Source organism: Parus major, chromosome 2 (genome assembly GCF_001522545.3).
Source record: "Parus major isolate Abel chromosome 2, Parus_major1.1, whole genome shotgun sequence".
NCBI classification, from domain to species: domain Eukaryota; kingdom Metazoa; phylum Chordata; class Aves; order Passeriformes; family Paridae; genus Parus; species Parus major.
Window position 1 is genome coordinate 142,516,434 of NC_031769.1, and position 113,085 is coordinate 142,629,518.

A 113,085-nucleotide genomic window follows, 5' to 3' on the forward strand; every position below is an offset into this window, starting at 1 on the left:
GAGGAGAGGAGAGGAGAGGAGAGGAGAGGAGAGGAGAGGAGAGGATTGAGAAATACTTTTTATGTCTTTGGTGGCAGCAGCTTTTAATCAGTATTTCAGTTCTGTAGACAAAATTCAGCTTGATGGCTGTGGCAATGTGGGCAGGAGGAGGGGAAAAGGAATGGAGGGGCTGCCTGAAGAAAACCATGAGAAATTTATTAAGGGGCTGAGAAGACCAAGGGGCTGTGAGGCATGCAGGGGAATTCACCTGCTTTTTGGGGGTTTTTGGGGAATCTTTTTGGAGTGCTTTGGCAAGGAATGCTGAGTGATGCCAGTATGACTCTGGAAGGCTTTGAGATACAGCAGGCCATGGGGGCTCTGCCTCCACCTACTCTCCTCTTCCTTAGTTCCCCTGAACTATGTGTCTCCCTACCTCTCCTGTGACACAAAAACCCTATCTTGTCCTTGGCAACTACTTTCATTTTTGCATATTTTTCAAGAAAAGAAGCAACAACAACCACTCCACTCATGGTGGTACAGAGGGATTAAAAAACAAGATGAACCTTAGATCTAGGAGACAAGGATAGAGGGGAAACCTCTGGAGACACCGAAAATAAGTGGATAGGTATGGACAGTGATTGGTTTTCTGCAAGAGGCCACTTGGTAGAGCAGTCACAATTGCCCTTCTAGACAAAATTCTAGAAAGAAAACCCCAAGTTTTCTGCATTACAAACTCTGTGTCCCAAAACTTAATCTCCCTGTGGCTCGATTCAAATGAGGTAAAGGTGTCTTATCTACTCATCTCAAAAAGGTGCTGTAAAAAGCAAATTAGCATGTACATTTTGTGAGGAAATAAGTATTGATGAGCATTAAGGCAAAAGTCCACCAGGAAATTAAGTTACAGAGCAAAATCTGAAGAGGTAACAAATGCTCCACTGGGGCACACACTGAACAGCAGTGAGCAAACAAATTAGAGAAGAGTTTCTTGTTTGGTAAACACTAATTGCTATGTACCTAAAATGTGGCAGAAGTCCAAGTGGAAGTAAATGCATATATATGATCATGCAGTACAAAACTCTGTGCTCGACTCTGAGGGAGGAAATTAGGTAGGCACACGCCACCTCCTGGCATTTCTTAAAATAGAGCTTGTGACTTATTTATCTATTGCCCACATTGTAAATTTGCAGCAAAATGCAAATCTGACATATGTGCCAAATAATAATGACTGAAAAAAAAATAGGAAAAAAAGTTACACTACACTGTTATTTTCAACACAAAATCTTCAGGTTTTGCTCCCTGTGGCATTATTTCAAAATTTATCTAAAAAGACAGAGTGGGTCAGACATTACAATACAGCTGAAAAAGATCTTCTGGACTTACTTGCAGTTGTAACAGGGGGGAATTAATTTTTAAAATACATGAAATTATGTGAGTTGACCCAAGTAGTTTGTTAACTACCCTTACCCTCAGTATTTCATGCTAGCCAGCATTTCCTGCAAAGATGAGGTATCAGGAGAGGGGCAGTGGGATTCCTGTGCCTTGATATCTGTTCCTAGCACAGGAGGGACAATGCTGTAGTGAGCATAGACTGTGCATTTCACCCAAGAGGGGTTTGCAGGTTCTGCTCTCCCACTGCCACTCCGTGTTTCTTGGTATTGCTGACCCCTCTGCACTGTCCCAGTCTCCTTCTTATGTCCAAGATTCCAGCTTTTGAGCCAGCTCAGGTCTTGTCTCCAAACAGAACCTATTTCCTGACACAGGGTAAAGAAACCTGACAGATGTTTTGGGATAGAAAGGGACGAATACCCTACTTCATTTTGATACTCTTAAAATAGTAAATATATTACTTCCCTAACATTATTTTATGTCCATTTTCCCAAGACCTATTCTTGCCTAATTTTTTTTATTTTATGTATTTCCTAGGAAGTATTTTTAACATCCTAAACCAGTGGGCAGATTGGCGTTGGGTCAGCACAACTCAATTAATTTTGTTCACACAGGCAGGGAATCTGGCCCACTGTGATAGGAAATTAGATCTTTTTTTACTCAGTGGAGGCTGTCACCCACAGGTCATTTAGAAACTTATTTGATTATTTTTATGGATGTGACATATCTTTATCCAAAAGGTATAAACAGGCAAAACAGTTGTTTGAATTTTTTGTGAACAGTGGAACCAGTAAATCTTGATTTTCCATGGGTTTACATACCTGTACCTGCACCTGCACTGTGATAATCCAAATTCTCTCTTACTTTCATCATGATCACATTCCATGATATTTTAGTAGCCCCCCCACATTCCCTCACTGCCATCTGGGAAGAAAGAAGCACAGTCAGGCCTGGCTTGGTGTTGTATTTGTGCTGTCTGCTATTGGTTGTGCCTGTAGCTCTTAGGCACAGCATGACCAGGGCAAAAAACACAAAAAATATTGAGTTCACGTGAGCCTTTTTTTTCTCAGCGAGCTCATTAACTCAATTCACTTTTGCCTACCATTTTACAGATTTTCACAAAACCTACAGAACCATTTTACCTGTGAGACTTCTACCATTGTCTAATGTGGCTAAAATTGATCTGTTGTTTCCCAGCTTATTAGAGATTGGTCAGTGTGATTGCAAAAGCCTTAGAAACCTAGAAAAAGAAAAAAGTTATGGGACATAATGTGCATTACTTGTTGTCAGTACTTTAAATGATACAGAATAAATAGTTTTTGCAGCAAAAGCAAAGATTCTTGGAGCACATTAATGCTTTTTTAGTGGGTTTTAATTGATTCCCCAAAAAAATATAATCTAGCCAAGACTGAAAATGGAAGAGATTAATTAGATTCTATTTTTGAATGTTATGGTAATCAAAAATGTTGACACTATTTTCCTATTTTACAGCAAAACGAAGAGAACGCTTCAAGTGAAGATCCACAGAATATGCCAAGGTACATCAGCAGCCCAGTAGAATGCAGTGAGAACTTGACAAATACATAAAGTTACTGATTTTGGTGCATGAAATACTGCAGTGTGACCACCTGTGCACGTGGCTAGCTCTCCTTACAGATAGCATTTCAGGAAATCTGAGTTCCACATGGAATGTTTGAGGCATGCCATTGCCATCCACTCCTTTACTGAAAGCTCTTTACTCAAAAGCTGTACTCTTTCTGCCCTCAGTTGGACAAGTTAAATTTTAATCACACATACCTGACTTTAATACAGTACTATAATCCCATTTACTTTATAGAAACACTGCCTATTCTAAAAATAAAATCTATCAAGATTGCTTCAATCTGCCAGAAAAATCATAGACAAACCTGATGACATAAAAGATGGAAAATATGTAATACAATGGAATAAGACTGTTTCCTCTGAATAATTTTGTTGCAAAAGGCCATTAATGACTTAAGAATAAAACCTCTGTGAATCATAAAGTATTATGTGTTTCCAAATACATATGTGTGTAGATATATGTCATATGAGAATCTTTCTTAGTCCCTTTAGTTAGAAAGTATTTCTCTGTAATACTGACATGATGTGGAATTAACTCTGCAGGTATATATGCCATGATTTTGAAAGGTATGTGGGGATTTGGGCTGCAATTTTAAGATTTTTGCTCTGAGACATCTTCAAGACTTTTCTGTCAGTGGCAGCTCAGAACTTCCTGGGAATTTCTAAAAAGTGTAGTGTTTCCAATCTATTTTTGCTGTCCCTCTGACAGCTGTCATCCCAGTGAGCAGAGCTGTCACTGAGAACTCAAGATGAGACTGGGGAAAAAAACTGGTATCAACCAGGAACTACTGGATGCAGAACTGGCATGAACTCTCTGCTTTGCTTTTCACGGCTGGTTAATATCGTCAGTTTGCATCCACCATGGCTCCTGACAAAATTAACAGTGACAGAGTGAAAGTCCTAACACAGGCCCTGGGGATTTTATCTCTGCAGTTTAACAATGCTGTAATGGGTTGACCTTGGCTGGATGCCAGGTGCTCACCAAGCTGCTCTATCACTCCCCAGTAGGGCAAGGGAGAGAAAAATAAGATAGAAAACAACTACTAGTACACATAGAATCCTTTCACTTGACTCCCAGGGAAGTAACCACAAAGTGTGCATTCAAACTTTGGGGAAAATCCCTTCACATTTCCAGGGTGTGTGTAGGAGATTTCTGATTTTGTGAAAGTTTTGTGTAGCTTTTATAGCTTGTAAAGTGAAGTGTCTGTAGGTCAGAAATTCCAGTTTATCTCCCTACATCTTGTTCTGAAGTCCAATGTTTATTGTCAGCTGGGAATTCCACCTCTGGCACCAGAGGTAACTCCCTACTGGACAAATGTCCAGCCTGGACAATTCATGTGACGGGAAGAATTCCCAGAGCTGTCACACCAGCTGATAGAACAGATAAGCTCTTCTGTGGTAGGGGGGAGAGCTCCTACCACACCTATGCAGGTCCCTTTAACCTACATTGCTTTATGGCAAAAGCAGCTTACAGATGAATTTGAATTAATCTTTACTTTCTCAAAAGTTTCTTCTGCTGTATTGCCCCACACAATGATATCATTGACGTATTGCAGGTGTTCCAGAGCTCCATCCTTTTCCTGTGCAGTCGGGATCAGTCCCTGGCAGATGGTTGGGCTGTGTTTCCCATGAGGCAGTTGATTCCACCCCTACAATTGAAAGCAAACTGTGGTCTGAACTCTGCTGCCAGAGGGACTGAAAAAATGCATTAGTGATATCAATTGTGGCACCATTTGGCTGCCTTTGACTCCAGCTCATATTGGAATTCCAACACATCCAGCACAGCGGCACTCAGGGGCAGCATGACTTCATTTAGGCCATGGTAGTCCACTGTCAGCCTCTATTCCCCACAGACTTTTGCACTGGCTACATGGGGCTGGTAGAAACATCTTCTATCATCAACTACATTTGGATGGTAATAAAATGTTGTAGTTGCCACCCATTTATAGAATTAACCATAAAAATGAAAGGTTGGAGAAATACACCAACAAACATATTAACAAAATTATTATTTGGTGTCTTATTATATAGTTATAACATTTCATTTTCATTTCATGAAATGCCTGTGAGCGGCTTTCTTTAGTGGTGGCTGAGCAAGCAATGGACTCATTGCTATGAAAATTGTTTTTTCACTATTGAAAGATGAAATTAATGTTATAATGGATTGTAACTATTTAGGAACTGGATTATTAAATGTTCACTAATCCAGCCATCACTCGTTTCTGTTATTGAGTACTGAACATTTCTGTTTTTCTCTACTGCAACATTTTAAACTTAACAGTACCCTTCTTACACAGGTATAAAAGCATTATCAATTTTCTATCATTCCTGTACTATATTGTTGTTGAGGTACATTAATTTCCATGGGATTTTTTACTTTTATTTTTTTTCTTTAAAAATCCTTGAAGAACTCATTCTCTTAGACCATCTAAGGCTAACTAATCATTCCTGATATCCCTTGAACCTCTGTGAGCATTTCAAACTGAAGTACTTTTTGCTGCTTGCTGCAAATACTGAGCATTTGATTGCAGCCTAAGGTGATTTAGTAATCCAATCATAAAACATAGAACTGCTGATGCAAAATTACTCATGCAATTCACATTTTATTGTTGGCTGCTGAACAAGATGCTTCTGTCTCACACTTTAGATACTACTCAAGTGAAAGCTCTAAAGCTCTGCTAATATAATAATCATAGAATCACAGAATGGATAAGGCTGGAAAGGACCACTGTGGGTTACGTGGTCCAACACAGGCAGGGTCATCCCACAGCACATGGTAGAAGATTGTATTCAGATGGCTCTTGAATATCTCCAGTAAGGGATACTCCACAAAATCTCTGGACAATCTGTTCCAGTGTGCAGTCACCCACACAGTAAAATTCTTCCTCATATTCAGGTGGAACTTCCTGTACATCAGTTTCTGCCCATTGCCTCTTGTCCTGTTGCTGGGCACCACTGAGCAGAGCCTGGTCCCTCTTCTGAAATCTCCCTACAGACACTGACACACATTGATGAGGTCTCCTCTAGTTGCCTCTTCTCATGGCTGAACAGACCCAGCTCCCTCCATTTACCTCTGCTGCCATCCACTGGACCTGCTCCAAAATGATGACCATCACTTCTTAAATAACTGTAAAATCAGGTCACTTGGGCCATGGAATTTTGTGCATATGTGGACCAGCAAGTGTATAAACTGCTGCTCCTGGAAATTTAGGAGATATTCAAGCAAAACTGGCCAGTCCATTTAGATGGGCTTGGGATGAGCGGTCATAAAACCAGATAGTTGGCCTGAAAATTAGCCATGCAGCAATGTTTTATGCATGCAATTCAACTTTTTCTTAATCTTACTGAGTAGTTTGATTGTGAGCCTAGATGTGGTCAAAGGAGAAGGTCCATCTTTTGTTGATAGTAAATGAAAAATTGGTGTTGGACAAAAAGGTGTCTGGATACTCTTCTGATGTCCTCACTAAAAGGGAAAATTCTTGTCATTCACACCTAAATTTGCTACCCATTACATAACACATAAGGAAGCTCAAAGAGATCAACTCATACATATTCATAGACTACAGCTGTTTCCTCTGTTTTGAAACTAAATTAGGAACACAAGTTGTTTAAAACAACATCACTACCATTATGCTAAGGGCTTTATTGACTTTTATTGAGTACCACATACCACATGGTTTATGTAATAATGTAATAAAAGAGGCCTGCTTTAAAACATATCAGCTGTCTTCAAACAAATCGCAATCCCTGTATTTATTCTGTTATCTGAGCTTTGTAAGGCTACTCCATATGCACAGATGTATTTAAAACAATAAAAATGGGGGAAAACATTTTGAAAACCCTCAGAGAATAAAGAATATTCATCACGGAAATGGGAACTATAATGTCAGGCAACTGAAACTGGTTTAAAACTGTTCTAGAGAAATCAGGATGTTACTCAGAGTGTTACATTTAATATCTGTGAGTAGTGGCTCCAACCTGGCTTGCTGCTTGTTTTGTTTAGACAACTAGTAAGATCTAGCAATTGCACTACTTGCCAGAATTCTGCTGAAACCATATGGCATGACGAGAATGTTGGAGCCTGCATGCCCTTATGCAGAGATAAAAGAAAAATGAGAGAAATAGCTGGAATGAAACATGCCAGTGAAGAGAGCAGACTGCCTGTAGCTGATGGTTAGAAGGACAATCTTTGAGCTAAAGCTGAGTCTGACATGAGTTAAGACCATAATAATGCATTTGAATTTTTGGCTGATGAAAAAAAATTAAAACTTTCCTCTAGGTTTCAGAAAATAAGGAGGATTATTAACACCAGCTGTAATTAAAGGACAAAGGGCAAATGTAGATCTGTGTAGTTCTGACTGTTGTTGGCAGGAACTTTAATAAATTGGCTGCTAATGCCAACATGTTCTGCTTTGCAGGCAGTGACTCAATACACATATATATGGAAGGCTGACTGTTCACTGTGTCTCATCACTTTCATTATGTTTGGCCCCAAGAGTTCAAAGCCCTAAGCTGTATTTCAGAAATCATATAAATGAATAAGAAGAACTACAGTTTGCTCCTTTAACTTGCTCAGTTGCACCCACATGTGACAGTCTGTCCAATTTTCGCGAATTAACATGTTTTGGATACCGCTGAGAACTGTGAGACGTGTAGACATCTCACTTCCGCAGTTTCACATTTTAGGGTTTATTTTCAAGAAACACAAGTGAAACACTGATCCTGTTTCAACAGGATGAAAGGAAAGTTTCAAGTGATATCAAAAGTGTAAGAAAATGAAATGCTACTTTTTAACAGATGCGACATAAGCGAAAGACATAAACTCAAATGGATTGATGTGTCCTGCTTTAGAAGGAATACTCCAACAGAAATTTGGCTTTTAGGGCTCTGGGCTGGACTGATGGGCCAAGACCAATTGTATGAAGTTCAACAAGGCAAAGTGCCAGGTCCTGCACTTGGGTCACAACAGCACCATGCAGCACTGCATGCTTGGGTTTGGAGAAGGCCTTGGGGGTGCTGATCAACAGTGGCTGAACATGAACCAGTGTTTGCTCAGGTTGCCAAGAAAGTCAATAGCATCTGGCTTGTATCAGCAATAGTGTGAGAGCACTGTCTGTCTCCCTGTACTCAACACTGGTGAGGCCCCACCTCAACTCCTGTGTGTTCAGTTTTGGGCTCCTCATGACAAAAATGACATTGAGGTCCTGCAGTATGTTCAGAAAAGGACAACAGTGTTAGGGAAGGGGCTGGAGCACAGGTCTCATGAGGAACAGCTGAGGGAGCGCAGAGATTTTAGCCTGGAGAAAGGGAGGCTCAGAGGGACCTTCTTGTTCTGAAAGTGGGTTGTATCCAGGTGGGGGTCAGTCACTTTTTTCCAGGCAAAAAGCAACAGAACAAGAGGAAATGGCCTCAAGTCACACCAGGGGAGGTTCCATTTGGACATCAGGAAAACTTTCCTTACTGGAAGTGTGGTTAAGCATTGGAAAAGGGTGCCCAGAGAGGTGATGGTGTTCAAGTGCCGGACATGGCACCCAGTGTCATGGTCTGCTTGACAAGGTGGTGTCGCATTATGGCTCGGGTTCAATGATCTTCGAGGTCTTTTCCAACCTTAACGATTTTATTTAACGCTTCCGATTTCCCCTTGCCTGTCTGGAAAATTTGGCATCAAAGGCATCAGATTTGGAAACTGGCAGTATTATTTCAAGGAAAACAGACAAGAGATTAGGAAATTGTGCTGCCTTGGGTTTCACTGACTTTCACCGGGGTTTGGCATCACGGTCTGTATAGATGCGTTTCAACTCCGGTCTCAGGGAAGCGTCCAGCACCGCTCGCCATCCCCTGCTCCTCCCCTCAGTGCATAGCTGAGAGGAGCCCAGCGCCGCGCCCGGGCCGGACCCAGCGGACACCGGCACCGACTCCCGCCCGCGGCACCGATCCGCCCTCACGGCGCGGCGCCGGCCACGGCACACGGGGAGCGCCGCCCCCGGGAGCCGGCGAGCCCACGTGCAAAGGCCTCTGGGAGTTGTGGTCCGCCCCCGTGGCCTCCGCCCGTCCGGCCCTCGCCTGGCGGGGCTCAGCCAGCCCCATGCCCTGGGCTGGTCTCCCCGTGCCGTGTCGGGGCGCTTCTTCATCTGCCACGACCCCTCGGCATGGCGGGCCCTCTCTGTGAGAGGGATGGGTAGAAAAGGGTGCGGAACGAGTCCTGATAGAACTACAGCTCCCGGCGTGCGCTGCGCTACGGAGAACTCAGCGGGACCGGGGGGGTGCGGGTGAAGATGGCGGCTGCTAGACAGAGCTGGAGGGGAGGCTGAGGTGAGTTTGGGGCAACCGGGCAGTGCTCCCGGTACTTGTGTTCACCCTGACAGTCGCAATCTCCCGCTGCTTTCCCCTTCTCCACGCTTGGGAATGCGCCAGAGGGGTGGGCGCCGAGGGAGTGGCGGGAGGCTCGGGCCGCCCGGCTGGCGCGGGAGAGGTCTCAGGGCATCGCCTGAGCCCGGAGCCGCCGTGGCAGCGGCTCGGGGTGTCCCTGTGGGCGCTGGAAGGAAGGAAGGGCTGGCGGGTTGGCTCTCCGCCTCCGGACGGGTCTGCTCGCCACTGGAGCTGTGGGGATAGCGGGGCTAAGGACAGCGAGCGGATCCCCCGCTTTTACCGGGTAGGGCTGTGGCTTTGGGAGTTCCCTCAGAAGGTTTTCCTCAAATGGACCTTAGGACAGCGTGATGTTAACCGAACACAATGTAAATTGACAGGAGGACGACGCTGTGAGCTTTGTTGGCTTCGTGTTTAAAGTTAATTGTGCATCACGGAGCTATGCTTTAGATAATTAAGGTGTGGGTTCACAAATCCTGTTACTGGAAACTGTAGTAGAACGTCTCTTTTTGGATACATCTGGAAAGGTGTCCCGTGGTCCTTTGAGCTGAGATACAAGGAAGGAAAGATCGTGGGGGGGATTGGCGCTGTGCTGTTGTAGGACTTGGGGGAAAGCCTGTAACTTTTAACCATGGTTTTAGTTGCTATATCAAAACTCAGTTTGCTAGCCCATATGTTACACTTTGCAAAGCTACATCAATGTTTGCTGTGCAAACTGTGTAAGCTAAACCCAGAGTTGACAGCCGAGGCTTTGGGATTTTATAGGTAGTTACTTCCTAAAGCATTTGTAATTAATTGTAAATAACTTGAAATATTTTCTCAAGTAGCTTCGGGACATCTTGCTTGAGGACTTGGTGTTAATGCTCTTACTCATATGCTAAAATTTCTTTGAGAAGTTGCTGGTTTGGAGTTGAAATCTTGATTGTAGTGCCCTGATAGGCCTAAAGGCTTATCCATCGGTTTTATCTAAGGCTTTTAATAACAATTTTTAATAACAATATTTGCCTAAAAAAGGCTGCTAGAATGAGATTATTTTCTGATTCAGGATAAAATGTCACAAAAATGTAATGAAAATACAGTTTGTGATTAAACAGCTGTTTAAGATATTGCAAATATTTGTGGTTTCGACAATAACTTCTCTCTACTTCTGATCCAAACACATGCAGTAGAAAACAATAAACAAATTTTATATTGCCTGCAAGTTGAAGGAGGTATGACAATACTCACCAGAGCTGGCAATTCAAGTATAGTGGAAAGAGATTACATTTCCAATTATAAAATCTAAATTATAAAGAGTATGGGTTAGAAACAGTTTTGGTTGATGTTTTTGACTTTAAGCTGCCCAGCCTACCTGTAAGGAAGCAATCCTTGTAAAGTTACCACACAGTCTTTAAAACTTTGTTTTTTAAAGTGAAATCAAATCATGTTTTCTGTTAGTGCATTCTCTTGGGAAAGAGAGCAAGGTAGTCTCATTAATTCAGCCAGCTTCATACATGGCATTGCCTCTCTGCCAGAAAAAAATAATTTAGATTAAAGTCAGGTACTTTCCCAGAATTACACTGTGGTATGTAAATCCATTTTATATTACATTTTTTGTGTTCTGGGAATCCTAATTGGAGCTTAACTGTCTATATTTAGGATTGGACATGTGATTTATTAATCTTGCATTGCACTGGCCATTTGCCCACATTCAAAGCTAAAGGCATTGATTAATTTTTAATTTTAAGAGGAAATATGAGTTGGGAACTACGTGATCTAAGAGGCAAATGTACAGTCGATTTTTAATTTTTCAGTTCATGCCTGTGTGGCTGTGAGGGGTGCTTAAGCCTCTGCTTTTATGTGGCTTAAGTTGGAGGAATGAATAGGAGCCCAGCTAGCAATTTCATTTTGAAGACTCAAAATCAATTTAAACATTTATGGTGTTACATAATAACATAACAAAGGGCTTATTGCAAGAAAATGCAAAACCTTTGGTATTACAACTTTAGTTTCTTTATCTGTAGCACAAGGTTATATAATTTTTTCCAGTTTAAGTCTTTTAGAGAGGTCCATTGTTTTTAGAGCTTACAGGAAAATGATCTCTGCTTTTCTGTTTGGCTATCAATGCCATTTTTGGAATCTTGTGATAATAAGAAATATTTGTGCTTATAAACTATCCTTTAATTTCAGATTCCAGTTAGTTAATGAAAAAAAAAAAAAAAAGTCAAGCTAACTGTATTTTTATCATTGTTCTGATGAGCAGTGGATTGACATTGGGTTTCCTAGCCAAATGGTGTAAAATCTCAAAACAAAAGTGGAAGTCTTTCTTTAGAAGAACAACTTTTATGTTTCATGCAATTGTTCATCTGTCTTTTAAGGTACATTCACTGTCTTTCCACTTTGACTATAATTACGTTTAGAAGTGTTGTTTTATCCTTAGGAAAAACACAGTAACTTTTAGTCCTCCACAGAAAAGTAGATATTTTGTTTATCTTTTTAATATCCAGGAGTCAGTTGCTTTGATGAAGAAAACTTTGTGTAGTACTTAACATCTGTAAGTTGCACCTGATGAGCTGTCAAATGTCACAAATTGACATGGAATATGTTAAATAGTGTTAGACTAGGAAACCAGATAGTATCCCATGATTTTCCATACCTCTCTTTTAATGAGCTATGTTCTACTTCATCGGATTTGGGGGGGGGTGGAGGGTGGGGAGGAGGTTTCCCTCTTTTGTTATGTAGAATTTTAGCTTGGTGACAAATAGCTGAGCAGATTGTGGGAAGCTTCTTGGTTTGGTTTAGTTCTGTTCTGTGGTAACAGGTGACAGCATCTGTGGATTAAACTTTGTTCTAGGCTGAGTGAGACAATGATTGAAGACTTTATGGAGAAGAAATAGTGTGGTCTGTTCTGTGTGTAGAGGCCAAGCCATCTCCATATGGAATTTTTGGTCCTGTAATAGATCATAAAATGACTGTAAAACCCAGTGAATTATTTAAAAACAGATATTTTCTATGTGTCTTAGTTGATTATACAACTTTTCTAGTAATTCCTGCAGAAAACTCTTTAAAAAAAAATCTTCTAAAAGTGAGTTGACTTTGCTGACAACAACAGTGGTTATGTTTTAGGAAAATGTATTGAATTCCTGATTGCCAGAGATTGTCAGTAAAACACTCTTGAGTCTCTGGCACTTGACTCCCTAAAACTCTCACCAGGCTCTCTGCATTTTTATTTTCTTATATGTCAGTAAATCTGTTTTCTGCAATGTTTCAGCTAGGTCCATAACTACATTCTGAGCCAGAGACTTTGCTTTTCCATGTGTCTGTTGGACATGATGATCCACAGCACATTTCCTTTTATAAAATTAGGCTGCATCTCATGCTGCCCTTGGAGAGGGACATACAGCTTTCTAATAGATGGGATGTTTTAAATAACTTACTTTGAAGTACTATTTTTAATGCCAGTTGTTGTCAACAAGTTGGAACCTTTGATTGAAATGCATAGATGTGAATAAAGTTTATTTTTAGCAACTATAAGTGTTGCTTTAATATGTGGTCATTGAAACATATGCTGACCAAATGAAATGTTTATTCTCACATTATCCATCTGTGGAATTACAATTTTTTGGTGTATGTATACATGCAATTATTAGCTGAATATTTTTTATTTAAAATTTTATTTTATTTTTGAAGACGGCAACACTCAGTGTCTTTAACTGAGATTTTGTTCTTATTTGTAGAAAGGTACATTTGTGGGGAGTTTGCATTTGGCTATTAGTAAAACCCAAGTGCACTGCTTTAATACAGAAAAATCTTCAAATTATTTGCATTTTAGTGCTAATTAACTGAACATTAGATTTGGCTACTTTTATGTCCAAAATACATTGTTGTAACTTCAGATGAGTTCATTTTATGAATATGTTTAATTACATCAAAAATCCTTCGAGCAGCTATTGTGTATTGGAGGTTGCACTCTGATGTAAAATCTGCCTTTTTTGAAACTGGGAGAAAAATACCCTAGAAAGTGCCACACAGGTTTTTCAGTTGTTTTTCATAGTGTTGAACAGAAACCTCTTTCAGGAAAGTGCTGTGGTTTACATCTGAAGTAGAAACATCGTGTGAGACTGTGCAGAATTTCGCATCCCAAACAGTGGCACTTGGGAAGGTCACAATACACGACAGAAAAATGTTTACTGCAGCATCAAAGGCAAGAACAGAATGACTGCATTTCAGGAGCTGGTGAAATCTACATCTAGTCTGGTCAACTAAGAGATATCTGGATTTTTGTGGTAACAGCCCCTTTGGTATTGAAGAATGTGACTTTGGCTCATTCTGCATAAGTAACTGAGCATATTTGCATGGAAATTATCTAAAGCTATAGTCTTGACTTTGTTTATTTGTTTTCTTCATAGTTTCTTATGTGTTTGCAAAATTGAAGACAGATCCCTGATTAACAATGCCTGCCAGTAAGTATTCTTCTCTTAAGAAAATTAAGGCAATATTTAGGGGTGTTTACTGTTATTTTTTTGGGGGTTTAAAAATTTAAAAAAAAAAAATTAATGAAAGAAACCAACATTATACTTGCTGTCATTTTTAAGAATTTTAAGATGCCAATAGTGTCTGGTCTCTGCCTTTGTAAATCTCCATATATTTTTCAAATAATAATATGGGCTCTGCATTTGCCTTTTTTATTACAATTTGACAGTATAAAATTGGATTTTGTGATTTAGACTATGTTCTGAAATACTCGTATTCAAAAATAAAAAATATATTTTTGATATAAAAAGCTATATTTTGATATAGCTAAAGTTTTATCTTTGGAAAATTACAACTAGTGTTTATAGAAGATAGGATCACTATTGAGGATAAAAAGTGATTAGACTTAAAATTTTTGACATTCAATGTTAAGTAAGATTTTTGAGGCAATTATTTCTGAGAATGAAGTTATTTACCTTCAAGAGTAGCAAGTTTTTCTAACACAAGGGATCAATTTATAAAATGTGTTATGAAAGTATAAATGTGACTATTCCTTTAATTATTTTTTCTATTTAGAAAACATTCTGCATGATCTCCAGTAAGATTGCTAACACCAGCCTTTGGATAAAGCAATCTGCTTTATCCAAAAATAAAGTATTCATAAAGTACAGTACCAGTCATACTTAGTGCATTATAATTATATAGGTTTGTAGTAAATTCCATGCATGCTTAATTTCATGAGGAAGTCTTTGAGCATTTGTTGTTTGCTGTGATTCATAATAAGCTCTGACTGTAGGGACTGGAAATGCCTTACAATAGTTCTGTGTTGTGTTGTCTCCATGCCTGTCATGTAAAATACCTTACTGTAAGATATGTCACACCTGTCATGTGAAGGAGTGTGGGGACTTTTTTTAACAATTTAAACTGAAAAAGTAATTTTTTTTTCCTTTTAAACCAGATGTGCTTATGTTTGGGGTCCTTAATCCCAATGCATGTAGAGTTTGCATTACTGCAGTCAGGTGGGAGTTAAAGGAGACGAGAAGAACTGATTGCAGTGTTTATCTGCAGCAAGACACTCAGAACTACACAGCCATTTATTTATCTTTGCCTGTATTAATGAGTGTAAGTGCATGGGTGAAGGGAAGGGAACCTAACAGATGTGTGTATTGCAATTCCTGTGAAATAACACTATTTTCTTAATATTTTACTTCCAAAAGTTATGACAGTGAGGAAGTAGAATTTAATTTTAAGGCAAGCAAGCATCTTTTTGTGGCTAATCAACAGAAGTAGAGCCTTCAGGAGTTGTGTGGAAAGGAAATCTGCCTGCTAATTTAGCCTTCTGTAAAGGTTGCATTGGATTCTTTTCAGAGCATGTTGATGAAACAGGCTGCTGCTATAGTGTTACTTTGAAATCTTAAAGTATTTGTCCTAGAAATCTGAAAATCTCAATTGTTTCCAAAGTCTGGGGAGGTTTGTGTGTTTTTTTTATTTTATTTTCACATGGAGTTCTCATACTACATGTCAAGAAGTGCATTGACCATCTTTAGGAATAAAACTTAGAAAAGGCTGTTACAAGAAGATATTTTCCTGAAGTATTTTCTGTTATGTTGCAATGAGTTCTTTACAAATGAAGTAGAAAAATAATATCTAGTTAACAGGAAATTGTATGGGTCTAAAGGCAGTGTTCTGGAATATCATGAGAGGTCCAGATAACTGGTATTACATAAAGACTGAGTAAGAGCTTGTTTGGTCTTTCTGGGGACTTCAGCTGTTCCTGGTGACACTTCAGAAGTTGGTATTGATATTACTGTGCATGGAACATTCACAGGACAAGGTGCTTTTTAACTTCTTCAGTATTAATTGGAAAAATAGGCACAAGTCAGAACTGGGCTGTGTTACTGAGAGGGGGAGAGATAAGCAAAGGTCATCTTAAATTAATTAAAATTAGCCAGAGGTGATGGATGCTCTTCTCATTGAACCTCAGCTCAGCCATGGCTGCTGGGCTGTGCATAAGTTGTTCATTGCATATTGGGATTATCACATTTTCTATTGATGTTTCTGCTTAGCTACCCCACTTAGGAATGTGGGGATTTAGTGCTGCAATGAGTCCTAAAATATGTTAAGAATTTGGTCAATGCAGTTGTCATAGCCCAAATAGAAAATTTTCAGTCTGCTCTCTTAATCTTGGAATCTAAAAGTTCCTGGCTTTGACCAGCCATGACATGACATTTGTATTGATATCTGTAGTGGAGGTGTGATGCTCTGTCATTGCTGTGACACTTGGATCAACCTTTGCAAGGTGTAACTTCTCCCTGTAATTTTTATGTTTAGCTTTATATTACGGGTTTGTCTCATGCACATGACGCGAGCATTGATGTGAGTGGTTACAGACATGGATGGTGTCTTCAGCTGAAGTTGAAATGCAAATTCTGAAATGTTGAGAAAGTAAATGTTTTCTTTCTGTTAGAGTACAGTAGAAGTAGGTTTGAACTACACATTTTATTAATTGTCTAAGATGTGCTTTATTACAAAGAAACTGTAGAGTAAAAGATTAAATAGTGTTATTTAAAAGCACACCCAAAGAACTTATGACTAGAAAGCCTCTGCAGTACAGGCAGTATGTGTTTCTCACTTGCCTCATGTGTTCTCAATTTTCCTGTTGAATAATTTGTGCAGATAATTTTATTTAGCATACTTCTGTTATGGAACATGGGTGGTTTTGGTAGGTTTTTTGTTGGCTGCATTCAAATTGAAATGTTACAAATGCTTCTGCTAAGGAGAAAAAGCTATAGGTAAGTCATACCAAAATATTTGTTGAAGATTGTCTTCTTTTTGAACATTATGTTCTGGATATTCACATTTAATCAGATGTTTGAAACACAGCTTGGTAGATAGTGGTATTTTTCTTTTCTAGAAGCAGCTAACCTACTTTCTGGGGATGTATTCCCTGACATCAATTAAATGTTTAACTTAAAGGCAGCTTTTATATTAAAATGAAATCACTTGAACTAGAAGAGAGAACAGGTGAGAACACCTGTTGACTATAAAAATATATTTTACCTGTAGTAGCTCTGTCTGTGACTTTAAAACTTTTTCTTAGCTTATTCTTTTCTCCTTTGGCTTATGCCATTAACATAATTATATCTTTGGTTTTCAAGGTTTTGTTAATAATAATTCTTAGTTAAATTGTTTTTAGCTGCTGATTAGCAGGTCCTTATGACTAACTGTAACATCTAAATTAAGAGAACAAATAAATAAAAATTAGGATTTTTCCAAATGTAATTTTCCTACATTCTTCCTTTGAATTATGGCTGTGAAATTTAGTAATATGAACACCTCCCACACTCTTCTGTCAAATATCTGCCAGTTGGAAAGGGACCGTTCTGATTTAAGAGGTGCATATATAAGTTATGTGGAAAATAGTCCATGATTTATCCTGTTCTTGGTTGCAGTGAAGAGGCAGTTTTGGTGACTTCAGAATGGCTCCAGGCATGCTCGTTAAACTACACAACATTGTTTTCTCAGCCTCCCAAACTGTGACTTTTTTCCACTTGTCTGTGCAGAGGCTGCTCCTCTGACCACAGGTGGAGCGTGCTGGTGGCTTCCCTGCTTTGTGCAAGGTGAAAACAAGCAGAAAATGGAACAACTGAGTAGTGCTTGTTAATTTCTGTATTCATGCATGCTACAGTTTTCCTTGTGTTATTTCATAGTCTTTAAAGAAATAAATTACCTACCCCCCCCCCAACCTAAAAATACCCATCAAACTTTTAAAATTTTAATTTTCTATGTGAATAGAGCTTTCTTGCCAAGTGTAGGAAGGAAAACAGCACTTGAAATGGAATTTGAAATGAGTGAATTCTTTACTGGCATTTCACATTTTTAACACATTTTAAGAGGCAGATAACTTCCTCATTTTGGTTTCTCCCCTCCCAACAATTTTGGAAAATCCATTTATTTGAGTTTTATGATTCTAGTTTTTATTGTATCTATATAATAAGTAAGTGTTAACAAGATTGGTAATGGGAACGGAAGATTTATCTCCCTGTGAAATAAAGTTCTGAAATATCAGTGGCTGGAGATGTGTTCCTAAATGTGTCTATATAAATATTTCAATGACTAGGCTTTCTAATGTTTTTAGTGAAAATCAAACCATAGTTCTTACTAATTACTGTCTCCACTCTTTACATCCAGCATACTTTTTTCCTCCTCTGGAATATGTTTCTCATGCAGCCTTCACACTTTACAATGGGACCAGCTACTTAATAAAGCACTTTTTGTAATTGCTTAGTTTATTTTATGGGGGGAGAAACCCTCTTCATTTTATGACAGCATTGTTGACTACTTAAACCAGTGTTAAATAGGTTCTATTTCTGTAACATTTTCGTATTTCAGCTATTACAGAAGAGTTACATCAGAGGTGTCTGAAATTATTGTTTGCTGCTTGATTCTTGATCTTAGGATGAGAAACATCAGAAGTCCTGTATCATGTCCTTTTCAGCTACTAAGGGACCATGGGAACTTGGAAAACAGCTGCCAGGGGAAGGTTGTGGTTTGGCATTCCTTCAGCAGTTTGCCACTTGCTGGGACAAAGCCAGAAAAGGAAAATAACTGTATTTCAGAATGTCTGTAACTATTATAATACTGTGGTCACAGAATATATAATGGATTCTTTGCATAATATGAAAGAAATGTTTTTAATGTGAAACAGACACAGGTAATTTTCAGCTAATTTTTAGGTAACTGTATTTTCTACATTGACAAAGTAGTGACTTCTCCAAATGGATCCTTAATTAAGCTAAGAAAAGAAACAAAACAGGAACTTGCAGCTGGAAAACTCTTTGTACATCTGTTTATTTAACTCACGGTACCTTAAGAGACTTTGCGTGCCATCAAATTGATGCTTCCATATTTACTGATGAATGTGCGTAGATTTCTTTAAGACTTGTTAATTTGGAACAAGTGTTCCTTTTGTTGTTTTCTGTTAGCTGTCGTTTCTATGTACACATCATCCTAGCCCCACTTGGGAAAATTAGTGTTAAGGAGCAGTTTCATAGAGAGTCAAAACCACTCGTATTAAGATAAGACATGACGAGTGATTATCATCATTCATCCTTACATTTTTTCCATTTGTTTTGGAACACACTTCAATATAGCCAAGAAACGAACAATTGTGTTTCATCCATTCCTTGTTAAAACCTGTAGAATTTATTTTTTCAGTTGTTGTTACTTATGTGTGCACAGGCTGGGCATCTAACGTGAAAAATCAAATGCTTTGGAGAAGAACTTCATTCTTTGATGTGCCCATCAAAGCCTTTGTGTGCTTTTAAACTGTATGTGGACGTTTCCCCAAATATTAAAATGTAGCTTAGTTAATTTTTTGGGCTTTATTAAAATACAGCTGTCATTGTTATTTACAGAAATCGCTTTGCAACTATCAGTCGATTAATCTTCATGTGCAGCCTTGTTTGCTATTGATTTCTGAATCATGGGACGAAAGGGTAAGAAGGCTCATGCTGATTGTGCATGCAAGTGTCCTATTTTTTTTGTGCATGACAACAAAACAAAATTGATTTTGGGGAGCGGGGGTAAGATTTCCATTATGTGATTAAATGCATGTCTCTGGAAAAGCCAGGGCGAACTCCTTTTAAAAGTATTTTGGCTTTCCCTTTCCTTGATATATGGATTTTCTTCCCACCATTGCCCACTATGAACCTCAGTGGCTCTCTAGGTAATCGCAGGTTCCTTGTGGATTGCTGAAGATGAAAGTTAGCTGTGTACATGACTCTTGGCTTTTGGAGAATGCTGTTTTGTTTCTAGGTTACATTATTCAAGATTAATTCATGCAGGAATTAGACAGAAGTTAATAAAAGGTGGGTTAGGTAGATGAATGGAGCTCTTCCAAGTCAGCCAGGAGTTCAGGAAGCATTTGGACAGTGCTCTCAGGCACACAGTGTGATTCTTGGGGCTGTCCTGCACAGGGCCAGGAGTTGGATTTGATGATCTTTGTTGCATCCCTTTGTAGTCAGAATATTCTACAAGTCTATGAATCCTCATCTAACAAGTTATAGACCCCAAGACTTCAAAATTAGTTGTCACTGTATGACTCATGTCCAGCTGGAGATCTGTTAAAGGTCTCAGTTCTTCCATTTTTCAAGAAGAGCCCAGTAGTGATTCTGAATTGTACTTGGACCTGTTACAGTATTTTGTTGATAACAGTCTGTACTTTGGCTGGAAATGGACACCCTAAGTCTTTAATTGTGGTTTGAAAAGGCTTACTCATTCCTCAGTAAGAGAATGAGTAAGGAATTCCAGTGTAACACTTAGGTATATAATTATACTAAATCAGTGCTCCTTCCTGATACTTTTGTAAAGCTGTTAATATGTAAGGAAATCAGTGAAGATAAAGCTTCATGGATATTTTGCACCAACAAATACCCAATCATTCATGCTATTAAAACAGATTTTCCTGTGTTCATTAAACTAGAATGTAACTGTGTAATGATTAGGAAAGGACTTTAGGATGATGATACCTTACTTACAAACTTTATATGTAATGAAATATGAATAGTTATAATTGATCTGTCTGACATGATTGAACTAGCATTGTTCTCTTGTAATAAATGCAGTGCAAGCTGTTTTCAAGACTTTCTAAGTGTTCGTGTTTTTTTTATTAAATGAGTTTGTGATTTGTTATTGACATTGGGTTAGACATGAGCTTGAAGTTCCTCAGAACTGACAAAACCTAATTTTTGCAAATTGAATCTGATGTTGGAATTGCAGTGTGGTTAGAAGTTATGTTTGTGGGGAAGAACTGCTGAATTGCTGCAGAAATCACTGAGCCTGTGTGCCCACAGATGTCCTGTCTGGTTTCTGGAGAAAGCTGAGACACTCAAGATTTACTGGTTAGCAAGATGTATTTATAAACCTACTTTTTTGTGTATAAACATGAAGCTGTCCTTCTCCTGCACTGGCCATCTTGTAGACTGGTTCAGTTTGGTAGGAAACAGAAGGTGTGGTAGAAAAGGGATGTACGCAGTCTTTAGGTACTGAAGGTGCGAATCCAGGAGAGCAAATCTGCTGTGTCTGTGTTCCTCAATAACTCATTTGACTTTACAGGAGGGGAGAAAATGCTTTTTCATTAGCTGGGATATATGGTTCTAGATAGGGATATGTTGTAACCTTATATCCCTCTGTTTGGGAGAAGAGCTAGTTTTCAGTTCTTGGGGGAAACCTGAATTCAAGATGAAGTGCTCTTTAGGATAGAATGCAAAAGATAACAACCATGAATTCATAATTCATATTGACTTAGAAGAAGGGATTTTTTTTCTGTGAAACTTACGTCTTTCATGTCTATGTGTAAAACTTGGAATAATTGAAAAGTTGTTGCATGGATTTCTGTTTGCTGGTTTGTTCAAAAACTGCTCTTCTGTGAGGGCAGGATGAGCTAGGTAAAACTGCAGAGACAGGAAAACATGTAAAATGGAGTGTATTGGCAGCTCCAAAGACCTGTTCTTGATAATATTCCCTATTCTTTTAGTGTTCTTTTTCTTGTTCTTTTAATGGAAACATGTATGTTTCCATGTCCAAATGGCAATATCTCATTTTGTAAATGCTTTCCAGGAATATCAAAACAGCTAGGAATAGACACAAGCAGTGCCTTGAATTGAAGATCAGTGATAGTTAAAGAAGAATTTGAATTCTAAAACCTTATTATCCTCTATGACTCTGCTTTTCAAAGTAACATTACAATATTTTTGTTTAGCATTTTATTTTTCATTAATGTCAGTACAGTTTAAACCCTTTTGTTACTGAACAGGAGCAGATGCTTTGTCATGTTTAGAGCTCTGTGTATGTGCTTCAGAATTGCTGCACTCTGTTTGCTCAGCATAAATAGAACAGTATGGTTCTAGATTCAAAGAAACACTTTCATCTACTGTTATGTAACTTTCTCTGTACACAGTATATTTCTGCAGGAAATAAACTGTATGCAATGTGGTGTTGGACTGCTTGTGAATAGAACATTTTTAATTAGGAAATGTTTTTCAAAATCTGTGCAAATGTATTGAAGCCTGTAGCTGGCTTTCCTTAGATGAAGGTAAAACTTGTTTTTGAAGCTTTGGCCGTGCTTATGTTGGTAATTAGGATGTTTCAGTCATAGAAAGGAGCTATAGAGCAACATTCTCTTACATGTCCTATAAGCAGGTCAGTGATTTATGCTGAACTAGTTAAAATCTAGTTTCCTGAGCTAACTTACCCTCTCCGTTAGCTTTGATGGTTCCAGAGAGAAGGCCTGTGAACCTTTGCTTCCTCATCATCAGGACTTTTAATCATGGCATATATGCCTTTTTTCACTCAAAAAACCTTCTTATGCCTTGTTTCTCAAGTGGCAATGTGGTACCTACTGCCCTGGTCTGTTTCAGCCCATGTGTCTGGGCAGTGTGAACTGCAAGGAGCCACTGGGCCTCTCAGCCTACCTACTGCAGTCATAGGATACCTGTGATGAAGAGGTCATGCAATGGTTCTGAGCATCCTTTTTTCTAAGGAAAAAGATGGATAGCAGCATAAGATTCTGGGAGTACCACTGCAGCTGTGTTCTTTCCCTGGACATTGGATTAAGAAAGGAAACTGCATCAACTTAAGAAAATGGAAAAAGTAGCAATCGTCAGAAAAATTCTTCATGTGGCTTTACATTCAGGTCTTTCAGTGCACAAAGTTTCAGGTGCTTTCCCTGTAAGACTTGAAACCCTGGGCACTTGCTGACCAATTATTCATTGGTTTGAAGTGGGCTTGTTGTCTGTAGGGGCAGTGATAGTTTACCAGTGCTATCCTTATAGCTCTCATCAAATAATAAAGATGTGTAGTATTGACAAAATCTTAATAAAATTCTAAAAGTAGAGAGTGTTTGACACTTTTCCATCAGTTTCTTGGTGTAGGGAAGCAACAGCTTCCAAAGCAGAAGAGGCTGTTATGTAATGCAGATTTCAGTTGACCAAGAAGATAAAACTTTAGACATCTTGACAGCTTTCCCATGTGTTAGGAGCCATTCCAGTTTCTTTTGTGATGCTGACCCTGAAATTAAAACATCTGAAAAGCAGAACTGTTCATGATTAAGTGGCTGAGATGCCAAGTAATCCCTATATGCTACTGCCCTAAATTGGGAACTTGAATGTTCCATGAATTATAACTTTTAGAGCTGTATCCAGACTTGCACTCTTGTCCAGATTCCTGTTGATGCCCCTCTCATGCTCAGGTACACCAACCAAGAGGTGTTCATCTAAAGTAACTTAATCCACATGAGTTCCTGTAGCAAAACAGAAGAGAGCAGCGAGTGTTAAAGCAACAAAATAACTGTTTTCTTTGCTGGGAGAAGAGGGTTGTGTCTAGGAGTATGAGGAAATGCGATGGAATGGGAAATGTGAACATCTAGATTAGAAATTTTGAAACTAAAAGTGGTCATGGGCTGAGTTACACAAAGAAAGTCCCTGTCAGTAGTCTGCTGTGCTGTCTGGGGTTGGGACTGGGAAGAAAAAGTATGGCCTATGCTCAAGCATGTGGGAGGGATTCTGTAGCCTGGATTTAGTCACCAAAGTACTGAGACTTTTAGACAAGTATATGTATTTTTACCAATAGTTTGCCAACCTGCTGATCAGAAGTATAGTTTGAAGGCTCCAGAGGCAGACAGTGACCCTTTTGGAATAATTTTGCCTCTGGCCACCCAGGAAATAGGCTGTCGCTGCTTGGCCTGTTGCCATTCAACCATGCATCTTTCCTCTCCTACAGTGTCCATCTCAATCCACAGGTGCACCAACCTCTTCTGGTCTTCTGTGTTAGCAGGAACAGGGTGGTAGGAAAGGTGCAGGTGTTGCTGCCCCTCTTCTCAGTGGAGTGTTAAGAAAATTAGGTGGCTTGGCCTTTGAACACACTGGACATTTACAGTACTCTTCTGTCATCTGCATCTGTCTTCTGCACCTGGGAATTGTTCAAGGATGCAGTATTCTGAAAATGGCTCATCTGGGTAAGAAGGAGAAGGATTGTCTGGAACTCAGAGGCTACTTCTATGCCAGGATCATCACTGTGCTGGGGATTTTCCATTCTCTGGTGCCCATGGGTGTTGGGAGGAGGCAAGCATTTGGACAAGCAGAGATATGTGTGTTAAGTAGCAGGAGTAGAACAAGGTTGCTGTGATAATACTTATGCTTCTTTACTTCTTTTATTCAGAATTAAGTAGTAGGTAAAGAATGTCCTCCTGGCTTAGTGTGTCAGTGAATGTGCACAGTGGGTGTTTTGTTAGTGTTAGGAGTCCGTTCCATGCTCTGCTCATTCCCTGGTTGGAGGAATAATAGCAGTTCATGTGCTTCAGAGAACACACAAAGCACTATGAGCCTCTCTTTTGCTCTCTCTTTTAGTCCAGTAGTTTATTTACATCACATTTTCCACTGATTTATGAAACGCCTTGTTATGAAATCAGTATTTGTTTAGAAATAAGGGTACAATAAAACAAAACCTCTGTGGTTTTTTTTTTCTGTCAGTTGGATTTCTCACCTAGAACTCATTTCCCAATTGCAAGCCAAATACTGAAAGCAGGAATGAAAATTGGAATTTGCCTGTTCATTTTTTTCCCTGAACAGATTTTCAGTGCCAGCTGATGAAGAGGGGTCAGAGGGATTTATGTAAATGTGTCTTTCAAGTCTCCTAAAGTCCCTTTCTTGTATTGCTTCAGTGATAGTAGTCAGAGAAGTAAATGACATTGACCAGCTTAATGGGAATATAAGTAAGGACAGGAAATAAGAAGCAAAACTCATGTCATAGAGCTTCTTCCACTGGAACCAGATTAGTTTTAGATAATTTTAATGCTGTATTAAAAATAGAGAGTGACAGTACTATCTCAAAGCAGGAAAGGAGGAGGAGGAGGTGTTGAGGAGAACAGAAATGAGCAAGTAAAGCAAAGTTACTATGTGAAACCAACAAAGGTGGGAGAAAGGAGAGACAGTATGGAAACACTGACAGTGGTGGAACTTAAGGAACGCAACTGGAGAACCTAATGTAATGGAAAACTTTCTTACAATGAATTAGAAGTCTTTAAAACACAGTCCCAAAGATACTGTCTTCCCAGGGGATTTATTCTAAATGCTACTGGCTCTGAAAAGAATACTTCATTGACAAAGCTTTGTGGTGAGCATTATTTGACTAGTTTGGGGCTTTTTCCTACTTCTTGTTAGTAACTTCACATGCATTGTCATTTCTTGCTTTCACAAAAAGTTTATATTCAAATTATTTTTACATGCTTTCACCATAGCAAAATGTGCATCTCTCCATGCTGATTCCAGCATAAAATGCTGTGGGTTTGAAGAGTGGCTGGAAAGCTGGCAGGAAGGGATGTGGGGCTGTTGGTCAGCAGTGGCTGAACTTGAGCCAGTGTGTGCCCAGGTGGCCAAGAAGGTCAGTGGTACCAATGGTCTTTATCAGCAACAGCATCACCAGCACGACCAGGGCGCTGACTCTCCCCCTGTACTCAGCACTGGTGATGTCACACCTCGAATCCTGTGCTCAGTTCTGGGCTGCCAAGAAAGACATTAAGGGTCTGGAACATGTTCAGAGGAGAACAGAGCTGGTAAAGGGTCTGGAGCACAAGTCTGAGGAGCAGCTGAGGGAGCTGGGGGTGCTCAGCCTGGAGAAAAGGAGGCTGGGAGGAATCTTACCACTCTCTACAACTGCCTGAAATGAGGCTGTACTCAGATGAGGGGCAGCCTCTTCTCCCAGGTAGCAAGAGAGAGGACAAGAGGAAATGGCCTCAAGTTGTGCCATGGGAAGTTTAGTTTGGATATTAAGAAAGTAATCTTCACAGAAAAGGTGGTTAGGCACTGGGATGGGCTGCCCAGGGAAGTGGTGGGGTCACCATCCCTGGAAGTGCTCAAAAACCATGTGGATTGGCACTTCAGGATGTGGTTTAATGGTGAACATGGTGTTGGTGCTGGCTTGATGATTGAATTTCATAATCTTAGAGGTCTCTTTCAACCTTAATGATTATATGATTCTAGTTTAGAAGAAGTCAAAGTCATATCACAGCAAAATTAACTCTTTAGATTACTGTGAGAAATTCTAAGGAGAAAGCTGTCCTTTTGTTTCAAAAGCTGTTTTCATTTGTTTCAAGTAAACTGAGCACTGAAAGATTTTTTAAAATAAATTTCAAATTGTCAAACCTAGGTATGGATGGAATTTTCCCTGTTAGGTGTTACTGAGGGTTTGCTGTCATGGGGGTCAGAAGTTCACGTCACAAGATGAATATCCTGTTCTCAAAACAAAAATTTCATCTGCATGAAATGTTGGACATTTTCTTCAGTGCATTTCAGTGGAGAGAGGCTGGAAAGCAGGCACTTAGAAGTCAGCTAGCATTTGGGTGAGGGAAGGAGAGGCTCATCTGGGGGATGAGACTTCATCCTGTGTAAATGATGAGTCCACTGTGCCCTCTGGGAGTGCATTCCAGGGACATCACAATGGCTGATCAGCGCGTCCTTACAGCAGTTGCTCTTTTTATAGCAGGTTGAAGAATATTTTTAATTAACTCCCTTATATGGCTGGAATAATTTCCTTGTTATAAAATGTCTGATCTCTTTTTCTTAGTGGAATGCAAATGCCCTTGAAAGTCATTTTAGTTCTGAATTAAATGCATCAACTGATATTAACAGTTCAGAAATAACCAGGTACAGTAAGTGGTTATGGTTAAAGTGTTATTTTATACACTTTTGTCAGGATATTTGAAATACATTTATTTTATTTATATATATCATCTCAGATAAAGAAAAATAAGTAAAATGAAAGTTAAATGTAATACAGTCAAATTTTTAGTTATTTTTAAGTACATTGAGCAACCAAATGTAATTTTAATGTTGCTCTGTTTCTTGATATTAGCAAAACATGCATTTTTCTGTAGATTGGAACTTCTATGTTATTACACATTTTTTGATAGAATAAGATTATTTTAAAAACTGCTTGGACGATTGCAAATATACTTAGGGATGACCAGATCCAAGTCTGGGACATAATAAAAATACTCAGTGAGTGAACATGAAATCTTGCTTCAGTTTACTAATGCTCTGTAAGAAGTTGACAGCAATATTAGACAACATGACAAAACTTTGGAAGAAATTCCAGCTTTAGATGAAACAAATTATTTATTTTACTAAGTTTTGATAAAGAAGAAAATGTGTCAGTTTTGAACTCCATTGGCAGAACTTAGTCTTGCATGTTTAAATCCACCTTGAAGCTTTTGTTTTCCTGTAATTTTGTATGAATAAGATATAGCACAAATATTCAGACACCCTATTTTGAAATACTGCCTTAAGTTTTCTGATTTACAACATAGGTTTTCCTGTAGTAAACTATGTGGGGACTGTTTCTGTGCAGCTCAGTGTTTTCTCTGAGTTTATTAGCACTAATCTCTTAAGTCTTGAATTTTTATGTAGTGGAAATTATTAGCTGTGTTTTTACTAAAAACAGTACTTACAATTTCCAGGGTTTATAAAAATGTCTATAAAAATCCTGTATTTCTGTATCCCAAGTGGATGTAATGTAGAAAATGAAAAAATAAAATGCTGGGAATTAATGGGAAGCTGGAATGTAACTTCAGAATTGCTTAAGTCAAATTTGATTTTCTACCTAATGTATCATAATCATGTCAGTGATTTAAATTCTGTAATCCTTGCTCCCTAAACTAGGAAGTATTATTAGAGATAATGTTAATTTCATTAATTTTAGATTGTTTCTTTAATGTTAGATGTAAACCTTTCTGTTTAAAAAAGTTTTTTTGGTCAGTCTGCCTTAAATCTATTTCTTGCTGTCTGTTGTCCAGGAAGACCAAGTGAGTAGGTTTTGCTAAAATATTTATCACTCTACCAGTGCTATGTGGCAGCTGTCTGAGGATAGTTTTTCCTGAAACTATATGGATTTTTTACTTCTGGTCAGAGAAATAATGAACTGTGTGTTCCAGGCAAGTTGAAGTAATGAAACTGTCTGTGCAGTTTCATTGGAGGAGCTGTGAATCACACATTGACAATATAGCTTTTATTCTTTTCTCTTTTCTTGTGCCTGGCCTTGTTAACAGAATTTGATACTGAAGTTTTTCACGTGTTTGGTGGCTTTATGCAGATGTCACTGAGCTGATCAGATAAGCTTACAGTGTTGCAGAGCCCTCGCGGGAAGTAACCGCAGCTATGCCACTGTGAGAGAGCAAATTTCTGGGAAGGGAGACAGTTCTGAATTCATATCCAGAATGAGGCAGTATGTGCAAGTTCCAACTGTTGAGCAAGAAAAAGCCTATGATTATAATTCTGCTTTTGAACCGAGGCCGTGTATGTGTTTGGGTAGGTGAAATTACCATTTTCTGATGGCGGGGGCTGTATCTTGCTTTTGTTGTGTAGAATAAATATGGGTAAAAAGAAGTACCCCTGCAGCTGGTAAATGTGTACAGTTATAACATGTAAAATGCAGATTATAGGACTTCTTTAGTAAAAGAGAATGTGCATGTTTGAGCTTTATAAAAATTCCACCATTGGAGAAACAAACAATATTTTTTAAACCTTTTATTTTAACTATCACGTTGCAGTGTGGAATTCTTTGTAGATACTACTTTAAGCTTTATATTTACTTGCATAAAATAATGCAAAGATGTGTGCAAAGGGAAGGCCATTAAAATGCAAATTTTGTCTGAAACTAAGAAAGAATTGTCATAGGATTTTTCTTCAATAAATGAGCATAAAACAGAACAGTTTTTTTTTATCTGTGTTCTACAGACCTACAAAACAGTTTATTTAAGTGAAATGAATGTGTTTATTTGGATAAATTTTTATCTGTGTTAAATTGTATCTAAGAAATAGGGAATCCATTCTCATTTACTCAGGTTCTATCCATCTTTGACAAGATTCATCTTTTTGGTCTATGTTGTAAAATGTTCCTGAATTTTATGGGTTATTTTTAATGTAGTTTGTTAATTTAATCTTTTGGGGATTTTTTTTGTTGTTGTTGTCTTTTTATTTTTTATATTCATACATTCTTTAAACTTATTCCTATGGTTTTTTTTAACCTTTAATGTTTATAGCAAAATGATCTAACTGAGCAATGATTAGTAGTTTTTGCACAAAATCTGTGTCATGACTGTTAACTGTTCTAGTTTTTGCTTTTGGTTTGGCTTTTGTCATTTATTCCTGTGCTTTTGGAGTGCCTGTCAGTTTTATTTCTAACAGTGCTCTGCTTGGAGGTTGAAAGCTTTGACAGATTAAATCTCACTTTCTGATACTTGAATGTTCTGTTTAATGCAGAATGGCATTATAATTTTATGTTTCTACTTTAGTGATAAGGATTTTGGGTTTTTTTCCATGTAAACAGTTCCATAATTAAATACATAGCAATGTTAAGGTACTACCAAAATCTAAGATGAGGAGAAAATTTAAAATCTTATGCATATGTACTGTTAGGCCTTTTCTTGGTGTCACAATTCACTATGTTCCATAAATTTGAAGAACAGTATTTCAATAGAGCAATATTATGTTTCCATTGAATGAAACCATCTGGTAAGGCTGCCAGAATGAGTTGGTACCGTTACCTGATCTTTTTTATGCATCTCAAAGAAGTAACTGTATCCAGATTTTATGTTAAATTTATGTAATTAACACAGGTTTGAAACACCATTTTAAGATTTAAATTGCAGTTCTTTTCAAAAATTTCTTCTTTCATTTAAAGAGGGAGAAAGTAATTCTAAAAAGTATTTTTATTTGCCTCTCTTGCAGTATTTTAGAATGTTTTCCCATTCTTGTTACATTTTAGATAGTTGCATCAAAATAATTTGTACAGTTATTGTTAGAATATTTTGTTATATTTAGTGGTAACCAAACATACTGTTTACCATGGACCAAAGTTAATGGTCAACCATAAGGTAGAAAACCAGGTAGGAACAGCAAGTACAGAGTGCTGAGCCAAAGAGTGTTGCAGAGTTGCATACCTAGCTCAGTAAATATTTACCAATACTGTGGTTTTTGGTGGATTTTGATGGTCTTACTTTGAGTTTCCTAATACAGAATGATATGCAAGACACTTACACAGTACTTCTTTCTTACTATGATTTTGCTTACTTTTAAGATGTTGCACAGCATTGTTCTCAATAGAATATTTTTGTAGAACTGTCTAAATTATTTCTATTTTAAGTCAAGTAGGATTTTAACTGCTTTTCATACCTACAGTTTCCAGTGGCATATTAAAGAACATTGATTTTATTTATTTCATGCCTGCAGCTTTTATGTAAACATAGAGTTTTACTTTTGTTAGACCACCATGAGTAAGACATCAGCAGGAGTGGTATGACCTTGATAGTAGTAACCAAGTACTGTTTAACAAAAATATTCTCAATAGTCCAATTGTTTATTCCTTGAGTGCTTTTTATTTTCATAATTCTGTATTGAAGTCATGAGTCAGTCTTGATGTTGCTGCTGATACAGGACTTTAATTCATGAGCTGGGCAGAATTCAAATCCATTGGGGAGAACTTGGAGTTAATGCACAATGCTCAATTTTAAAATCATGGATCTGTCTTCAATAATTGTTTTTGATTAAATAAATTACAATAATTAACTTGTCAAAATATGAGCAGAATACATTTTTTGTCCAAGAGACAATAGTATCAGAAAACAGATGTAATTGAGGGAGAATGTCTACTCCTGTAGGGTCTTGTAATTAAAAGTAAGTTCAGCAAGTGAAATCTTTGTCATGAATCTCACAGATGTCCTGATAAGTATGGTTAAAAACCTCTAAGACTACTTAGATATCTTGATAAGTATCACAAGTCTTGATGCTTTTGCAGAGAAATTGTAATCATTAAAATTGCTGCCAAGATACCCTTTATTGTTTTGCATTTTTTACTATTTTTAGCAAAGTGTTATGAGTTTTTTTTGAGTATGTAAATGGATATCTTTAATAAGACATTTGTAAGGTATTTAGCTACTCTGAATCCATCAGGTATTGAGACTTGAAAGACATGACCTGCATGTATGCTTGATACATTATTGAGTCTTACTGTTTACTCAGTGGCTCTTGTGCATTAGAGCTCCTTTGGTGTTGATCTCAGGCTTGACCAATAAGTTAATCTGATAATATACCCACTAAAACATTTAAAACCTGATTTGTGAAAAAAGCCAAGGGAGTAAGTCTACTCTGATAAACAGTTGGACAGATACCCAGAAGCTTTTTTTTCTTTTGTTCTGTTTTTTGTGCTGAGTTTTAACCTAACTCCAAAGTTCTAGTAGTTTTTAGTGCCAGCAAAAAAGACCAAACAATTCTTTGCAGGTATGTTTCCTTTTTAAAGCAGGCAGTATGACTTCTATAATTAATAAATTTGAAATTACATGCATTGTTCTGATTGTATGGATTAGTAGTAGACAAGAAATGAGATCAAAAAAATTATTTTCTCTGCTTCCAGTGGCTGTCATTCCACCAATGCCCATTAAAAGGAAGGAAAAGGAATAAAGAAGGCAGAGCATGTTTTTTAAATTATGGTTTATATTGGTTTATATGGGTGCCTTTAAAACAGATCTCATTTTTGTTTTCTTTTTTTTTAGAATAATGCACTTAATGCACATTTGGGTGTTTTGAAACAGTCATTCAGAATGAAGATAAACCTGCAAATAAAGTAGCTTTGGTTTTAATATGACTTGATTTTCAAATGCCTTGACTTTTCTGCATGTCTTTAAGTATGGATGACAGGTGCATTTCTGGTACCTGAGATCCTTGCATATTTTCTCATGTATTGTAGTGTGATAGTCGTTTTGCTTATTTGACTTGTACTTACTTGACTTGTGCGTACTTTCAATTCCCTTGGTTTTACTTTATTGCTGATAGCAAGCTGAATTCAGTGTTATCTTCTTCCTCCATGCTTGTCAGCTTGTCCCTTCAAGTGAGTCCCTAGAACTGCATCCTAAATCCCGTTGGGTAAATCTCTCCGCAGGAGTTTGCTGCTGCTGTGCTGCGCTGCGACCGCGCTACAAACGTCTGGTAGACAACATATTTCCTGAAGATCCAAAAGTGAGTCATGACTTAAAAATTTTAAGGGATTGGTGTTTGAAAATCTGTGGTTATAGCTTGTGCCTTAGCAATATTTTAAAATTTTCTTTTTTCTTTTCTCTTTAAACATTTTACCATAAAATCTGCTTTAGCACTTAATAGCTTTAAGAGAGGTTAGTAGAATAATTTATCTGGAGAGAGATCCATAGAGATCATCTGGTCTAATTCTGCTTCCAAAGCAGGACTGCACACTGAAGAATAAAATTAGTATGTTTTGCTTAGAGAAACAGAAATTTCATTAAACAAGGTATTCTGCTGTAGAGATAGCACTTAACTTTATCACTTTTTAGAACCACAGATACTTTTTTTCTTGTGATTTCAGGTGTGAACATTTTCTGGTTTTCTACAGGATTTTAATTTTTTAACTTTCAACTTACTGACTGCGAACATTTTTATAGTTCTGGTAGACTGTTGTGACCCAAAAAGGTTTTTATGGTGTTTTTTTCAAAATTTTCCCAGGTACTCTTCTACAATTTAATTTCTTCATTTCACTGTATAGTCTTGGAGCTATATTAGAGCCTAACTCGTACTCTCTGTGAAAATAAATAACTTCTGTGTACCAGTGAGGAACTGTGTCTACACATAATCATTCGACAGTTCAGACTGATCAAGAGCTTATGTTTCTGCTGCTCTATTTTTTAAAATGTTTTACCAAATTTTTATATCTTTTGTTACAGTAAAAGTAAGCAGCACAGTCAGTATTTGCATAATATTTGGCTTTTATGTTACAAAGTATGTCAGCTTTTTTTTTCAATTGTGTTTTTACAGGGATTATGTAAGTGCATATTACTGGTTTTAAAATGAAATGTTTTCTGTGTATACAGTATATTGAGTGCATGGAACAGTATGGTTTTATAGGTTTATTTGTTCTAATCTAGTTTTTGATAGATGTGTAGAAACACTTCGAAATGCTAGAATTGTGGTGTTTTAGTTTAAATCTGAGTCAGTAGCTCTGAGTTGGCACTTCTTAGTCTCTGCTATGGTTGGTATTCATTGGGTCAGTGACACAGGCCAGTCCATGATCTTTCCCTTCAGTTGCAGACCTTCTCTAAAGTATGAGAAGATTTTCTTGATAAAATTCATTAATCAATAATGAATATCTTAAAAGCTTTTAAGTAATTTATCTGAAAAATAAATGTTTTTATGAACTTCCAGAAAAAAAACAAAACTAAAAAAGGCTTATCCTGCTTACTTGATGATAATGATTAAAACCTCATCTGAGCAGATCCATGTTTTGTGTACAAGTTCATGTTGAAACTAATATGTTAATCTTTGATCTTATTCTGACAATTAGTCCTCAGATGCCTGGGGGTCAGCCTTTTTCAAGATCTCTGAAGAAATAAAATACTTAAACTACAATCTTGTTTGTATATTTTATCAAAATTATGCATTGAATATACTTGGTGGGGATAGAAAGAGATAGAAAATTACACTGTGCTAGTAGGAAAGAAGCATGTTTTAGAACTGGTCACCTACCTCACTACATACCTTCTCTTCAGAATAGCCCTTCCCTCACAAAAACAGTGGAACAAGCTAGTTGCTTCATTTCTTTTAAAAATGTTTTAGTTGTTTCATATTGCTGATTTTTGCAGCTAAGGTTATGGCAGTTTTGCTCAATATTTTGGCATTTTTTCAGTAGCTTATTTCCATCTGCAGGGCTTTGATCTTTAAATGTCAGCTAGAAAAAAAGGAAAAGCACTTAGAAAGCTTTATGTTTCCTATGAACTCTTTAATTTTCTATTTTGTATTTCTGTTTCTAGGATGGTCTTGTTAAAGCTGACATGGAGAAACTGACTTTCTATGCAGTTTCTGCTCCAGAGAAGCTGGATCGAATTGGGGCTTACCTGGCAGAGAGACTGAGCAGGGATGTGGTCAGACATCGCTATGGGTGAGAAGTCATTAAAAATAGATGTTAACAAGACATGGAATTTCATCATGTTTGTTCTGATTGAGTCTGGAAGGCAAGACAGACCCAGGCCCTTTGTGGTCAGTTAACCTTGTCAGGCTGCCAGGTGCCCATCCATCTGCTCTCACTCCTACTGCTCAGCCAGATGGAGACAAAAATAAAATGGAAAGCTCATGGGTTGAGATAAGGACAGGGATATGACTCCATTCTGTCATGGGGAAAAAGAGACTTAACTTGGCAAGGATTGATTTAATTATTGCCAATTAATGACAGAGTAGGACAGTAAGAACTAAAGCAAAGCTTAAGAACATCTTTCCTCCAGCCATCTTTTTTTCCCAGGCTCAACTTCACTCCCAAGTCCTTTACCTCCACTCCTACCACGCAGTGGAGATTAGGACTTGGGGCTGTGGTTAGTTCATACCATCTTGTGTACCCTTCTTCCTCATACTCTTACCTTCTCTAGCCTTGGGTCTGTCCTTGTAGACAGTCCTTCAAGAACTTCCTCAGGGTGCAGTCATTCAGGAACAGGCTGCTCCAGCATGGGTCCCAATGGGATCACAGATCCTGCCAGAAAAGCTCCTGCATGGGCTTCTCTCCATGGGGCCTGCCAGAAGCCTGTCCTGTTCCAGCAGGGCCTTTCCATGGGCAGCAGTTTCCTTCAAGGCACATCCATGTGCTCCAGCAGGGGCTCCTCCATGGTCTGCACTGTGGGTATCTGCTTACCTGTGAGCACTTGCAATGTCCCTGAGGGGCTCAGGTTTGGGAAATGGTGGGTCCCATGTTGGAGCTGGCTGGAGCTGGCTGTGTCTGTCATGGGGGCAGAGCCTGCTTTCTCACAATCCACCCCTGCAGTTCCTTGCTGCCAAAACCTGGCTATGTAAGGCAAGTAAACTCTTGAATGTCCATCGGGATATAGGGAAACGGGATTATCTTTCTTTCCAGCCCTTTTGGCTGAATCAAATGTTTAAGTGAGAAATATTAATTGTAAGATGTGGCAGAAACTGGCAAAGAAAAGCAGCGTCCATCATAGACCACCAGTTTTTGATCTTCATGACACCTGAAGCTGTTTGTATAACTTTATTGAAAGGGATAAACACTCAATTCTATACTTCCCTCCCTCCTACACCACCCTGTCTCCCCCAAGAAAAAGGGAAAAAAAAAAGAAGATATGGGTGTAGGAACTAGCCCTTAGTGTCATTTTTATGCAGTGGGAAACACACTCCTTCCATTCTTTCTTTTCTATTTTTGTGGTAACATCTTGACTTGAACTGAGTTAATGATAAATGCAATACATCTTTATCTGAGTCTCTCTAATTAATTTTCAGTTATGTTTTAATTGCCATGGAGGCACTGGACCAACTTCTAATGGCTTGCCATTCTCAAAGCATAAAGCCATTTGTGGAAAGTTTCCTTCATATGGTGGCCAAGCTTCTGGAATCAGGCGAACCAAAGCTGCAAGTCCTTGGGACTAATTCTGTGAGTAAGCTCAGGTGCTAAATCAAATCAAAGTAAATGTTTGCTTGGGAAAGTAGTTTGAAAAGTCTTAAAGGTTGTGCCAGTTGACATGAATTGAAAGATGCTGTCTGTAGCAATCCTTTGGGCCTAAACACAGAGCAGGTACCAGCTGGAGGCAGATAAACTTCAGTGTCCAATTCTTTTGATGTCTGGACTCATTCCTTCTGAAAATATCTTCTGTAAGGACAGGAAAACTCTGCTGTGAGTTCGTATTTTGAGTCTTTAAGCAGCCCTCCTGGAGCCAGTATATAGGTAAGACAGTGTTTTGTTTTCAGGAAACTTAAGCTATCAGAAAGATTCTGAAAAGTAGCTTTGAGTATTGCAACCATAAAAAGATGATTTTATTAGCTTAAATATTTCAGGATTCAGATCCAGGTTTGAAGGGCAAAACCAAAGTGTCAAAATGAAGATTTTGAGATCTAGTTTTCTAATTAGAGTGATGGGTACAATCAGGGATATAGCTCTGTCATACTTCCTTTCTAACCACTGTATTTTCCAGCTGGTAAAATTGGAATCTCATAAATTCCAGGACTGTGATGTGGACTTTTCACTTAGAGTGATTGCTTTTACTTGAGTATAGAGTAATTGCTTGCATTTCATGTAAATTATTGCCATTGTTAATAGTGTGAGGTTTTTTTGTGGAATCAGTAAAGCTGTTGGTCTGTTGGGCTTGCTGCCCAGCTGATGAAATTAAATGGAGCTGCAGTTCTGGAAGACAGGAGGGTGTAGTAAAGTGATGCCCAGAGCAGAATTTCTTGTTATGATGGAATAAAGAGAGTTTTGCTGTAATGTAGAGTAGAAGTGTCCCCCTGTTCCCTGACTAGCACATCAGTTTTACAGAGGATAGTGAGATGTATATCTCATTACACATGTAAAATTTTATTTAGTTATTTAAGTATCATTGAGCCAGGCTACCCTGTTTCTTTTGATTTATTTGTTTAATAATGCCTGGGCAGGTCCTCTCAGGGGAATGGTTCTGGAACTTCTTTCATGGGCTGCCAAGTGACAAGGTGTACATCACTTCCCAGTTGTTTAAAATCCTTGGCTACTACCAGCCTCCACTCTGATGTACAAGGCGTGTCACATGCACAGAATGCATGTTACTGAACAGGACTCTACCTTAGGGTAATCTGATATTCCTGTTGGTTCCTAAATCTTTTGTGAGTAAAGGAGATTAGTGGACTTCCTGAATTAGGAGATAATTTTTGTTTGTTTTCTGTAAAACTCAGGGGAAAAAAAAAGTTTCCCTAAATAAGAAATGAAACTCTGTGAGGAGAGAGAATTTTTATGGCTCTTCAACAGTATTCCAAAACCTTATTTTTAGCCTAACTGCTAATTTCCCTAGGTGCTTTCTAGAGTTAATGAAGACAAAGGATGCAAGTCTATTTGTATTGACTTAAGAGGAACAAAGGGTAACAGCTTGTCTGTTACCAAGGGCACTGCCCTACTGTGTTCTTAAATAAATTTTGTTAGATTAACAAAGAAAGTTTACTGTCATATTCAGCCTTTTTTCTTTCCTCCACAAGGAAATAAACAAACAAAAAAAACCAAAAATCAAGAGGAAATGGTACAGTGGCTAAATAATGCTTCATGTTCTTTAGCTGATGTACCACTTTGGAGTGCAATCTGGTATTGTCTAAAAGAGAAGACTGGGTTGTATATGAAGTAAATATCTTTAAACTGGTGAAAAGTTAGGCAACCTTTGGAAAATTTTACATAGTATTTTTAGGACATTCAGCTTAAGGCCCCTACAGATTTATAGTCTGCTTACATTTAAAACATGTGGAGTATGATTGTGGCTCTAACTAGGTTTTGATTATTTTCTGCCCAAAACTTCATTGAGGTAGAAAAGCAATGACGTCTTTGAAGTAAAATTCAAACCTCTTTACTTGAGCTGTAGGGTTTTTTTTCAGGCTCACAGATTTTGCTTCAGCTGTGGGGACTATTGTGATTGCTTAAAAAGGTCTCAAAGGAAGCAAATCTCTGAATAGTTTAAAGGCTGGAAAAAATTTGGAAGTTCCTGTCTTCTGAGTGTGTTTTGCTGACTTCCAAATGTTTGCTTTTGGGCACAGAACTTATACTACTTGGTGCTCTATATTTTAGGAAAAAAAATTAAACTATCACATAGCTGTCAACTTAAATTCAAATTTAATTTAAATTGAAATTTAATTTAATATATAATATAAATTAATTAATTTATAAATTAAATAATTAGCTTATAAGTTGATTTATTTTGGAAAATCAGACCTGAAGATGGCTATTTTAAATTAGTAATTGTTTGGGTTTTATTCATGTACTTTTAAGCCTGATCTTCAGGTTACATATAATTAGTTCCTGTGACTTTTATATATTGCATTTATAAATTAGCTTATTTCCTACAGCAGCAGTGATCTGTTTATTTTTTAATAACGCAATTGTAAATATATTTATATAAGGCAGATACTTAAAAATTATAAAATTTGATAGTGGATATAATAAATAGGTGTTGGAGTTTCTTTAATGTAGACAAAATTTAAAATTGATAATGTCTGTGAGGTTCAAAATGGCTTTTTCTAGCATGGAACGTATTTTTATAGATCACGTGCTAAGATAGCATATGCTGGTGAGGAAGCTGAAAAAAATGTGGTGGGAAAAAGTGATATCTCCTTGGCTTATGTGTTAGAGGATCTGAAGGCTGATTGCAATAAGCTTTTCCTTAGAAATTTATGACAATACTTTATTTCTCTCTCTAATTTTCTTGCAGAATTTCAGTAACTGAGTAGCATGTAAAGCATGCTCATGCACAAATAATTAAATGTACTGCCTAGGTCCATAATGTTTATTACTAGGATAGAAGTAACAAGCTTTAAAATCTTTGACCTTGTGATCAGATTTTTTTGGAAGTAGAGATGCAATTTATTTCTGTTAATCTGTATCCAATTTATGTCTATTTATGAAGTTTTTAAAGAAATTTCAGAAAATTTCTTTAGTGGGCAGCTCATCAAGAACAATTGGATGCATAATTTAGTAGAACTTTCATCCTAATCCATATTTATAAGACTGAGCAAAACAAAACATTTTAAGGTAATTTGGAATGCTGATGGGGTGAATTCTTTATACTTTGCCACTAAGATATTGGGGTTTCATGTGAAAAATAGCAGATAATATGTGGAACCCAGTATCACCACATTTAACTATTTACCACAAATGCTTCTTTAGTTGATAGGGTGCTTCCTTTTATAAAGGCAGTTTCTTTGTAGGAGCAGTGAAATAATGATCCCATCAGTGACAGTGTTGAGCTTCCTGTGCATGAGGAGGTGGCTGTTATTGCTGGTTGTCACCATTTGTTATTTAAAGGAAGATAAGCAGACTCCCAAGTGGAAAAGTGATCAACCAGTGCCTGAGACAAGACTTTCATATTTGTTAGAGCTGGCTTATAGAAGCTGTCGTTTTGGGGAGAATTGAGTGCATATGTAGGTAAAAATAGTATAAAACGTCAACACTTTGAAATTAAGCTATGTCAGAATTTGTATTCCCAGCAGGGTATTACTTGTTTCCCAGTCTGCAGTGTGCTAATCTGGAAGTATGCAATGGAAACTTACCCTTATTGCAAGATGCTTCTTTCATTCCATGTACCAATCCAGAATTATGTGCTGGAAGTGATTTAATACACAGTGGAACAATTCCATTCTCTAGTTTGCCTCCTCCATCTTTTTAATAGGACTTAAATCTCCGGGAGACAGATTAACACACAGCACTCTTTCTTTTCCTGTGGGTTATTAAATTGTCTTAGAAATTATGTGTCTGCATCTGCTAGAATTTGAGTTAGTCCTTTAGGGTCACTCAGAGTTAAGTGTTGTTTCCCCCACTTGTACTTGTGCTCTTCTGGTTTTGCAGTTCTGTGGCCCTGTACGCCAACATTCCATTGCTGATTTTGTTACACAACTGCACATGTGCTGGAGAATTTTTATCCAAGGGGCACAAAGTAAAATAGAATGTGAAGTTATCCATCCTATTCCGATAAAACTGCAAGTGTCAGGTGACTCTAGGTATTAATAAATAGACTAAATCACCAATTTTCATTGCTGAGAACCTTGTGATCATTTTCATACTGTCTTTGTAAAGTTAATGCATCCAGTGTTTGAAGCTTTTCTCTTTAGGAAAGCTGAAGTGCTTGTCCTTCTGGCATGTGTGTGTTGAAGTGCATACATAATATTCACACTTCCCATTATGGCTATTCTGTGTTTGTATGCAATTTGTTTATGGTTTGTAAGAGTCTTATGTTTATAGACGATCATAACTTCCCATGTGAGAGTTTCATAATCATGAAATACAGTACCTTGGCCTATAAAAGGTGGTAACTGCCAGTATCAGCATCCTCTTTCCCCATTGGAAACAAGATAAAATTGCTGGCTGCAGAAGACAGATGGGGGAGCTCAGATATGAAAAAAGTAATGCTCAGGTTGAGCCTAGTGTTCTTACAGGGAGATACTTTAAGTAACACAACTCAAACTGAAATACGATGCATGGTGATTATTCTTGAATAAAACTGACCTTCTTTAAAGACATCCAGGGACCATTAAAAATTACAGTTTTTCTCCTAATATATTTGCTACATAACAGTGATAAAACAGCATAAATGCATAGAAGAAATTTTGTCCTTGAGAACTTACATGATTTACTTACAGGCTTGCACAATCTCTTTCTCTCCCTGGTAATATGATCCAAATTTCTCAATTCAGTCTGGAGCAAACATCTTTACTTTGTGATAGATTCATATGTTTTTGTACTGATTGAATTTTATTGGTTTCAAAATAAATGTAAATGAGGTACTACCAGTGCATGTTCCTTTCTGTACCTTCTGTATTGTAAATACAGAAGATGCTTGTACTGATTAAACTTCCATAAGTTAGGATTGGATGCTGCAACGATTTACTGTGACTGAATGACATGTTGACATCTATAAAAGCTTTGTAAATAAATCTTATGCAAGTGCTTGGACTTTAATAAGAGTTTTATCAATTTTTAGATTGAATAGTTGTTACATTTGAAGTTTGTTTGAAAATATGTGCTTAAGAGTAAAGTATTCTTTAACAACAAGGACAAGACCACCACTGCAATGTATAGACTGATACCTGCTGTAAAAACATAAAATTTCTATGATAGAATGGAATTTTACACTTTACAGGATGACAGTGCACAAGTCAAAACTCTTTCCACAGACAGCTTTTCCTGTGGCCTGAATGCTCAGTCATCTGAATGCTAATCCTGGATTGTGCTTCAGAAATGCTGTATGCTCAGTGGGTGAAATACTTTTGTTATACACAAGGACATAAAAAACCTTTGCCCTTTCTGGGTCTCCTTCTGTGCATGCTGTTTTGAAAGGTGTGACCTTCATGTGTTTGTGTCCCTGCTGCAAAGCTGCACACTGATACAGGAGAGGTACTCAGAGCAAGCGAATTCTGACATTTGCTTGTCCCAGATGCATCATTTGTTCTTACAAAGCAGTTTCTTGGTACAATAAATCTTTCTGCTAGCAATTAGACTGTATTAACCTTTCCTGTTGGAAGATCCTGTCAATCAAATAATTAGTATTTCAGATAATAATAATATTAAAGCCTCATAATAAATGCAACATGAATTAATATTCGCATTCTCACAGCCACTCCCACAGTGCTCTGTGTTCTTCAGACTTTTTGTTTCCATTCTTTTCCATGCTTTTATAGAAGTTTTCTGGGTGAATAATTTGTAGACTTGAGCACTTGGATATCTGGAAAATACTAAGATAATATTGTTTGGGGGTTTGTTAAATCCTTGGTCTTCATGCCTTATTGAGATGTAAGGATTAATGAAATTCTTTGCAAAATGAAAAAAAAAAATCAATTTCTGTTTTGCTACTAACAGTTCCATGAAACAAACTAGGGAGCCATAGTATGTATGAAGCATTTGCCAGGGTCTCTTGGGAGGGAAATTATCAGTTCTGTAACTTACTCTATCGGAGAAAACATTATGTTTACTATATCGGAGAAAACATCATGTGGCAGTAGACCACAGACTGAAAGATAAATAAATCCTTCTTTCAGGTCCTTTACAGAATTAGATTTTGACTTCTCTCACTTTTACCACCTGAAATACAGGACATTCCTAACAGAAGGACTTGTAAAATGGACCCGTACTATACAATTTTCCACCATTTTCAGTAACAGCTGAGAATGTAGTTTTATGAACTGTATCCTTTTCAGCTGTTTCTGTAGCTTTTAGAAGGTGAACTGGTAGTGCAGCTGAAAAGGATAAGTGTTCTAGATAAAACAGAAAAAAAGACTAAACAAAAGAGTAGAAAAAAATAGTAGTTTTTTTTTTTTTTTCTGAAATACACAGCTTTCACTTCCAGCTTGAAAACCTCAAACACTCCACAAATCAGTGTTGTAGATTACACTAAAGTGCTTTGAGCTTTTCTGGATGTCTATGGGTAACATGCTGATGAAAGCAGGTTTTACATCATGAAAAATATAAAGGAAGTGTATTTTTCAGCCTGTGCCTAAGAATTGGTAAAAATGATGTGAGTAAAAGCAGAGGGGTCTTAATAGGACATCACTCTGCTTCAGGGCAGAACCAGCACAGTGTTCAGCCTTTCCTGGCAATGTTTTGTTTTGCTTATTATTTCCGTCTGTAGTCTGTTCTTAGAACTGTCAGTGATGGAGAATCCAAAAGGTCATTAGGGAGTCTGCTCACTTGAGAAAAAAGGGGATGTAATGTCTAACTTAGGCTTTGCTTCAATATAAACCTAGTATTGCTTTGCCTATTACCATTGGACAAAGAAAACAGTTTATTTATTCTCTTTTTATAGCTGTCTTCCGTACCTTTTAAGATTGATACCTTTTAGGCAGCTGTAGTCTAGGTAATTTAGTGTATTTCATTCTTCTTTTACAGATGCTTATCTAAAGCTTTGTCCATCTCTTGAATAATTGGGGAACTGTATCAGTTATTCACCATTTTAGGCTATGATGTTTCAGATGGATGCACCACTTCATTTAAGGGCTTATTTGTCCCAATTAGATGGCAAAAGTTTCTTCATAGGTGTCATGAGTACTGCAGATATATCATTCTGCGTATTCAGCTGTTTCTGGCTTAAAATGCTGTTTTGCAGTTGCCATGCCCAAATTGCTTCCTTGGTTTTTTTAGGTCCTATTTCAAATTGCTTCAAAACCAGGCATCAAGTGTGCCTACAGCTCTGGCCAGCTTAGTGTTCTTTGCAGATTTAATGAACCCAGTCTGCTCATCTAAGTCTCTAGTGAAGCTCAAATCATGTTTTTATACTCTGATGATTTACAAGTGTGTCCTTATTTTTTCCAAACTCTTGTACATCTCTCTTATGGGGAGTGTTCTTCTGACTGTATTTTTCTAGCTGCCCTTTGAGAATTTTGTCTATTTTTTTGGCAAAAGCATCACTGAAGTTTTGACAGATGCTGCTTCATCTGGATTCACAAAAGTTATTTACTTGTCATAGGAATAAGATAGATTGATGTGATTTGTTCTTGACAAATCCATGTTGACTGTTACTTACGCCTTCGAGACTTTGTAGATGTTGGCAAATTGGCATTTTTTTCCAGTGACTTTCTGTGAATGGACTAGAGTTGACTGGATTATAATTCCCTGACTCCTCCTTTTTCCCTTCTGTCAAAATAGAATTGATAGAATGCCTCCAAGTTTATTTCCCTTGAATTTTGGTACATCAGAATGTTGCTAGGTAACCTGGTAATGACAGGGTTGCATTTGAATGGTTGGGCTGCTCTCTACAGCTGCCTGAGAGGGTGTAGCAGGGTGGGTGTCAGGCTCTCCTCCCAAGCTGAAAGAGATAGGACAAGAGGAAGTGGCCTCAGGTTGTGTCAAGGGAGGTTTAGACTGGATATTCAGGAAAATTTCTTCTCTGCAGGAGTTATTGGCATTGGGGAAGCTGCATGGGGAAGTGGCTGAAGGTTTAGTGGTAGACTTGGCAGTGTTAGGGAAATGGTTGGACCTGACGATCCTAAGGATCTTTCCCAACCTAAATGATTCTGCCAGTTGATGATATTCACTGTTCAAGTGTTACATGTTTCCATATTGCATAGTATGTTGTATTTCATGCAGTTTCACCCATCCCTAGCTATCTAAATGAAGTTCTTGTGGAAAGATTTTATAAAGAAAACCCTCCTTTGCAGATTTCTCTTCTCTGAAATTCTGAAGAGTTGTCAGGATTGGCTTCTTACCTTTATGCAGTTACATTAAGTTACATGTTAAATGAAGCTTATTACTCGTTATTCTATTTTAGGAAATTGTTATTAAAAGCTTTTTTTTAATGTATTTCATTTTCCAGTTTGTCAAATTTGCCAACATTGAAGAGGACACACCTTCATATCACAGACGCTACGATTTCTTTGTGTCCCGGTTCAGTGCCATGTGTCATTCCTGTTACCCTGATCCAGAAATACAAAATGAGTAAGTGTCATTCTGCAGGAATTACTGAAACTGAATTATTAGTGTTGACACACTAATTTTGTCTGTAGTACAGCTTTTATTAAGGTTTTTAGTGGAGTAGTTCATTCCATATGAAGAAAATGACAGTCTGACTTTCTGAGTAGCACCACATATTGCAAATCTTAGGTAGGTAGAACCCCCAGGATATTTAGGGGTAATTTTACCTTAATAATACATGGTAGCTTGTGTGGATCCTCACCAGAAAGGCACCACTTATTATTGTAAATGCACAAGTTCATAACTTACTTGAGATATTAATGAGGCTACTTATATGAAAAGCAAAAACCATATATTAAGTCTGCTCTTTGAGAATTACTCATTAAAACGGTGTTTTCTTAGATGTCTGAGGTATGCTCATGTGTGTGAAACTCAAGAGCCTCCATGAATGGGAATTCTTTTTTTTCCCATTCTTATGTAAGTGCTGCAGTTTGTTTTCCTGTGGCTCTCCCTTGGAGGATGTGTCCTTCCCCAGAGCAGCTTTTCTAGTTGTTTGTACATCACTCTTCTCTCCTGCTTTGTGTGTAATCCTACTGAAACTATCTCAAAAGATCTAGAATGAAACTGGATTCATATTGAGTGCAAAAGACTTCGTTCAGAAATAGCTAAAATACAAGCAGCTACTGATTTAGGTATTTATAAATTGAAGTCTAAACAAAAATAATTATAGAACTTGGTTTTCTCTGTAGTTCATTTTAGGAATGTTTTAATTCAGCAAATTTGACTGACAGCAATTAACTGTTGTCCATACCTGAATCAAGATTTAAAAAATGAGGGATGGATTTTAATACAAATAATTAAAATTTTTAGTGAGGTTTCTGCTTATTTCATTTGATAACTGTATCAGCTTCCACTTGTTTTCAGGAAGTAAATTCTCTTCGTAGCATTTATTATCATGGATAATTTGCTGTTTTCACTTCAAAAAATAATATTTTGCTGTTCATGTCATTGCACAGATTCTCCTGTGAGCTATTTTTGTTTAATAAAATTACAATAGCTAGCAGCTAGACCAAGTCTTTTTTTGAACTTATGTTATTTTTTTCTTTTTATTATTTCATTGTTGTTGATTAGTTCTCAGTTGATTTCATTCAAATGGTTTTAGAATGGAAGTGGTGGTTTCTTTTGTCCATTAGGCTTAAGCTGACAGAATTATCCTTTGCTTGATCTTGTGCTCTTTCAGATCTTGTGGATCTTTCAGAAATCTTTAAAGACCTTTTCTGACTAATCCATAGCATTAATTACAGCTTCTAATGACACAGTCACATGGCTGTGCTAGATATTACTTCAGCTCTGTTGTGGTAACTTCCCATTTTTCTTCAGCTCTAGAATAGGCTGAGATTGTGCAAAGTTTCAGCTGATGGGTGGTAAACTGGGTAGAGTTGGTGGGTTTTATCCATGGGACTTTTGTCAGAGGTGATGTACAAAGTTTGAGTCTTTGTTGAGTAGTGTCAGCTTTATCCTTACAGGCCATCTTGTGTTGAATTGTTTAATTTGTCAGCTTCCTTACTGGTTTTAAAGGTGTTCAGAGAAAATATGGGCAACCATAATGATTGGCCACTTTTCCCAGTTGCAACTTGTGAGAACCTACTGGAATTCCATGCTACTTCACTACTGCTCTCCAGCAGGTACAGAGCCCTACTGCAAGGTGCTGTGTTTCTCAGCCTGAGTAATTCCTCTTTCCCTTCCTCAGGATCCGAATTGCTGGAATCAGGGGCATTCAGGGAGTGGTTCGAAAAACAGTTAATGATGAACTTCGAGCAACTATATGGGAGCCTCAGCACATGGACAAGATAGTGCCATCATTGCTGTTCAACATGCAGAAAATAGAAGATGTTGACAGGTAATTGTCACTGGCATGGTTATTTAAGCAATCTCTAGGCTAAGTTTTTATGATAAATATCCTTCTATTTTTTTTTAGTGAAAGCAACAACTCACCTTTACTAGCTGAGGTTCCTTGAAATTGATAGTATAGGTCTGCATAATGGTTCTTAATGTTTCTTGTCTCAATATCTTTTCAACCACTATTTTTCACTTGTTTGAGATTCTGTAGGCCTAAAAGTTATACCAGAAATTATGTGTTCATATTTTGACTTGGTAAAAATTGTAAACTCTGTTTTATTGGATCAGATGCAGAGATGAGTAAGCATAGGCTTTTAGGTGACTCAAATGATTTTGTTACTTAGATTTGTTAAAACTTCAGGGTTCAATTCCTTTAGCCATTAGTAAGAACTGCTTGTTCTGGCTGAAACAGTACTTGGAGCAAGGAATTAGAGTTTTATTTATATGTATACACCCTTTTTTTTTTCTCTTGAGTCACTTTCAGTGACTCCTAGGCATATTACTTGCCACATTTGCAAAAAGCTATTAAAAAAGATCTCTGTGACAATTAAGGTGAAGAGATGCTAGTCACCTTACAATTGAAAAGTCTCTTTTTTTTGGTCCCTGGTTAAACATTATGTAGGTGTAAAATCTGTTTATTGTTAGCACTGGGAAATTTCCATAAACCAACTTCAGTGGTGCAAGCAAATTAAATATTCATTCCATGTCCAACTCTGGCTGCTACAAAACTTGCCTGCTAAGAGGCTCAGCAGCCTTCCTATAACAACAAGCTTTTCATGCTTTCACTCAGCTTTCTAGATCTGTCAGTTTCTCTTTTTTTGGTTTGAATTTTGGCATTTATTTTTCAATTCCTCAGCTTTATTTTTGTTCTGTTATTTCTGACTGCCAGTACCTGTGTTATCTCTAAAACAAATTTTCAGACTAAATAACTAAAATCAATAGTTGGCTGTCTGTCCATGCCTTACCTATTTACTGCATATAACTAAGGGCCCACACAAAATCTAAGAAATACCCACTTGAATTTTTCATCTGAAGGGTGATCTGAGTAAGAGAGAAAGGTTTCTGAAGCTGCTGTTTGAGCAAGGAGAGCCTGGTTTGCCTTTGCTTACTCTTGCAGGGCTTCTAGCTGTACCTTTCCTTTGGTACTCTTTACAGTTCCCTCGGGCATACACTTTCCTTTTTATAGCAGAATTAAATTAACTACTGATGGAAAAACTGACTGAAGTAGGATTTGGATTAACCACTTCAAGTGGATCAGTTTATATGTACTGCAGGAGTGATTTTTATCATCTGTGGAGCAAGGCAATAGTAGTGGTAGAAAAACAAATCTCTCAAAAAGCAACTTAAGTTTTTGAAGTGCTATGCTTGAAACTTGTCCTGTAATGTGCTTTGAACATGAAAAAAAGAGACTAATGATTTTCCAAGTGAAGTGGTATGTAGGGGCCTTTTGTGATGTGCATATGACAGAAAAGCTGAAAACAGTGTTCATAAATTGTTACCTGCTGGTCTTAAAATGATGTTACAGACAGTTTCTCATTTTATTTTATGTGTGACTTCATGTTTGTGTAGCACAGAGACATCTTGAAGAGTAGGAGTAAGGTGCATATTGTTCTGGCAGATGGAGTCAAAGCATTATTTGAGAAAGAGCACAAATTCCAGAAAATACCCCCAACTTAAATCCACAGAAGAAAAACCATTTTTGTTAAAGCTGAACTACATATATGTACTTACCTTAAGAGTCAATGTAATTTTAGCTGGTTGAACTTTACAGCTTAATTCAAGATTTATTTGAGTGCATACCAGATGAGACACTTCTTGGAGTTAAGAATTTACTATTTAAATAACTTTTAAAAAATACAGTTGTATTTGTGGATGTCATTATTTGTTCATATATCTGAGTGCACATTCTACTTAAGTGCCTATCGGACATTATGTTATGTGTATATCTATTTATGTTCATCTCCATACTAGGGAAGGGATGCACATAATATTGGTAATTTCCTTATTTTGTGACCTGTTCTTCATGTCTTTGGAGCTAAACCTGCCAGCCTTATTGCAGGCAGAGGAACACTCTAGCACTTACTGTAAACTTGACTTCAAATCCTTCTGATATATCTGTAATGTTCATACAAATTCTGTTTTAGAGGAAGGTTAGAATTTATTTCTTTCTCAGTGTGAGTGAATCATAATCAAACATTCCTGTACCTGCTCTGCTCATAAGTGGTGGTTAAGTCTTCCTTCACAGGTCATGTCGTATCTTTGGCCAATCCTGATTTTGTGGCATTTAAGAAGTCTCATGCTTAAGTTGCTGAGTTGCTGTGAGCTGGTTTAAGTCTGTGATTAGGAGTTTGCTATGGAAACTGCTGTACTTGAATACATCCTCCTTCCAGGTCTGTAACTGTTGGACACAAAATGATTCACACGGACACAGCTCAGTGTGTGACAGGAAAAAGAGAGTGATTTATTCCATGGTTCTGGTATTTATAAATTCTCAACAACGACCAGGGATTGGATGGTTAGGTTACCACCTTCCCAACCACACTGGTCGTGAGAAACATCCCTCAAAAGACATTTCTTTAATGGAATGTATAAATATCTATGTTTATAGTTACTTCCCTGAGAAAGTGGCTAGAAACTATGAAAACAAGATCAGAAGGTTTAATTTTCAGGGTGACACAGGTCCTTGTTGCCACTTCTGATAGAGCTTACCCATGAAAAAAGCCAGTAGAGCAGCTAAAGGACATTTGCCTTGCCCATTTCATTGTAAAGCACATTTTCAGCCCTCTTGTGGTAGTACAAAAGATCTAGATTGAGAGGAATACTACTGTTCTTTTCTTAACCATTGCAGTTGGATTTCTCAGAGGATTTCTGATTTTTCTGTGAAAACCTAAGTCAGAAAAAAATGAGTATGAATTCCTCATTTGAATCTAGAAATTTAAGAGGCTGTACAAAGATTTTTTATAAAACTGAAGAGAGCATTCGATATTCATTGTCTATTATCTGATAATGTCAAGGAACACTTATTGAGAAATACTTTGAGGTAGGTGCTGTTAAAGTTCAAATAAAATGTTATTTCTACAGACAACACAGGTAATTTTAGACATTCTGATGCAGTCAGAGAGTAGCATTTTATACTTGGAAGATTCATCTAAAGACTCCCAAAGCAGTGCTGGAGTGTTTCTATAAGTTTGCATATACAAGCACTTAAAAAATAACTTATTTTACGTCATTTTAACTGGAATTCTTTCAGACAGACTTAGCTGAGTGCTATGCAGCCTGCTTCTTTTTTCCTTCCCCACACACCCACCTTTGCAATGCTGTTGTATTTTAGGGAATCTGTGTCAAAACAGCAATGGAAATTTTAGTCCTACACTATCTCTGGTACTTTCTGTGTGCTGAGAAGGGTGCCCATCTCCTTAGATCAGAGTCCAGGAAGTACAGGGGAAGGAGAGAGAGATTGGGTGGCACAGCAGTTAGATAAAGCTGGAGTTTTGTGGTACTTGTGGTGGATTATATACAAATTGTCATACCTTTTAAAATTATTATCATGCTGCAGTTGTAAAACTATTTCTTCATATCTAACAGGCTTCCTGAGACTCTTCTGTTATTAAAATCTGACAAGCTAGTGCTGTTGTGGTAACTTCTGAAACACTGATGTTTCCAGAGGCAACAGGATTTTCATATGGCCAAATTTAGATTTCAGTAGTATCAAAACACTAGAAAACCTTTTGCTGTCAAAAGATATATTACAACTGTGATATTAACATGTTCATTTGACTAGTGACATTTCAATTTGCAACTTTCTGTAATGCTCTAAAGCTTTTATGATGCTTAACTAAACTGAATGTTCTTGGTTGACACTTTCAAACATATTTAACACACAAGCTTGCACTGCAGAACTGAAATTGTATTCAAGGGTTTAGGGTACTGGTTTCTGCAGTCTTAAAGATGCAAAGTGTTCATGTAAGTGAATGAATCCTCACTTAAGTTCCTATAATGTGTTTGGTGAGAGGAGAGAAAAGGTTGCCACTTGTAGGTCCAGTGACTCCTGGTAAGTAATGGAGGTACCCCAGGGGGAGCTGTTTGCTTTCTTTCTGAAACCTGTGTTCCCCACGGTGCCCACAGCGAGGGGCTCAGCAGTGCCCTGTCCATAGCAATGATGGAAGACACTCAGGTAGAAGCTGACCAACATCTACACTGTTTAGAGGTAACTGTGTGGGTGATAATGTTCTAATTAGTTCACTCAGACTTTTTTTTCAACTCACAAGCCATCTGTTTGTGCAGAAGTATTGGAGTTTCATTTAATGCTCGCCCACACAGGATGGACTCAGTAGTGGGTGGATGAATGAGATCATTAATCTGAACAATATCACTAGGATTCTGTCTAAATTTTTTTAGTGGTTTCACAGCCTTCATTCATTATTAGCAATACAGTGTTTTGTCGAAATGTGGTAGGTGACAAGTTAACTGAATATTATCAACTTTTGTGTTTGCCATATAAATATTTACTAATACAGTGGTCAGTACTGAGTGAACAGATAATGACCTATGGTCCTGCTATAAGAGAATAAAATACTTTATTCAGAATTTTGGTTTGATGCATATTTGAAATGGTTTTTTTGCCTAGTTCAAGAGTCTGACTCATGACTATTTTAATACCAAGGGTGGTGGATACAGTAAAGAAAAGGTGAATATTAGTAATATAATCAATGCATTTTGTCTCATTTCAGCAGAATAGGCCCCCCATCCTCTCCTACAGCAGGAGTGAAAGAAGAAAATCCTTCTGTGCTGGCTGAGAATTGTTTCAGGGAACTACTGGGACGAGCAACCTACGGAAATATGAATAATGCTGTCAGACCAGTTTTTGCGTAAGTTGGAATTTTGTGGAAGATCTTAAGAGGTTTTCTTTATTTCATCCTCAATTGTGTTGCATTAAATTTCTTTCTACTTTTCAGCTCAAAGGTTTCCATTCACATTTCTTAGAAAAGTTGCCCCTCTTTTAATCTCTTTGCTGCTGTGTGTAAACTTGAAGGCAGTTATGGAGGAATGCTTTACTGATTTTTAGAAGGGAAATCCAATAATTTACATGAGTTGTTGCTCCAGCTGCCCTTTTGGTTTTTTTTCAATGTGAAACTTTATCCAAGTTATTAATGCCCCATAGATAAGTGTTACAATCCTTGGAGAGACAAAGCAAGTAAAATAGAAGAAGCACAAAGGAATACTGTGCCCTGTAAAGTTACAATTTGTGATTTCCTGTCATTTTCTTCCAGAACCTGTTTCAATATTCTTTTAGGAATATATTTAACAGCTCATTTAGGAATGAGTGGCACCTATGCATGCAGTATGCACATTGTGCACAAGAACACACAATACAAATTATGCCTGATGTATTAACACTCAGTGATATTACTTTCAAACCTTGACTTTTCCTGGTGATGAGGAGACTTTCTTGCTTCTTCTTGTAGATTTTTCAAGGTACATCCCAGGTATAGGAATACATTCTCTTAGATGGCCTAGTTCTTCCCACCAAGATTAAGTATTTTATTTGTACACTGAAAGACCTTCAAGCTACCAAAAGCCATTTTCAGGTTACTAGTGTTAAGAACAGAAATTGCAAATGAAGATACATAGGGTTGGTGTGAAAGGCAGAAAACATTCGTAACCCCTTGTTTATCCTGAAGTAACATTGACGGCAAAGAGCTGTACCATTCCCTTACTTTCTGTATGTATCTGTTATACCAACCTGATGGAAGTTCCTGTTGCAAAGTTGAGTGTTTATTAAAAAACACTCATTCTTTCCTAGATTTAAAATTTGCATTCCACCAAAATACCTGTGATCACAGTGAACACCTAGGTACTAAACAGTATGGATGGACTACTTGGTACTGTACTGCAGCTGCTTTCTTTCCACATCTCATTTTTTTTTGTGGGTTTATCTCAAAACTTTATCATCATTTGCAGTGGTATCAGGGAAGTTTCCTACAAATAATTCCTGATTCCACAGACTAGAGGTAGTGCTTGGTTTGGGATTTGAGAAGGCATCATAGCTGCTTTTCCTTTGGCTAATCTAAATCTACATCTCTAAAGTATTATTTCCAGCCTGTTTTCATTTCTTACATGGTATGACTGTAAGGAGCCAGTTGACTCCATGTGCACCTCAGCATGCCACGTGCTGCATTTATCACCAAAACGAGTAGATAATGACCAGTTACTCAGCATATGTTGTCTGTTCTATTAATAGTTTTTGTAGTCACTATTTTTGTGTTTCACTTTAAAGAGAAATTGCCAAATGTTTCTTTTAGAAATGACTGCTGTAAAGGTTTAGTATTTTTGAAGAGCATGATGCAGAAAATGCAATTTCAAGCTATTTCTCTTAACAAAAAGGGAGTGCTTGATCTAATCAGCTTTACTTTGTGAATGACAGAACAGTTAGAATGAAAGTTTGAGATGGTCTGTTGCACTTTATCGGATTGAAAAACCTGACTTAGCTTCTAATTACAAAACAGTTTCTTCTAACAATGTTCAGCTATTTCACAGCTTTTAGGGGAAACTGGAAATATAGATAAGGTCTCTTATTACAATGTTAACATGAAGGTGCAGGTTCAGTTCCTCACCTGAGGGCTTGCTTCATGTGGTGCTGCAATATCAGGCAATATGCTGCCACTTCTTTACACAAGTGAGAAAGCAGAGCTGCTTGCATCATGAGGCAGGGTTTATTCAGGGATTGAGGGGTTTAAATATAATGAAGATAGTAGAAATCGGAAGTCAGTCTCCTGGTATAGGTTTGGATTGACGTTAGTTCTCCTTGCCTTAGAAAATTTCCATAAGTGTCTACATGCAGTAGCTAGAAACTCTCAAATAATAATTTGTAATAAAATCTTATAGATCAATCTCACTAATTGCTTGATGAAAGTCAAAAAATATTACATTAACATTACCTGAAAAAAAATTTTATGTTGTGTCAACAGTCAGAAGCTATTGAGGTATGCTTAGCACAGATTTGCAAAGGTGAATAGATTCAACAGATTCAGAAAGATCCAGAAATCTGGTGAAACTTCCCAAGTGTAACAACTGCATTTCCATTCTTGTCTGTTGCCACATACCATGTGCAGAGGTTTGCAGTATGAACAGACAGGTGTTCAATATTCTTTCAGCAAACATGATGCATGAGCAGAATATTTTATAGATTCCCATACATGCAAGCCTCAGTTAAGCTTTCTGATCCTCAGTATCAATTTGTCATGTATTACTTTAAGGATTACTTGCATGTGTGCACTGAGAAAGAATTCAGTGGCTCTCTCCCCAGAAACTTGTATTATTGGTTCTTCTGTTCCTTTGAAACTGAGAGAACTAATTGTGCACATTTGCTATATATATGCACCAGACATCAATAGAAGGCAGATTTTGCCATTTGTTAATCCAGCAATAGGATGTTTTTCAATCTTTATTAGATATTCTTTTTTGAAAGAAATGTAATTTGAAAAAAAAAATAATATAAGAGTTAAAGTGTGACGATTTTAACTGAAGTAAATACACCATACTAAAATACCTTTTACTATCTTTTGCAAAAACAAAACTACATTGAATACACTTCTTATGATCAGTAAAATACTTCACCTACAGGAATCTAATCCTGCTGTCATTAGGAAGAAAATTCCAGTATACAAAGCATGCTGCCCATTGAGCTGTTAGACACAGCTTTAACCAAGACTGTGATCATCATCTTCCCCCGGCTTCTTCCAGGCAGTTCATCTAAGTGAAGCAGCTAATACTTGGCCTTCCTGACAAAATAAAACTGTATGTCTTGTTTAGAGAGGAATTTGTTGTTGTTGTTGTTGTTGTTGTTGGTAACATGATGTGGGATGCAGTTGAACATAATCTGCCTGAATGGATCTTTGGGGCAGATGACTAGGAACTGTCAAGGATAAAGGAGGACACATGCTGCCCTGAAAGATTAAAGGATCAGTTCCAATCACAAGATAGTGGAGAGTATGATTTTCCATTTGATGAGTTAAATAAAATACATTAGCTAAAATAAGCTATCATGTACAAGATATGATGGACTGTACTGGAATGATATTAAGAGACGAAGAAGACATGAAGACACAAGGACCACTAAGCCTTGGAGGATTTAAAGAAGTAATTTGGTTTTCTTTCCCAAGGCAGGATTAAATATACCTGTGCACAAGAAAGGCAGCTATCCCCAACAGGTACTGGAGTTAGATATTTAGTAATGCAAATGTGCAGTTGTCTTGGCCAGAAAATACCTTTAGAGTTCCTGACATTCTTTCCTCTAGGGATTTCTGTTAAAGGTATGTGATGTGTCAAAATGGCAGAACTTTTTTTTAATCTCTGCAATGGAGTGCAAGATAATTTAGGGCACAGGAGTTGCTTTGTGTCATCTGGTTTAATCAGCCTTGAAGGAGACCTGTGTACTCAGGTGACTGGGCTGGGAGCAGCTGCCTAGTGAGGGAATGGAGTTCTCCAGATTCTAGCCAGAGTAACTTACACCATCCAGCCAGTCCTTCTGTATTCACAGTGCTGACTTCTTTCACCTCTAGGGCTTTTGAGGTTGCCGTTTCAAGCAACTTTATATGTTTCCTAAGTTCTTGGAGGAAAGAGAGAGCAGTTATGATTCTGTAGCTGAGATAGCTGCTTAGGAGCACAAATTCAGTTTCCATTGTAAAGATTTTTGTTGATTTGACATGTTTGCTGTTCATTGGCGAATTTGTTTGTGGATTTGATTTTTTTAAAAACTAAATCATACCAATTAAAATGCACCCAAAATTACCTTTTATTCAACCTTCTAAACTGAAAACCAACTATTTTTTAATGCTTTTTCAGTGATGCAGATCTCTTTTTTGCAAAAATCTGTGTGCCCTAGTCATAGCTTTCCACGTTTCTGCTTAAGCAGAATTTTTAGTATTTGCTTGAAACTCTGGTAATTATTTTTATCGTTTGTGGTTCCTATTCCATTTAAAGAGAAACTGATGCATTTATTATTTGGATTTTGTTTTGATATTTCTTGCAGTAAGTGTTAAAATGCTCCAGAGCATAAAGGCATATACACATGAAGAGCAGCTCATTTTTTGTTTTCCATATATTTTATTTATGAAGCCACCTTGAAGACAAAAATATTTCTTAGACTTCCTTTTATGGATGGAGCATTCAGCCCTAATTGTTTTGCAGCTTGTAATTCAAAACAGCTTATCTTCAGTAGAGTAGGAATTTTCAAGGCATTACAACCTTCAGCAGATCCCTTTCATATAAATAAGCATCTAATGTCACAGCACTCTGTGTGGAAACAGAATATCCTTAACTATATATGTTTGGTGTAACTAGGTTCCTTAAATTTCTGGAACAGGAATTTCTGTTCAGCCAAATGTTTTGTGATCCCATCCTAAACCTAGAAAACAAGTGCTTTTCTGAAGTTCTAAATTTCTCACCTAGTTCATAAATCATTGTGTAGAAGTTTCATGTAAGTAAATAATCCCTTTGAGGTGAATTTTGAGAAAATTCTCAAGATACCATTTATTATACCTGCAGAATGTAATTATTTCATTATGTCTTCATTTTTGCTTACAGGCATTTAGACCATCATAGGCTGTGGGATCCTAATGAATTTGCTGTTTCCTGCTTTAAAATCATCATGTATTCGATACAGGTAGTATTTTCTCCTGGATTTTTTTTCCTTGCATACATGTTCCAAGCACATGAGAGAGGTTTCAATGCTCATCTCACCACGCTAGTGGTAGACAGTAGATGAAGTCAAAGAATCCAAAAGATCTGAGGGAGGGTAGTGGGGTGGTCCTTCTCTAGAACAAGGAGCAGGATAACCATGCTGCTGTGACACTGTGCTGGACAAAGAAATCTCTCAGGTTGGTTATTTCTCCGTGCCAATACAACTGTGCTGCTTTTTCAACCCAAGAAACCAACTTCACTTGCAGCTGTTGTGCTGAGGATTTTTAATAGTGAACAGCCTGTGTTGTTGCCTTAAGCTGAAGGAGGGAAGGTAGAGAGATTGAATATTAGGAAGAAATTCTTTACCAGGAGAGTAGTGAGGCACTGCAACAGGTTGTGGTTGCCCCATCCCTGGAAGTGTTCACAGCCAGGTTGGATGGGGCTTTGAGCATCCTGGTCTAGTGGAAGGTGTCCCTGCCCAGGGCAGGGGGCTTGGAACAAGATGGTGTTTAAGGTCTCTCCTAACTCAAGCCATTCTATGACTCTGTGATTGTTGTAAACATCAAGGTAATATTCTTTGATTGCATCAAACACAGATGCCCAGAAGATGAAAGTATAAAATTCCAGGTTTGTGGGAGAAAGCTGAGTTTTCTCAGCATTTACATCAATGATGCTGAATTCTTTGAACTGCAGATAGCTGAGTGAAGGACCACTTCATGCTTCTATTCCAAGTGCTTGTAGATGTTCCTGGATATTTTAAGACTCTGAGCTTTTGTACAGTGGGCTGGCTGAATGAACCCATATAGCTTCATTTCTCATGGCAGTTTCTTGAATCCATATTTAGTCATGAATTCATTGTAATTTTGATAAATTTCTGAATGAAAATGTTGCAGAATGTGAATATGGTCATGACCATAGCTGAGTGGTGTATGAGCTTATTCTTGTTAAAGTCACAGATGAAGATTTTCTGTCTGATGTCAAAAAAACATGTCTGTTTTTTAAATAGGCACAATATTCCCATCATGTAATACAAGAAATCCTTGGACACCTTGATGTCCGCAAAAAGGATTCACCACGAGTTCGTGCTGGCATTATTCAGGTTCTTCTGGAAGCAGTTGCAATAGCAGCTAAAGGATCAATAGGTAAGTTGTATTAAATTAAAAGCATCAGGGCAAAGGATAAATTTGCTCATTTTCACTTTGGTTTCACATTGATTGGAAACATTTTGAGAAGGTTTTATGTTGTTTGGTTTTTTTCCTTTGTGCCAGTAAAATGTGTGAAATCTTACTTGGTTTACAATTACTTCAAGCATATGTACTTGGTTGTTTGACTCTTACATAATCCTTTGCATTGAAAAACGAGTGAAAAAATTGTGAAAAGCAGGTATTTCTGTTTGGAAAGAAATCATGAAGTCTGAGAGAGCTGTGCATCACCACAAAATGTCAAGAGCACTGTCGCTTTGTGATACAGCTGTGACCTGAGTATTGCAGGAGTAGAATGATATTTGAGAAATTTTACCTTATTGACTCTAAAGCAGCTGAAATTAGGTGAAATATATAATTTAAAATTAGGATAGTTCCTTGAAATAAGAGTAGTTATGAGGAGATATACACTCTAGTGCTCTGTTTCTGATGTTCTTTGGTGTCCTGCTGAAATATTATTATTTTGCTGCATTAGCTTGAGCCTGAACCTGTCCTTCTTTATATGAGCCCTGCTTGCATGCACAAACTTGTGAAATCTTTTACCATATGATCAAAAGAGCTCATTATTTGATCCAATGTACAGAAGTTCAGGGGGAAGTACCTGCAATTTAATCAATTATTGATTCTTAATTTCAGCAACCACTCTTATTTTGTATCTGAAACTTGCATGGTGCCCATTTGCACTTGCCTTTCCCACAGGACAGGGACAATGTAGAAAGAATGTGAGAAGTTTTATGAATCAAGATAAAGACAGTTTGATGGGTGGAGCAAAAGCTGCATGCACAAGGAAAATCAGGTTACCTCCATCCTGGCCAGACCTAGTAGTGGCTCATAATGGATTATGCATACATACCTGATTGTATTTCCTGATTCCAGGGTAATTTCTAAAATATCAAGGTGTAGGCAGACCTCAGAAGTTTATCTCTAGTCGTCATGCCTTAAACACTTTATTTCACTTGGTTCTCTTCATCATCCTACTCTCATTACTTGTAAAAATGGATTGAAAAGCCCAATTTTAATTTTCTTCAGACATCTCCCCCTTGACAGGTGCAGTCACTGTGACTTCTTGTTTCCAGGCCCAACAGTTCTGGAGGTTTTCAATACCTTGTTGAAGCACCTGCGCATCAGCGTTGACTTTGAGCTGGGTGACAGGCGCAGTTCAGCAGAAAGTGTCACTTTAAGCACAAGCTCCAAGGAGAGTGATGAGAGGATTGTCCAGAATGCAATTATTCAAACAATTGGTGAGTAATACAGATGACACAGGCTCACTTAAAATTCCTCCTCTTTTCCCCCTTCCCCATTGAGATAGCATTGGACCAGCTTAAATAATGAAGGAATATTACTGGGTGTGCTTTCTCTGATTGTTTGTCTCTCATTCTCATAAAGCTTGCTTTATGTGTTTGATTTCTGAAAAGTTTTTCTTTTAAATGTTGGCATATAGCCAAGAAATCTTGGCACATAGGCAAGATGAACTTAAAATTAATTTGTTATATTATTATGTGCCCCTTGAAATGTAGAAATCTCTACCTTCAGTACCAAACTTCTGTTAGTCCTTTTATGAAAATCAGTGCAAACAGTTGTATACAGCAATACATATTTTAGTAGGTACTACTTTAAAATTGGTAGAAATGAATGTTAAACATAGTAGCAACAATGACACCTAATGGCCAGTTGTGCTACCCTGACTTAACTGAAGTACTTGAATGCATAGCACTGGAAATTATTTTCTTCCCCTCTCTCAGATTTTCCCTTTATGATAGCAATGATGTATATTGGAGTGCATTTGTGATGTATATTCCTTTTCTTAAAGAACAAGGGGGATGTAACTTAAATGTTGTTCACTGATCTGTACCTTCACTTGCTTTGAAGCTTTCTAAAGCAGTAACAAGTATATAGTAGAGTATTTCTCACCATTTCAGTAAAACTCCCAAGTTAAAATGCTAAACCCCCACCAAAAAAAAAAAAATCCCAGAAACCCCACAAACCAACCTTCAAAAGTGAAGCTTCTTTCTACTGAAGTTAATGTTACACTATTGCACAGTAATAAAATAGAATATATGGAGTTGGAAGGGACACATAAGGATCATTAAGTCCAACTCTCTGCTCCTCCCAGGACTGCTTCAACTAAACCATGTGCCTGGGAGCATTGTCCAGATACTGCTTGAGCTCTGTCAGGCTTGGTGCTGTGACCATTTCCCTGGGGAGCCTGATCTAGTGGTCAGCCTTCCTTTCAGTGAAGAACCTTTTCCTAATGTCCCATCTGAACTTCCCCTGATGTAATTCCATCCCATTTGCTCATGTCTTGTCCCTGGCCACCAAAGAGAGATCATCACCTCCTGTTTCACTGCTCCCCTTGAAGGTGGTTGATGTTGTTAGATGGAGGCACCCAAAGCATGGACTTGAGGAGGGGCTGCAGCAGTGCAGTGCAGATGGGACAGTCATGTCCTCAGCCAGCTGGTGATACTGTGCTTGGTACACCACAGGGCACAGTTGGCTCTTTTGGCTGCCAGGAAGCACTTGAGTCACACTGGACTTGCCATTAACCCAACCCCCCTGATCTCTTTCCATGGGGAATGTTGGGAATGACAGTATTATCTCAGTTCCCTGGGTGCACTGTGCTGTGCCCACTGCTGTGGCTGTGCTGCCATAAGAGCAGGGCCCAGGCACTGGGATGGCAGCTGTTCCCATTGGAGCTGTGTCTGGGCAGCTGCTTCACTTGTGGTGGCTACAGAGAGGACAGAGAGAGGACAGGGACTTCTGCAAGTGGAAACCATTTCTCCCTGGCTGAGCTGGCAGAGCTGCAGTGCCCTTCCTGCCAGCTGATGCTAGCACTCCCTAAGAGATACTTCTAAGGCAGGGAAGATGTGTGAGTGCCTGACATTTCTCCTGCCCTGCCCAGGCTCCCTCAGCCATTGTGGCTCTTTCTGCTGCCATGAGGTTCCCCTGGTCCAGGAACCCTCCCTGTACTCTGTGCTGGAGTGCTCTTCTTCCCATAGTGCTGGCATGGAAGCTGCTCACCTCATCACTCCCCAAAAACAACAACAGTCATAAAATACTTGTATGTCTCTGGGATTTCAGCCCCCTCACTTGTAATATTTATTGGAGACTTAACAGACAGAAATAACTATACAAGTTAGTAGACTCCAGATATTTAATTCTTAAATTGTATATTTAGGGGAGGATAAAATTAGAAGGTTTTAGTATTCAAAACCAAGAGTATTAAAGTGAGTGTTTAATAGTCACTTTAGTATGAAAGTATCATGAAAAAGACTCGATAAAATCATTCAGCAAAAATAAGTATGAGATTATGCCCTAACATAAATCATATGTTTATTCTTCATCTGTTTTGACTACTGTTAATATAGTCCTTGTATTTAAAGGCTTTTCTTATAAAGAGAATTGCCCTGTATCTCTTTTTCTTCTGTGATTCTCTTTTGGTTTTATTTAGGATTTTTTGGAAGCAATCTCCCAGATTATCAGAGATCAGAGATCATGATGTTCATTATGAGCAAAGTACCTGTTTTGGGGACAACTTCATCGCTGGATCCCAGTAACCTTGGGTTTGTATATCCTACATTTTAAAATTTCAAATTAAAAATCTAAATTTTAGAATCCTAATAATCAAGAAGTGAAAAACATTAAGAAAAGTGAAATGCAAATTCTCTCTCCTTATGGGCTGTATTAAATACTATGCAGAACCAAGACAAGCTCAGTATCAGCAATATGTAATCACCCTACAGACATGTTACTGATAGGAATTACCTGATTGGAAGGCAGTTTATTTTTCACTAAAACACTCTTTCTCTCTGCATCTGTACAATTTTTTTGTGAAATTATGTACTTTATGGTTAATTTCATAGCTTTTTATATATGAGTTTTGAGAATGTGAGGAATTCAATTATAAATACATTTTTTTTCAAATTGCTGCAAAATATACAAACTATTTTTAAGTTTGTTTTTTTTTAATTCTATACAAGTTGACTTCAGATTAAGAAATAATTGCATAAATGCCAGTGGGTTTTGGATTTTCCCTATGTATTTATAAATAGGAAAAAAGCTATAAGTGGGCTGATTTAATAAACCCACAATTTAAAAGGTTCCCTACACTGAATGCATTTCCCTGTAACAGGAATAATTTTGTTTAGAAGACTGCATTTCCTCAGTATCGGGAAGTCACAAGCTGTTCTTTCCAGATGTGCATGGACACTTTGCGCCACAAAATCCCCCTGCTAGATTAAGTGATCCCCTACTAGATTATGTAGGAAGTCATTGTCATTCTACAGCTTCTTGATAGCTTTTCTTACAGTATCCCTGCAGCATGGGATGCTATTCCATGGAAGATACAAATCTGTGCAAGTTGTCATTCACTATGGAGGTATTTCAAGACTGAGTCCATATGAAATTCTCTGCTTGGATTAACAGTTGGGGGTGGTGGTTGATGTTTTTTAACAGTTTAGTTTTCCTTTTTTGAGATTCTATGTAAGCATGTGCCTGAGCAGTGTGTTAGTATGAAGTGCATATGTCACTTTGAGCAAAGGCTTTCTGATTGCTGATAGTCTTGCATTACTTAGAATTTTGGTTTCAGCTACCTAAGACATTTGAATGATACAAACAGCCAGGATTGTAGTTTATTAAGGTAGAAGCTTCCAATGTTACACAGAAGCCAACTTCTGTGAAGAGGGTCTGTCTTCCTTTACACTAATGGCCAGAATGACTTGTACCCTTTTTAACTTTCCTGAAAGCATCTCTTTGAATGGAGCAATTTATTCCAAGTGCACTTTTATCTCCTAAGATCTTGCAAGAATAGGGTCTGTATACCACTAGCTGTTTGACTGCTTTTAGTACCTGCAGGAGGGAAATGAGAACAGATGAACAGGTTAAGTAGTGTTTCATGTACCTACCTGTGATATGAAAGCTGAGGAGTCTCTTAGTTTTTCTTACTGATTTTGCCAATAAGTTTTTTCCAGTCTCAGAGTTTTGGGGTCTGACTTAAAGAAGTGTCTGTGTTTCTTAAAAGACTCAATTGCATTTTAATCTGGAAGAAATTTTCAGTGCTGATGCAGTGAAAATAACATCAAACTCGTAGAGATTTCTGAGTAAAACATAAAGATTTATATCTGCTTCACATATGCAATTTAATTTTTTCTTCAACTGCATGTGCTCCAGTTTTTAAACCTTCCTGTAAATGTGTTTTTCGAAAACATTTAGTTATTGCAGCTCAGTTGGAGATATTTTCCATTATATATGATCCAGCATCCCTTTCAAGGTTCACTTGTCAAAAATGAGAATAATGTCTAGAGTAGAATAGTATTTTAAAGACATGCAAGAAAACCTAATTTGTGATTTATTTTTTTTCCCAATTGTAGAGATTTGGGAACCAGGAGGATTCAAATCATGTTATTGAGATCTTTACTTATGGTAAGCCTTCTGTGATCAGTATACTATGTTATAAACACACAATGTTTCACTTTATGCATCTATTTACATATAAAAGTACAGTATAACAGCATTGGATTATGAAAACATATATTCTTACTGCATAGACCTGTAATTCTATTGTGTAATATTGTGAAAGCATTTTTCCAACTTACATTACAAGCAGCACAAGAAATACGCCTCCACCTCTTAAGAGCACTTGAGTGAATGTCAGTTAAAATTGGATCTGCAGATCCAAAAGAACATCCTAGAATAGGCTGAGTTCTGCCAGCAATGCTGGCAACATCACAGTGAAATCACTTTCATCTCTGAGCATGGAAAAGTGGTAATTAATAGAATGGCCAATATTTTTAAAATCATAGAAACGGATACCTCAGACACTGTTGTTCCTTCCTAATGTTTCCTAAGTTTCTTGTAAGGTATAATTGAACTTTTTATCACAAATACATTTTTCAACTGTAAATCTTCAAAAGGTATTTCTGGAAATAGACCCAGATGGTAAAAATCAGAAAGTGGGTAGTAAATGAGGCTCCTGCCAGCAGAATCCTGGCTTGTTTTGTTGCAGAAGCTGAAAAACTTTAGTGACTCAAATAGGGGAATGATTTTGCAAACTAAAGCAGAAGAATATCCTCCTGGAAAATGAGTTTCTGTCCCTGCTTTGACGTGAAACTTGTGTGTTAGGCAAACAGGTTAAACCATTCTTGGCTTGTCCAAATCTGAAATGTTAGACTCTAATGTGCAAAAGATCTGGGAATTCAGAGTTGCAATTTAAGGATAGAAAACTTGTTAGGAATGACCTGAGGTAGTCATTTTACACATTGTCTTCATTGAACGTAGACTCAGGTATGTCTGAACTGTTCTGACAATATTCATCTCACCAATATTAAAATTCCATTAAAGCAGGTAAGAATTTTTCTAATGATTTTGGGTGCTACATAGCCTGTAAGTATGCTTTAAGGGAGTCAGAGTGTACATGTGAAAGGGATTTAACATTTTGGACACTGAATTTTGGCTTGCATCTCTTTTAAAATAAGGAAGAAAACTCCCATCATGGCACAAAAATGTGAAAATCATTGTTCTGATGCTTAATAAATTAGTCATTGATAAATATTGTGGAAAAAATACAGCATTGTGTGTCATTCACATTCTTTACAAAGGAATAATATTTCATAACATAATTAGTCTGTTGTCATGCATACATATCTGCACAGGCAGACAATTTAATGTTGTATAGGCAGTTGAAATCTGGCACTTCAAAATTTTGCACTTAGATTTGCAGCCTTTGTTGCTTTTGTAATATCAGTCATTTTCCATTTTCAGAGTGATTGATCAGATACTTCCTGTCCCCTGGTGCTCCTGTCAGCCACGTCCCTGTGAACCCCTCAGTTAAGCTGTAGGCACTGTGCTCACTCAGTGTCATGGTTTAACCCAGAGGCACCAGGGACCACCCAGTCACTCACTCATTCTGCCCCAGGGGGATGGGGAGAGAACCAGAACAGTAACAGTGAGAAAAGTGGGTTGAGATGAAGACAGTTCAGTAAGTAAAAAAAAGAAACCAAGAAAAACAAAACCAAAAAACAAGAAAAAGAATTAATAATAACATGAAACAAAACCCACACCTAAAACAATCCTAATTACTCACCACAAGCCAACTGATGGCCAGCCAGGCTCTGAGCAGTGGCAGCCCTCACAAACTGCCTCCTGTTCTGCTGCTGAACATGACACATTTTAATATGGAATATCCCTCTGGAGCTGTGTAAGCCCTGCTCAGCAGTAGCCAGATCATCTCTGTGTTACCAGCACTGGTTTGGTCACAAATCCAGAGCACAGCAGCACTATCAAGGAAATGATCTCTGCCAGCCAAAACCAGTACAACACAGTTCACATGTAAAAGCTGCAAGGGTATGGAATATATATAAAGAAGATGTAGGTCTTAGATGGAAATATTATTGCATTTATTATAATTAAATTTGGAATTATTTTGCTCCCCTCATCCTCAGCTGTTTATATGTAGCTAGTAATATATTTTGAGATTTTAATATTCTAGTTACCTCCATTTTAAGGGGTGGTAAATTTTAAATATTTCTGACTACTATAAATGTTCAGCTAATTAAAATTTGACTTAGTAGTTAGGAAGAAGTTTACTTTTCTTTGTGTACCTGCAGTGTTTCCTTTAATTAAAGGTAATTGAATGAGACAAGTCAGAGGTAGTATTAATTTTTAAAATAACACTATGGTACCAGATTTCTAAGAAAGTAATATTTGCTTACTTCATGTTTTGCAATAAAGAAGTATCCATAAATCACTAAGGTGTACATGTAGGCCCTAATTTCTCATTTTTTTATTTCATGTGAGCTTACTCTTCTGTATGTGACCAGCTCATAACCTGAAATGGAAAAATCTCTGTTGTAATTATTGACTGGAATTACTATCATCCTCATTTTATGCCCTGAAACTTTTCATAGGCATAGTGAAAAAAAAAAGAAATAGTAAATCATACCTTTATTTTTTGATTTGGGGTGTGTGTGTAAAGAGAGGATCCCGAAAAAGCCTATTAACATGAGGGACTTAATTTGAAAAATGTGTGCTAAAGTCCTTCCAAATTCATACTGAGGTCAGGAATTTTCAAAATTAATATAACACTTCAATTTGAATCTACCTTGTGGACGCCAAAGCAAACCCACTAAAAAAAGAGTGACAGCTGCAGTTAATTCCTGTAATGCAGTAATGACACATTAATTTTCTTTCCAACAATGAACAGGTGACTTCAGGATACAAAGCCACAACAATAAGTAATGCACTTCCTCCCCCCTTTCTGGACCCACTGCTGTCTCCTTCACTCATGGAAGACTCTGAGCTGAGGCAGCTGGTCCTGGAAGTCCTGCACAACCTCATTGACAGGCACGACAACAGAGCCAAGCTCAGGGGGATAAGGTAGTGCTTTTTATTTATTACCTACTTGGAATTCCAGTTCATTACCTGAATGACAGGCAGGTACTGTTGATTTTTAAATGTTTTTGCTAATATCAATTATTAATGTACTGTTTTGGTAAATGCACAGTGCTCAGTGTCATTTATTTATGGAAAGGGTTTTATAGGTAAGCCTCAGAGCACAGTACCATAACTAACCACTACAAATATCACAGTTTAGCTGTGTAGAAGACAGAAATTTATTTTTATTTTATGGAGATAAAATTATGTGATTGTCACAATTCTCTTTCTGGTGCTCTCTCTTCAACTGAAATTTGAATATCCTTTTTAAGCATAGATAAAACTTAAATGGGAGTTGGGTCAAGATCTGTTTGAATAGTTCCTGTATTCCACATTCTCTTCCAACTTTTTTTTTTTTTTTTTTTCCTGAAGTAACACATTTCTTTCATTTGTAGAATAATACCAGATGTTTCTGATCTAAAGATAAAACGAGAGAAGATTTCAAGGCAAGATGTGAGCTTCATGAAAAAGGTAACAGAATGAAACATCACTTTTCTATTTAGAAATAAGTAACTCTTAAATAACAAGTGGTTTTGTTTTTCTTCTACAGCTGTAGTTTTGCAAAGCTCAGTTTCAAATTATCTTAATCAAGTTACAGTGATTTCAGTGTTGAAGTGTTCTAGGTACTTGAAAGATGATTCCATGCAAAAAAATTTTATTTTATATCTTCAATTAAAACCTTTATGTGCATGAAATTAGAGCAGCATATGTCAAAACCATGATTCCAAAAAGATCTCTCTGTTGTTAGATCCCTGTGCAGTATTTAATTTTTGTTGAGTAGTAGTTTTTCACTTTTCTGGCTTTTATTTTGCTGTTTTTTTAGATAATTCTGTATTTAGAAATGTTTTTATAGCTGTGGTATAGGGACTAACGTCTTGTTTTAGGTAAAGATGTCAAAGAAAGTTAACTTTGTGCAAAAAGACATCTATCTTCTTAAAAGATTGTTTTCATGGGACTTTGTACCAGATGACTTCTCAGTATATTTGGTTCTAAAAAAATAAACCAGTTTTTTTAGATGATTACTTACATGGAGTGAATTGCTTACAGTAGACGCCTTGGGTTTTATGGGGGAAAAATGCATAAAGCTGTTACTGTGTTCTGTCATTCCTGACTGGTTTATCTGTGTAGGTATGTAAGCAAAAACCAGAAAATACTGAAGTAGGCCAAAATACTGCGTATGTAATAATATGCAAACTAGAGTTGTACAGCATTCATGTAACATTGCAAGATAAATATTCTTGCTAAGTTAGTACATGTACAACTGGAATAATCCAAATATCAAAAACAGTCTAACATTGCCAATTATTAGTAATATGTCTTCTAAAAAGTGAATTAAAATTTAATTTATTAATTTAATATCTAAGATTTAAAGCAATTTGTGTAAGATGTATTTTTCTAAATGAAAGCTGTAGCTGTCAAACAAAATTTGAATTGTTAATAATGACTTGAAAAAAAGGGCAGAAGGTGGAGAGATTCTTCACAGGTCAAGAAAAGATCATACATGCTTCTAAAAAATATATTAACCCTGGGAAATGAAGTCAGCCAATGATTATGTGTGTGATACTGTTTCAGGTGCATATCTTAAGTGTAATGTTCCTCACCTGGTGTAGGTGTGCATGTCAGCAGCCTGCTCTTCCCAGATGCTCTGCATAATCCAAGGAGAGGGAGGAGGCATCTCCAGAAGTTCATTAATACCTGGACAACCATTTAGGCTTGTTTGATGTTACATGGGGATCCTGAGGCAATTGTTTATCATACCATCATATCATCATATTGGAATGGAGCCAAACATAGGCACAAAACCCCTTATCTCAGACCACTGCTCAGTTTATAACTATCCTCTATTTGAAGGGAAGCATTTAACTTCTTGCATTTTCCAGTGTTCTAGAAAGGTACATACTGAGAAAATCCACATAATCATTTATTTTCCTATTTGAGAGCAATTCTTTATCGCTGGGATAAAACCTTTCATTATTTTCTGAATAATGTGGGTCTTTAAACAGCTAACCTTTATTTTGTAGTAGCTTCTATGCTTTGTTAATAGTTCTGTTTCCCTCTCTTCTAAATACAATGTGTATTTGAACAACTCTTTGATTTTGGAAGTAATGAAAGGACAAACAATGTCATCATTTTTTCTTAAGTAAATATGTTCTGTTTGGAAAAGAGAGGTTGAATATCACTTTTCTTCCTCCTTTTAGAGCTGAATTAATACATCTAGAGGTATAATACATCTTGAAAATTAATTGTGTCAGCTGATACCGACTTGTACCCCCCCACAGATTAAGAATGCTGGGGTGGTACTGAGCTCTGCATTCCATACACCACCTGCTGCTTATCCTGTGTTTCTTGTGTTTGCATTTTTCTTTGGAGTTGAGGTAATAGTTTCTTTACAGAGATTTGGTTAGGCACAATGTTATGAGAAGAAGAAAGTCACTTTTGAAGTGGAGTCTTTCATTAAATGACCTGTGTTCTTCACTAGAGCTGCAGCCTCCCTGCACACATTGGTAAATGAGCCCTGCTCACCTTCTGAAACATCTTCTAGCAGAATTTTTTCTTGGTTTGTTGTTTGAGGGGAGTTGCTTAATGAACAAATTTGATGTCTTCACAAGGATAACACTTGGAGCTCATCAGTTACTCAAATGTTCTTGAGAATATTTCAAGATTACTTTTTGGTTTTATCCTTTTCATAAATGGGCAAATATTTTTTCTAATATTTCAACAGGAAATTAGTTCCAACATCTGATACTGTGCAGTAATCATGCAATTCTCTGTATCATCTTCCCTATCTGTACATTTGTGCATAAAATAGAACAGTACAATGTTTATAAAGAAGCTTTTGTTAGAAACTTGAAGTCTACATGATTAATCATGTACTTGTTTGTGTATGTACATGTACAGATTTATTTTATCCTTTTTTATTTTTTTAATTATCTTAATTAATCTAACATCAAAGGTGGCCCTGTTTGGAGTAGAGAGTTGGACTAGAAGACCTTCAAATATCCTTTCTAACGTAAATTATTCTATTATTTAATACCCACTTTCCCCTTTATGTCTTTCATAGCACGGTCAGCAGTTGTACAGACACATCTACTTAGGCTGCAAAGAGGAAGACAATGTCCAAAAAAACTTTGAACTCCTGTTTACATCTCTAGCTCTTACCACAATTGAACTGGCCAATGAAGAAGTGGTTATTGACCTCATTCGATTAGCTATTGCCTTGCAGGTATGAGTCTGTGTTGGGTTCATTGACTGATAATTTATTATCATTTAATTGGAGATACAAAGAACTTGAAGAAATTTTGTATATTGATCTTCAAGTTGGAAATCTCATCATTCAGTCTGAACTTGATTGATCACTAAGGAAGTGCACTTTGTAAGCACCACTTAATAATGGGGGAATTTCATCTAATCAGTTTTGTAACAAATTTCCACAGTATGTGCTGTTCAGGAAAAACAGCAGATGTGGAGATTTGTTGAAACATTTCTTAGAATCACTGATACTCATTAGCAGATTGACAAGGTGTTCTCTCAAACTATGATCTTGTGTTCTGTATAAAATCTATGGACTGTCTGCACGCAGGGTGAAAACTTCTGTATAATTCATTGGTTGGGAATAGTTACTAAAGCAGGCTATTTAAACTTACCTTAGAGTAAAATTCTGTCAGTGTCTTAGGCTTTATTCCTTAACACTTCCTTAATAGGTTCAAATATTAACTCATACTTGCCTACAGTCCTCAGGGAAACTGGATGACTTACTAAGTTTATCTGAGTTGAAATCAATAATAAAGTAGTGCTAACATGTGCCCTGGAAATTTGATGAAATCAGGGCCTGTATTCCCAGTTCAGTCTGTCATTAACCTTACTCCCAAATGTGCAGCTGTGTTATAAAACATCTGAAATGCAGTGTGCATCCTTAATTTTAAAATATGTCATTAAACCAAATCCTTATTTTATTGAAATGACATTAGGAGTTTTACTAGAGCAAAAATAATGCAATCTGAATAAACACAGAGGTGCTAATATGCATTAAATAATTCCCTCTATTGTGCTGTATCTGTGGTTCACACTGGTGATCTTTATTATCAAACTGCTCTTTCTAATTTTCCTGAGAAAATGTTATGATCAAGAGGTGGTCAGGATAAAAGACTACCAGTCATTAGCCTGTACTTCCTGTCTGAGAAACAGAATTTTGAGTTGAGTAACTTTATTTCTCCCCATAATGGTTGAATCTTTTAAGCTCTCTAATTTCAGATCAATATATTCCTACTTCAGGAGGGAGCTAAAAGACTAGAATTTTAATATGAGAGATACCAAATGTTAAGTAACATCAGATAAACATATGTCAGGTAGTGTTACCACTGATAATTTTGACTTCCATATATTCAGGACAGTCTGTTAACTTTGGAAAACATAATGCTACCTCTTGTATTTCAGGACATTGCCATCATCAATGAGGATAATCTGCCAATGTTTAATCGTTGTGGTGTCATGGCACTGGTTGCAGCATATCTAAACTTCCTGAGTCAGATGATTGCAGTTCCTGCCTTTTGTCAGCATGTCAGCAAGGTAACACATGGTTAAATAACTCAGGTCACTTTAGAACAATACACAGTCTACTGTAAAATCAGTAAATAACTTGTGTCAGGTTCTTGTTTGTGGTGTTGGTCTCTCATATTTGTGTCCACTAACATTGTTGTGATCTTCAGTCTCTCATGGCATTACTTGCTGACTCTTAAAATTATAAACAAAATAAGCTTCTCTCAAGGTATAGCATTTTATTTTGCTTATGGTACCACATATAAACGGCCAAATCTCCATCTGGTATAAGACTTTACAACCCCACTGCCTTTGGTAAAACTGTATTGACATGCACAAGACCATGAGAACCAGATTTTTAGTCTGAAGGATGAGAGCCACAGTCTCTTTCCCTGGTTAAAAGAAATCCCAAATGTCTAATTTGTGTTGAGGTGGATGTTAGTGATGGTTAGGTATTGAAGAAAACAACTGTGGAACTACTCCATGTGTACTATTTGACTTGGGCTTTTTTTTCAGGTCATTGAAACCAGAAGTGTGGAAGCAGCTTATTTTCTGCCAGAAACAGTTTTCAAAGACAAATGCAAGTAAGTAGATAAAAAATGGGAATGAGTAGACAGTGAAGTCCCTATTTTGCTATTAAAAATCATACATAATTGAAAAATGTTCCAATGTGAAAAATAACAGAGGTTTTATGGTGTTCTGGACAGGCAGAAGAAATTTAAGCATTAAAAGCATGTATACTTATAGGGAAAAAAAGTGGGTTTCAGGCTTTTTTATTGTAGTCAGAGACATTTATGGACAATAGAATGCTCAGTGTGCTAACACAGCAAAATAAACACAGAATGGGTGAGGCTGGAGGGATCTCAAGGTCATCTGGTCCAAGTCCTCTGCTTAAGTAGGGTCACCTGGAGCAGACTGTGCAGGACCACATCCAGATGCTTTGGAATGCTCCAAGGATGGAGACTTCACAACCTCTCTGGGTAACTTGTGCCAAGGCTTGGTCACATTTGCACAAAAGTGTTTTCTGATGTTCAAACTGAACTCTTTGTGTCAGTTTGTGCTCACTGCCTTTGGTTCTGTCACAGAGCAGCACTCAGAGTTGCCTGAGGCCTTTCCACCCCCCCTCCCTTAAGGGAGCTGTACACACTGATGAGATCCACCTTTTCTCCATGCTGAACTGGCCCAGCTCTCTCAGTCTCCATTGGAGAGATGCTCAGCCCAGCAATCCACCTTAGTGACCCTGTGGTGGGCTCCCTCCATGGCTACCCCAGCTCCTGACTCAGCACTCCAGCTGTGGCCTTACCAGAGCTGAAAAAAGGATCTCCTCCCTCAACCTCCTGATGTGCTCCTCCTGATGCAGCCCAGGATACCCTCAGTGGTTTTTGTAACAAGGGCACACTTCTGGCAAATGACAAATATTACAATTAATTAATTACTATTAGTATTATTATTGCTGTGTAGGTTTGTCTTTTTTTTTTTATTTAAAGGCGATTATATTCTCTCAAGATGTAGCAGAGTAGGTGAAGAACATTTTTCAGATAAACAAGAAGTGTTAAAGTAATTTAAAATACTGCAGAGGTTTTCAGTGGATTAATTTTAGGTGTGTATTCATTCCTAAAAATCTGACCAAGCTTTATTTCCATCAAATCATTAGCATTGACCCTTCTTGGTTGCTCGGACATTAGAAAAATATTTTACTTAACCAACAAGTATCTATTGGTAGACAATAACTTCAAATACATGTTTTGACAGTCTTCCAAAATCCTTAGAGAAGGATGAAAAAGATTTATATTTCCTGACAAACAAGATTGCAGAATCATTAGGAGGCAGTGGATACAACGTGGAAAGATTGTCAGTTCCATACGTGCCCCAGGTAACAGGTAAGTGGTGACACCATTTAGTACCAGTTATTAAGAATGTTTTCCTAATGTATTGTGTGCCAATGAAATGTAATGTGACTGCTTGGCAACAAAACCTAATCAGATCATTTTGTCTTCTCAAGGTGGTGATTTGGGTTTGTTTTTTTTTTCTCATTAGCCACTATATTATTGCTAAGACGTTTCAACTGTTTCTCCTTTTAGGGTTTTTTTTTTAAGCTTAAAGAATGGAAGTGAGGCAGAAAGTCCTAGAACACACTTTGTCTTTATTTAATGAAGTCTTTGCTTCAAAAGAATACCTGCACTAACTTGATCTAGAAAGTGAGGAAGGACTATATAAGTCAGCTTTCTTTTTCCTTTTCCTCTAAACACTGGATGAAAGCTACTCCATCCTTTTGCCATATGGTCTTGTTCTGATTTATTTGCCTTAGTTAAATTCTCAATGAGCTGATGTTAATTTAAGCAAGAATGAGATGTTTTCCTCCATCAGATACCCTGTGCAAGCTTAGTGCCAGGTAACAGTGGAAATAAAGCGTTGCCTGTGGAAGGTTTGTGGGAGTTTGTGCTGTACAGGCCGAGTGAATAAAAAATTTGATTAAATCTCCATGTGTGTTTTGCAGCTGTATATGACTGGTTGCTCTTGTAATAGGCTAAGGGATACCCCAACCCAAAGCATGGCTTTTTTAAAGTACCTAGCAGTAAAATGTGATTTCTGTATTCTCTAGCTCACACATAGAAAGAACCAAAGTACATATAGACCGTGAATTCCAGATGTCTTGGCTCTTGCAGTCTGATTCAGAGACATTCACTGCTCTTGAATTTCTCTTTTGGATAGTTATTGTGTGAGGAATTAAGTTCTCCAGACAGCAGGTGTGGTTTTGTCCCAGATCCAAGCAGGCACATTAGTGATATGTTCCAGCACAGCCACAGTGTGTTTTCTGTTGCTGGTTGTCGTCTTCTGAAAAGGATAATGTTCCTATACTTATTTCTTCTGGCATCTAAAAAACCAGTTAACGTTATATTTTAGTATTGGCAGAAGAGGTGGGCAGCAAGTGAGGAAGTGTTACAGGCTGAGTGAATGAGAATGGAGTGAGGAAGATAGCCTGGTTTGAAATTTATGTTAAACCTCTTCTAGAAACTCAGATATATTTGTACCCAAATGACCTCACTAAGGTTTTCTTGTATACTTTGCTAAAAATGCATTCCCACACAGGAAGAGACGTAAGTTCTGACATCAACATCAATTGAGTTTAGCTGAAAGTGTGTGATTAACTGCCTCTGCAGGTGATGAGAAATTGCCATATTTAATACTAAGTCTTAGCGTATGTGAATCAGATGGGTTCAGGGCTTTCGTAATTTTTTATAAAGAGCAGCAACCAAAACTTGTTCCTTGACTGTTGCCATAGCTAGTTCAGTTCATTAATCTCTGATCCTGTGGAATATTCCCAAGCCTTTCATTTAACTAAATCAGGACCAAGTGAATATTTTGGAATTCCTAAGCTTTTATTTTTTTTTTACTGCAATGAAATGCTACATTTCTGCTATTAATATTGTAATGCTAGGATGCAGTGTTTCAAAAGGGATCATAAATTGTAAAAAAAAGATTGATATTTTTATGTGTTCCTGTGAAACCTAGGGTTGAACCCAAAAAGCCACTAAATATTTCATACTAATTATTTCTGCTGTTTCCAAATATCAGTGATACTATGCTTAACAATAACTTATAGGCATAATTTTGTCATCTTGTCTTTGTTTCATGTCTTGATACTTCTTAACAACTAGAAAGACATTCATATTTGCAAATTTTTATACCTGTTTCTCTTTCTTACTTGAGGGAGGGAGAAAGCTAATAATTTAAAATACGTTCAAGGATTTTTTGTCATGTTTATATATTATTATTATTTTTTTTTTTAATTTTTTTTTAATTCAACTCTATTTCCATCAGGCAAAAAACCTCATAAATGCAAACACAAGTCCAAAGGTAAAACCGGTCTGTAGGTCAGCCTGCTCTCCTGCCTGTGGTGTGTCCCTATTGGATATGCAGTCAAGAAATGCTTTTAGAAGGCCTAAAGACCTTTAGGCCAGAAATTGTGTTGTACTTAGTGTTTCCTTACGCTTTTTTTTGTTTCTCTCCTTGACATGCCTGTAGCAATGTAGCAACATTAGCTGCTGTGGGGTTTGCTGTTGTGTTTTCTCATGATTTGGTACTCTGCCAAATGGTAGTTTGCTGTTGTGTTTCCCTGAGCAGGTAGTAGAGCCATAGGTATCATTTTTGTGATGGTACTAATTACCTCTTTGAGTGACATTACAAAAACCTGTAGAAAGTTGGAATAAGCTCTCAGTTGTTCAAGGAATGATGATTCATCTTAGTCACTGACCATTCAGGATAGTGACTGCACAAAGAACAGAGTCCCTCACCCAGGAAAGGAGGTATCTTAAAGATCATCTTGTTCCAAGCCCCCTGCCATGGGCAGTCACACCTTCCACTATCCTGGATTGTTCAAAGCCCCATCCAGCCTGGCCTTGAGCACTGCCAGGAATGGGGCAGCCACAGCTTCTCTGGGGAACCTGTGCCACTGCCTCACCACCCTCATGGGAAAGAATTTCTTCCTATTATCTAATCTAAATCTATCCTCTTTTAGTTTAAAGCCATTGTCCCTTGTCAAGAGTGATGGATCCTGCCTCAGTCAGTGAGGTGATGCACAGAGCTGCTGCCATTGCCCCTGGGCAGTGGGGCCAAGGCCTCTGGGACAGTCTTGGCTGGGGCTGGGGCAGTGGCTGTTGGGGCTCCATCACTGTCCTCGAGCCTCTGCACTCCTTCATGTGTGTGGATGAACACTGTATCTTACAAGAGGAAAAAATGGTATTTTGTACCATATTTATTCCCACTTAATATGCTGAAATTAGAGATAAATGGGCATATTTCATATGCAAGTTTAGTGAGGCATCCATTACAAAAATGAATTCTATCCAAAGTAGTCCCTAAAATGTATCTTCTGGTGTTTGTGTGTCAGTTACAGAGAGAGCAGCAAGATGGCAGCAGAGATGTGGTTTTATCGGATTTTTCTCTTGGGGGCTGAGGTGCATTCTTCAGATTTGGAATATATTGGGTCGTGTACCAGTGAGCCATCAGGGATTAAAAATTCAGTAAATCCTTCAGAATGCCATTTCAAATGCTCAGGGTCTCTGAGAACCTGGCAAATATTAGTAGAATTCAAGTGATTTTCACTAATCTTGTTCTTTCACTGCCTCTTGATCTTAAAATGACATTTCATTTGTGTGACTTCTGAAAGTTATTTCTTGGTTTTTAAAAGCTGAGCATGTTCAGCTCTGCTGGAATGAATTCTGTTTGTTCATCCTCAATATTTGCACTGCAGAAGCACTTTGCTTGGCTAGAAGTGGTTTAAACAAAAGTTGCAGAAGAAACAGCATAAATTACCTTGTCATGGAGGAGTTTTACACTCCTCCTTTTTTAATATCAGGTGCCTGTAGCTGCTTCTAACTGTGCAGTGCAAGTCATAAAAAACTAATAGCAAGGTCCTAATGCCTTGATCTTGGCTAAAATCTAAAACATGACATTGCAATTCATGGTTTTGTAAATGTAATAATGAGATACACAAAATGTAAATGAGATACACAAAAGTCAGACCACTCTGTAAGAGGATCCTTGTGACAAGTCTTAAAATGTACATTTACTGTTCATTAAAATCTTTTGTTAATATAGTAAATGTCAAAAATGAGGAAACACTAGTGGTGCATTGTCCTAGGACTGCAGTCATAGAAGGAGATTCCATGAATGATGGATCATTTGCTCATAATCTCCTTATGCATTAATTAAATTGTTGTACTTCTTTTAGTATCAGCACAGTTGGTCTGATTCCGACAACTTTTGAGGCCAGCTGGACCTGCTAAAATATTTGTAGGAAGTGAGAATGGAGAGAATTTTTTTCACCCAGTTGATTTTAGACTTGCTGAATACGGTACTTGTAGCAACAAGAATAAGGAAGGATTGTTGTTCATTTCCATTCAGAAATCTTTGTTTCTTCTGTCAGTGAATCATCTTCCAAGAAGTCCTGTTTTGTTTCAGAGTATCTTAAAATTAAGACATTTTCAGTTTCACAACAAAAGAAAAAAAAAGGATTTTAGAGCTATGTATTATCACGTGCTATGTTATTTATTATGCATTTGAATATGATCTCAATTTTAAAAAGTATAGGTTTTCAAGGGAAAGTTGAAAATATCTGTAATGAGAGGAGGGAGGGGCTGTAAAAAGGTTATTTTTCTTCATATTTAGTAATTTAGAGGAGTAACTCTAAATGTATCATTTTTCACAGTTCAAATGATAAAATAGATGATCTTGGGCTAAACAGGTATATGGAAATAAAACTGCATCTGATGGGTAGAAATCTGACTGATCTTGTTTCACAAGTGTTATGCAAAAAGTGAGATAATTTCTTCTTGTGCTAGATGAGGACAGACTCTCCAGGAGGAAGAGTATTGTGGACACAGTGTCTATTCAGGTGGATATTCTGTCTGGCACCGGCACAGAGGATAAGGTATGAAAATCAGAGATTATTTTAAATCAGCATCCTGAGTGGAAGGAGTGGGGAATGCAAAAGAAGTTTTCCCAGAAGTTGAATATCTGATTATTCTAGAAATGTTAAATATTCAGGGGATTGGTTTTTTTAAGTTCTTTGTTTGAAGAAATGTGTTGTCAAAGACACTCTGCTGATCTTATTATATAAAAGAGTCGAGTATTTTGTCACTACTGTTTTTTACAGGTAGCAGTGCAGTTATGGTACAGCAATAAATTTATTTACATGCTGAACAACTGATACTTTATGAGTAAATATTCTAAAATGTTTTCTTTGCTTTTTGAGCAATACAATAAATTTCAGTATCTGTATCTCTGTATCATTTGAAGTATTTGAGAGGCTTGTTCAACAACCTGGGGCTGTGAGATACAAGCCTAGAGAAGCAGAAGCCTGGTGGGAGACCTGCAGTCTCTGGGTGGGACAGGTAGAGACTGGGCAGGCTGTGCAGGCTGCACCAGTGTCACAGTTCCCCTCCAGAAGAGTTTGGCATGCAGTGCTTAAATCACAGGAAGGATAAAGTAGCAACAAAAAGTTCATATCTGGGGTACAGGAGCTGATGCTAATTATCCCTTAGGAAGACTACATTATAACTAAAATTATCCCACATCGTTTGACACTTGATTTGAAGTATTTCCTAAAATAAATTTCTACTTCTACTGAATATTTTTCAAGGTTCTGCTGATTTTTGTTAACTAGATTTCTGCTGGCTGGAGGGGAGATTAGCTGTTAAAATTGAGGTGTTTGTAACTCAAATGAGGAGCAGATGATTCCTACTTTGGACATCTTCAAGCACAAACTGGAGACATGAAGCAAAATGTGTGGACTGAGTTAATATAAGTGTTAGTTAAAAATTCAGTATTAAACTGTAGCAAAGAAGCAAGCTTTACATTAGGCAGAAGTGATAGTTTTTGCATCATTATTATTATTACCTTTATTATTCCTTCCTGCTTTGTGCTTATGATACCTCAGATGATCTTTTGTGTTCACTTCTTGCTTTTGTGCTTTAGAAAGGATACAGATAAAAGTTCATGAGCAAGAATAAAAGGGTATTTGGAAAATAAGTGAGACAATCAGATCTCTAGCTTTCTGACACAAGTAAATGCTTCTCAAAGGACTGAGGCTGTTTGACACTAGTATTCTTTTTTAAAATCACACATTGTATGTGGTTACATGTAATTGAACAACTCTCTTGAAAGTAGAATTAAATGACAGAAGTTTCCATTTCACATTTCAAGTTATGCTAGTGTTATGTCAACATTGATACGCAGACCTTTTTGAAGTGGATGTAGTGGTTGTAGATAAAATAGTTCTATGGGTTCTCAGCTTAGTGTGATCTTAATGTAGTCCAATGTCTTGGATAATGAATTACTTGTTATCTCTTAAAAACAAGAATTTTATTAATCAGGAACACAGAAAGCAAAGTATTCCTCCTTTACTTGCTTTATGAGGTTTGTTTACAAGGCAAAGGTGAAAACAGTATTTTTTAGTTAGCTGACTGCACCTTCATACCTATATATGAATTTTTGTTTTCTTGCTGTGTAGGTTAGTGAGTATAGCAATCCATAATCATTAGCAGAAATAAACTGCAAAAAACAAGCATAAATCTTTATGATTGAGAGGATTACCTACTTAATTAATGGAAACTTTAGGACATAATGATGTATGGTATCATTTCTGCACTGAGATAGAAGACATTTTATCCATAAAATGCAAATATCCAAAAAACTACAAATTAAATTCTCTCAACATAAGTTTTTTGTGGTGCCAAGTCTATTAGTGAATCCTGTTCAGGAAGGTGAGTTATTCCATTATTATCTCCATTTATAAGGTGAAAGCACTTGTAAATGCAGGTAGTGCTTGTGTGATATTAATAACCAAGTATAATGCTGAGTAATACCAGCAAATAATGTATTGACTAGCACTATGAAAGGCACCCATAAACAACTAACATTTACCAAATGTGAGTTATATAAAAGGTGATTTCAAAACCTGAATAATCTTGATCTGTAGCCATATCCACAAATATTTGAGAAAAAAAAAGGTGTTTCACTGTTTATTTATTAATTTTTACTTATTCAGAGGTAGGGAATACATGCTGAGTAAGTAAAACCTGTTAGAAAAATACAATTTACAATTACAGCTCATGAAATAACATGTAAAAAGGAAACAGCTACTTCCTTTTCCCTTAACAGTAGTTGAAGCCAGTGAATTCAAAAATTGAAAGAATTCACAATCTTCTGAATGGAATAAAGAAACTTTTTGCTACCTTACCTCTTGCCTTAAATCATATTGGACCATTCCAGAGAGTTAGTGTTTATCAGGAAAAATAAAAGTACTGCCTGTTCACATGTTAGAAGGATTGAAGTGGGGAAGTTCAAGCCACGAAACCATGTTATATTCAGGTGAAGACTGTTCTGCCATCTGAACATAATGCCACAAGGGTGGCTTCACTATAAATATATTTACTGGTATAGAAGCTATATCTCTAATGAATTGAAACACTTTGGTAGTTTTGCACCCCAAGCAATTTCTGGTGAAGTACACCTGCAGCAGCAAATGGATATTTGTATGAGTAGATGAACAAATTTTCACGGTGCATCAGACATAGTTTATTATGAAGAGCCCTTTAACTCCAGTGTTTATGATATAAGAACCAAATTATTGGGATCCATCATGGTATAAGGTTAGCCTAAAGCAGCAACCATTTTCCACTCCTCACTCCACTGCCATCTCCTATTTTAGCATCACATTGCTGGTAACCTGATTGGCAACAGCTGTCTAAGAAGCAGCACTGAGACTTTTACAGTATAGATACACTACAGCTTATTCCTTACCTAAAGGACTCTTCTGCCAAAATCCAAATCCATTTATAAAATATAGTTTCCATAGAGCAACTTGACTACAATTTGGAAAGTTTTCCTTGATCTCATTTGATAAAAATTTCCTCACTAATTTCAGTGGCTTAAAAATGTGAATTAGTGATCTGTTGGCTGTCACAGAAGGTCCAAAAAAGGTCATTAAAGACTTGGAATGCCAAAAAGTGCTGGCTGTTTTGGCCTGCTGTGTTTATCATATTCCTTGTTTTTTATAAGCTTATATGTTGTATGTGATGATTACGGAATTTTGTTGCTATGTGTTTAGGTTGATAATACTGAAGAAATCACCTTTGAAGCTTTGAAGAAAGCAATTGGTAAGATTTATTACACTTGTGTTTGTGCAGCATAGTTCTCAATTACTATGGAGTTGCTTAAGGAAAAGGAGAAGCCAAAATAACATAAAATACTACTTTGAATATAAAAACTACTTTTGTTTCTTTTCAGCTAGTAAATTTATTAAGAACACAAGTTATTTATTTCTAAATCTCTGAAATTACATGTTGATAATGTTAGTGAATTCATTTTCTGAAGTTAATGGGACTGAATGAAAAGCATCTGGAAATGCCTGTTATCTATTACATTTGCAGTACAGACAAAGCCATAAATATGAAATATTTAAGTTACATTGAGTGATTACTTATGAAGTAATTTGAATATTTTTTATGTATTAAGATTTTGGGTCTTCAGTGAAATAAAAAATAGGTTGTAAATTACACATCATGGATTTTAAAGTGCTAAGATTTTTTAAAATAGTATTTTTCTGACAAGTGACCTAGCTATGGGAATACAGAATTATCCAGATTCCTTATTTCATATTACTGTAAGTAATTGCTAATTAAAGCTTTGCAGTCTGCCAAAATCCTGTTTAAATAAAATGTGGATTAAGCATTGATGTTTAGAACAGTAGAGGCATTCTAAATAGTAATTTAATCTGCTAGTATTCCAACTGTGACTAATCCCTGAGGTACTTAAATTCATTAGATGCTGGAAAGTATAGGTTTAGTTAGCTTATGGAGATTGAACCAGCTTTTCCTAAATTCTGATAGAAAACTCTGGCCACCTGTCAGCATGGTACTCAGAGATTCTTGTTTCCTCTTGAATCTGAACCTGGGTACAGCAAGTGAAAAGTGCAGGCTATAAAGCAAAAGGGAGCCTAGATGTTACTTATAATTAAAGACTTAGTAAAAAAGGGAGAAAATTGGGTCCTCAAACCATCTCCCTGAAATTTTATCTGCATTTCACTTTATGAGGAATGCCAGATGACAACTCACTTGAGAATGGTTACATCACTTCAGGCACAGCCCTTGTTCACTTCTGCAGTGCACATTTGATATCTCTTGTACTTCACAGGAAAAGACTACATTTGTCTTTTATTTTTTTTTTTCATTATTCTTTTAAGATAACAATGGACTTGAAGAACAGGAAAAGGAAAAAAGGCGTCTCGTGATTGAAAAGTTCCAAAAAGCACCATTTGAAGAAATCGCAGCTCAGTGTGAAACCAAAGTGAGTTTCTGCAAAGTGTTAGCCCTGAGGATATCAGTGTAGGCAATAGTGGGCACCTGCTGACTGAAGGTGTTTTAAGTTGTCTTGTCACTGCTGCAGTTACTTCTTGAGAAATTCAGTTCTTTTTTTTGTCTCTACTGCTGTCAATGTTGGGAGATTCCAGTAATTTGAAGTGTGTTTTTTTGTTCCTAGACCATTCAGAAGGTAATGGGTAACTTGTATATTCTTTACCATAATATTTTCCTTGTTATCTTTGAAATCCAGGTTCACAGTTCATTCCTATTTCATTCTGGGATAACTGGAGCAGCATTTAAACCACTATGTATTTTAAATAACTAAATGTATTTCAGGTTTGTTAAACTCCTGTCTGCAACAGCAGAATTTGCTATTTAATTCTTGGCACTCCAGGACAGGCTTACTCAATCTCAAATGCATCTTTAAGACTCAGAATCTTTGCAGCAGTGAGAAAGGAAATTAAGGAATGAGGCCTAGATTTACATGTGGCAGTGTGGAACACACTCACCTGAGTTTGGCCTGGCACCCATTGTAGCTCAATTCAATATCTAGGAGTTAATAATTCAGTTTTAATTCTTCTTTTCCCTAGGCAAACTTGCTTCACGATAGACTGGCACAGATACTGGAACTCACCATCCGGTAAGGCTTTATGTGAGAAGAATATCATAACTGAAAAATGACTTAGAAAATAATTGTGGCTATTTTCAGATGGTTATGTCGTAGTGTTCTCAAACACATGTAATAGGGAGAAAATAATTGCCTTAACTGAATGCTGGGGTTTACCCCGGATAGGCCTCATGTAGCCCCAGGTAGCCACTGGCTTAACCTTCCTCAGCAGGATGAGGAAGAGAATTGGAAGGGTAAAAGTGAGAAAAACCATGGGTTGAGATAAGAATAATTTAATAGGTAAAACAAAAGTCACACATGCTAGCAAAGCAAAATAAGAAATTAATTCTCTTCCCATGGGCAGGCAGGTGTTCAGCCATCTCCAGCTAAGCAGGACTCTTTGGGAAGGCAAATGCCATCACTTTAAATGTCCTTTTCTTCCTGCTTCTTTCCTTAAAGCTGTTATTGCTGAGCATGACACTGTATGATATGGGGTATCCCATGGGTGAATTGGGGTCTGCTGTCCCATCTGTGTCCCCTCCCAACTTCTTGGCCCACCTGCAGCCTACACCCTGGCACAGCAGTGTGAGGAGCAGAAAAGACCTTGACTCTGTGTAAGCTCTGCTCACCAGTAACAAAGACATCCCTATGTTATCAATACTGTTTCCAGCATAAATCCAAAACACAGCCCAGCTACTGTATACCAGCTACTGTAAAAAAAGTTATCCAAGCCAAAACTGCACACTGAAAGATAATACTTTTCATCATTTTGATTTTCTTACTACTTTGAATCTTCCTGGTAGTGGAGGATATCCAGAGACCATGTCATTGTGTCTTACAGTATCTCTGTGTCTATCAGTATTGTACTGCAAGATGCTGTTGTTTTCCCATTGCTGCATCTGGTTGAGAAAGTAATTAGATTGAGCACTCCAAGTAGTACATGGTGTTATTATAGAGAGTTGTGCACATCACTATGCAGGATAAATAGTATTTATTAGCAGTAAGATGTATTTTGATAGGTCTATAACATCAGTGAAATTGATGATACAGATGAGAATACAAAAATCCTCAGGGCGTGATAATTTCATTAAAATTTCAAGACTAGGATAAAATGCTGTTGGTATTTTTTTTATACTGTTGGTATATATATTGGGGGGTAGTTTACTCTTGCTTCTTGCCTCTAAGTGTGTAAAGTTATAAAAAAGCAATCCATATAACTATAAATTCTGTGTATTGGTTGTGCTTCTCACACAGTCCTCCGCCTAGCCCCTCAGGAACGATGACCATTACTGCTGGACATGCTCATTACCATTCTGTTCCAGTCTATGAGATGAAGTTTCCAGATCTTTGTGTGTATTAAGTGTCTTCTGAAGTCTGCTGGACATTATTTAGAGTAGAGTACAATAGAAAGACCAAGATGAGTTTTCAAATTTTATTGTTTATTGTATCTAACTTTATTATAATGATGGATATGAGCCAAATACAGATTACTTTAGCCAAATTCATGACACTGTCTTGAATTGTTTTATTCTGTAATATATTTTGAGTTAGGTTTTTCACAGACCATGTTTCTTCATTTTCATATTTGAGTACATGTGAAAGTCAAATTTAAAACTTGTTTTGCCATATAGGTAAATATTTCAGTTACTCCAGGAATTTGAATTGCTTCAAATTCCTTTAATTTGAGATATTGTAACTGAAAAACCTATTAAAGCCTTGGTTTGGTTTGGTTTGGTTTGGTTTGGTTTGGTTTGGTTTAGTTTGGTTTGGGGTTTTTTTTTGTTTGGTTTTGGTTTTTTTTTACTCCTCTCCTCCTCAGTTCTGTGTTGAACTTGAATGCTTTTGGCTTGCTTCACCCCATTCAGTGTAACCAGTGGAGCACTACCTGAGCTCCCTCTTGTTCATGCTGTCACAGCTACTGTTTGGTTTGAAATAGATGGAAAAAACCAATACCTTACATGTGTTCAAATACAGTGAATGAATTTATGGACACTTGTTAAGTATATTTGATGCATCACATAACATGCTTTTTAGATAGATACATCTAGTATATGTCCTGTGTTTCTTGCTAAAAGTTAAACCTTAAGCTTTGCATAAGAGAGGAGAAATCTCCTCTTGAAGCACGAAATTGTGCAATATATTTCATGTCTTAAGATGTATGGTTTACAGACTGTACTTTTGAAAACACTGTAGTATTTACTGTCTGCTTTAGTATAAATACAGGAGAGATATATTTAGTATAGCAGAAAATAAACTGAGGGCATTTTGAATCATAAATACTGAAACTATATTCTATAAGACGTTTCTCTGTAGTTTATAACAGCTTTTTAGTGATATTTTAGAAATTGAAAGAAAAGTCAATGAAACCATTTAAAGATCAAGAATTTATTACATATATTTTCAAGCAAAAGCATTTTTAGAGATGCATCTCTGTGTTTGTTTTTGTTTCATTTCTCAAACCTATAAGGTAACTTTCATAGGTTTACGTATCTGAGCATGTACTATTCAAATGTAAATAAAGTAAAACTGATAGAGTAAATCATGGACATTTGATGATAATTGTCAAGGCTGTCTTTATGACTCACTGAATCCTGCAAGCAGAGAAAGAAAAGCAGCATTCATTGATGCCATGAATAGTAAGTTTGACATTAGCTGAATCTGACTGAAGCAGTGCAAACATAAATGAATGCTCTCAAATATCTATAGTAAATGTATACATTTAATTGTTTTGGATGAACAGTGAACATGAACAAAGTAACCTAACTTCAGTTAGCCCTGCTTTGAGCAGGAGCTTGGTTTAAATAACCTTCCGAAGTCCCAACCTAAATTGACCTTTGATTGCATAACTCAAGATCTGAAGGATTATTAGTCCTGCTAATTTGCTGACTGGAGCTTTAGCAAACCAACTGTGAAAAGGATTTTAAGTTTCTTGAACTGTAGTCCAGTATTTTACTGGACTACATTTAAAAGCTTGATGTGGCATGACATCAGAGAAATAACAGCTACTTAAACCTATGAGATGACATGCTGAGACTTTCAGAAGGCATTCACAAAGCTCAAAAGGTAATTGAGACCTTCTTTTCAGTTTAACAGTGCAATCACAGCTGTTAGTGGATGACGAAACAGCCCCTTATCTACAGCATTCCGTTGTGATTTTTACTGCTGCAGCGTATCAGCCTGATCAGACCACAGTCTACACATAAATAGGACTCTAGCTTTTAGTTTTCACTTTTTTTTTTCTTTTTTTTTTTTAAGGTAAGACTAATAGTTTTTTTTGGCCTGTATAAAGAGTGTAATTTTTTAAAAAGTAAATCCAACATAGGGATACAATGTAAAACACCTACCCACTTTGTCCTTTTTTTTTAGAATATCACTCAGCACTTTTGTACAAAAAGAAGGAGTCTTAAGTAATAAAGAATGTACTTCTGTTTGCACTTGTGCAGTATGGAGACTGTGCTGTAAATACAGGATTGTTTCTGTGATTGAATTCTGTCGCATGAATGCTGCATGTGGAAGAACTGTATTCAGCATTTCATTTTCTGTTCTGTTGATGAAGTATTTTTCCTTTATGGTGATGGTAGGTTTCCGTGTTTCCAGTGTTCAGTTTGGAAAGTGCAGGTGTTGTGCAGGTGTAGTTCAGGGAGTGAAGAGCTTGTAACACTTTGTGTGTACATGTGATATTTAATTTCTTCCTTTATGGAAATTCAGGGAGTCTGTAAGTTGGTAATTGGTTCACTCTGGCCTTTTTAGACACGTGGGAGATGGGAGTGACTGTAAAATGTATTGTGTTGGTAGTTACTGTTATATGAGCCAATGAATGAAACCAAAAGAATTAAGAATGCTGTTTGTTGTACAGTACAAAGCTGCTTTGTTTCACTTATCTCTTTATGTTCTTCAGAGAAGCTGCAGAACTTAAAAGTTCCTTATGCAAACTGGCCCTGTCACTAAGCACTGTCTCAATGGTTATAATTGGTACCCAGTTTAAATGTATTTCAGCTGTTGCTTGGGGTTCTCTTTCCTATTATGTCATCTTGAAAAAAATATAGTTTTTGGTAGTGAGTCACTTTAAGATAAATTAAATTCATGGTAATTTTAAAAGGTACAAATAGCCTGTTGTCCAAAATCAGAGTAGGGCTAATTTGTCTGTTGTTCCAATGATCATATATTCTGTACTGTACGTAATGAACCAGTTTCAATAAATGTAAGAACACACTGTGCAATCTATATTTAAGCAATAAAATAAACCAAAATTTAAAAATTAATCCTTTCTAAGGTGTCTGTTAATTTTTATTGCTCACAATTTATATGTCAATTGCTAATCTGTTAGCATTTAAAATAGCCCTCAGTTTACACACTTTTTTTTTTTTTTCTTGCAGATATTACAACATTGCATTGTTATTAAACTACAGCATCTATTTATTATTAAACCTGGACAGGCTTGAGAGGTAGGGCTGTGAGAACCTCATGAGGTTCAACAAGGCCAAGTGCAAGGTCCTGCACTTGGGGTCAGGGCATTCCCAAGCACAAACACAGGCCAGGAGAAGAATGGATTTGAGAGCAGCCCTGAGGAGGATTTGGGGGTGTTGGTGGGTGAAAAGCTCAACATGTGCCAGCAATGTGCTTTGGCAGCCCAGAAACCAAACATGTCCTGGGCTGCACCCAGTGCCCCTTGGGCAGCTGGGCAAGGGAAGGGACTGTCCCTCTCTACGCTGCCCTTGTTAGACCTCACCTGAGGTCCTGCATCCAGCTCTGAGCCCCCAACAAAATAGATGTTGACTTGTCCAGAGGAGGCCAAAAGTTGATCAGGGGCTGGAGCATCTCTGCTGTGGAGACAAACTGAGCTGGGGCTGTTCATCCTGGAGGAACATGATTTCCCCTGGCTCTGGGGAGACCTTATAGCAGTTTGTAGTACCTAAAGGGGATTCAGGAGAGCTGAAGAGGGACTTTGGGCCAAGGGCATGAAGTGGTAAGACAAGGAGGAGTGGCTTCAAAGTGAAAGAGTTGGTTTAGATTAGATGTTAGGAAGAAGTTCTTTCCTATGCAGGTGGTGAGGCACTGGAACAGGCTGCCCACAGAAGCTGTGGATGCTCTGTCCCTGGAAGTGTTCATGGCCAGGTTGGAAGGGCCTTTGAGCAACAGACAGGCAAAGAACCGAATGCTTAAAAAGTTAATAATGAAGTAGGAAATATTTGTAGATGAGTAGTTAATTAATTAGTTGTTTGATTTTGGGAAACAGCTAGGTTTTGGCCAGTTGTGCCCCAAATCTATGAAAAATACAGTGTAAAGTGACTGAGAATGAGAGAAGAAAGAAAAAAGTTATGCTAAATGTTTCTTTTTGATCTGCTTGTCTTTTTTATTATTAGCACTAATCTCTAATTACGAATAAATGTAGCTAATCATGACTAGATTGTTTAAGACTTCACTTTGTCAACACAATTCATGTGGTAGTAATTAGGGCACAACTTGGGTGTTACACTCTTCCTGAAATAAGAAATATGGGGGTAAAAAGCTCAAAGGAGTTAATGACAACATTGCCTGAACAACAGCATATTTATTTCATTATTTCTTTTACCTGATTGATTAAATGATCTGTCCCTTTCTCTGCAGTCAGAAAATTCAGCATCACTGAGTGAATGTTTGTATAACCATGAAGGTAGTAATAATTAGCAGAGAGGAATGGGAATTTATTTTAAGGTGCAGTGTTCAAAACAGCAGCACCACTCTTGTCAAAGAGATGAACTGATGTTATTGTTACTCTGCAGTGCACTTTATTTACCTGTTTACTGGCCAGTTTTCCACATTTCAGCTTATTATTTGTCTCACTTTCTCACAGTATTTATTTATAAATTCTGTGTGAAATGTAAAATAATTTTTCATCTCTATAATAAAAGTTGATAAAAGTTGCTGTGTAATGCAGATATCATCCTCAGCATAGAACAAAAATGGGCATTTTGCAGTTTTAGCATTTTGTTTCAGTACTGAGATGTCCTTTTTCTGTACAGCATAAAGGGTGACTTAATTAAAATCTTGGCTGCAAATAGAATTTCTCAGATCACTTATCTGACCTCTCTGCCTTCTCTTAAAGAAAGTGGTTTTGTTCTGTTGGTTTTTCACTAGTGCTGATGGTGTAGCCTCTGGGATCCAGAGGAATTCACGTTACTAAAACCTTTGAGGTTTATTTTGGGTTTCTGTTTAAACAAGTCTTTTACATGTTTATTTGCACTTTGGGGAGGGTGGGTGGGATGGTAGTGTGTGATTTTATGTTTGTTTGTTTAGGGTTTCATTTGTTTGGGGGGTTTTTGCACTGTAGTAATCCTTTGCACTTTTAATGTAGGAAAAATACTGAAGGGGGCATATCACCAGCCAGAATTTTATATAGAATATAAAGTGCTCATCTAAGAACATTCACAGGAATTTTCACCTGCTGTTCTCACACTGTTCAGTTCACACAGGATCAGATGCTGGGGTTTAGTGAACTGCTGCAGGATCTGGAAGAACACAGGCAACATCTCTGCACCCATATGAGGATACAGTCACTGGTTTGTAGGAACACTTTGGTGACAAATTCAGCCCCGTAGATGTAGATCTCCAAGATGATGGAGAAGAAATCCAGACCTGTATAAGAACAGCTGAATCACTGGGAAGTTTGTAGCAACATTTTTTTTGTTCTAGGAAGTGTTGTTGAGTTATAGAATCATAGAATGGCTTGAGTTGGAAGGGATCTTTATAAGTTTGTCATGGCCTGATATTACACCTCTCCCCCTTCAAGTTTGTTTTAAAGCCTGTCAATCAGCCCTGATAGCCCATGAGCAAAGACCCTCTTGCCCATGTGAGAAATGTGAATCCCATCTGACACAAACATGTGCTAATCATTTCATTACCAAAAAAACCCAAATTCTGGCTGTGACCCCAGCCATGGAGCCAGCTATTGATAGACTGGGTCTGACCCTGCAGGGATGGGGGATAAAATGACCTGTGCTCCACAGTTCCTGATCAGCCATTCCAAGGCACTGAAGTCTCTTTTGATCACCCTTGGACTGAACATTGTGACTTCATCACCCCCAACATGGAAGAGCAATAAAAGTAGTAGCAGTCCAAGGGCTGTACCAGGCTGGGAAATTTCCTGCTTATGTCCTTAACTTGGGCCCCAGGGAGGGAAGAGGCTTCCCTAGGAGAAGGGTCTGTCTAGCATTTTGGACCTTGTGTTGCCTTCAGAAGGGAGTCACAGCTATAGACAGGAATTAAAAAAGAAACTCATTTTCATGCAATTGCTTGAGCTTTGCTTCTGGGTGTTTCCTGCTAAGCTCAGTAAAGGAAGAATGTCTGCAAAAGGAGTTGGAGTAGTTGCAGGTTGGTTTAATTAAAAATCTGGAGTATTTGGCCACCATCAGCAAGATCCAGTCTGAAGCAAGTGCACAGTTAACAAAAGTCAGTCTGACCATAACAGTTTTTACATAAAAAATCAAGTGAAATTATATAGAACGCTGTCAGATAATTATTTAAGGTAATACCTGACCTAGATAGATGGTCCATATTGCTGACCTTGCTAGAGTAAGGAGTTAATACAGCCTAACACCTAGTCCTAGTCTATGATTACATCTTTTGTGTGCTGGAGAGCGTGAGGCAGCGTGTAAAGGATAAGGAGGCAGGTGCTCAGAGGCTGGCTGCTGTCCTGCCCCTTCCCAAGCCTGTGGAGGTGGGTGGCTCTCTGCCCTCGTGTCCCACAGTGCTGGAGTTCCCAGTGCGATGTCGGGTCCCTCTCTTGGCTCTTCGGAATCCGCTGCGCAGGGCTCCTTCCTCCTCACTGCTCTCCTCGGAGCTGGAACCCCCTGTGCCTGTTTCTGTGCCTGCTGGAGGCCTTTCAGCAGGGTCCCCTGGGCAGGACACCCTCTCCTCCCGGCACTCGTGCCTGTGGGGAAGCTTCAGGCTCTCATTGAAGAAGGCAGAAGCCATGCACTCGGCTGCTGCCTTGTCACAGGCACAGAGGAGCTTCTCACACGTGCTCCATCCAACACCTGAAAGAGAAGTTTCACAATTAATGTTTGAAAGCTGTTAAACTTACTTAATGTATAATTTGCCATGGGTAGATGGGCTTTTGAAAATAAAATTTTCAAATCTGTCATGAATTTTTGTCTCCAAAGTCACCATTAATTACCTAAACAAAAGCCCGACACCAAGGTGCTGGGCAGTGGAAATTCCTGTTGGCTTTAGTTGAATTTGTGAATCTAAATGCACAAATAGCTGACTTCTGTCTACAATTATGAAGTGTCTAAATGAAATTTTCTCAGCCTGGCCTGGTCACATGTGCAGCAGTGTAATAACCGTTTTCTCAACTAGGGAAAAAGTTCAAGTTTATAGTAAATATTGCTATTTTTTTGTAAGCTAAATATTTCTGTCTCTGTACTCAGCTCTAGCAGCTCTGTCATAGTGTCATTGAGTCTATCATGTTGATACACTGTTACTTCCTCTCACACAAGCTTACATTTTGGAGTATGATCCAAACATACAACTTCAGATCTCAAATTTCTTTCTGCATGACATCCAAGTTTCTCAACTTGCTCCATACAGCAGTGATGAGAGAAGCAGCATCTAAAATAAACAGTAGAAGTAAATGGAAAATATTTAACCTTCCTGAACCCCAGAATCCTCATAATTACTTGTCGCTTTATTTTCAATGCCCATTAAAACTAAAAATTTTAGTTTTCATACCCTGGAATTTTTTTTACTGTGAAGAACAGAAAACAACCCAAGCTGTTCCTACTTTCTTCCTATACTTGTTCCTACTTTCCTGATTACTTTCGTGTCATGTGTTTAACAGGAGTGTGTTTTAAGACACAAAATTACAATTGTAACTGTGACCTAATCTGCCATGAGAAGTGTCTTCCAGTGTCCAAATCTTGGCTGGAAATCTGAAAACTGCATCATGATACGCAGATCTTGCCATCATCTAATCCAGTTTTTCCTGTGTGGGCTGTCTTGTTTGTGTGTGAGTGCAGGAGAAGGGGTGTGTGCTCTGCTTAGACCTGATGTGCCCCACCTGTTATGAACTTCCACAAAGGAAGAGATTTTTAGCTGTAAATACAATGCCCCAGAGGTGCTTTTATTTGTGGAATTCTCTGCATTGTCCCTTATCATCAGCCATGCTGGCTCTTGGCCACAGCTCTGACAGAACTTTGCTCCAGCTCTGCTCCCTTCTGAAGGACAGTGGGACCTGGGTGGATATCAATTCTTCTCTTCATAAATCACCTTCCAAGCCACCTCTTAACCAAGTTTTACTGTGACCCCTATCCATTTGATTAAGTCCTGCTCTGCTTACCTCCTATTGTTCTCCTTTCTTACTTTAATTAAGTGCTCTCCAAAATATTGATGCAACAATAGAAAGTGGTTTAGTCACGTTAGACTATTTAGTGTTTTATTTAAGTGGATTTCTTTTCCCCAAACTGTGACTTGACAACTGCTACATAGCTATCCAATGCCCAAAAAATGATTTACTGATCTTCCTTGATCTCTGGGCACCACAATAGCACTCACAGTTAATGGCACATACAGAGGAGCCCACACCTGTCCAGTGCATCAGTGGGGTCACCTCTTCCCTCTTGGCCACAGTAGCAGCCATAAGACTCAAATTCCTCTGGGCATCTCTCAGTTAAACAGAACAGCATTTCTCCAAGCTGGGGCAGCTCCCTCTTCACTCTTGCACGTCCTCTCTCTTGCAGAAAGGTCAATCGCTCACACACTGCAAAGCAAAGTTGTTATTTGACACATCATGTTCTGACTGGTTGAGGGCTCTCTTGTGAAGACAGAAGTGTTTCCAGAGCTATCAGAAACTTTGAAGGACATTTTACCATCTCTAAATTATTGCTTCAGTCCATGAATTATGGCTCTTAGAATACTGCTGACTGAGGAAGACAGCAAAAGGGCAAGGCAATATTTAAAGGGGAGAGAGATTCCTGAGAAGATAGAGCATACAAGTCAAACTGGACTGAAATGACAACACTTAGCAGTCCTTTGTAATCTTTCATAAGTAAATTTTTCTTTTGGAATATTCAAACTCAGCTGAGTATTCAGTGGTTTCTGTCTTGGTAATTCAGAAAATACAGTTCTAACCTCTTGTTCTTCCAGTGACAGCTGGGCAATGACCATGTTTTGCTGAAGGAAATAATTTATTTTTTTTTTATTTTTTTTTTTGTTCTCATTTGAAACAGTCAAATTTCACCTGTGGTGCCCCAAGACCAAATGCAGGAGTGATCTGTTGTAATGGTTATTTTACTGCTGATGTTTTGGCATCACCAAGTCCCAACCCTAATGTCTCTGTGCCTCCCTCTACACAGGAAGAGCTGATATTGTGAGAATTATGAATACGATTTGAAAGAACACAGGGTTCCATATCAGGAAAAAGACATCTGGGACTTTGCTGGGGAAAGGATGGAAGGGGCTGAATGGAAGGAGAAGGAGGGAGGGAAGGAGGAAGGGAGGGCTTCTGTTCCCTCTGCATCCTCCTTTCTCCCATGAGTAATTCCATCTTCCCCTCTGCAGCTCTAGACTGTTTCACTGCTCCTGAGAGAGTCAATCCTGGGTTACTGACTCCAACAGGAAACTCTGCCCATGTGCCTTCTTGGGTCTTGACTCATCCATATTAATTCACAGAATAAACCACAGGTTCAGGGAATTGCTCTCTGCTCTCTAAAAGCTGGTATTTTAAAATCAAATTTTCCAGTTTGGTGAAATGTGGGGTAGATTCTTCTGCTCTTTTCCTGTTCCAGGGTTACTTCTCTCCATTGGGAAGCATAAAAAGATGGGACAGTCCTGAGTGTGAACTTATAGCTGTGACAGGTCTGAAAGCTCTTAGGAGCACTGGGATCTCTGAGCAGGAATTGGAACAGAATCAGAAATGATGAGAAAAAGTCTGACTGGCAAGACTGTGGCAAAAGTTCAGAATGAAAAGCAGGAAAGTTCCTATTATTGCTGCTGCTGCTGCTTATAAAACAAAGTAACTTAAAATTGTGATTAAATTACTTAAAACAAACAAAAGCAGGGAGAAACAGTTCCTGAGCTCATTATAGATATTGTACCATATGAAAAATGTACTTACAAGCTAATAATAAGTAGTTTTTATAAGTGTTTCTGACAGCATATTGGCAGAAGAGTGATGGAAGCTTTGCAGATGTCTCCACCTCCTGTTCTTCTAAATACCAATACATGTGTGCTTATCTAACTGATTTAAAATAATTATAATCTTTATATATAATGCATACCTGCTTTTAATACAGAAGTTGCTGAATATTTCATCAGATGTAATGGGGAAAAAACCCTTTATTTACCTTTTCCTTCAGGTCCTCTCTCAGACAGTCCCAGGTCCAGAGCTATTCCAGGGGAAGCTGTGCTCAGGCCACCCCTGGCAGAGTTTGTCTCTAGAGAAGACAAAGGCACAGAAAAATTAGACTTGTGAAGTCAGAATGAACTCTTCCTTCAGGAGTGTGTCCAAAAGGGAATATTCTAAACTATTATCAACTGCAGTCTTCTAAAATTTGTTAATTCTTAGTGGGAGGCTGTTTATTAATGGTTTAGCTTTCCTGGTCAGGTGTCAGTGAGCTGCCCTTTCTAATCAGTGTTACACATCCTCTATTGTATGTAGCCTCCAAATTTAAATAACCAATTAATTTCACTCCACATATCCATGAAAAATGCTGACTGCTCAGATAGCTGTGAACAGGAATAGGGGAGTCCTCTAAATTAGAAAATATGTAATTCATTTTTCACTTGCCTTTTCCTTTTGTCCTTGCAGGTGTGCCTGCAGGACTCTTGCTGGTGGGAACAATTTTGACTTGCATTGAGTTACTATCTCCTGGGAATGAGGCAGGGGATGTGGTTATCTCTTCCACTGAGACCAAAGCTTCCATAAATCCATCTTCTTCTGAATAAACAGAAAAAAGAAAGCAGAAGAAGAAATAGAAAATAAACAGCAAGATTTTAATTTTAGATAGCTGGTGAGAGCAATATCCTCAGGCAGAATGAGTGTGAATTGTTGGTCATAGAGAAGGAATATCTAAGAGGAAAATTGGAAAAGCAGAGTATCCACACTGGTCATTTATTCACACCTCTTGTCTTTCAGAAGAAAGGGCTGTGGTTAACTATGATCAGTTTAACTGCTGATTGGGTTTTTTTTTAAATTCTCTATGTACTGAGACAAAGAGCTGTGCCAGGTGCTGAAAATCATGTTGTTTGCTGCTAAGTCAGCTGTACTGAGAGATAAAGTACAGGTGAGATGTCATTTGCTGAGTAAATTGCTTAAAAAAGTGTCCATTCACCTGAAGTTTCTAAAACTGAGAGTAACATCAGTGAAAGGAGGAAATTATTTGACTGATACAGAGCTGGGTGACTGAAGGGTTTACTTGGTTGTAACCACAAGGAAATATTGAGGGGAAAATAAGTTGACAAATGATTGTTTTCATGAGTTTCTTTATCCTAACAATTAAATTGGTATTTGTTTTTAGATTATCTGACACTCTATTATTGATCAGGAATGTTTTGGTGAATTTGGAAATACTTAAAATATTTTTTCTTCTTTTCTAAACCTTTTTTCATATAAACTAATTTGTAAATTAAAACACTTATCAAATGGTTTCATTTTTTCTAAATGTCAGTGTGAACAATGTGGCATTTCACAAAATAATTACTTTGAAAATTGTAATGGGAATTTATTTTCATATATTTAAAGCTTCCCTTTTGAATTTGGCTGAATATCTTAATTAGTCTAAACTCAAATTCATTAAACTTGTCCCTCTGATGTTCTGGTTTTAGTATGTATTGAAAATAACCTGTCACAGGATAAGAGAATAGTTAAAAGAAATAAAAGTACTGCTAAGAACACAGCAAAGCCCATGAAAGGTGGCAGAAAGGGATCAATAGTCACACACTGGTTTTATTAAGGTGCATGTTTTATGCCACTTTGTTTGGCAGTGGAATGTTGACATGAAAGTGATTTCTGCTGGATGTAGAAAACTAAACCAGAGTTTGGGAAATTCTACACTGAGCTAAGAATAGATATCACAAATAATCTCTTGGGAGCCATGCAGACCTGCAGCACAATACACTGATTTTTCTGATACATTCAAGTTAATGAAGGAGAGAATTTAGTGATTTTGACCAGTGCTTAGTACAGCAATGCCGAGTTCATTGGGGTGGGAGGCAGAGATATTGTTCAGACAGTGTAATTAGTCAAAAAATGACTGCTTTCTACTCTCCACATGCAATTTTCTCTGACATTTTTCTGGTGGATTTTAGTCTGCCTGGATAATCCCTCTACACAAAAGGGGGCACAGGAAGCTTCCTGATCTACCAAGGTGCTCCATTTTCAGCTGTACCCACTGGTGAGGCTGTGCCCAAAGCACAGACACCTGTCAAAGCTGGAACAGCTTTTAGACTGAGAGAGAGTTACCTCTCAGTCTGAAATTATCTGTAATAAAAGAGGAGGCAAAATCAAAATGAATGCTTCTGGCAGCAGATGCTGTGACTGTAATTTACAGAAACAGCCATGATATCATAAAACCTCATGTGAAGAGGCTTTCAGAAATACTTGGATGAGGAGTGCAAATGAGTGGCTGGAGGCAAGGAACAGCTAATGCTTCTCAGCCAGGTTTTATTGTTTGTGTATCTGCTACCTGCCCCTGATCTAAATTTGATTCTCCAGCAGCCCTGTTGCTGCCATGCAGATTTTTAACTGTGATGTTTTTAGATGAAGAATTGCTGTGTCAGTCAAAGAAAGAGGATAACAGTCACTGACCTTTAATGGAGAGGATGGGGGGAGCAGGAGCTGTGCCTCTGTGGTTCCTTGAGGTAACTGTACAAAAAAACAGAGGCATCGTGGTAGTGACCTGCCAGCTGAATTTCTGCCATGCATTTCTGAAATGACTTAAAGCATTATAAAGCTTAAGCAAACAGCCTGGATTTATAAAGGTGGCAATTAGGAGAAGCAAAGTGTTCTGCAAAAGGATGTGCAAGTCAGAAGAAATATTATCCAGAAATCCTGTGCTGAAGATTTTTGACTGTGACACCACAGAGCTTCATAAATGAAAATCCATCTTCACCTGGAGTCAAGAGTGCCAAACTGGTAAACAAAAGTTTAATGACTTACCTCTGGCTTTAGAAGTTGCCAAGACTGTGTCACGAGGCTCAAAAGAAACCACTGTTGAAAATAAAAAATATAAACTCAGGAAACACATTGCCAGGATGGTTATGATCAGTCAGGTTCCTGAGAAGAGTTTTTACTGAAAACAAGATCCAGACATGGGTTGATATTTGCCTGTTTTTCTCAGTGGTATGTTAATGATTATAGACAAAGTGATACTGATAAATTAATCTTATTGCATGGAAATAATGTACATAGCACTGACACAGGATTCTATGATTCTATAAAAGAAGCAGCATAAATATGGCTGAATTGGGAAACTCAATATTAAGCCCATTTGACAGGCAAATAGACTAAACAGGAGCTGGTCTGGCATCCCAGTGTTGTGCACAGAAGGATGCTGCATTCCTTGGGAACACCTTGTGTTTGCTTGCACTAAAAGTCAGGTATGGATGGGCAGCCATAAGTCCAAATAGCTCCCTAAGCTCTAATTTATTTCTTTACCTGATAAAATAATTTTCATTTATCAGTTGCTTTTTGATAAATTATAAACATAGCTATCATATTATCTAAAAAACAATCTCCACATTATTTTCTGTGTTAGGACGTTGTGATGTGGAGAACTCCTTTGCCTTGAATGAGTTTTGCAGTGATATTTAGCTTTGGTTTAATGCAGCTTCCACAGTTGTCAATGTTGAAGCTTCTTTAGGCTTAAACAGGGAGACAACTGGTTAAATAGTAAGTGGTTCTCCAAATGTTTCCTTCAAAGACTGATTAGAAATGTTATCTGTGCTGTTTTCAGCTTTCTAAAATTCCTGATACAGGTTTTTATTCCTTGGTAATTCTTGGAGCCTTGTGATGGACTGTGCCTCATTAGGGAGCAGGAGCAGTTTTTTCAGGAAGTAGAAGATTGCTACAGAAGTGCAAATACAGGTGCTGTCATTGTTTCAGGAGTTCTGTTTTCTATCACAAAGTGTCCCAGAAGCAGATAGAAAAACATGAACCAACACTGGAGCTGCTGCTAGGCGAGAATGAAAAATATGGTAAAAATCTACTTTGATAATACAGGAGAGAAGAAACAGGCAATACTTATATTCAGCATAAAACCTTTTCAGGTACCTACACAAAATAGCATGTGCTGCTATTTAAAAAAAAATAAAAAACAAACCCACAAACCTTTAAGTATCAGAAACATTGTTTTTCAAAAAGAAAAAAAAAAAATCCATGTGGTTTTCATTATTCCAGATTCACACTCAGGGCAATGGCACACACAGAGGAGCACACTAAAGCTAGAAATCAGGTTCTTAGGTTCTCAAAAAAAATCCAGCTCTCCAAGTCTCCCATGCAAGCTGGTCTAGTGGAGTGTCCCTGCCCACAGCAGGGGGTTTGGAATGAGATGATCTTTAAGGCCCCTTCCAACACAACTGTGATTTTCTGGGTTAAGCCATGGCCTGGCTGCACATATCCAGTGCATGGTGCTTGTGTGCTTGGCAGATATCGGGTCCATGAACAGTCACAGAATCCTCAAGACAGGAAGAGACCTTCAGATCACCCAGTCCAACCATCAGCCCAGAACTGCCCCTGTAACCCCTAAACCATTAAACACATCACCCAGCACCTCTTAAACACCTCCAGGGCTGGTGACCACCTCCCTGGGCAGCCCATTCCAATGTCTCAGCACCTGAACAGTGAAAAAATTCTTACCAATATCTAATCTGAATCTCCCCTGTCTCCTCTTAAGGACATTTCCTCTGATTGTTTCCCTGCAGGTATGGTAAAGAAGACTGACCCCCACCTCACTACACCTCCTGTCAGGTGGCTGCAGAGAGCAGTGAGGTCCCCCTGAGCCTGCTCTTCTCGAGACCAAACAAACCCATCTGCCTCAGCCACTCCTGATAAGAAATGTTCTCTAGTCCTCTCATGAGACTTGTTGCCCTTCTCTGGACACACTCCAGCACCTCAATGTCCTTTATTAAAATGAGGGACCTAGAACTGAGCACAGCTCTCAAAGTGCAGCCTCATGATGCTGAGGGGTGCTCACTGCCCTGGTCCTGTTGGGCAAACTATTGCTGGCACAGGTCAAGGTGCCATTGGCCTTCTGGGCCACCTGGGCACACACTGGCTGCTATTGAGACAACTGTGGACCAGCACTCTCAGTCCATTTTCCAAAAAGCTCTGATGCCACTCCTCCCTTAAGAGCAGTGTGGCTTTCCTTGTGATGGAGCCACAAAACAAGAGTGCAGCAGCTAAACTGGGTAACAGTCCAAGACTGGTCTTCCTCTCTACTTCATATCTTGGCCCTCTCTTGCAAGGTGTCCCCTCCCAGAGCCACGAAGGGCTTTGGGTGCTTCTGTCCCTGGCCTCTCGTGTTGCAGTGATCACAGGCAAGAGCAGAACAGATTCTCACACTGCAGCAGTGAGGTTTTGTGAGTATCCCCTCCTCATAAAACAGACATTGATTGTAGCAAAAGACTGTCATGAGAACTTCTGGGTCTTGTGGTTTAGAGACTTGCCAAGGAGACTCCGGGGTGAGGAGGTTTCAGCCTGGATCTCTTCATTGCATGTAAATAAAACACCAAAGTGGTGGCTCATTGGCACAGACCATGCTCAGCATTTCCACGTGCTGCTGCTTGATCTTAATTAATTCAATATCTTTTAAAGACAAGAAATATGCAATTGTCTCTGGGTCCAGTGGTTGGCACAGAGGGCATCTCTACCAAGCAGCTCACCTGCTCCAACCTGTGTTCCCAGGGAAAAAAGGCTGTTTTGATGAAAACAGGTTTTGTTGCAGTGTTCATTCTCAGCCCTTGGGAAACTTACTATGAACACTGGTTAAACACATTAGATGCACAAATTGATAAATTGCACCTTCCCATTCAGTCTTGAATCCACCACCTAAACACTACATCTACTTTTACATCAGTCCTTTTAGAAGGGCAGAAAGGAAGCAAACATCTTCTATTCTCTCAGCTTTTGGAAGCTGAAAGCAGGGATTTTTTCCTCTCTAAGATGCAAACCTTCTTCCACAGATGCAGTCACAACCCGTGTTTCATCAGTCCCTTGGTGAACCACCTCTGCAAAAAAAAAAAAATTACTCCAGAAACTCATGGCTTAGTGTGCTCCTTAGACTGCATCATGGCATAATATGATAAGAGTCATCAGAAGGGAATTTATTTCTAAATATTTTTATAATTACAGTAGCAGTATTAAAATATTGCTTTGGTATTTACACCTTGCTGATACTAAATTCTACTGAAATCTAATCAGGCACCTAAAATTAGAAGAGGCATCTAGTGAACTAAAATTGAATCTGTCTTTATCAGCAGTGATAAAATCAACATGATTTTCCTGTTAGCACCAAACAATTTCCCCTTTTATTTTTAGTGTGTTGGGTCTACCACACTGTATATTACGGCCATCTGATCTCAGTGATTAAAGATTACCATCTTTAAAAAAAACCAACTACCTGGCTTTGATGCAAACCTTCCTGGGACATTTTCTTCTCTCTTGATGCATTCAGGAGGGTATGCACACATCCAGGCTGTGATACAGGTGTGTGTCTGTCTGTCCTTAGCACTGGAGGATGTGACTGTGAGCCAAAGTGCTAGAAAAGCTAATGCTGCTTTTTCACATCTCCCTCAGCTTGGGAGCCCAGAGGTCCTGTCTCTGCCATGCTCTGATTGCAATCCATATGAATGAAGTTTTTAATCCAGGCCTGCTCCCATGGGGCAGGCATTTGGTCCTGCAAGGCTGTAATTTCAGCTACAGAGCACAGGTCAGTGTGGGACCATGGGAATAAACATCCCCTCCATCCTTAGCAGGGATTTTTTCCTTACAGAATAGAAACCAAGTCACTGAACAGAGTAAGCCTCTTTTTGCTTTTCCAGTCAGTTTTTGAATGGTTTAAGGGAAGATTTGGGTTAGCAATATTTTCAGCATTTCCTGCTAGTGACCTCATCACAAGTATCATTCATTCATTCCAGGTGCCAGACGCTCCCTGAAGAAAAAAAATTCTTCAGATCTAACTGGAATTTCCCTGTTGCAGTTGTGTTCCTTGCCTCTTGTCCTGTCCCTGTGCACCTCCAGGAAGTGTCTTGTTCCATCTTCTCTCCACAGCCCACTCAGAACTGAGAACAGCAAAAAGATCTCCCCCAAGCCTTCTCCTCTTTCCTCATGGGCTCCAGCCCCCTTCCCCTTCCCCATCTCAGAACCCCCTCCTGGCCCTGCTCCAGGATAGCAATCAGTCTGCCACCACCTTCTCCCCTGGTATTCACCCAAATAGCAATGAATGTACAGGACACGTGAAACACAGACCAGATTTGTGTCAGGAAGGCACCCAGCTCCTGCTTCATTCTTGGGTTACATTTGATGCCAGCAGAAAATCTAGCAGGAGGGGGCAGTCGATCAGATCCCTATTATTTATTACCTGTAACTGGAGATGGGCAGGAAGAGACATCCAGCCCATTCAAGGAGGAGTTAATCTCTGCATTCACAAAGCATTCAATGGCATCTTTGTCACAGGTGCAGAGGAACTGTTCACAGGGATCCACAGACTCTGGAAATAAAACAAAAATCCAGACAAGGCACTATTGAAAAACCTTTTCCACCTTCTTCTTTTTCCTCCCTTTAAGGTTTGTATCTGCATTTTGTTAGTGCAAACTTTTTTATACTGTATTTCCCATACAAAACATGGTTAAGTTTCATAGTCCAGCTCTTGTTTTAAACACCAGCTGATGCAGCCTGGCATGGCTGTCAATAAGTTATTGCCTCATTTGTTGTGTCTGCAGAGTACTGAGGACTCCAGAGCAATGCTCTAGTTTTTCCATGGAAAACTTAATCCAGCTGATACTGCATTTAACATTTCACAGACTTCATTAAATATTCCTCCTAACTCCAAGAAGTCACAGTCCACAATCCAAGCCTTTCGTGTGAGGTGTGATTTGCTCCTTTTAAAGAATCAGAGAACCCTAAAACAGCTTGGATTCAAAGGTGTGTTAAACCTCATGTCATTCCACTCCTGCCATGGGCAGGGACACCTTCCACAAGAACAGGCTGATCAAAGGCCCATCCAGCCTGGCCTTGAACACTTCCAGGGATAAGACATTGACAAGTTCTCTGGGAAACCTGTGCCAGTGCTTCACCACCCTCAAAGTTAAAAATTTCTTTCTAACATAAAGAATATGAAACAGTTTCCCAGGAAATACTATTTTCCCACTTCTTAATTTCTTCTTTCAATACTATATTTCCCTCTTAAACTTGTCAGAGTTTAAAAACACATTGACTTTTCATAGCTGTCACACTTCTATTTTGTATTTGTGATGGAGACAATACAGAAAGAGCTTAAAAAGCATTGTTAATGTTTAAATGCACTTGGACCATTAGAGATTGGCCTAAATAGCAAAAATGGGTTTAATTTGAAACAAGAAATGGAACTTGGGTCAGATTGTTGCATAAATAGGATGTAAGGGTATTAGTCTGGGAATGATGTTCTTCTTTGCTGGTATCCTCAAACCATGTTCTTTACATATAGTCTTTTCTGAGAGCCAATACTTGATCAAAAATTATATTTCATGTTATTAGGCATTAAAGAACCCCTCTGCATTCCTGTCAGGTCTGTACCAGCATTGCACAGAATAGTTCCTGTTATAACACACGTTCTCTGCCTCAGCTGTAGCGGAGGAGTGTGTGTGACCCTCTGAACAAAGAATCTGATCCCTCAATGTGCAGAAAAATCAGGCCTTGATGCCTCAGAAGGAGATTGTTTTTCAGGTCTCTCCTCAGCACCTGCTGCATTTCTGATGTGTGGAGACATCTCAAGCAATGTTTAGTGGTCCTGCAAAGTAAGGGAAACCCCAGGAAGAGGCTGCCTGTTGGAGGAACCCTGGGAAGTGAAGGTAGCTTCTGATTAATTTGCCTATGACTTTTGGTAGGTAGACCAGAATGAACTTCTGGCTGCAGTGAGACTCCAGTTTTAAGCTTTTTTGACAGGTCAATCTCACCACAGGTCAAGTTTTTAGTAGAGCAGCTGAAATCTGCAGAAATCTTGGATGGGTCCCATGTGCACTCCATCTCCAGCGCTTCCTCGTAGCATTTGCGGTGCTGAAAACAGCATCTTTAAAAGGAAAGAACAGAGAGGTCAAACCATTTCATTTCAGTTCATGGTCAGACTGCAGTGATGACATGTGGCTCTTATGCAGAACCACAAGAGATGCCAAAGGAGAAAAGGGGGTCCATGTGTGATTCCCAGATAAAAGAAAGGCCGAGTGCTGCCTTTCCCGGAGTCAGAGTGCTGGGATAACCATAGGTGCACGCAAAGCTGAGTGCTGGGACCAGGTCTGCCCACTGTGGGTGACCAAACATTTCTGTCCTCCTGTGGTACTCTTGCAAGGAGGACTTTACAGGCATTTTAAATAAAAAAATCAACTGCCAGTGCACAAATACTTCCCCTCAGCACTGTCAGCTCACTGACAAGCAAAGCCCCACAAGTCAGCTCTAGACGTCTAGGAGCTAGTCCTGTCCCAACCTTTCTCACTGCAGATTTGGAGAACTACAGTGACTGAACCTGGCACTCATGGAGGGTTAATGGCTCTGCAATGTGAATTCCTGGGTCTGTGGGGACTGTATAAATACATACAGTTTTCTCCTCTATTTCTTGTACTTGTATGTAACAATCACAATTGAAATGCACCATTTAGCCATGGGAAAGGGCCATGAAATATTTTTCTCTCACTAGAATAAACCAGTTTTCTCCTGCCACTATACAACAAAAACAGTCAGAAACCTTGTGTTTTCCTGCACCCCTGCTGTCCTGCCAATCTCAAATTGCTTACAGGGCCACTTAAGTTTTGAACAGAAATAAAAAATCAATTAAACCAACAAGCTCTTCTTCATTCCTTTCCTCTCTTCAGCTCTTTTTACACAACATCTCTGTGCACTGACATCAGCTTTAAATGAAACGCCAGTAAAAGAGTCATCATTTACCCAGGTAAAATTGTTACATATATTAAAGGGTATTGCTGTTAGATTCAGATTGAAATACCCTCATTTCAGAGAAATGGACTCAAAACACTTATTGAGTTGTAATTAGCCTGGGCAATGCTGAAGGCAAGGACAACATGAACGTCCAAACCCAGTATCTGCTGCCAGGAAGGCTGGCAGCTGCTCCTTGCCAGGCTCCCTTCTAGGGACCCCATTTAGGCTACACATGCACTTTTTCATCTCCTATATCTAGAAATAATTTCACATTGAATCACTGACTATATTAATAAATAATGATCACAATATTTCATTTGTCTTCACTACCAGAGAAGGAGTGCAAGGAATATATCTAAAAAACTTGAGGGCAAATAGCATTCAGCAGAAAGGCCTGATGGCTCCTCTGCACCACAAATTCTACTGTGCCTTTTTCCAGAGATGAGGCAGAAATCTGTGAGCTCTGAAATCAGGAACAGGGTTTTCAACACATAACTGGTGATGTCTCAACACTCTCCTGACTCTACCTCAGGTCTAGTGAGGTGTTAGCATCTAAAAGCTCCTCTAACTGCATAAGAAATTTAACAAAAAAAAAACTCTCTGGTTTGTTTAGAGATTCATAATTGCATCAACATTTGCTGCAACAGTTAATCCAAAAATTTGTTTAGTTTCCCTTTGCAAGCAGGATATTGTAAGATATGATTTGTCTTCTGAGCCTGCCTCTCTTTCACAAGGTCTGTGGAGATAAACTTGACTCCTAATTTAGATAAGACAATCAGCTACTCTGGAAAATGGGAAAAGGTTGGTCTTAAAGGCATTAGTACTTTCCAATGCCTTAAAAACCTGCTGTGAGGCACTGAGCCCTTTTCTGTGGAACAGAAATAGCACAGACAAGCCCCAAGGTTTGCAAAACTAGTTTCTAAGAAATAAAATCAGTGAAAAAAATTGCAACACTGTGGGAACTGTCTCTGGGAAAGACACGCAAGCCACTGGTTTGGAGGCTCCCTTGAACCAAAAGCACATCTCTGTCAGTGGCAAAGCAATAATCAATCTCTGTTTGCTGCACACGGCAGTAGGAATTCTGTGCTGATAAGGAAACCTCACCCCAGGGCTGCAAAACAATTTGTAAATACAAACTGGCTGTGTGGGTGATTCTCAGGACAAACCTGCTGATGGATGTTTCTGCAGTTTCTGGGTTTGTGCTGCTCTGCATTAAAATGAAGCTGAGTGAAGCAAAAGCCCAGGTGCTCAGCTCTTGGGTATCAATCCATTAAACTGACTCGAGCTCCCATTTCAGGATGTCATCACAATTGTTCAGAAAACCTTTCACAGAGAAACTCCATGGCTTTTTTCCAGTAGCAGGGTCAGATCTCCATTTTCCCAGCCATCCCATGCTGCAGAGTGGATGGATTAATTTCCACCTCTCTATAGGCATAGCCCTTTCTGAGTCGTTGCTGTCTTCTCGCAGGGAATTAATACATTACATTGTTGGAAAACCCATTTTCTTCACAGACATGGATATATCTTGATTCTCTTTGAATTTCCTTTCACATCCCCTGCTGATATAATTGAACAAGTATTTGATTGTCCTGGTCTGAGATTACATTTTCTCTCACTAGAGCCGGATGATATGGGTCTTACCCCTTAATAAATCTATTTTTCTATTACTGTTTTTAAATTATTTATACAGGAGTTATGCTTTGGATAATCAGAGCATGAGGGTATTTATTGGCAGTCAGGGCAGAAAAGGACCTCTCATGGGTATGACTTACTCATCAGCTTCATCCACGGGGAGCCCTTCCATCTCAAACCGGCAAGAGCAACCGTAGTCTTCAAAATCCCTGGGACAAAGCCCAGTAACACACTTCATTTTGTTCACAAAGTTGAGAAGGGCAGGAAAGTTAGTGAAGATGGACTGTAACCAGGTGAAGTGAGAACCCAGGCAGTCTGGAAAGAGAACAGCCATAGAACACCTGGTAAGTGGAGGTGAGGCAGGGTTACACACGGGTGACGTTTGCAGGGCAGTGACACTGGGCAGTGCTTGACACTCAGCAGTGTTGTGATTCTGTGGTCTTTGGGGAGATCTGCATCTGCAAAAATCCCCATTTCATCTTAGTAAATATAAAGAACAAACCCCACAGGATTTCTATTCAGTGATCAAGTACAACTGGAACAGGTACGTACCAAAAAATAATGCAACGCTTTCCACATTTTGAAAGACTCCATTGAAGAGTGTGGCATTGTCTAAATGAAAAAATAAACAAACAAACCATGCTTATTTAAAAATAATAAAAAAAAAGACAATAACTGTCCCCAGACTTCCCCTGGTCTCACTTCAGTTGTTAAACCATTTTGAGATGAGGTCCTAGCTATGTGCTCACAATTCCCTGTGATGCTCCTGGAGTACAAGGATTCCCAATGCCATGCAACATTGCAGAAAGTAAAGCTTAAACCTTTCTTACTCAAGATTCTTTCAGGTGTGTTAAGCAGATCTGGCAGGAATGCTGGAGGCTCCAGTTCTTGGCCACCTACCTCAGCAAATAAATTTGAAAAGAAAAAGATTTAAAAGTAAAAAAAAAAAAAAAACAAAAAACAAACAAAGAATACCCAACAAAATCCAAATCCCCAAAAGATCATAATAAAACAGCAGCATGTATTTCATTATGACACCCTGCAGGCATTCTGAATACCTTCCTACACCAGTAAGCTGATTTATCAGTGACATGAAGTACTTGCTCAGCTCCACACCCACCCTGGGAAGCCCAGAATTGTGCTGGTGTGGACTGGTCTGGACTGGTAATTCCATCCACTTCAGCTCAAAGCCCAGGCAGTGTTAAACAGGTATTGCTGCTGAGGATGAGCTGACCCTTGTCCTCCTGTTCTCATCTGAGCAGTAGCCCTTCCTGGGACAATCAGAAGAATTATATAATATAGGTTTGGGCCCACCTATGTCCCAAATACTCTGTAAGCCTGTGCTATACTGTGAAGCAGGGTTATTTGAAGTGATTTGTTTTTCCTGGTCCATCTCGGCTATTGCCTTATTGCCTTATTGTCTCCCTATAACTTTATATTTTAAGTTATCTTTTCTTTGTTTTGAAGATGATGTGGTAGATTTGGAGTATTTTCAACAATTTCATTTTTTCTGTTGGCCAAGTCGCAACTTAAGAGTAAAATCTAATATTTGTTCTCTCTTCCCATTTTTTAACCTGTTCTTTCCGTCTGCATGATTTCAGAAGACAGTGTATTTCTTCAGATTTATTTAACCTTAGTTTTTTTAAAAAACATGGTAAATAAAGGGTATTTACTGTCTCAAGAAACTTGGATATTTAAAACTGAAAAAGCCCATAATATTAAATTCATGGCATAATTTATGTTTCAGAATAACTGGTATTAGGAAAGCTGTCCTTTTTCTCCATAAAAATTCTGGGAAAGGGTTGACAGTCATCTTGCTCATTTGCTACATTTTCCTGCAATAAATATAGATGTAAAACAGTAAAGCAGAGTAGTGGTATTTTTAGATAGGAGGCTTAACTATATGTTAAGGAAAGGATTAGGAAAAAATAAGAAATTTTTAATTTTGTTTTTAATTTTTTTAAGATCATATATAAGTGCTTTCTCAGATGTCCACAACTTCTGTGGTATGAACAAGATTTTAATGGTAACAGTTATATGCTCCCAGCAATTATTTTCTCAAGTTCAGTTGCAGAATATGGATACAGGACTGGGTGAGTCAGGAAGAGGTACTTCCTCTTGTCTTATTCTTTTTCCTGAAATTCTTGCTTTTAGATAAACAGTAATCCATCCAAAGCACCCTTCTCTGCAGCAGGACTAAGGGGAGAAAATTGCTTTCCACAAACCAGAAAAAGTGTCCCAATAAAGGCTGGTCTTTTTACAGAACTGGAATAAGTCTGTTGAAAGCTTCATAGCCACGAGGAATTCAGCTTCAGGCAAAATAATGGCCTGCCTTGCAAAAAAAAACAGCACTGAATGCTGTATTTGTACAAATGTTTACTAAGGAAAAAGTAACCCTTATTTTCTGGCTTAAAGCCTGCATTTCTTCTGCAATGACAAACATCACCAGGTTCTGTCAAGTGCAACTGGAGCAAGGTTTGACACACTGCATAACACCACAGCTCAAAGTAAGTGCTGATGAACAGCCATTAATCATTTTGTCCTTACAGCAAAATGTTTGGAAAACATGGAAATCCCAGAGTTGAAATACATCAGAGGAGAAAATTGACAAAAAGCATATTCCAGGGGCACTGAAAACTGTGATTGCTCCACTATCCTTCACCTGCAGTTAGTTCTGAGCAGACTGAGCTGTGTACACCCAATTAACACATATGCAATTAACAAATGTTTGATGTTCCCCTGGAGAGGAATGTCTGCTCAGCAGTTTGGTAAATCATTGGCTCTTCTAATCCTCTCATTACAAAGTAAGCTCATTACAAAAAGAGCAAGATCAATGAACCAATGTTTGCTAACAAGAGTGCTTACTTTTTTAAATTGGGGGAGGAACAAGGAGAAAATACTTTCTGTGGTAATTATTCTCTTTTTCTCTTTTGGTATCATGTATTTGGAACTATTGGCCCTATGACATTCCTTGTAGAGGCAGTGAAAGATTTCATTACAAAAAATCAATCCTTTAAATCTCAGAAGACCCTGAGGTTTCCAACTTGTCTCACCTCTCTCTAAAACTTGTTAAGATTCAGTAAGTTTTGAGGAGACTTGTATGATACATCAGCTCTTGGACTTTATCCATGGAATTTCTTTTAATGTTCAGTTATATATAAAATTTTTTCTGGATTGTATCTGTGATTTTCCTACATAACAACACTTTTCTGAAATGTTGCCTAAAAAAAGCCCATCAAAAAACATCATTGCACCTCCAGTTGTCTTTTTCAGCCATAGCTCACTAAAATGTCCTAATGTAGGGCATCATAACCCTTGGGAAGCAAAAAACCTCAACTATGCCAGAAAAAGTCAGGGTGCAGCAAACACAAATGATTTGGTTTATTCAAGGTAAATTACATTAATTCGTCTCAAAGATGCTATTTCATGCACAGATATTTGCTTCAGTCTCAGAGCAGAAATCAGCAGAATAAATCCCACAGAAATATAAATCAATGATCCTCCCTAAACCTAAATGTAGTAACTCTTTAAGTCTTCATGTTCTGATTATATTTAGCTAGGGGGAAAGAATATAAACAATGTTGCACAGCCCTTTAAGATTTGAGGGAAATTTTCTTCAAATATTTTGTCAGAAAAATGTATGAATGTCCAGATATTTTTGAGTGGACCATCAATATAATTATTATTTTTTAAAATAAATTAATAGCACAGGTATTTTGGCATTTGCTGCTGCTGCAGTGGGAAATGTGAATATTCTCTCTGATTTCTCTCTATATAGTAGTAGTCTTAAGGTTCAGCTGCATCATTTTAGCCTATGTATTTCATGTTAGACCTGTTTCTTCTCTGAATTGCAATGCAATTCCCTTCTCAGAAGAGAAACAACTGGTGAAGTTGATGAAGGTCAGTGCAGAATTTTTCTGTGCTGGGGCCCTGATTTTTCTCTTCCTTTTAGAAATATCCCCATGGATTGACCAGAATTGGTGATAGACCTTCTAAGAGTCCTTCTCTTCCCTTCCACTTACTGGCATTCCTACAGAATCTCTTTATATGAAACTTAAAATATGGAGTTTTAATTACTTAAAAAATGAAAAATGCTAGCAAAAAGAAGTTGCAATATTTTTAGTTGCACTTTTAACCCCAGAACATGTTGCTTCACTACAAGTCCTGAGAGAAATATTTTATAAGTACTTCATAAAGAAAGATCTTCAGGTGCATTTGGGTGTTGAACACCAAAATTTGAGGAGAGAAAAGGTGTGTTTCTAAGGGATTGTTTCCAAATGCTCATACTTAAAATAGTATTTGGACATAATGTCAAATAATCATAAAAATATATTTCCACTTACCACTGTACACCACCATGGACAAAGATACCAGCAGAATTACAATCATTTTTTTGTTTAATCCAAAAACAAGGGGAAATTCACACAGCAGACTGGTGTGCCTGGTGAGTTAAGTAAAATATCAGACAGAATGTTATCTCTTCAGTCTGGGAGTGGGAAGACACCATCTTGGGAAATCATTCTTTTGTAGCCTGGATATATTTCTACTTGATAAAATTCAGTTTTTACCCTTATCATAGTAAATGCACATATCACAGGAATGTATAGCCTTATATATCCTTATTTTACCAATGTTCTCTGAAAGTCTGACTGACAGTCTTTATTTTGGTATTGCTTTGAATCAACAGACTCTGTGAAACTGCCATGTTGCAATAAAATCATGCACTTGCAGTTTCTTTTGTTTTGCAAGCAGTTTTCACATCTTTCAGCTCACAAAATGTTCAAACAATTCTTATGCTTAAATGAAGATATTGTGAAACACTGTGAAAATGAAGATTTATTTTGATATTACATCTATGGATTCCAGTTTATCTGATATTTATTATATTTGTTTCCTATCACAAGAATTTGTAGTTAAATATTTATTTTAATCTGTGTTAAGACTGATCTAATAAATCATAAATTTTCATAATAAGAAATACGATGTTATTTGGAAATCTTTAGGAAATGTGTGTAAAAATTCTTCTAAATGTGTTTCACTAGTATTCATTAAATGGAAGATGATAGATTGCTTTTTAACTACAGTCACAAATTACTTTAAATTTAGAACAATTTTCCAAGTAAGTCAGGCATTGAGCTTTTTACAGCCAAATAAATGAGCATATATATATCAGTTTTCAAATATGTATCAACTGATTATTATCTGATTTTCTGAACTCAAATATGGAATTAATTTCTATTAGAAAATCTTGTAATATGTCATCAGGAAGTGAGATTATAAATCTAACATCCCTAAATATTTATAGTCTATTTTCCCAAACCTCTTGCCTATATTTTTGTCTATTACTCCTCAGTCACAAATAGCTTATTCTACATTGTTTCTTCCTGCTTCCCTTATTATAGAGAATATCCAGAAAGACTTACCTTGAGTGATATTATCCCAAAGCAGCTGGATGGAAGACAAATGAACATCAGCAAAGGCAGTACTAAGTTATTTATATCCACTTGGATATAGACCTCACCCATGTGATCACTTCCTTTATCAAACCCCCTTCAACATTTATTAATTAATTCTTCCATGAGATTCCTTAGAGCCATTATCCCACAGTGTATCTGGCAATATGGCTCCAGCCATGTAAAGGATCTATACCGAGGACTCTGCTCTGCAGGTGCCTTCACCATATAATAACTTTCCCTAATACTCCTGGCTCTAATTAAATAACAGTCATCCCATTGTTATTAATCACTCACAAAATCTCTTGGGCATGTGAAAATGGCTTTAATAGCTTAGCAAGAGGTAGTGTTCAGTGATGAAAGATGAGTGAGAGTTTACACAGCTTTAAACACTGGCATTCCTCAGGGTTGGGAAGTCTTCTTTAATCTATCCATGGTGGCTCTGATCCAAGGCTGAGTGAAATCCAGGAGAAGTTGATTCAGTGAGATTTGGGAAGGCTGCTTTTCATCAGCAAGGTGTGCTTTCTGCCAGGGCCAGGCACAGCTACCCTTCATGGAGTCCATCAACAGAGACAAACTGTCCACTGAATTGTAGCATGGAGAAGTGAGAAGTCTGACAACTGGGAATTGTAAAAATATTTACATGAGCAAAAGGCCCTTTGACTCTGTGACCTACAAGGCTTTCAGGGAGGCCTTTGACATGGTCACCCTTAAGATCCTCATGGAGAAGCTGTTGATATCTGAGCTGGATGTGCCTGGGGAGGGGGGTTGGAAATGGACTGGTGGGGCCACAAGGGTGGTAGCCAGTGGCACAAAGTCTATTTGGAGGCCAGTGACTGGTGGTACATTCCAGCAGTCAGTGCTGGGTCCAGCCCTGCTTAGACTCTCCATTAATGATCTGGATGATGGGGCAGAATGGACCTTCAGAGGGCTGGCAGGTGACACTGAACTAGGATGAGTGAGTGGCATTTCTGCCATCCAGAAGGACCTCAACAGGAACTCCATGAAGTTCAACAACAAGTGCCAAGTCCTGCACCTGGAGAGGTGCAGCCTCATACACCAGTTTGTGCTGGGGAACACCCAGCTGGGAAGCAGCTCAGTAGAGGAGGACCTGGGGTCCTGCTGGACACAGGCTTGAACAGAGTAAGAGGTGTGGCCTTGCAGCAGAGAGGGCTCAGGATGTCCTTGGCTGCAATGGGCAAAGCGCTGCCTGCAGACTGAAGGAAGGGGTCCTGCCCCCTACTCTGCACTGCTGAGGCCACACCTGCAGGGCTGTGTCCAGTTCTGTGCTCCTCAGAACAGGACAGACATGGAAAAGCTTGAGACAGTTCAGGGAAGGGGCACAGAGATGATGAAGGGACGAGAACATCTCTCATGAGGAGGGGACAAGAGATCTGCAACTCTTCATTGGAGGAGTCTTGGGGGGTCTCATCAATCCAGGGAACACTTGAGGGGAGGGTGCCAGGGGACAGAGCCAGTCTCTGTCCAGCAGTGCATAGCAAGAGGCAATGGGCACAGACTGAGAGCTGCTGCAACAGACCAAGATCTTCCACAGCATAGCAGAATCATGGACATGTTACAGCACTTCTTGAACTCCATGAAGTTTCTGGTGGGCCATTTCTTCAGCCTATTGATAGCAGCATGTCTTATTCCCAGTATATACTCCCTGTATCAACATTCCTATTTATTCCATTGGCCTAACTTTCAATATCTGCTGTAATTGGTACTTCTCCAATCTGTCCTGCTCTTTGACATGGTAGAAGTTTTTCTCTCACACTATTGAGTACAACAGTGAAATATAATTTGGAAGTGAGTTACTGCATCCCACCTCTCCCTGGGGTCAGCATTGCTTATATTGCCACTTTTCTCCTTGGCTCTACCTTTGAACACCTCTTTCTTCAGTGAAATGTCAATGTGTAACAGCTATAGTGCAAATAAACTCCTTTAAAAACAATATTAATGGCTTGAGGACGTACTCTGGGTAAATAGCATAGTGTTGCTGCAGCATAGAAAAATATGTGATCATGCAATTGATTTGGTTATTCTTTAATTTTTTAGAACTGGAATTTAGTTCACTAGAGTTGCATATAAAGGACATGAAGGCCAGGCTGGAAGAGGCTCTGAGCAACCTGATCCAGTGGGGTTGGAAACAGATAATTTTTAATGCCCCTTTCCAACTCAAACCATTCTATAATTCCATGTTTCTACAAATCCTGGTGAGTTCACACAAATATAACTCAAAGTACAAGAGATCCTGTCACTTCCTGGGTTGACACTGCATAACAGGCATTGCTGAAGTAATGGAAGATTTTGTTTAGAAGATAATCTGCATGTGTTAAACACCAGAGAGTCCTTCCTGTCTTCAGTATTTCAGGTTGCTTTCAAATTACTTCTCATTTGTTAATTTTGATTACAATGTCTCAAATGTCAATAAAATAAACTGTTTCCATTCACTACCCAACCATGTAAATATCCTTTATAAAATAAGATTTTTAAAAACCTTTCAATTTTTTTATTGCGGTTACATCACTTGTATAAAATATCTCTGTTTTTTACACATTATTTTTACAATGCCTTGGAGGAGGAGACATTTCTAGGTTAACATCTGGTTAATAGCTTGCCTGATTTCAAATATTTGCAAATAGCATGTTGCTTTCTGATTTTTACACTGAGAAATCAAAAAGAAAACTAAAACTGCCACCAGTCTTCGAACTTGCAGTAAAATTTCTCAGTGCTCTAAACCGATGTACAGATGTTTTTAAGGCATTTTTGCTTTAATGCTGGAAGAACACAAGAAAATATTAGTTAGAAGAGATTTTACAAGGTAATATTAAAACATGCATGAAGGTAAAATAATACTTTTTTTAAAATCCTTTAAAAATAATTATCAGATAAAATAGTTATCTGATGAAAAACAGCAATTATTCTGTGGATATAGAAAAATCTTCTATCTTCATAATAAGGTATGTAGAGCTATAGAGATGTAAAATGAAAATGTACTTACTGTGGGAGTAAGCAACTCTTTTGACTCTTTCACAGACATAACTTGCATTTTTCACAAACCAGGAATAGTATTCAACACAGTACCTGAAGATGGAGTTGCAGATAGGAGATGCAGTTAAAGATAAGAGGCTTGTTATCATTCATAAGGAGAGGGACTTTGGACAAGGGCATGTAGTGATAAGGAGGAATGGCTTCAGGCTGAAAGATGGCAGGTTTAGATTAAATATTAGACAAAAATTCTTTACTGTGAGGGTGGTGAGGCAGTGGCACAGGTTGCCCAGAGAAGCTGTGGATGCCCCATCCCTGGAAGTGTTCAAGGTCAGGCTAGATGGGGCTTGGAGCAGCCTGATCCAGTGGAAGGTGTCCCTGCCCATGGCAGCACAGTAGGAACTAAATGGTCTTTAAATCCCTTCCAACTCAAACCAGTCTATGATTCCATGATAAGCATGGTATATCTAAATAATACTAAATATGGAAATAAAAAGCTATATTCCAACCTCAGTGATGTCATTAGATGAATGCATCTGGGCTTTTTTCACTTAGCTGAAATACTGAAGCCAAAACAGGTGCACTGGGACACATTTGGGTCTTAGTCTGTGGCTACAGACTCTCCAAAATAATCATTGGTGATTGAAAATTGTCATTTGGGGAAAAAAAAGCCTGGAGGATTATTTTAAGCAGACATAGAAAGAAAAACTCGTGCCAGGTTTTACCTCATGGCTTCCTTTCTGGAATGTCTTCTCTGACCAACACAGAGGCACAGCTGAAAGAACCTACAGAGCTCCATCACGCAGGGCTTGATCTTCTGCACTACGAGAGTGACGGGAGGTGAGGTGACACGGGGCTCTCTGAGCATCGCCTGTGGGCACCCTGGGGGAACACACAACCCTGAAATACCCCAAATACCTGTCCCAATGAATATCTTACTGTACAAAGTAAT

General features: G+C 38.0%; 3 protein-coding genes across 10 annotated transcripts in view; 1 reads left to right on the forward strand and 2 right to left on the reverse strand.

Moving 5' to 3' along the window:
- Nucleotides 1-9,038: 9,038 nt before the first annotated feature.
- Nucleotides 9,039-85,219, forward strand: EFR3A (EFR3 homolog A). Of its 7 annotated transcripts, none has more exons than XM_015618900.3 (25): nt 9,039-9,279; nt 13,722-13,775; nt 19,203-19,283; nt 31,774-31,850; nt 33,650-33,777; nt 35,121-35,271; nt 43,643-43,764; nt 45,491-45,640; nt 50,370-50,507; nt 55,225-55,303; nt 56,327-56,462; nt 57,599-57,763; nt 59,971-60,082; nt 61,889-61,940; nt 64,720-64,892; nt 65,345-65,420; nt 68,011-68,172; nt 69,384-69,515; nt 70,002-70,069; nt 71,238-71,365; nt 75,830-75,918; nt 79,099-79,147; nt 80,233-80,336; nt 80,941-80,990; nt 84,043-85,219. In XM_015618900.3, exons 3-25 carry the CDS (start codon nt 19,271-19,273, stop codon nt 84,158-84,160), a joined length of 2,472 nt encoding a protein of 823 aa, XP_015474386.1. In that variant the 5' UTR covers nt 9,039-9,279; nt 13,722-13,775; nt 19,203-19,270; the 3' UTR covers nt 84,161-85,219. The 7 variants fall into 7 exon arrangements, with proteins under 7 accessions (XP_015474386.1, XP_015474388.1, XP_015474387.1 ...); XM_015618901.3 differs by lacking the exon at nt 9,039-9,279 and adding an exon at nt 13,429-13,598; XM_015618902.3 differs by lacking the exon at nt 19,203-19,283.
- Nucleotides 85,220-87,218: 1,999 nt separating this feature from the next.
- OC90 (otoconin 90) lies at nt 87,219-105,082 on the reverse strand. Its single transcript, XM_033519481.1, has 11 exons — nt 105,004-105,082; nt 104,242-104,301; nt 103,830-104,004; nt 101,085-101,197; nt 99,512-99,640; nt 95,092-95,142; nt 92,722-92,958; nt 92,279-92,368; nt 90,519-90,693; nt 89,440-89,546; nt 87,219-88,972 (listed from the first exon to the last, which is right to left on the reverse strand). Exons 1-11 carry the CDS (start codon nt 105,080-105,082, stop codon nt 88,611-88,613), a joined length of 1,578 nt encoding a protein of 525 aa, XP_033375372.1. The 3' UTR covers nt 87,219-88,610.
- Nucleotides 105,083-109,471: 4,389 nt separating this feature from the next.
- The window catches only part of HHLA1 (HERV-H LTR-associating 1), a 22,246-nt gene continuing 18,632 nt past the window's right edge, over nt 109,472-113,085 (reverse strand). For both annotated transcript variants that reach the window (XM_015650290.1, XM_015650281.2), the window contains exons 15-17: nt 112,859-113,015; nt 112,147-112,229; nt 109,472-111,922 (exon numbers count right to left, since the gene is read on the reverse strand). In XM_015650290.1, the coding sequence (XP_015505776.1) occupies nt 111,879-111,922; nt 112,147-112,229; nt 112,859-113,015 (284 nt within the window). In that variant the 3' untranslated portion in view covers nt 109,472-111,878. The remainder of the gene's footprint in view (nt 111,923-112,146; nt 112,230-112,858; nt 113,016-113,085) is intronic.

Bases quoted from the DNA above. Each gene is read 5' to 3' on its own strand.
- EFR3A (XM_015618897.2), top strand. From the start codon at position 28,055: ATGAGGCAGTATGTGCAAGTTCCAACTGTTGAGCAAGAAAAAGCCTAT. The intron at 45,641-50,369 runs GTAATTGTCACT...GTCTCATTTCAG, and splicing joins AAAATAGAAGATGTTGACAG to CAGAATAGGCCCCCCATCCT. The intron at 75,919-79,098 runs GTATGAAAATCA...CTATGTGTTTAG, and splicing joins GCACCGGCACAGAGGATAAG to GTTGATAATACTGAAGAAAT.
- OC90 (XM_033519481.1), bottom strand. From the start codon at position 105,082: ATGGACCAGGAAAAACAAATCACTTCAAATAACCCTGCTTCACAGTAT. The intron at 99,641-101,084 runs GTGAGATTGACC...TTTTATTTCCAG, and splicing joins TACTAAAAACTTGACCTGTG to AGTCTGTGGATCCCTGTGAA. The intron at 92,369-92,721 runs GCAAGTGAAAAA...TGTCTTCTCTAG, and splicing joins TGCAAGGACAAAAGGAAAAG to AGACAAACTCTGCCAGGGGT.